The 144179-nt window shown below is 43.0% G+C and overlaps 1 protein-coding gene across 1 annotated transcript; it reads left to right on the top strand.

The window, feature by feature from the left end:
- The first annotated feature begins 34683 nt into the window (after positions 1 to 34683).
- Positions 34684 to 138358, top strand: BPIFB2 (BPI fold containing family B member 2). Its single transcript, XM_069652405.1, has 16 exons — positions 34684 to 34757; positions 34874 to 35001; positions 44981 to 45146; positions 47978 to 48082; positions 58611 to 58760; positions 75089 to 75149; positions 77798 to 77858; positions 90515 to 90606; positions 94138 to 94326; positions 96486 to 96545; positions 112298 to 112468; positions 113056 to 113123; positions 130789 to 130834; positions 134846 to 134909; positions 135109 to 135185; positions 138002 to 138358. Exons 2-16 carry the CDS (start codon positions 34887 to 34889, stop codon positions 138041 to 138043), a joined length of 1467 nt encoding a protein of 488 aa, XP_069508506.1. The 5' UTR covers positions 34684 to 34757; positions 34874 to 34886; the 3' UTR covers positions 138044 to 138358.
- The last annotated feature ends 5821 nt before the right edge of the window (positions 138359 to 144179 follow it).

The raw sequence follows: 144179 nt of genomic DNA, 5'->3' as shown, positions 1-144179 counted from the left end.
GTGAAATGTACAAGTCACCCATGCATGCCAACGAACAAATGAATGTAGGGGCTCCAAGTGCCTTGTGAGTGGCCATCCATATTTGGCATGTCACCATTGCCGTACTGATGCAGCACAGGCATGTGAAGGTTCAAGTACAGCAATATGAACTGAAATATGAGACAAAACAACAACAGGCCCCCATCGCTTGACACCAGTGTAAGGCAACATTCAAAGCAGTATCCTGAGGGAGACTGCACCAGCCCTGTACTCTTGCCAGTAAACAAACCAACCATCAGCATAAGCATGTACCACACAAGTTGGCAGAGTGACTGAGCAGCCAGGCTCATCTCAAGAGGGGCCAATGGGAGCTGCAGGGCACAGATGGCACGAATATAGAAGCTATTCCAATGGACATGACCTCAGTCTCCCTCCAAGAAACGCACGCAAACACAGGCACCTGTGACCAGCCATATTCTGATAATCACATCATTCCACCAATCCACCTGGCTGACCGGCATCTGTTACACAAAAGCTAATCCCCCGCCCCTGAGCATGACAACATCAAAACAGTCATAATGGCAGCCCCTATCCCTGACCTCACTGGGCTTCGTAGGCAAACGCGGCCAGTACAGTACCACGCAACTATACTCAGAAGCCGGAACCCAATGCAGATCTTCTCACAATACATCGCTCCACAAATAGGAATATGCTACATTACCTGCAAAGAATAACGCTACACGGTCAATATCAGAATAAAAATTTAATGCACAACAAAATCACCAAGCCCATACAGCTATTAGGTCATGAACTCCAAAATATATTTCATTATTGTGGGCTGCATCCGCAATAAATGACCAGCTTCTTCTTGTGTGACGCCCTGTTCCTTCATGGTACACAGGGGCTACATTCACGTTCAAAAAGGCAACATGGAAGCGCCTAGAACCGCAGGGCCGTCCCATTAGGTAGGCACTAGTCCAGCTGAAAGGTCGATATGTTGCTCCTAGCCACTAGTACTGCGTAAGGGCATGTGGCCCATTGGCGATCGTCCCATAAGATCGTAATGGTGCTCCACTGATTAACTCGAAGCAGCAGGTGTCGGGAGTAAAAGCCATCTGCAGGAGTGGCATACAGATGGCAGCGGCAAAAGGGGAGGAGATACCTGTCACCCAAATGAAATGAAAAAGAATAGTATGGGCATCAGAACCTCATTTGAATTACTCACTTCAATGATCACACTAAATCTACAGCCATATGCATGCTAGGCCACTCAAAAGAATTATTCCCACCCAAAAATCACTTGCGAATCATAACTATATTAATCGAGGTGAAAACACTATTACAAACGAGTCTTCGTGTGCATGCGTCTGTTAAAACAGAATCCATTAGATGGGATTAGTAACGTGCATAGACACAAGTGTTTGAAGGCGCGTCGAGACAGGGAGGGTTCAACAAGGGCAGATAGACGATGGTCCCACTATGGCAGCTCTGCATCACATAGCGCAGGGGAAGTGGATAGATTCCAAAAAGCCATGTACATGGCAAACTTTCAATTAAATCATCTGTCCATGCATCCATACATCATTCCCTCATCCCGGTATGAAAACGCCTGATTATTTACTCACATAACATGTGAAATTTCCATTGAGTCTGTGCGTAATGCAGTCTGCAAAATCCACTGTGCTCCAGCCCGGAATTCCAGTGTTGTGAAGTAACATGTATTTGGGAACGTCCTGCCTTATCGTCCACTACGCTATTGCGCATCCCATACTATTCATATCAATCATTGCATTCTCGCCATGGCCCCTGTCCGAAGGACATTAAACAACAGAACGTTATATTTGCAGTCAGACCTGTGGGCGTCTCCTCGCCGCTAGCTGAAAACCGAAAGCGCTGTCCTTCGAATTCCTCATTTGCAACATCACGTCGAAAAGGCATCTGTGACCGCTTGAAATCACAAATTCATCCATGTAGTGCGGCAGTGTGTGAAAATGGCAACTGGCTTCACTCACAAATGGGACGCCCCGCCCGTCGGTGAACCTCGGTACAGTGCTGCATGAGGGTCCACCGTTAATCGAGTACTACATTCCACTGACCCTTCACAAGTTTGTTCGCGACTGCAAAGATAGTATGTGAAACAATGGGACCATAGCAGAATGAACATATAAACCAATATTTCACTGCCATCGGGATTAAATACATGATTGTAATAGCAAGATGCCATGCGTCAAATTGCAGCGTTGTGTGCGGGACGTGCTCGCCCAAAGGGGATTGCAGCTTGCACAGGTGGAATGAATCACCACAGGTGGAGGCTATACAGCCTGAAAACACATAAATTGCACACCCAACCCCCTCCCACAACCACACCCACTCCAAAATGCTACCGGCAGGACTAGCGATGTTGGCCCTGGGGGACCTGATAGCACTGCAAGTACTCCAACTTCAAGAAGAAGACGAACACCAACTACTACAACAACCGGCCGCACAGAGGAGACGCAGGAGGAGGAGGAGGGCAAGGCAGGGCCAGCAAGGCCCACCAGCACAGCCACTACCACCACGCAGGCAGCCCGCAATCCCACGCCTCCGAGCTCATCCGTTCAACCTCACTGATGAGCAGATCCACACCCTCTACCGTTTGGACCGGGACACCATAACCGCCATTGTGGACATGACACACGCTGACCTTGTCAGCATGATAGATACCCCAACCGCCATCCCACCCCTACTGAAGGTGGTGTCTGTACTCCACTTCCTGGCCACAGGCACCTACCAGCACACAGTCGGACAGTTGCATGGCATTTCACAGCCACTGTTGTCACGGACACTATTGCAAGTGCTCGATGCCCTCCTGAAGCACGCAGACGACTACATCTCTTTACCACGCTCGGAGCATGAGATTACAAACACAAAAGTGGGATTCCATGCACTTGCCGGCATACCGGGTTGCATTGGTGCCATCGACTGCACCCATGTGGAATTGGTTGTCCCACATGCCATGGAGGTCCAGTACCGCAACCGGAAACAATATCATTCTCTTAATGTACAAATGGTGTGTGACTCCAACAGGATCATTACACATTGTTGTGCCCGATTTCCTGGATCAACCCATGATTCTATGGTCTTGAGGAACTCTACAATACCACGCTACATGGAGCGACACGCAGGGAACAGATCCTGGCTACTCGGTGAGTCTCATTTCATGAATGATAATGTGGGGTATGTGATGCGGCAATGACCTGGCAGGAAGGGGGGGGATGCGTACGTAGCAATGTCATTCCACAAACATCCTTTATTGTCCACATACAGGCGATGCCGGGTATCCACTGAAGAGATGGCTCCTTACACCACTCCGGAACCCACAGAGCCAGCATGAGGAGGACTACAACCATGCCCACTCACGTACCCGTGTAGTCATAGAACAGGCATTCGGCCTACTGAAGGCTCGTTTCCGCTGCCTCAGCAGGTCTGGCGGGGCACTCCTGTACCGCCATGAGAAGGTTGCAAAGATGGTCATGGCATGTGTCATGCTACACAACATGTGCGTACGTAGAAATGTGCCCATGCCCCCTGACGCAGAACTGCAAGCACCTGAAGATGGTCATGATGAGGGTGGGGATGTGGCAGCACCTCAAGGAGTCCGCGAGGCACAGGAGGCCCATGAAATTCGTCAGAATATCATAGATTCATGCTTCTAGCACTCACGCCTGGTGGCTGATACATGGACACGGGACTTGTGGCACTGTGTGTGTCTGGGACATGCACAATATGTACTGTACGCCTATAAAGGCCTCGTACACAAAGATCAATGTCCACACATCTCATTGGATGATTGTGAAATGTTTATAGCATATGTGAAATTATGTTACACACCCCATCGACCCGCCACCCAAGAAAGCCCAACACACCCCCTCCACCTTCCTACCTCCCCCCCGAACACCAGTGTCCAAAGATGCTCATTGTCAGTGGGCAGACGCTATTGCAAGCCCCCTCTCCGGGTATCAGGGGCACCCCTGCCTGTGGAGCGCAGGTTCCTCCCAGATCTACGTTGGGGGCTGCCCTGGACGGAACTTGCAACGGATGATGTCTCTGCCTGCTCACGTCCATGCATGTCCCTAAGGGTTTGTGATAGCTCAGTGAGCACACGGCGCACAGCGGCAAGTTCAGCACATACGTCTTTGGACGTCGCATGCAGTTCCCCCCTCAGGCTCTCGGTGCTTCTCTCCATTTGTACCCTCAGGCTCTCGGTGCTTCTCTCCATTTGTGCCCTTAGTGTCTCTGTACTTCTCTCCATTTCTGCCCTAAGTGTCTCAGTAGATGTTTCTATGGCTGCCTTAGTACCCCCACATTCATCAGCATGCTCCTTGAGGAGCGTGGCCAGTTGCTGCTGTTGCACGATCACCTGGTCGAGGGACTGTTGCCTCTGCTGGGCCATGCCCATTTGCGGTGGTGTCACAGAGGGGCTGATCACCGCATGTTGCCTTGCCACAGGGCTTCTGGGGGATGGCCAGTCGTCGTCTTGTGGGTGCCCCTGCGTGGTATCCTCATGGTGTACGGGATGAAACAAACAGGGGGATTGAGACAGGTCATGGATGGATCCTACATCGACAGCACCGTTTTCTGTGTCGGAGCATGCTGCCATTAATGCAGTGTCACCTATGGTGCTGCTGCCACCAGAAGCAGTGCCTTCTGTGGCATCCATTGGGGGGACCTGTGGTGCTGCTGTTGTGGGCATGCTGACTGCTGGGGTGCCTGTTGAAGTCCCCTCCTGTGTGCTGCCACTTGATTTGTGCTGCTGCCGTGTCTTGATCCGTGCAGCTGAGGTGGAGGGTCTTTGCCCGTTGGTCTTGGCCCTCTTTGCAGGTGTGCTGGTAGGGGTGTCCTGAAGCTCGTCGTTTGAATCGGACCCTGTGGTGGAGTAAAGGAGGGCGAGCGTTATTTATGGGTCTGTGGAAATTGGAATGGCAATGTATCACATGCATTGGGGTGGTACCTGAGGGTGATTTGGGTCAGGGCCTTGGAGGTGGTTTCATTTTTGTGTGGATTGAGGATGCAGTTGTTTTGCAGCCTGCAGTTAGGGTGTGCATGCTGCACGTGTAGAGGGTGTTTTTAGGATTTTTAATTATTTATGTATTTAATGTGACTTTTAAAGTGCGCTATCAGGCCAATGTATGTGGACGTTCTCCTGGACATGTGTTTCTGTTGCACTATGTGGACACATGGTACTTCACATGATTGGACATTGTGGATTTAGCATTGTTTTATTTGGCCCACCTACCTGATTCTTCGGATGTCTGCACTCCTTTCTCCATCCCTCCGACTCCCTCTATACTCTCCATTCCAATGGTGGAGGCACAGATTTCTTCCCAGGGGGTCAACTTGATGGGTGATTCCGATCCTCCCCCGGTAGCTGTGGCAATGTTACGGTTGGCTGATAGTATGCTCCGTACGCGTATCCGCAAGTCGTCCCATCGCTTTCTGCATTGCTGTGGGTTGCGGGGTGCGGTCCCCACCGCACTTACCCGCTGTGCCACCAGGGCCCATGTGGCCTTCTTGTTCGCAAGTGCCGTCCTGGTCATTTGCGTCGAGAAGACGACGGCAGCATTCTCCTGGAGGGTCTCTGTGAGCACGGTGAGTTCCTCATGGGAGAAGTGGACCTGCCGCTTGCGGTCGCACGCTTTTTTCGCAACTTTTCCCATTTTGATTGTTTGCACTAGGGTGGCTAACGGGTTGGGATGTGTCTCAGGGTAGGATTTTTAATGGTTGTGTTGGGATTCTGCTTTTATAGGTGTACGGCGTGCTGTTTCCCGTTCCGGCCCCATGTTTTTGCTTCCGTTTCCGTATATTTACAGTCACCGTATTTTGCGATTACCGCTCATTACGGTGACCGCTATGATGGGTGGCGGAATTGCACCTAGGGCGCCGTACGACGGCGGTGAGGGGCGTTTTGGGGACATTTCCGCCATCGCGGACTTTGCACTTCCGCCATGGCGTAGTGCTCGTGCCCGATGGGTCAGAATTAGCCGCACTTTACTCCGTCGTGCAATGGCGGAAACGCTATTTACGCTATGGCGGTCAGGTCAGTTACTTTCCGCCAGGGTCGTAATGAGGGCCATTGTGAGTTTGAAGGTAGTGCAGGTGTCTGAATGTAAATCTTCAGTGGCCATGGAGAAACATGAAATCATAAAATCCCTCGAACATCTTCAATTGAGGGGAATGCAAATAGACCTCATAGCCACTGACAGACATGTTTCAATAGCCAAGGCCCTGCAAGCACAGTTTCCAAACATTCACCATCAATTTGATGTATGCCACGTTGCCAAATCAATCAATTAATAAATCACAGCTGCAGGTAAAAAAAAGGGTTCTGGAAATATTTTACAGTGGTTCCAGTCTTTCAGCAACCATCTTTGGCGGAGCTCCAAAACTTGTAATGGGTCTGTGGAAATTCTACTTGGTGCTCCTTGATGCACCACTGTTTCAATGTTCACTCAAGGACAGAAAACCAACAGTTTCACCAATGTGCACATGGACCTTTATCGGAGGAACAGGAACGCAAGAAGAAGTGGTTGGTTCCATCTTCACCTCCACACAAAGCTCTTGAGAAGATTGTGTTTGATAAAACTCTTTCAAGAGACCTGAAGGGACTCACAGAATTCTGTAACACCAGAGATTTGGTGGTGTTCCACAATATGTGCCTAAAGTACAGGCCCAAGAGGTTGCATTTCGGCATAGACGGTATGTAATATGGAACATTACTAGCGGTATTAACGCATAACAAGAAAATTGGGATAGAACAATCGAGAACTGCAGGAAACTTTGGGATGCTTCGTTACACAATGACCTTTGCTTAAAGTAGCAAAAAATGGGTGGTCAAGCCAATATACCAGGAAATGGAATTCGATTTTGTGAAGGATCTCACTTTAACTGTTTTGGACATGCACACTCATGGAATCGATCATGATTTTGTTCCTAGGACACATACATGCCACAAAACATTGCAACTGTGCCCTGTCCACCAAAAGCGGACCTCGTTTAACAGTTGACTTTCCGGTATAAATGATTAGCAGCGGTGTGTATGTTCCATAATGTTTGTACATTGTAAATGACCAATGGAAATCTATTTAACTTGAATTTCAAAGCTATTAAAAGTATTAAGAAGTATTAAGTGTCCAAATTGTCTTTTCAAATGTGTCCTCTTTGTCAATTTTTTTGCAAGAAGTGCCTGTTGGAGGGTGCCATACAGTTTAACTATGTGCTTTCCCCCATCCCACTTTCGGCCAGCTCGTGTGGGTCCTTCACTGATCAAGGCACGGGAGGGTCAGATGGATATCAGCATGAAAGCAACTGCGGGGTCTTCAGTTGCCTTAGCATGCATGTGTTCAACTAGACAGAATAAATATGTGTCCCACTAAGGAATGAGACCTAAGCTAAATAACAAACTTGGCATGCAAGAACTACTGACTGTAAGCAAAACACTGCATGAAAGGGGGCTGTTTGTGTGAACTAGGTGCATTCTGACCTATCTTTTTATGGCAGCATGTGTTAGGGGTCGTTGCATTCGGATGCCTTATCTTTCATTTGCGGACTTTGGAGTCTTACGATTTCAAACACAGTGGGGATAGGTGTTAGTGTTACCAAAATAGATGACCACTCTAGATTAAGTATATGGTAGGTGAATTGGAGGTGGTGTGGGGGTAGGGTCTGGTGACCAGATGCGTTCAAAGGGAATATGGGTCATGGGTTAAGGGGACCGTGGCCTGGCAAGGAGGGGTTGGAGATGGCATGCATCAGTCAGCAGATGGATGGGGCACTAAGGTTGGAGCAGGCCTTGGTCTCACATTCTTGGATGAGCACATTTTGTCAGGGCTCGATAATTGCAAAAATGAATAGCTGCATTTCCGTGAGAACAGGAGATGCGCTGAGCTGACAGAGGACAGAGGTGGTGGGGGCTGGTTGTGCGCGGCGCAGGGAGAGAGAGAGTGAACATTTCACCAGAGGGGCAGAGGGCCTCGAAAAAGATGGCGTTTGGAAGGACACAAAATGGAGTTCAAAGTATACACATTAGCACACCGTTAATACACTTATATAAAACATGGGTGATGCAAATAGGTACAGGAGGGGTGGACATGTCTTCCACCTTAGCTTATACGTCATTTGCCCAGTACAAGAATGGTGCAGAGGGCGGCATATACCGCCTCTCCTCCAACATTTGTTAGTGCACTGGAAGTTTAGTGGAGATGGAAGGGCAGTTGGATTTATGACTTGTCAGTGTCTCACGTTATCCACAGAGCACATTCCTTGTCAAAAACAGGGTGCACGCAGATGTGACAATGGGGAGGACACTAACTGGAACTGTTGCCATAAAATAACTAAATCACTATCAACATAGAAAAGTAAAACAGTATTCATGATAGCGCAGTATTGGTGGATGCCAGCAAACAATTTGTTTGTTTTTCGAACATATTTGAAATGCCACGTTGGTCGGCTGGGCTAATCGCTCCCATGGGAGTGAAGTTCACTGTGTTTGATGTTGCTTGTCGGCTGTTCACACCGACACATCCTGTACAGTATGTTTTGGATTTGTGGCTTTCCTTTACCAAAAGGAAACTTAGCATACGCGCTCCTAAGAAGGTTCAATTGTTGTTCGTCCTTTTTAAGAAAACTGTTGATCTGAGCGGACACTCTGCATTATGCCAAGAGAATGGAAATACCAAATATAATCTATGTTTTACTGTAGACGAGTTTATAGACGAACAAGCCAAGGATTCATTTTCTGACCGCTATTGCTGGCTTACATTGTAATGGGTGGTTGTTTGGTGCATATTGTGACGACACGCAAACACAACCTGTATGTATTGTCTTTGTCCCGGGCACATGGGCAGTCCACCACCAAAATGCATGGAGTCCACATCTGGGTTCCCCCAGGTTCCACCAAAGCCAAGTTCATTGCTAATATTCCGTCATAAGGCCGTCTATGTGTTGTCGAATTCTTCTGTCAGCTTCCGCATCCACATCGTATTGCGAGCTAAACATACTCCACAGCACTAACCTCTCAAGCACATCGTAGACTCCAACTTCCCACAATGTTTTCGCTGTGTTTCCATTGCTTCTGGTTTGTGTTCATTATTAGGTTTCACCCGGTGCATAATTAAAGGGTAAATGCATAAATTAGAATAAAGAACAGCTACTGTGGTATTTTTCTGTTAGGTTTTCTACACAGCTACATCCTTCCTTTCTGCGAATGTCTTTGTTTCCAGAGACCCAGTGACAGATTCTTCAGCAGGCAGTGGCAGATACACCTAAATGCTGGCTTACAATTACGCTGATGTGGGACGATCGCCCCGGATCGATATGCCCTTTCGCAGTACCAGCGACAAGGAGAAACCTGACATTGTTTACGGTGGTCTAGCAAGAAGCTGATGCCGAAGTCTTGCGATTCAATGTGTGTCGAATTAGCTTTTTCTACCGAAAGGAACATTGTGTGCCTCATGATAAAGATTTGATATTCGAAAACAACGACATTAAAAATGTGGTTTAATATGGAAATTGGCGGAAGATCTCTGAGCATTTATTATGAAATAAAACACATTATAAATTGCAGAGTATTGGTGTTTCCTTTAAAAATAGTGTTTTCTATTGTGATGTGGGATGCACTGTTCTTTGAGAGGATGTGTGTGTTGATATTCCGGGTTCTGCGTCAACTAACGTTAAGACGTAGGTGATGACTGGGCGCGTATGGCTATGCTGCACACTAACGTCATGAAAATAGGTGGAGAATATCGCTAGGGATAGTGATGTCAGCTTTAGGGGCAGGGGATATGATTTAGTGCCGTGGGGGCAGTTCAATTTAGGGCGATGCGGCAATGGATAACATTAGAACAAGATGGCCATGCCCGCTGCCTGATTTCGCATGTGCAAAAGTGAGAAAAACTAAGGTACAGTGCATAGGAAATGTTTTTATGATCGATCACAGTTTACTTAAAACCACATGCCTGAACGCTCGGGACAATAATATTTTTGAGCACCTTTTCCTTTCAATATCTCCATTGTCTCAGAGTGGCTGCAAGGATTAAATTCAAGACCCTCTGCATCATCCACAATGCTTTCTGCGGCCTGGGACTACGCTACATCCAGCTTTCTCTCCCTAAATACCTCCCTGCTAGAGTTCTTCGGTCCTCTAGCTCTAACTCTCTGCAGGCCAGACGTTTTTCCAAGCAGAGAGTCAGGGGTAGATCTCTTTCTTCGACAGGAGCCTCCCTCTGGAATGGCCTCCTTACCCCTCTCAGACTTGAGCCAGATTTACTTAAGTTCCATAAGCTTCTCAAGTCCTCCTCTTTCCCTCTCCACATCCTTGATAATGCCCCCCTGCTGCTGCGTCTGGCTACCCCTGCTGCTGCGACTGGATACCTGACCCATCTGAGTCATACAGGGGTCAGGCCCTCCCTCGACCAGTCTGCCTCAGCATGTACCAGTACTTGCCCTCGGGGTCCCCTCGCTAACTTGACTACTGAGTTTGGTCCAACCCCCTTCTGGAACTATTGACCTTATCCGATCCCCCAGCGCACTTGCCTCCAGGCCCCCTTAGCACTTATCCACCCCCTTTCTCCTGAATGGCTCTCCTTCCCCCCTGCGCTTGCACAATTTGAATGTCACAAGTCCTAGTAGAACCATTTATTGTTGTTTTATCCTCCTCTGTTCCCCTCCTCCCTTAGTCTTGTGGCGCCTGGAAACACTTTCTGCTGTATAGGGCCCATACAAACGTTTAATAAATAAATAAAATAAATAAAAATAGTGCGGAAACAGGCACCCACACTCATGAAGATTTGAAGAAGGTTCCAGAGAATTTATTGACTAAAGGGCCCCTTAATTTAGGAGTGTTCAAAGGGGCAGGGGCAGTCTGCAGCAAATTAAAAGAAGGGGCATTGCTGCCCCGGTTGAAACACTACCTGATTTCCCACAAAGCAAACACTGTCGTACATGACGCGCCCTCGCGTTATGGCAGCAGCGCATAATAAAGACATCCCCATGCAATATGTCCACATTCCCAATTAAAATGGCAAAAGGACGGCAATGGAGATTTATACATGATCTCAGCCCCCTGAACAATGTGGTAGAGGCTGAATTTCCACTTGTGCCGAACCCGCCTAAGATATTTTTCAATATCCTGGCCAATGCAAAATATTTCACAGAGATTTATTAAAAAAATGCTTTTTTCTCCATCCCATTGTATCCCGACTCCCAGAAATTCACAGCATTTATGTACCACAGTGTTTGATTTGAGCATACAAGATGACCACAGGTGTATTGTTAGTCCCCTAGTTTGTTCAACAGAGTGATCCAGATGGATTTGAGCAATTTGCAAATATCCAGTATGGTAATACAGTATGTAGATGACTTCCTTGTGTCCAGGACAGGGTGAATAGCACTTTGGCATGGCAATCCAGATTAAGCCCCACCGCCCCTGCCCTGCTGGTGACCAGCGCCACAATCTGAGGAGGCTGGGTCCTCCCGCTGTAAATTGAGGTCCAGTGCTGCAAGCGAACACTGAAGGTGGGTGAGCAGAGTACGGGCTGAATCTCCACTGGCGTGCCTGACGTGCCGGCCCTGATCTCCTGGACCCGGAGCACTTTCATCCCCCTGTGCACATGGATTGAGGAAGGAGCACGCCCCCACAGCTACACGGATTGCATCCTGTGACAGGAGCTGGAGGTTGTGGTGGTGGATTGCGGATTCTCTCCTGCTTGGAGAGGCTGAATGCCTGGAAGCCCTGCTAAGTGACTGCAGCTCCTGCGGGTTGCCAGGAGTGCCTGGCTCAGGATCACAGGACACGCTGCGCCACCCATTGATACAAGCCCTGAGACTGGGTTCTGGACTGCTGTGAGCTAGAGGGCGACCCGGAGCATAAGGGGGTACTGCCACTGTTACGGGAGTGAGCCACAAGTGTACCTTGATGCTTCACTAGCAAATTAGTGGTGCCAGAGGTGCTCCCTAAATCTAGGATTATGCATGGCTAAGGGCAACGTGGCAATCCTGCTTACCATTCTCTCAGAAAGAGGGCCTGAGTGGTGGGGGCGAGAAGAGGCTGTCACCCAGAGACACCCCAGAAAAGCCCACTTTTGAAACCTGCAGAGGGAGCCCAGACTTTGGAACTCAATCTGGTGCTGGCAGAAATGAGAACTGGATTTGCATCAATCAGCACTAAACTCGATGAAATGGCATACAAGGTTGATCGCGTGCAAGAGTGAATTGAGAAGGAAAGCGCCAGGATTTCCGAGGAGGAACTCCATGTGGGGGTTCTGGAGGAAACCAGCAGGGAGGTGACACAAGCGATCTGCACGCAGTGGGAAGTAAAAGCAATCAAAGATAAGAATGAAGACCTTGAAGTGAGATCCTGCAAACAACATACGTGTGGTGGGGGTATCGGAATCAGTCGCTCAACAGAATAGGGAAGTCTTCATGGAGAAGTTCATCCGCAAGGTGCTACAGGCACCCCTGCTGTCATCACAGTTCCTAATGGAAATGGCGCACCAGGTATTTCAGCAACCACCCAGACTGGGTCAGAACGCACAACCAATCATAGACCGATTGATGAACTACAGAGAGAGGGATGTAATCCTTCGCAGAGCATGCAAGCTTGGAGATCTTCAATATAACAATGCCGGGTGTAATTCCATCCATCCAGACTTTACCCCGTCAGTCCAGAAGGCTTGTCTGTCTTTCCTGGCAGTGAAGCGGGCTCTCCGCGACCGTGGTTCACAATATGTCATGCTCTATCCCTCCATGATGAGAGTGATCTATGATTGCAAGTCTCACTTCTTCACCAACCCTCGAGCAGTGCAGGAGATTTTGGAGGTGCACCTGAGGGAGTGAGGCGGATACTCTGGACAAGGTGGAATAGGACAATGGTATGACTATTGGGGCATTGCATTGCGGACGTTAGGAGTGGACTGTCCCAGAGAGTCTTGTTCAATGTGTGCCCCAATGAAGTGCTACTAATAGGTGCAGGTGCATGACGAGCTATCCCATGTAACGAGTTGGTGCAACGGCTGTGATCCCTGGCAGATGCAAGGGCCTCCCCCTGGAGGCAGTCGGAGCGAGAGGGCCACTTGGGTAGCAGAGACCGGTACCCCCACGTCTTTTTGCCCATGTGGGCTTGAGATTGCGACATAGGGAGTGTGGTGGCACGTTTCACTGCTAGTTGGGGGAGGGCATTGTGGGTGGGGGAGGGTAGGCTGGGGGCTGAGTTGGAAGTTCAGGGAGGCAGGGGTATGTGGGAAGGTGGGATTGTTGGGGGTTATATTTTGAAAATTATTCACGTCTCTTGTGGATGAGCCCACGTTGTGGGCGGGTGGAAGTGCGCAACTGAAGTGAAGGTGTATGAAGGCCGAGAGGGATTGGTTGCTAAAACTAGTTGACAATGGCCAACTGTAAAGTAATGAGCTGGAACGTACAGGGCCTCAATAACACGCAAAAAGTCTGTAAGGTGATCCACTATTGTGAAAGACATGGGGGTCAAACAGGTTCTACACATCTTATTCCAAGTACTCTGCTGGAGTCATGACACTGATACATAAGTCACTTCGGTTTCACGTGGAGGAGACTATGGTGCACCCATTGGGAAGGTTTGTGATCGTGTCGGGTAACTGGGCACACATGCCTCTGACACTCGTTAATATATATGGCTCCAACGTGGAGGACCTTCCTTCTTTAAATCACTTCTCTGCAGATGCCATAAATACTTGCATACTAACATGGAGTGGGCTGGTGACTTTAACATAATTTTAGACCCAACAAAAGACAGATCTCGAGCTGCAGAGAAGGTGCAGCGTTCTATGTCAGAACTAGGGTTGGTCAATGTCAGGCGCAAGCCTGTCCCTGGTGCGCATGATGACTGGGTGCTCACTCCTGCCGAGGACACTCTCCCTCCACTCACCAGTCCTATGGTCTGTAGAGACAGGTAAGAAGGGAGCCTCCAGACCTTTCTGGAGGTTTAAGGCCATGGCCCTTTTACCGATATTTTCTATCGAAGGGAGGTGCTTAGTATTGTCAAGCGCTTTTTTCAAGAAAACCTGGGGTTGGTCACTACGATGGGTTCCATATGGGTGGCGTTCAAGGTGGTGCTGCGCGGGGGTGCATGTCCCTAGAGATTGGGGTGCTGAAGACAATACGGAGTCAACTGACCTCAGTTGAAGCAGAGGTCAAAGATTGGGAGACTCCAGAGCTGGGTTGCGTGATGCTCTAGACTGCTTCAACATCCTAGCTGAGCACAAAGTTAAATACCTAGCGTGTCCAGCAATGGCCCACCAATCCTGTGAGGAAGGTAGACCAGGTTGGCTACTGGCGGCTGTGCTCCACCTGGAGGGGGATGCAACATATATCGCTGCCGTGCGTCAACAGGCGCCTGAGTGGTGGTGGAGCCCGATGACATATTGGAGACGTTTCAGACATACTATGCACAGTTATATGCTTCTAAGGGCACCACGAGGGTGAAGGATCTAGTGAGGTTTATCAAGGAGGTATCCCTTCCGATGCTTTAATGGGAGGCAGCGGAGACATTGGCCAAACCAATTTCACAGGACGATATCCTGGCTGCAATACGTGCACTGCTGACCGCCAAAGCACCGAGGCACTGATGGCAGTACGGCAGAATTTTGTAAAGAGCTGGGCACGGAGCGGTCAAATACTTGCTAGCTGTATGGGAAGAGACAATGGAGGGAGGGCAGCTCCCGCTCAGAATACGCGAGGCAGTAGTCACACTGATCCTAAACCCTGAGAAAGTGTGCTTCATACCATCCAATATCCCTACTGAACCTTGGCGCAAAAATCTTTGCCAAAATACTGGCAGACCGATTGCTTCAGTACATGCCTGCCTTCATCCACACGGATCAGTCCGGTTTTATTCTGTGGCGATAGACCTCGCTAAACCTGCAAAGTTTTGTTGCCATACTGGCTTAAATTACGGAGAAAGCATTCGACTTGGTCGAATAGAACTATTTTTTCGAGGTATTACTGCAGGTGGGCCTCCTCTAATACTACCATAGGGGAGTGCAAACACTTGTATAGGCTTGGGAGGCAAGCGATCTGCCGAAATACACTGATAAGTGAACCCTATTTCTACAAAGAAATCCTGGTTCTTTATAGGATATGTAAACAACATGCCTTCAAGAGGCATTCTTGCAGCCTGGCTACCGCTTCACACTGCTCCTTTTCCCACCTCGAGGGTACACCCTGTTTGAATCATGCCTGACGTCTGCCAAGTATAGATGCACATAGCTGGTCTTAGTTGGAGGAGGCAACAGTTTTTTTTAGTTTTTTTTATTAAAATGATATAGTTTATATATAAACTTTTCATTTAAGTTGCATAAGACATTTTACATTATTTACAAATTAGAACAATATGCTGCATCCTTAAGAAAAGAAACAAGGGTCAAGAGACACAAAGAGTTACTTTAGGCAACTTGTGTAAGCTCCAAGATATTGTCAAGAAATTGTACAACTGTGTATATCAGCTTATTATTAGCCATCTTGAATCGCCTTGTTCTTGTTGGTCTGAGATCTTGAATAGGTCTCCAAAGAGGATTCTCTTGTCCGCTAGTGCAGGACATATCATGATTAGATGCATGAGAGACTCTGTTATTTCTTTATTCTTGCAAAAGCGGCAAAAATGTTCCTCCTTTGGTATATTTTGAATTTGGGATAGTCTTTGTCTGCTAGGAAGGATATTTAGTCGTAGTTTCATGAAAATTGTTCGAATTACTGGGTCCGGAAAAACTTCCAAATAATGTGGAAGTTCATTCAGAGCTTGTATGTCAATTGGGCATTGTAAGTTCATGGAGTATGCTGCCTTTTCTGCTATTGTTCTAGACCAATCATTGCACTGAAGTTTGATCTTTGCACGCTGTGGCCGGTTTATCAACATTTCCGTCGTGTCATTTGGTTGAACAGCTTGTTCTTCCATGCTTTCAAGCTGGTATTATGCATTGCTGGTGGCGTTATTTTAAGGATTTGCATTGCTGGGATTGTATCTTCATTTGGGACTTTACGAAGGAGATCAAACTGCTTCCAGCGTACTATTGAGGTAAGTGATTGTAGGACTACCTCAAAACGTATTCTGGGCATAGGATAGTTCCTTGGGAGCTGTAAGATTTTACGCCAGAATGATACCTCTAACTTTTGCCAGTTTATTCTAGTAGCAATGATCATGGCGTTGCTACCATAAGTGATGATCGGAATTACCTTTTGGCGGTAGAACGCTATGATCGGTTTTGCAGGGAATTTTCCATAGCGTCCATGCAGCATCACACCTTGACGTGCTAGTAGTTGGATTTTTCCTTCGAGACTGGTCACCCAGGCTGTTTCTTCCTTTTGTTGGTTTAATAACACGCCAAGATATTTGAACGAGGTTACCGTATTCAGCACTTTGTTATCCAGGGTGAAGTTTGGTCTGCTTTGGTAAAACGACTTATGATAATTGGCTAATGCCATAATTTTTTAAAAAAATTATTTATCTGGAGTTCGTTATTGCTCATATATGATTCTGTCATACGTAGATTCTCCTGTAGTCCAGATGGCGTTTTGTCTAGGAGCACAATGTCGTCAGCATACATCAAATATGGGATTGGAATTGAGTTTATCTTTGGTGGATTGAGCTTTGTAGTTTTGATGCTTGTGGAGTAATCAGCAGTATACTGATTATACAGGGTTGCTGCTAAGGGGCATCCCTGTTTTAGACCATTCCAGGTTCTTATCGCCTCTGTCGTTGTACCTTCTTTTGTTAACCTGATCGAAACTGTTGTGTTGGTATATAATAGTTTGATCGGTTCGCTGATTTCAAGTGGGCAATTCCATTTAGCAAGCTTGTTCCACAGGATGGACCTGTTTATGGTGTAGAAGGCCATGTTTAAGTCTATGAACGCTGCATAAACGGGGGCGTTGTTGCTTATGGCTTCATGTTTTAGCAGGTTTAAAGTTAGAAGGTTTACATTAGTTCCTACGTTCACGGTGAAGCCGGTTTGTGGACTGTCCAACCGGTTGGAAGCTTTCGCCCATCTGGTCAAGTTTCGTAGCAGATATGAGGCGAACAATTTTCCCAAAGGATCTATTAGGGCAATTGGTCTAAAGTTGGCTGGGTTATCTCTGTTGCCCTGTTTATAAATTGGAATCAGTACTGCTGTGGTCCAAGTAGATGGTAATAACTTGACTGTATTTATTAAGGTTAGTATGAGATCCATTAGGTTCGCCCAAGTCTCCGGATCACGCTTCAGGGCAGCATTAGATAACCCATCCGGTCCGGGTGCTCTGGAGGAATTTAGTTTGCCAATCATTTCTGCAAATATGTGCTTCTCCCAGGAGATGGTCCATTGATTTGAGATTGTCTCTATCTCCATAATTTACATAGTTTACACCTATGCTTTATGCTGTGAGCAAGAAGAGAGCTGGAGATCAATTCAGGTGAATGTGAATTGATTGGTGGTGACATCCTCTCTAGGTTGCCATTGACTTATGTGTCTACCATGTTGTGTTAGATGTTTACCTTTGGGAGGATTTATTGCACACTGAAAAAAAATGTAATTCTTGCACAAACATATCCCTACACATTTTACATGCTGCAAAGTGGCGAAACATTCATATCTCACCATAGTCAGTGGCTGAAAAGCCAAAGTTTAAGGCGCACTATATAAATGTGGGTGTTGCATAAATTATGCAAATTAACATGTAATCACTTATGGGAAGGCAGAATGACTGCCTAGGTGCCATTTGGGGCACATTTACGGCTTGTCATTTCTAAGCTACTGATGTTTAGATGCCTATACTGTGGTTGTGTGTGCATTTACATGCTAATCAGTTGTATCTTGTGAATGTAACCCTGAATGTCTGGGGTAGCCTGTTTTATGTCATTGGCATTTGTGGACCATGGTCATCACATAGTTAGCCCATTGCTTTTACTCAAAGGAGCTATCTTATAATTTTGGTGCACTTGCAGTTATATCCTCCTGGGGTTTGTTTATCTTGTATTGTGTTGGCTGCTGCAAGAGTGCTATTGCTCAAAACAATACAATATTTAAAATGTGTAAAAGAGGCGGGGCAAAGAATGTGTTTTGACTTGGCTATTATCACAATATTGTTTCATTCGTTTCAGTCCTGCCTTATAAGGGTTGTTGCTTGCCTCCAGATGCTATTATGTGATTCACTTTGCATTGTTTTTGTTGGGTGGTACCTCCCACTCACTTGAAGGTGTAAAATACAAATACCTTATCCACTTATGCTGACATACCTACTAGTGTACAGACGTGAGTCTATGTCTTGTGCACACATAGGTTCAGGCCTTTTATTTGAGAAGGAACCTGTCTTCAAAGGTAAACATGTTTCACTGCCTGAATGTATGATTTACATAGGACCTTACAAATAGTAGCATGTACATAAACAGTCGTGCACAATGCTACAACGTATGGGAGGCCTTTTTACCGTTACTAAGAATTTGAACATACAACTTTCATGCAGGAAGCGTATGAAGCAAAAGATAATTGCTTTGTATGTCATGGATGAATGGGGTATACAGCAAAAGATCAGCAAACAAATGTAAAAAAAAACACGCTTGTGCTTGTCCTCGTCCACCTCTACGTATTCAGTCCATGCAGAGGTTGACTTACCTTTTTGGAAGATCAAATTAAATCAATACCAGTGTCTCTCTTTTAACCTTACTTTCAAACGGAAAAGCTATTTTAAATAACTTACTGTTAAATTATCTATTGTGAAGAAAGAATTCTTTAATTATTCTCTGGCTGTATTTTTTATTTGGGTGAATTAACAACAATCAGTGTAAATTATGTTATCTATATCTGAAACTGGCTGACAAAATCGACATGGAGGCGAATAATGTCACATCTGGATTTAAGTGATGGGAAACTCAGAATGCATTGAGAGCTCGAAAAGCAAAACAACAGGGCCATTGCTGCAGACTCATTTTAATCATTCACTCAGCCATATCTATTACTGAGCCAGTATATGAAAGATACATGGCTAATTAACAAACAGACTGTGTTTCAACTGTCTGAATATTAATGCTACAAGGACACTATGGGCAGAGAAGGACTGTCTACAAAGCCTTTGTCCTTTTTGCCCTAATATACTGACAAACTCTTTCCACTTGTTTTTGTTTTTCTGTCCACAATATGCCCAACTCAAGTAAACTATTGTGTTTCCAATGGTTACACATTTGAATCTGATACGATGTCAAACAGCTTTTATCCATTTATTGTCTTGTAACTCATCCGGGTTCTTCTAACTTATTGGAAATGAGCGCCTTTTGGATAAACAAACCATAAAATTCTACATGTTCCATACTTCCCATATTGAACAAAATCCAAAGCTGCTCTTGATCCAGGGAATGGAAATATGGAGCTTGGTGGGGATGGGCCATACAGAAGTCAGGTCACCTAGGCTGGACAGCACATCCCTGGGACAGATGGCCCAAACTCTTTTAACAGACCAACAAAAAAGGCACTGCATCTCCCAGAATCCCTCTTTCCCAATAAGGGAAAACCTGTGATGAGAAATTCATTGGTGTGTAAATTAAGTCCTTTAACCTTCCTCTTTTCCCAGAACATAACTATTACTTTGTTTTACATATATCTGCAAACAACAATATTTGCTTTTTAAGGCTTATTTCTGTTTTATGAAAAATAAATGTCATCATCTGCAAATAGCAAGGTCCCTGTGGGAGCACTCTTCAAGAAGGGGGCATTAGCAACCAAGTTCGATGTCCGCATTGCACTGTCATCAATGAAGAGGTTAACAACACCTGTCTTTCCGCCTCTTCATTTGGATAGGCTGTGGGTTCTTCTCTTCACAGACAATCATGAACATTTGCCAGGTTACCTGTCCATAAATACACGAAGGCCCTCAAAAGAAAGATCATGCAATACATTTTGTTTTCCTAAAGTTAACCACAGGGCTTTTGTTGGGACCGAATCGAAACTGTCCTGATGTCGATGAAACAGAAGTAATAATTTGTCTTTTTCAGGATGACATTTTTTAGAATTCACAGAAATAACCTAACTGTTCCATTATACCCACTCCATTTTGGAATGTGGTGTGTAGTTTAGAAATGATGTCATTTGACATTATCCAATCCTCTAGGTAATTTAAAATCACCTTCCCCAAGAGGGACATTGCCCAGTAATTTTTCTGGATGATCTCTCCCACTCTTTATTATAAAGATGGATGATCTCAGCATTTCTCCAAGAGGAGACAGTGATTATGGAATTGTATAATTTTGTTAAGTGAGCCCAGATTATATCTTCATTCTTGAAGATATCAATCAGTATAACATCTGGTCCAGATAGGATTTACTGATTTTTATACTTGGAGACCAAAGGAGACTACAAGCTGGCGACCAGAACTACAAAAAAGGTAAGAGATGGGTGCAGACACCAAATGGCATGTGAAAAGAGACCACCACACAGCCCTATTCAAGAAAAGGGTTATATGTTATTTTACCAAAGGAAATCAGATTGGTACATTTCAGAGTGGTCAAAATACTGAAAAAATACCAAATAGTTTTTTTTTTCAATTTGGGAGGTCCGCTTCGTTTTCTTTTCAGTATTTTGGCTTTCAGTGAGACTTATCACTCTGTTTCATTTTCGGTAAAATGACTGGCTACCAAGAAAAGGGAAGAGGAAGAACAGGTGGGGGCCTTTGATGGGAAAACAGCAATGCAAGTGAGACAAAATCTCTGACTAAAGGTAAGAAAGAACAGACAGACAGAGATGGAGACAAATGCCCTAGCCAAGGAGACGGCAGAGCAGTGTAGAGGAGGAGCCAAGTACACCCACTCCAATTGCCCCGCCTACATTACCTGAAATGTATGAACCAACCAAAGTATGTGATGTATTCTGAACAGTTAAACCAGCAAAGAGAAGAGCGTGGGCTCTGTGCGGTATCCATAAGAATGCCTATACCTAAGGGAATATGAGAGGTAAAGTACCCAATGAGGAAACCATACATGCATCCAAGACAATATGATGGCCATTTGAACGAGATTCCTGAAGAAGCAAAGAGACTAAAGGACAAAGATTAACGGTGACTTCATACAAAATTGAATCGACACCCATATAAAGCATAACCAGATCAGAGAGGAAGACGATTTATGAAGAACAAAGTACCAAGGATAAGTGACATCTTTGGATCAGGATGACAAGACTTGTGCCGCAGACCTGATGAAGATACTTAGATAGTTTAAATGTGTACAGATGCAATGAAACGCAAGCAGCAAAGCAATCATGAAGCTAGCAACATGCTTTTAAATAGTTTAGACCACGGCAAGCACCAACATATAAATATATACCTCAATAGATACACATGGACAAGTAAAGGATTAATGTTTCCACTACGTATAAAGCAGTACTGTACAAACAAGAAGGCCTCATTCAGTGTTGCAGTTGAGAAAAGCAAGTGAATTAAAGGGAATTAGAGCTCAGCTAAGGAGTTGACTGAGCCAAGAAAGCCCAGGTCGTATTAAACTGGAGTTGGCTGACATTGCATACAAATAACGTGAAACAACAGAAGCTCCTGTTCAAGAGAGGTCAAGCAAAAACAAAGACGTCAGAGGACTATTGAAATAAAATCAAATACACGAAAAGGCTACATTTCGTGGTGTCCAGTCATGTGATAGAGGGAAGTTGGACAAGCAAGATGATCACACCTATGCACGGAAGCCGGCTAGTGCCTATACTCCTTAAAGATTCTCAGAGAACAGTACAACCTCAAGGCCAACTTCAAAGTACTAATTGACAGTGGACCATTGAGGTGATGATGGATGATATTTTAATTGGTGGGAAGCTGGTGCAAAGACAAGTTTAGCCACACCTGGTTGTTCAGTCTGCGTGCTGCTAAAGTATGTAGGAAAATTACTGACGGGGGTTAAAGGCCAACCAATTGTAGGGGACCACGTAGTTGAGGGTCCTATAGTATAAGTAGCCAATGGGACGTCGTACATTTAGTGACATTCATAGTGGCCATTGTGAAGGGAGGACTTAGTTGCCCCACCTGATGTTAACTATCCAATTACATCTTTCTGTTACTCTATACAGATATAGAACCTCTGCTTAGTTATTAACTTAGAACCAATCCCACCTCCGATATATTTTAGTAGTTTGCCATGTAGGATGATGCGGGTAATGACGCAGGTCAGCACGTCAGTGATGACCACTTTTGGGTACAAAAGCCAAGTTTTTTTTTTATGAAGTAGTTAGAGTCAGAGTATCGAGCGATTGCTGATGTTCGTTGTACTCCCTGTTTTAAGATCTTTGACATTAAAACAGACAAACTTTGCCTAACTATTTGTGTCATCTTGATTATTGATGTATGAATACAATCTGCATCCCCATCTATCTCCAGGGTAACGCTACTCATCTTAAAGAGCTGGAAGCCTCCAGTTCAGCAGGAAAGGGCAAAGGCCCTGACAAGAGTAAGAAAGGGCAGAGGCCCTGAAAAGAGAGCAGGAGTAAGTTTGCCAATGCAGCAGAGAATGGAAGCGTAGAGAGCCTGGCCTAGGAGACAGAGAAAGTCACAAGAAGGAGGTGGTGAAAAAAGAAATACAGGAAAGCAGAACCTACAGTGTCCTTGTGAAGTGTTGGGGAACACAAGAGCAAACACCAACCATAATGACACTTTAAATAAAAAACAGAAACTTAAATATATTTGTTGTGTCATTTGTTACAGCTTGCGTTACTGAGCAGTGGCATTTGTGGTGAAAAGAGTGTGTTACATGTTGTAAAGGAGATGGAGCGGGATAGAGATTGGTGAGGGTACACTTGTTGTTGGATCAGAGGGTGCCTGGGGTGATGAATAAAATCTGGTTGTAGATGTTTTGCTAATTTGGCCAGTGTAAAAGGTAGGCACAGATAGTGCTGGGGTGTATGTGTGGGCATAAGTAAGAGGGTGATTCAGTGCAGGACTGTGTGTGTTCTTCCTCAAGGGAAGCTTAGTGCATTGGGAAAGTAAGCATGAAATGTGTGAGTCCTTGGTACAGTAGTGCCTGGGTCTTTGTGGATCTTGGAGTGGTTGGTGCCAGTGTATCTTAGTGAATGCAGTTGGTATGATTTCATTGGGTTGGATTTGGGATGTCTAGTGTGAAGTGATACAGTCTCATGGCTGCGGCAGATTGGACCATACAGTGTGGGAGCCAACAATAGATGAATGTTATTCAAGTCGCTATACGTGTTTTAATTGAACTTGTCCAATTTTTTAAAACATTTCTATGACATTTATTATCACAGAATTCAGCAGAAGAGGACCCTTGAATTCCACAAACCCTCTCAACAACCCTGCAGGCCCCAACAACGAATGTTTCCTGACCACAACCCACCATCTACCTTTGGCTGGTAAAGAACAGTAAAGATCATTGAGGAAACAAAAACTAAACAAGTTAGGCGTCAACAAAAACACAGACTCATTAAACTATCAATTCAGTGTTTCGATGTACATCGGATTCCACGTGGCTCATGAGTTTTCCCAGAACAGGAACTATTTTGTGGGGCAGTATAGATGGCTGTGTTGGTCACGTGTTTTGTGGAGGTGATGCATAGGTGTGTTGTACTTGGGTTCTTAACTGTGCACATTCTGACATTTTTGAGCAGTGTGAGATAAGCAAGCATCTATAGTAGGCCTTTGTTACTGTTTTGCCTGGTACTGCAGATTTCAGGGTTCTCAGTGGAATGGGACCTCCATCTGGTGCATGGCCTGTAATCTATCCTTTGACAAGTCCTGTAGTTTTGTTTTTGCACGAGGCAAAGGAGTTGCACTACCTCTCATTTGACCATGTGGACCCATATTTTTGCTGTTGATATTTCAGACTGGCGGTGTGACATTGTGCAGGCATCCACTGTTGGGTAAGTGTGTTTGTGTCCAGTGGGGCCTACTGATGTGTCATTTGCTGGTTTTGTATGTTATCTGTGAGTGCATGCAGACAATAGGGAATATGCTGACCTGTTCATCCCATTGTCCTTCTTAGTGCCCATGTTGCAAGTAGTGTCACAAAAGTGTAGTTTACTGTGCGACACATTGACGTATATGGGGTCTGCGTCAACTGTGCGTTGGAGTTGCTACCTAGATGTTGCCTTTACCTGTGAGGTGCTTGTGGTGTTCTGAGGTTTGCATCCCGGTACATGATTATTTGGACATGCTGGCAAGAATGTGAATGAAGGTGCCAGGCGCAGATTTTAATGGTCCCCCTTGTTCTTCAACTGGGAGGATTCTGGAGTGCGTGGACCTCATAGTTGCTCTCACATTGTTCCATTTTTTTTTTTTTTACTTTCTCAGATGTCCAGAAATCAATGTCAGGAGCATTCACCTTCTCAGTGACCCAATCAAAGAGTGCAGCTCATTGGCTGATGGTTGTATGGTGCCCGGTCAGGTTGCGTAATTGCATATTTTGTTGCTGGCAGAAAGAGGTTCATTTTTGAGGAGGCTCTTCCCTAGCCTTTATGAAATGGGTGAATGATCATGTACTGTGTCCTGTCTTAAGCAGAGTTTTTGGAAGATGGCTGTGTGTTCCTGATACTGATTATGATTACTCATGGTTCTTAGTGGCTGCTGTTCCTGCATGCATGCTGTCTTCGGGAGGATAGCTCAGGGGCAACATGCTCGCCTTGCAAGTAATATGCCATGGAGCAAAACAGGTTCGATCCCCGGTCTGCGATTAGAAACCTCTGGGTACTAAGCACGTTATAAATAACCAATTATACAATTATGCCTGCATCAGTATTTTGAGTTCACACTTTTATGTCCCATTTAGCATAATGTATATATGATGTGCAAAAGTGATTTGGCCATTTTTAGATCAAGCTGTGCTGATAGGCCAGTGCCTCTGTGGAAACAGGTGTGCCATGGGGTGCATCCTAGATTCTGGTTGTGTCAGGAAACGTGTCCCAGAAAATAGTAGTTGTGAATGGAGGAGGCACATGGAATTAAGAGTGTGAAAGTGCATGGTGGTGTGTGGGTGTGTCAGGTGGTGTGTCATAGTACATTGGGTCACAGTTCTCAGGTCTAAGTTGATTGTGATTTGCAAACGTTTTCAGAGACATGCACGAGCTTTCTCCTGTGTCATGCGTTACATCTAAAAAACGATGTTGTCCGTGTGATTCGAGAAGTGTTGATTTTTCTGCATCATATGTTTCATTAGGGAGTTGGATGTGTGATGTGTATGTATGGTTGCCTGCTAAAAGAGTTGTGTCATATTGTGATATTTTTGTAATGTGAGAGTGATTTATTTTTTCCCCAGTCAATAGGCAGTAGGGATATGCAAGTCTCTGCTGGCGGTTGGAATGGTAGTCCTGAGCTGTGCATGTCTTTAGGTAAAGAATCAGATGCGACTTACACAGAATCTTGCATCTGATGTAAGGCCCTCCTGGTTTAAGTAATTGACATAGTGAATTCACTTTTTTGTGTAAATTACACCATTATCACTCCAATTATTGACATAGTTCGTGAATCTGCCCAAAGTGTCTTTGAATTCTTTTTGCTTATAGACTGTTTCCCCCTGAAGTCAAAGGCCCTCATTACAACTCAGGCGGTAAGGGGTTTACGGCGCCGTACGAGGTCCCTTAAAACCAGCCATCCTTAGCGGGAGCCGGTAGGGGACCAGGGAGCTAATAACGGGCCCGTAATTAACGTGCCTGTTATTAGCTCCCTCCCCATTCCCATTGAGCCTTATGGGGGCTTGAATGGGAATGGGGAATGGTTTTCTGAATGGGGATTTACCGGGTCCTCCAAGGTTGGAATGACCCGGTAAGTCCCCATTCAGAGAACCCGGACCCGGACACGAGTTTGGAGGCAGCCATGGCGCTAATAGCTAATAGTGCCATGGCTGCCTCCAAACTCGTAATGACCCCCATTGTCTAATGAAACTGCTATTGGGGTTGGCTTAGATATAATGTGGCTTGCATACATGCTGTATTCTATGTTGAATAAAGGGACTGCTATTGGTGTTAGTAGATCGCACATAGTCGTTCCCCTAGTTATAGCTATTCAGTTTTTGCCTGAGTCATCATTTTGCATGCACTGTCTCGGGCGGTGTCTGCTCTGAGTGCAAAACCTTCAAACCATTAACTGTGTAATATCAGAATTTTGCCAATAGTGCCCATGCTCTTGCATCTGTCAAGGCTCAAAAAAGCTTGCAGGCAACTTGCCATTGTCTAACAATAACAGTTTATCATAGCACATGGCCACTCTGAGAATTAATTCAGACAATGTGCCATTAAGTCAAATTCCAACCCTAACAATTCAACAGATAGCGAGTGTGGCATTCTGAACAGTTTTTGTAATATTTTTGCCTCACATTTCTTTAATTCACTAATTAAATTATGTCCCCAGACCTCTATACCATAAGTCAACACAGGCAGAACATTCGTGGTAAACAACAAGATAGCCTGTATAGAACACCCGCCATTTCTCCCAATGAATGTGCTGACAGTGTTCACTATTTTAGAATGTTCATCCTTAGTTTCATTCCAGCATATGTGTCATTTCAGGTTCTCATTTACATTGGCCCCTAAATATTTGTAGCACTTGACACGTTGAAAAGGAACACCATCAATTTTCGATACAATGCTATGCTGAAACTTGATTTTGCCTGTAAATGCCATGATCTTACTCTTACTGATATTTACTCTTAGGCCATTAACTTTTGCGTATGCACCCAGGGCATTGATCATGATTTGCAGCCCCTTAGGGATGTGGTCTAACAGGATTAGATCATCAGCAGATCCCAACCAGATAATCTTTTGTTTACACAGTTTAACTGGGTAGTTGTTCAGATTGCTAAAGACATATATCAGAGTGGCCGGGTAAAGATTGAAGAGTGTTGCCGCAACTATGCAGCCTTGTTTCACACCTTTTGTTGTATTCATAGGTTCAGATGGCTTACCTTGCCCATCTAGACGGACTCTAATGCTAGTATGTGTGTGCAACAACATGATCATTTTTAACAGGCCATATTCCGTGCCACTATTTTTTTCCACAATTTATTGTGCATCAAATTATCGAATGCGGCACTAAAGTCAATATATGCACAGTAGATGGCAGAGTCATGTCTCAAGCATGCATATTCAACTGCTGAAACCAAGATTAGTAATTTATGCACCATGTTAGATTTCATCCTAAATCCAATCTGATTTGGAGAGAGTATAGTATTATCTTTTATCCACAGATTCAGTTCTATTAACAGCACTTTAGCAAATATGTTCATCGGTATATCCAACATGGCTAACATGCGATAGTTGAATGGCTCATTCCAGGAGCCCTTCTTATGCACTGTAAGGATATGGCTTTCAGTTCAGGTAGTAGGAAGATTACCATATTCTCGAATGTGGACAAATAGGAGATGTAATGCATGTGCCCACATTCCTGGGGACAATTTAAGAAGGCTATTAAATGTTCCGTAGGTGCCTGCTGCTCGGGAATTATGTAGTTGCTCAATTATTGTGTTTATGTCTAAAACTGATGCCTTGTATTCCCATTTTACAGAAGGTAATGGCAACTCTTCATCAACAGGGATAGTCACACCTAAAGTAGATGCAATATGGGTAGTCCACATAGGCTCCGGAACACTGACAATAGGTAGGTCTCTTTACCTGTCCCCCTTATCACCCTCCGGATTTCAGTGGTATTTCCAGCGATAGCAAGTTTGGCAATCTGTTGCCATGTCTCCATCTCACATCTAAATCGGTGTTCTCAGAGTCATCTACGATACATTTCTTTTTGCTGTTTTGATATGATTATTAATTTCGATGGCATTGTACAGACCTAGTATAGGGTAAAAGACTTCAGTGATGTTCTCATGCAGTAGTTTTTTCTTCGCTGCTACAATCCTGGGGTCATAATGGGATCCGTTTTTATAGACCCTATTCCAGCGCTCGTGGGTACTTTTATAATGTTGTTTCTGTTGGATAGTCAGTCTCTTTCACACTTGTAATCAATATTGAAAATTAAGGTAGGATATTAGTAATACAAGGGTCACTATTGACAGCATATTGCTGAATAAAGATAGGAAGTAATCTATCAGATGTTACTTTAGCTTTATCCCAGTTTGGTGCATTCCAGAGAATGTGGTTATGTTTACTGTTGATAAATATGTCTCCATTTAAGTCATAGCAATATGTTGCCTTATTCCCGAATAAGGGATCAAGAAGAACACACAAGGGCATGTGATCACTTTCCTCGAGTGTCACAATAGCCATATGCATCTCCAGCGCCAGTCCTGCCAGATTGGCAAAGACATAGTCGATGGTGGAGGCACTTTTGCCGCTCACATGCGTGAAAGCTTTAATAGCGTCTCCAGTGCAGTATCCATTAAGCCTGGTAAAGCCACGTGCATATAGCATATTCAGCCAAACCTTGCCTTGTCTATTTGTGGTAGACGACGCTAGTGGAGCAGACTTACTTTGAAATGATGGATCTATGTTGTTATCACCTATTCTAGCAGTAAAGTCCCCTACTATCCAAACAGGACGGTTGGACACATTTGTTTTAGTATTTTTCTAACAGTGGCCACAGTACATTTACTTGCAGCAAAATTGGGGGGGGCGTCATAAATGTTAATCAGAACTCTAATAGTTTGTAGGTAAGCTACTTTAACCGCCTGTAGCATGGAAGGGCTTTTTGTTGCAAGTATCTGCAGGGTGTTCCTACCATCAAGTTGGCACTGTTTCGCCAGCCAGGTTTCTTGTAATGCTATTATTGAAAAAAGGTTCATATTTGCCAGTAGGCCATCTTCACCGGTGAGGTGTGAGGACCCTTGAGTATTCCACAAACACAAAATGACAATGGGCCTCAATAAGAGGCTGGCTGCCGTGGAATGAACAGTGCCGTACGTTACCGGCACCGTTCATTTCGGGCCGCCACATTACGACTTTGCTCACGGGTGGTGGTATGCATGTCTGGGCCAGACCAGACGTGCAAACCGCCACCCGCGAGCAGACCAGGATGCTAACAACGGACCCGTCATTAACGGGTTTGTTGTTAGCATCCTCCCATTCCCATTGAGCCCTATGGGGGCTCAAATGGGAATGGGGATGTATCGGGTCCCTAGAAAAGGGAATTACTGGGCCCGCAAAAGTCGGAATGGCCCGGTAATTCCCTTTTTTCGGGACCCGGACACGAATTTGGACGCAGCCATGCCGCTAAGAACGGCATGGCTACCTCCAAACTAGTAATGAGGCCCAATGTCATTGAGACATTGACGAGAAATGGGTTTTTAAGACTGCCGGGAGCCATTGCCAGAATCCCTCTTCAGTCCCACACTTCTCTCTACATATGTCTTTAGTGTGGTGATCAAGGTTACAACATTCATCAAAGGTTCTTTTTTCCTTAGTGTCACATTTACTATTATCAGTATGGGTACTACCTTCAGCATAGAGAATAGAGTGCCGAGGGACTATTTCTTGCTACTACAACATGGGTTCGAGTGGTGGTAGGTGGCTGTCTTTTATCATGTTTCATACTGCCTTCAAATGTATTTGCAGGCGAAATGTTTCTAATTTAGAAGAGGTCATTTTCAGAATCTTACAAGTATATCCCAATCTGTACAACTCATTTTCATATTTAAGAATGTCTTCCAGGGTCGTTTCAGATGTGAACCAAATATTCAACATCAGTATTGCTATATGCTCAATTGGATAAACAATCTTAATCTCTTCAGAGGTGGTGACTCTTAGAGCTCCCGCGGAGTGTATGATAAAAAAAGATCGCTGCTCTATTCAGTGGCATTAAGGAGTCCGTTGCAAATACCCGAAGCTCATCTCGATTGTCAACCGGTAGCTTGCTGGCCTCAGCTTTATTGTATACTGGCATCTTTGCAGCCCAAATCTCAGGTAGGTTTGATTGTCTATTACTGCCTGTTTGTGTCTCGATACTCGTAGCATGTCGCTCATTCTCCACATTATTTTGGTATCCAAGGGAGTGATAGCAGGTGCTCGAGAGGGTATACCACAATCGCTTGGCACCAAACATTCTACATCAACCACATTACTCAGGGGCGTATCATTGCCAACACATTTATCATTCATCACTTATGGTAGTGGGGCGGTGACCAAAGGAACGTTGACATTAGATAAATCTGAGCTGACAATAGATCCAATCACATCCTTATCACGTACAGAACAAACATTTGTATGCGGTTAGGGTCGTTTTGCGTACATAAAGGCTTGGGATGCCACTTTATTTTTACCTCTGTTTGGCTCTCCTGTTAGTGTATCTGTCACCTTAGCAATACAGGCTACATACGGGGTTTGATCTACTGCAGTGATTACCCCCACAGGTACTACACTGGTGATGTCAACAGTGTTTGAGCCTCGGTCTCTCAGTATCTTATGTCCTCTATTAATACTCTTGTGAAGGAGTGTAGATTAGATATCTAATTTATTTTCTAACCTCTCACATTTCTCAACCAACGTAGTAAATATTCAACGACCCTAAATATGATGCTCGAAGATATACTGGTGGTACTAATATCACTTACACTTACACTAGTGTTGGAGATAAGAGTGGTGTGCATGTGTGTATGCCTACCATCAGAAGAGCCGGTTATACTTTCTCCACTTTCAGGAGGATACGCACTTTCCAAATACTTATTTTCAGCCTTAGTTCTAGGTTCAAAGAAAGTTTGTGGGTCAATGCTCATCAGACATAGTGTAGGTGTGATGTTCATTAAGTCTCCCATATACTCAACTGCAGATACCTCTGTACAGATATCCGAGTTATTATCATTTGTGGGCTCCAGAAGCAGAGCCATGTTACTGTCTTCCTTCCCGCTTATCAGAGCAGTGACAATGATTTTTTTTTTGTCGTTGTGGGGATTGCCTGTACCTCTTGGGTCTCATATATGGGTTTGGAGTCATTCAGGATCTGTCCCGTTGTGGATAGGAGGTCCTTATTGGCTATGTAGTTTACATCTGCAGGAACATTAGTGGTGATGGCAATAGACACAGCCGCTGGCTGTGTGGTACACTAATCACATTGTCAATCAACCTGGTGCCTAGACAGCATAGTGAAAGATTTAGATCTGTTAAGATTTCTTCCCTAGCATTCTCTCCATCTATTCTACTACGTTTGCTTACTTTAGGGAAGGAGGTTGTCATTTTCTAGTTTTAGATGCTGTTGCAGCTTTAGTAATAATTTTGGGTGTGCAGATTCTACGTCACCAACGCAGTAGCTTCAGTTCAGAGAGGGAAGGGGCACTGTCAATAGTATCTCCATTATCTCCAGTATCCACAGTGTCTAGCTCGGCCCTTGTAGGCAAATGGGTGTGCACAGACATAGAAGACTCACTTTCATCGGTGACACGAAGCATCCCCCTGTTTGCGATCTTAATAAAAATAAAAATTAATTATTGTTTTTATGTGACAACCCAGAAGGGTAGGTGTATACGCACTCCCCGCGTATGCAGTATCTAGTGGGTAGGCTGGGAACACTCACAGTGTTATTAATATTAGCACAGTACCAAACAATACAACTCTACAATTCTACACAGCACAGAGGGATATAACTCCACGTTAAATACAATATAGTAAAAAAAAATATTGGTCAGGCATCACACACAACTTATGGGATTCTTTCAGCAATTACATCATTCCCTCGCGCGTGCATCAAGATCAGGTTCACGCAGAGCATCTAGAACATTGCTGCAGCTAGCCTGCGAGCCAGCAAATATCAAGCAACACTTCTCAAAGCACTTGCTCAAATGCGCGTGCACAAATGCCTTAAGTAGTAGTTCCTGGGATCAGGGGGCGGAGCCTAAAGTAGCGGCGAAATTGTTCCCAAAAAATTGCATAACATTTTTAAAAAAAATTGAATGGTCTAAGTATATAACACATATAACATAATGGCTTAAATTAAGTATGTAGAGTCCACAAAGTCCTTCTAAGCTCCAGTTAACCTTTGTTCTTTTCTTTCAGCAGGAGCAGCAAGGACAGCAAACAGCAATTCTCAAAGCACTTCCCCAAAAGTGCACCTGAAAATGTGCACGGGCAGTGCCTTAAGTAGTAGTTCCGGGGTAAGGGGGTGGAGCCAAATGTAGCACTGACATATTTCAAAAAAATAATAATTGCCCTTTGTTCCGTCCTTGCAGCAGGAGCAGCAACAGCACTTCTCAAAGCACTTCCCCTGCTTCCACTGTTCTTTCCACACCTCCACTTCCTCCTGCTGCCACAGCTTTCTTCTCCCCTCCTATAGGCTGCACCCTCTCCTCTCTCCAGTCCTTTCGTCCTCCTCTATCTCAGCTTTCTCTTCCCCTCCACCGTCTATTGCACCTCCATCTCTCTCCTTTCCTACTCACCCTGTACCATCAGCTTTCTCTGCACCTCCTCCTCCTGCTCTTTTAGCTCTCTCCAGCTTGCCCCTCCATTAATCCAAACTCCAACTCTCCCTCATCTTCTGTCATATTTCTTAGGCTTTTCTAAAGCCCTCGACACTCCTCCATGACCAGACTATAATATACGGGTTGCGGGAGTGGTGGGTAACTTCTTAATGCTAGGGATTGGTTGTGCAGGGCAGCGTCAAGTGTTTTCTCCCTGTTCTTATGCACGTCTCGCCCTGTGGACCATGCTTTTATAAGGCCAGTCTGCCATCTTGGATTGTTCTGGAGCGTTCTATCTGAGCATGTCTGGAAGGGGCTACCACCTATACTGTGGCCTCCTGGCAGTCAGCATCGTCCATTGTAACACAGCTATACTGCTAGTGTAAGCTGGAAATCCCAACTTCCTTGTTTGCATTTGTCAAATGTCACAGGTCACATCAACTCAGGCCGCATTGATTGTTCTGGCACATCTAAGTATGTCAGCGGCAGAATGGAGATCCTCCGACTACTGCCTCTGGGCGGCACATTGTGTAGCGGCTGGAGGACCTGGACCCGTAGTCGCACCACATGCATCCTCAGGGCAAGGCAGGGGACTTTGCCTCATTACAGGTGTGCTTTGGGTCACTCTGATTTTCTTTGCCATTGATTTATCTGTATTGATATGATAGGTTATTTATGTCTCGGGAGGATAGCTCAGGGGCAGCGTGCTCGCCTTGGATGCAAGACGACACAGAGCAACACAGGAAATAACCTATCATATAATTTCTGTATTGATCAGCGTTCTAAATCGCTTCAGTGTTTGGTGATGTATACAGAGAGAGAAACGGAATCATGATAGTACTGGTATATTGCACTTTGCTTTTACTGTCAAGTGTCCTCTGCCACACATGATGGATTGGTGTGGATCCATTTGTTGAGCATTAAATGTTTGCCTTCAGTTTCCTTGCAATGCTTACATCATCGGTATCCAGGACCATGACTTGTGTGAGTAGTTATTTGTAGCATGTTTTGTGTTTGTTACTTTTTCCACACCTTATTAATGGAATTTATGAATACTAACCATGATAAATATGTACATATGGGCAAATCATGAAGACTGACGTTCACGTGTGTGTTTTGGACGGCTTGAATGGCGTACACATGTATGTGCTTGGTCTGTTGTTTCCCTATTGCTTTCTTTAGGTGTGCGGGGTGTGTGCCTAAATTCTGAACCCTCTCAGGTTGTAAATGATTGTCTGAAGAACCTCAAAGGGCAGATGTTGTCACTTCTTGGAATTGTGGCTCATGCAAGCAGTGCCATGTTCAGTTGTAATATGCCCTGTGGTCACTATGCTACTGCTTTCTGAATTCATGTTTCAGAATTCTTCGAAATTACTTTCTGTGACTGTTCATGGTCTGAGAAAACTTGAACACCACTTGCACAAAGCACAATCTTGGTTTCGTTCACAAAAAGTACAAGGAGGTGAACTTGATTTGTGGAATTCCCTACTAGTATAATTGTAACCAATGATCTTGAGGCGAACCATCTCCGGTTCCGGAAGCACCTCAAGACCTTCATCTTTGCTTCTGCCTCCTCGCCTCCTCTCCCCCTCTCCCCTGCTGACCGGCTCTCTCTTGACACTGTGCACCTGGCCAACCTCTTTCCCCTGGGCCCAGGTACCTGCTCACCCTGCCGCCCCCCTGCACTGCCTCCTGGCCACCCCTTGCACTGGTGGACTGTATCTGTACCCATACAGCCCCCGCTTTTTCTTCTTTTTCTGCACTTATCAGACTTACCCAGTCTACTGCCATAAACACAGCACTTGCCACTTGTTGGCTGCACTACCATTGTTTATTGCCTCCATTTTCTATTTATTTTTATTTATTGTTTATGTATCTGCTCTCCTCTGCTCCGAACTTTCCACTCTCCCCCTACCATGCACTTTTTCCCTTTTCCTTTTCCTATGCACTTGCACGTTCTCAATGTCACTGGGCCTAGTAAGATCGTTGTTGTTTTGTGTTCTCCCCTGCTCCCCTCCCTTGTCTAGTCACGCTCTGAAACACTTGTGTACGAGTGTGATACAAATAAAATATCATATCATATTAAGCACACATACTGAGATTTGAAAGATAACATCTAATACGTGCAGTGTGGTGTATGCACACACAGGATCATCCTGTTTTGTGCAATAGCAGACCACAACCCCTTCAACTTTGCGAAAAGCTACAGGTAAGGGCGCGTGTTTGTTTTGCCTTTCACTGTCAATCACTGCCAGCAAATTTGAAAAGACAACGCCTTAAGGATTATGCCTGAATGCAGGTTTGTTTGCTATCTTCAATTCTGGTCGGTCACAGGCAGGGATATATAACGCACCCGTCCGCCGGCTCCATGGCAGAAGCTGTCAAGGAAAGTGCCAGCGCCTTCACGAACTCAAGACAAACACACGTATGTATGAATGAATTCACCAAGGAAGGTGCGAGTTAGCAAGTGGGACTAAAGTCACGGAACAAAAAGAAGGTGTTCAGGTCATGTTCAGACTAACCGTGTCTTTTCTCTCCAAGGTACGTAGTAAAGATGGCGAAGCTGTGGTGCCTGACCCTTCTCTTGGCCCTCTTCGTTGCGACACAAGCTAAGGCCCCCTGTGGCTGTGGAACCGTGCTGCGCGTCAAGAAGGTGGCCATGGAATATGGTAAGTGGAAAGCTAATGGACAGCCTGCCCACTCAGGCCTGTCATTCTTTCCCAGCATATACTAAAGCATTCTGGGAAACCGAGTCCTGGGATAACCAATGGTGATAAAAACTAGCTGAAAAGTTGATTCTACGTTCAGATTTGAAGAGGTATTCTTAGAATTAGGACTCTTTTTTGCAACATACAAACTTTCACTGCAATTTCATGTCATATGTTATTAAAGTGCAAGCGAAATAATCATGATATTTAACACACGTGCATTGTACAGTAAGCCCCTAGTATCATAAGAGCATAGAGCTCTTAAGAGCATAGGTATGTACACATCTCATGCACATGTCGACTCATTTCTGAAGGAAAAACAAGAAATACAATATTTGTGCTCACATTTTCTCTCCTACAGGACGTCTTCCTCTTTTAAATTATAGTGATCATCTGAGTGGCTCATGGATGTGTTTTACGTGTATTATTTATACAATCCCTGATATAGCTATTGATGTGTGGGTAAGGTCAAATGAAAAATAAAAAATACGAATAGGTATGACACAAAGCAGGATAATGAACCGCCTGCGCAGGTGTCTTCGACAATTAGGATGCGAGGAAGAACTTTAACCCTCATGGTCCAATCTGTGTTCCAAGCTTGTGCTGCCCACCCCGCAGCTGCAAGCGCTGCCCACATGTATTGTGATCTAGGGTTAGATTGTGCAACAAGTGAGTCTTGGGGCAGGTGTGCGACTCATGGTGGGGTCCATTGAGTGAAAGGAATTGAGCTGTCAACACATGGATGGATGCAATGAGATGCTACTCTCCATGCAATTCTCATTCTGCGGGTCTACTTATAAAATCTCTATTGTGGGTGATGCTTTGTAACTATACCATTGTGTGTTGATGTTAGCGGTGAGATGGAGGTAGCTTTTTAAGAAAGAGAGGAGTGAATTTCTGTATGTTGATAGTGATATTTTCTTTGTATCGCGCTCATAAACAAGGGTTTCTGAGCGCGACAAGGCAAGGGAGGGGAACAAGGGAGAACAAAAACAACGACCTTACTAGGCCCAATGACATTGAGAACGCGCAAGTGCATGGGAGAAGATAAAGTGGAAAGTGCATGGGAGAGGTGGAATAGTGCTGAGCAAGAACTACAAATAAATAAAACAAATAAATGCATAAAAAATAAAAGCAACAGTGGTAGTGCGGTCAGCAAGTAGCAAGTGCTAGGTATAAGGCAACAGACAGGGTGTGCCAGATAAGTGCAGAAAACAGGGGGGACTGTAGGGTTACAGATAAAGACCCCAGTGCAAGGGGTGGCCAGGAGGCAGTGCGGGTGGGTGGCACCGTGAGCAGGTACCTGGAAGTCAGAGGGTGGCCAGGTGCATGATGCCGAAACAGAACAGAGCAGCAGGGGAGAAGAGGAGAGAAGGCAGAAGCAGAGAGGAAGGTCTTGAGGTGCTTCAGGAACCAGAGATGGTTCACTCAAGTTTTAGAGTGGCAGTGAGGCTGTTCCAGAGGGAGGCCCCAGCCGAAGACAGAGATCTACCCTCAGCTCGTTTCTTTGAAAAACATATACACAATTCACAGGCTTGAGATCGCTTTGGCACACATAGGAGACCCCACAATTACTCTTCCCAGACATTGATTGATTGATTGATTGATTTGGTATTTGGTATGCACCTATAGGCAAGTGTTTCAAGGCGCAACCATGCATGGGAAGGGGAACAAGGGAAGACAAGGCAAGAAATCTTACTAGGTCAGGTGTCATTTAGATCGTGCAAGTGCGCAACAAGTTTTATGCATTTAGTAAAATATGTGTACACACTTATTTACCCTCTCACTAACTCACTCATTCGCTGTCACTAAATTGATCAATCACTTGCTGTGATGAATTTATTAAGCACTAAAATCCAGTGAATATCCCATGTGTGGGGAATCCCTCCTACATAGGCAGGGAACACCCCCTCACAGTCAGCAGCTCCCTCAGATACAAGTATGGGATGATTGTTAACAGACCTCAGTTGCCACACTTGCAGGGTTTCGGCTTAAGGTGACACATCTTTCTCACATCTGTCATTTACCACAGACACACTTGGGACACATACTTGCTGGCAGGCCTTCTAGCAGCTTTAGGGTTCCCTCCTCACATGCAGCGTTACTCTTAGGATGTCCCATTCTAAGCCCATGTTAACTCCACTAAAAAGCACATAATGTGTAATGTACAAGCAGGGACTACTTCCAACCTTCTCACTTACAGACAGTTGCTGTCCATCCTAAGCCCCTCCTTCCAACAGAGGGAGTTTTTGAACCAGAACATTGGGATCCAATTTCATCAAAATGTCATATTCCTCCTTTTCTCCTCCTTTTTAGAAAAGAGGATTCATACTGGTAAGGCAGGTTATTTATAAAGTGCCACATTCAAACTAAAATGTGCCCTGGCACTAACACCTCGAATTAAATAACTCTAATGCTGTAACCAAATTTAACGTAAGAAAAATGTCTTAAGACATTTTCGAAATGACAATCATCCATCATCCTCAAATTAAGAGACTGCTGATTCCAAAGCTGTGGTGCAGCTACAGAAAATCTCTGATCACCTCTGGAGAAAAAACCTTGCTGTTGGAGTTTGTCCCCAGGCAATTACTTTCAGATAGAAATGTAATGTAAACTCGAGAGGAGGCCCTGATTCACAGACAAGAAATACCTCATAAATATGGGATTTATAGAGCGTAGCTTTGAAGCAACAGAGTAGTGGAAATTGGTAATGTGTCCAGTGGGTTACAGTTACGTGAAGGCATAGCGGGGGTAGATGGAGAGAGTAGGGTAAGCAAGGGGGCGGTCCGGATGGCAAGAAGTTGGGTTGAGTGGAGCGTAAGGTAAGACGTTCCTTAAAGAGAATGGTGTTTGGTCCTTCTGGAAGTATTGGATACAGGGGGGCAGTCTTGCCTGCAGTGGTACACAGGCAGGTGATTTGTCATTTAAAATCAGAAGATCTCATTCAGGTAATTTGCTTCACTGACCGGAAATAACTCCTCCTCAAGTAGTTCATGTCTTAGTTAATGCAAATTGAACTCTTTTGAAGAAGATTAATTCCTTTTTTTCAGGTGAAGATTGTCACTCTCAAAAACAGCCAACATGTAAGAAATACTTATTCCACATAGGCACATATGCAGATTAACATTTTTCATTTAGCATAAAAAGGAAAAAACATGTAAACACAGCATTGCAGAATAACATTTCTCATTTAGCACAGAAAGGAAAAAGCATGTAAGCACAGCTTTCATTATTCATCATTAGATTTGCATTCACATTTTATCGATAGGCTTTTGAACTCCTTTCACAACTCCCTACACCAGAACAGTGATTTCTCCAACCCTTGAGCAAAACTAGGACTCATGCATGACAAAGTAAAACTCTCCCTTTTCGCAACAATTTTCAATTTATACATAGGCTACCTCAGTTCGCCTTCAATATCTCACGGACGAATGAGCTCTTGCCCTTTTATATATTCTAGTTTGACACTTCACTAATTAGACTATGAGAGGTTCCCTAATGAATTATCGTTTTTCACCTATACTCACCAAGATCATAGTGTTTGAATACTCTACCTGCACCGGACAAATCCCTCCCCTTCACAGCTGCTGTCTCCTGCTCCAAGCCACGGCTTCAGTTCCAGGGTCACAGCAGCCCAGCACCTGGCCTCTGCCTCTGCCTATGCAGCTCTGGTCTCCAGACAGCCTGCACTGTCACACCGAAGCCAGCCAGCCAGCAACCTGATCAAACTTTTTGTGTGCCTTCCCTTCTTTTCTCCTTCCCTCATCCCTCCTACCTATAGTTCTGTATGGATTCTTTACTATTTTCCGCTTATGCCAGATTTACTTGTGTTGTCACTAATCAGTACACAACCCCAGTAACCTTCCAGGCTTTTCTAGTAATTTCTCCAATGACCACTGCACAGCAATTTTTGACACACCAGCCAAGCCCATATGAATGTGAATCAAATCATCCATTTCCTTCGTTCTCCCTTCACCAGTACAACAATGAACGTTTTCATTTCAGAGCTCATTCTGCTGTCTCCTGTGCTCTGAATCCAGCATCTGCAAAACACGTCACTGTTCTGTTTTTCAGTTCTGCATTTATTTTTAAACTGTATGTCCATGAACCTATAGCACAGCCTGTGGCCTAAGCAACAGTAAACCACTCTGGCCCCAAATCTAACTAATAATGTCAGTATTGTTAAAATTAGTCATGTTAAAGTTATTATCACTGATACGCTACACTGCACTATGCTGTACATCCACTATGCTAACTTTCCCTAAACACTATGGGCCTCATTACACGGATGGCGGTAAGGATTTACCGGTAACGGTAAAATACCGGTACCGGTAATTCCTTACTGCCTTACTAGGAGGTCCCTTTGCGGGTTGGGGCGTTTAACGGCTGCTTTTTGCAGGCTTTAAAAACCAACCCGCAAAGGGGCCCAAGGAGCTAATTACGGTACCGCAATATGCGGTACCGTAATTGGCGCCTTCCCCATTCCCATTGAGCCCTATGGGGCAAAAATGGGAATGGGGAAGGGCAATGGTGGAAGGGGGAATTACCGTCCCGCCAACCTTGGAATGGGGCGGTAATTCCCCTTTCCGCCAAAGCGGTGCCGGTATTTTACCGGCATGCACCATGGCGCTAATAGCGCCATGGTTCTCCGCCATCCGTGTAATGAGGCCCCATAACTCTAAGTTAACAATGTTCAACTAAATGTTTAACCATACATACAGCCACTTTGGATGCCAACCCCAGGCAGTTAGTGAAATCCTCCAGGAGTATCAGATCATTAGCCCATATATCTTGGAAACAAGGAATGTCATATTTCCTGATGAATTCATACTACACTTGAGCATTCTTCTTTTAACCTGCTATATTCTAGGAAATTAACCTGAACTTTTCAAAGCAGATACTAATGGTACAATCAGGTTCCTGAATGACACCAGTAGTAGCAGGGATAGACAGCAGTCAATCATTACTTTATAACTCTCCCTCTTTATGATATGATATCATATGATAGTTTATTTATATAGCGCCTATACAAAATGTGTTTCAAAGTGCTTCAAGGCAAGGGAGGGAACAAGGGAAAATACAATGACATTCTTACAGTCCATGAACAGTAAGGATGTGAAATTAACTATCGTACTCAGCCTGACAACATTTCAGATAGTGCAAGAGCCAAGCCATAGATATGGAAGGGAGGAGGAGTGTGGGAAAGAAATGGAAACAGTCAGGCGACTACTGTACTAGGCCTGATGACATTTCTGGTAGAGCCGGAGAAAACAAAAGGTGAGGGAGAGGGGCGCAGAAAGGGAAGGGAGGAACAAAACAAGCGACTATCGTACTAGGTCTGATGACATTTCAGATAGTGCTTGAGGGGGGAGGAAAATAATAAGTAAGGGGAGGAGGGAGGAGACAGACAAGTTTGCTATCATACTAAGTCCTGTGACAATTCTGGTAGAGTAAATGTATAGAAGAAAGTAAGGGGAGGAGGGGAGGAGATAGGAAAAAGGAGAAAGGAAGAGGAGGAGAGAACAGAGAGTAAGCAGTCAAAAAAGAGTGGAGGAGCAAGAGGGGAGAGCGAATACAATTGCAAAATTCAATATTAACACGTAATGTTGCAAGCCTGGATACAAGATGAAGATGGGAACAGTATGATTCAGGGCCACCATGAGAAAGGGTGACACACTGTGAATCAATGCAGTCCATAAAAGTCAAATCCAGCATTGACCACAAGACGGTAATGGTGGAACCAGAATGTATCAGTACAGGGTGAAGGGGAGGGAGGGGGAGCAGGGTAGAAGAATCAAGCAAAACACACAACACCTGTGTGCGAGAAGGGGGCGCACAAGGGAACATCATGGGGGACCAGAGGGGTGGGGATGGCCTGTGGGGACAGAGGGAATAAACACATGTTTGAGCATGCTTACCTGCCGTCTGAGCATGGGTTCGGGCCCTGGATCCTCCTGGTCCGAACAGGTCCAAACAGAAATTTCCCTTTTCTTCGACTGCCCTTCGTTTCAGACGCCTGGGCGAGAGACATCCTTGATCTAAGAGTTAAGAGCAGGAAGGACGAGGCAGGGCTAAGAAGGTGGGCTGGGCTTAGGCCCAGTGACCTAGATCCACTTGCACCTGGCCTCCGGAAATCCCCCCATCTAGTCAAACATATGCCCCACTATACCAGGTTTGGGGAACATGAGAATGGATGTGCCGATGGGCAAGTTGGGGATAACCTTTCCCCGGTTCTGGTACATGTATCATATATAACTTTATATTCTTCATCTGGCTGCTTCCTCTCATGTTTTTCTTGTGGTTGTCACTTCAAGACTCCATCACCGAGCAACATTTGAGTTCAACTCATTTTAGAAGTACTGCTAGTAAAGCCAGGTTGGGGTGGTTATGGGTGACTTACCAATGTCAATTTTTGGTCCCACTAAGAATGGATTTCAAAGGTGCCGACTGAACCGTGGTTGCTCCATTGTCATATGTACTAGGAGGTTCTAAAAATTCCTCTCAAGATAGTATTACTAGGGAGACTAGCATTGGACCACTGTGCTACAACAGTTTTTCCTAATTTTAATCAACTCTGCTCTTACTGCTTTATCTTCGACCTAGAGTTCCACAATTAGATAGCTTTCCTCATTCATTTCAATAAACAACCTTGAACTAAATTGACACCCTGTGGCTTTTCCACAGGCTGAAGATACATACTTTCCTGAGGCATTTACTTCATCATGACTCCCTCAGGATGATATGGAACAATATATCATCTTCCTTTATCTGATCCTTCATAGTAATATGCCACATAATGCCACGTGTAATAGAATCCAGAGGGAGTTCTGGGGCGAAAGTTCATTGTTATTGCACTTGACCCACTGGATAATCAACCTCCGTAGCCAATAGTGCAAACCTATTGCCTTTCAGAATGTTTGAGGACCCTGATTCAATCCTAGTAGTTATCACATCTTCCATCTGGAAATGCTGTTGTAAGTGCAAAGTTCACTCCTTCTTACATATCTGCATTCAATGACTGAAAGGGAGACCCCTTCTTCTATAGGTTTTATTTAATTGCCCTGGGGTAGCTGCGAAGGTACAACACCTGAGCATATCTTTCATATTGTATGCTAATTTTGGATAGTTGGCCACATGCACATCAGACGTGATTACAAAAGGCCGACCTCCCATCTATTCAGGGAGTGTGGCTATTTCGAAATCCACCAAGTGATTATTTGTTAAATTAATTGAAGTTCTAGCTATGGCATATAAGGTCATGTGTGATCATTCAGTGTGGGATGCAGGTGCTCTTTTGGCAGAAGCATCCCCAGTTTGAAGGCTAAGGGCGTTTATGCTATAGCACCTTTTACTTTTTGGTTGTATGATAGCAGTGTCAGTATTCTTAACATGTTCGGGGTTCTCTGTGTTATCGTTGTTGCTCTATAAGTAACTAAGCAGGGATTGCATCTCATTCATTTAATATTTTCAAGTATAATAGGTTCTGATATTAATGTCGTTTATTTGATGTGATGCGTTGGGCATAAACCTTGCTTTCCCACCGATTTTGAAAGATTATGATCATTATTGTGACCATAACACCAGAAATTATTTAGAACACACACAACACATACAGCAACACACACATTGCAGTATATTAATCAGTGTATGTAATGAGCAGTGTACATTGTAGAAAGACAATCAAATGCCACGTTTTCTAATTGGATAGAGAAAGCATGCGTGACTGACTGTCAGTGTCCATAAATCACAGCAGGTCGATATCCAAGATGTCAACATTCTTAAAAAGATGAACCAAAGTGGTCTTAAGTTCAATAGAAGTATAGAGCCAATGAGTAGCTGCGGGTAGTGCCACTGATATGCCCATGGCACTGACTCTAAGGGTGGTGTCTCTGGGTGCCTGGGAGGGAAAGCCAGCAAATAGGTGCACACTAGAGTACAGACGAGGGGTGAGACCCTATCGCACGGCGGGATGGAAATGCACTGTGGAATGTCTTCCATGTATGCAAGCATTCTACTATGCCCCTGACCACCCAGTATGGAGACAGTGTTACCAATAATGCAATGGTGAGCATTCAATGGTTTGATGGCTCAGAGTCTGTCCTTACTAATTGCTCCCAATCATAGGGCACAAGCATTCCCACTTCTCCCTTCTAGGACCAGATCTAATGATTCAATCCACGGTGCCTCTGGACATCAAGTTATCCAGCATCAAATCCCCTATGATAAAATAACACAGGTGTGGACGCCGACTCTGACAAGGATCAGACCGTGCAAACAGTTATTCCACAGTTATCTGGAGACAACTGCGGCCTCTGCCCTTTCCCATAGGCTCTGTAGCGGGCACCCCCCGCTCACATTTTCAGTAGGTGGTGCAAGCAGCATCCATCTCAAGATGCTCCCACGTCCTAGCTCACTCCTCAGAGGTCCTGAGAGCAGCACTCCAGAGAAGCACTCCAGACAAATGTGGCCCAATAAACATATTGATGAAAATATACCTCACTCATCGGACAGGACAGGACTCTAGAGATGGTTTTCTTTGTCACAGGTGCTTGGTAAATGTTCTTGCTTCCTCTTGTTTCTTCTTGTTTCTTGTTTCCTCACTCTAAACTAAAACATGACCTATTCCCTAATATGGCACGTTTGACACTCTGCCCGATTGTGTGCTGTCAAATACCTGAACAAGCATTAATGGATGAATTTCCTGACTCCAGTCTTTGCAGCAACCTCCTCTAATTTCAATGATGTGTGCACCAAGTTGCTGGTTTCACCAGGATCTCTTCCAGGAACTAATCTTTGGTCCAAAAGAATAATCAATGACTACTCCTGAGCTTTAAATAAGGCCTAGGAAAGTGACTGTGATTAAATCATGCTCTCCAGGTGTGACAACCATTGAAATTAGAGGAGGTCGCTGCAAAGACCGGTTCTCACGCACATGACAAGATAACATTTGTTTTGTTCTTTTTGCTCCCTAATCTTTAGGCTTGCAAAGATTTGGCTTAGGCCACTGCCTAGAGAGAAAGACATAAACAAGAGGCCATTGGTGTTATGTCCAAAGGTGAACCCCAACTCTGCTATTGCGTGTGTAGTTTCCCACTGTCTTAGTGAGGCCTGAGAGGAGCAGATCAAGAGCCCTAGAAAATGTGGTCTTTAGACTCCTACATACGTCTCCTTTATTGTATTCTGGGTGCTGGGGGCACAAGATGGTTAGGTGCATTTAATATGTTTGAGATTGCATTCAACTGGCTTGTTCTTGGATCCAACTGGCAGCTCTCACTGCTGGGAGCGTGGCCCATTCACACTCTAGGATTTAGCTTCCTTACTGTCCGCGTCATCTTGGCCGAACACAGTTATATAAATCATTATTAAATCATAAAGGCACAAACTGCCACACTGCAATGGAAAACGAATGAGGAAAAAGCCTTAAGTATCTGTAACAGTTGCTGGCAAGAGACTGATGATCGTATAATGCCCACAAATGATTCAAATTAAGAATGGACATTTCCGATATTGTATTAGTTTATACCTTTGCTAAAATGTTTAGCACTCTTGTAAAAAGGTTGCTGTTAAGAGTGCTTGTATGAAAGTATATTATTCTGTTGTTAGCTGTATTTGCCTTCGTAGCACACATCGATTCTGAGCCTTGCAGCTCCAGTGTTTGTCATCCAAGTGGCTAGAGATGCTGGTACCTGTCTAGTGTGTTACATGAATATGTTTCCGGTCGAGAAATTGACTCAATGTTGACTTTGTTCCTCCTGGAGTTGCACAAGAAGTAAATAATATTCGCAAATCACATGAAGTTGGGCTGATTGTCCCAAACAGTGTTTCCCTCTTCCGGCTGCATTGGAAATCGCATGCAAGGCCTCGCTGGCTTAGAGGATAGGGCCTACAGGAGGGAGTAGGGCACAGAGCCCCTGACATGTCTTTTTTATTTCTTTGATAGCTTGCCAGACTCAGCGTCGCCCCCTCCAGGAGGCGTTACAGTTACTGCGCATCCCAGGCTTCACTGGCACAGTTAAAACTACGGGAGGTCTGTTCAACACTGGACTATTGGGCGGACTCTTTGGGGGACTGACAAAGCTCACAGATACGGTCCTGAACATCGCAGGGTAAGTGACGATCATGTCATTGGAAAGAGAAACTCTGAAATATACTACACATGCAGTCATGCAATATAAGCGGCGCACCCTGTATGCTGTATCCCCGTGTGTACCGGCTGATTATGACAGAAGCAGGCCATTAGAGATAGATATGGAGCTGGGAGATGCAGAGAGGATTCAGCAAGCACAATTGAAAGGAATGCAAACTCTGCCGTAACCTTTCAGGTTATGTTGCCCAGAGAGATGCAACGAAGAAATAAAACAGCATACACGCACCCATGTGTGAGTGGGGGTAACTGACATAGAGAAGCTTAAGAATTAAATAGGCAGATAATACATACATGTTGAGAGAGGAACAGAAAGATTGAGTTCAGGATATTGATTGCTATAAAAACAAAATGGCAGGTCTAGCGATAGCAAGTAAACACAGGGTATCCCTCAAGAAGAGGTTAAATATCAGGAAATGCCATAGTCCATAGTGGTCATACATTGAAGATGTGTGGACAGTAAAGAGGTAGGTAGACAAGTGTTTCCTTGGAGGGTTTGGCACCCTTATGGTAAGAAGAGGGCTCATGCCGCCAAAAGAGGATGCACATGCATGGTCCTTCAACTCACTTATGCCGCAGAAGACTGAAGGACTGTTCATAGGAGAAGCAACAATCCCGAACAAGTCTTACATCACCTATGCCTAGCAGTAGTCACATGATCTGGGCTTAGTACCTCCTAGGAAAAGGGGTGAAATGAGTGCACAGTTAAGCTTAGCAGTATAATCTATTGGCATATAAAGCAATGTGTGATCTGTTGGTATGTATTAAAGAAAAGTAGAACCCTAGGCTGGGGAGCTAGTCCTTCTGGAAGCTCGGAGCATGGGATGGATTCTCTGGTAAACGCCTGCATTCTGAGCTCCCCCAGGGCTACTGCGTCTGTTGTTTCCTCCCACCTTCCAAATACCACCATAAGCACCCACAAGGAACTACTCGCAGGTGCTAAAGGCGAGTGACATTTTTAAAAAGCGTACTTTTCTTCTGTCCTCCAGGCTGCGTCTGCATCACTCCTGATGCAGGCGCAGCATCGTAGGACTGAATAAAGGTAAGGGTTTTCTTTTTTAAATTATTTTCACTTTGCCCATAGCAGCCGCAACACGTGGTTGCTCCAGGGCGAAATGAAATAAAAAATTAAAAAATCGTACCTTTCTTCAGTCCTCGGAGTCGCGTCTGACTGATGCAGGCGCATCATCGCAGTACCAAATAAGGTATGTTTTTCTTTCTCATTTATTTTCAACTTTTACAAAAATTGAATTTATCTTGAAGTTTGGACCCACGCCACACATAGTCTACCAACTCTGTTTACTTGTTGATGAATTGACAGTCCTCAACATAAAAAATGGACTATGGATCTATGGCGTTGCTCGAAAAGCAAGATAAGTTCCTATTTAAAAAAAAATGTAAAACCATTAGGCCGTCCCAGAGCAGGGAACTACGCGGGTGCTAAGGGCCATAATGACGAAGAACCTAGGCCATACTGGCTGAAGACGTCCTATGGTGGGGGTTCTTCGTCCTCATGGCCATATTACTTCCTTGAATACAGCCTTTTTAACAGAATGCAGGGAAAATGTAAGCATGACAGAATCAGGGTTCTTTTTGGATCAATGTTTTGGGAAATATTAATTTCATTTTATGTTGTGATAGGTCGTAAAGGATAACATTTTCAAAGAAACAACAGCATTTTGCTGAGCTTTCTGCGAACCTTGGTTTGTGAACCACCATGTGCACTTACTGGATGAACGGCAGATCATCCTAGCTCTTTAAATGCTCTTGTTTCCAGACCGCCATAGTTGCAATGAGGCCCAATGTCTTCTTTCCATTCCACCTTCTTTCCTTTCTCCTAAATTCAGAAAATCTACTATGATCACCTGTCCTTGTAAGTTGTTCATGTGATCAGTGCCCATGGTTATTTACTTCAAAGATCATTAAGATAGGACAGCTGTGACTGAACAGTTTCATGTAGTTTGTACGCATATTTTCTGTTAATCTGAATCCAATCACAGGATAGAACACAAAGACAGTGAAAACTTGGGCTGGGTGATGAATCAAACGTGTATAGACCATCAAAGATGGGAGTAGAGTGTAGGGTGAATGATTTGGTGCTAGAACAGGTGGTGTTACCTGGACTGGATGTGGAGTACCTCTCAAAATTCAAGAAGCGATGGAGCAGGACCGATATGCTCTAGGATGTTGTTTGAGTCCTTGTAGTTTAGTTGACATGTACCTGTTCTTGCTAATTTGGGGTTTACTTGTCCTGACTTGTTATGTTATTTTGATCTTCTGAAATGCCGGGATTCTCTGTCACATCGGCTGCTGTGAAGGAGCTATTTTAACCCAGCACTCTTTTAACAGTAATGCTCTACTAACTGACATTGTCATTGCTAGTGACAGTAATGTTCCAGTTAATAAAAAGTGGCAGAAATATTTTGTTACCAGAGAAACAAGATTTGGAATAGAAGAGTGCCAGTAAACAGATCTCTCTCCCAATCAAAACACCAAAGTTACCCAGCATATGTGGGCATCTAGCACCAAGGGGCCCCCATTGTACTGTATATTTATAACGTGCCAAATAGCCAGAGGTTTCTAAGCGCAGACCCGGGGATGGAACCTGCGTTGATCCGCATTGTCTAGCTTCCACAGCGAGCAAGTTGCCCCTGAACTATCCTCCAGAGACACTGAACGCAGCCTAATCCAGCTTTTACTGAAACTGCTCTGCATGACATATGAATGTGACACTGGCTCGCGGCAGCTGAATCCGTACTAGTTAATCTAACTTTGTCTTTCTCTTTAAATCAGGATTGACATCAAAAAAGTCCAGCTGCCTGAGATGAAGGTGAACCTCAAGCCCGGCCGAGGTATTCAGGTGCTCATCGACACTGGTCTAGACATCAAACTCAGAGCGTAAGTAAAGTGAACTCCTCTTGCCTCCACACACAATATAACCAGGAAATTAGTATTTAATAGGTTCCCCAGAAACCTTGTAGAACTAAACCCACCTGGCCACCCTCAGAAACGTTATTGCTGACTTCTTTGGCCTTCTATATAAATAATTAGACTGGTGTGTAATGGTACAGAAAGAAAGAAGAACCAATTGTTTATAAGAAATCAACTGAAATTACGAGGTTGTATTTCATCTGCTTGATTCAAAAAGCTTTGCTAGAGAGCATGTCAGAGATGCTTCAAGCATATTGAGATGCCTTCTAGTTGCACATTTTACGTTTAGGAATTCCACGATTTCCTATGTAAATTAGGAAACATATGTACACCCTCTGCACTTAAAGGGTTAATGCTTTGTGAACAAGCTATCAAGTAGCAAGTGCAAACCTAAGATGCTCAATGCTTTGCGTCATTTTCTGCAGTGTAAATTGCTATGAACGAGGCCATTATGTTTTGCTTCTGCCTTTATGTCTCTCATGTACGTTTATAAAATAAATAAATTTTAAATTAAAAAGAAAGAATTCGAAAGAACACCAGAGAACAACACATTAGAAAATGTCACATAATAGAGTTCCACATTATTTATTTATTTATTGTACATTTGTCAGGCGCTTATAGAGTAAGTCAATTCTGATTCCAAGCACCCACAGGGCAACAGGGAGGGAACATGGGATGGGAAACAATTAATGCAGTGGAAGATAAAAGACAAACCTACTGTGCCTTGTGAGTATTCAGAATGTGCAGTGCAGCGATAAGAAGGGAAGTGGCGGGTGGGGTAAGTGCTGGAATGTCCAGGCTCGTGTGTGAGCAGCAGATGAAGTGCATAGTATGGTAAGTGCTATGCGGCCTAAAGCCGCATTGGGAAGAAAGTGCAAGCATACCGGATTGAGGCCGATGGGTGCCAAGAGGTAGGCAGAGGCTGGGGCCATTGGCTATGGGAGTACAGTCCCTGGAGGATAAATAAGGCCCCTGGCCACCAATCACTGCGACTGTGAGATTAGCAGAGGAGGGACGACGGTAAGGAGGAGGTGAAGAGGAAAGTCTTGAGGGAATTCCGGAATTTGAGGAAGTCCTGCTCAAGATGAAGTGGAAGGTGGAAGCTGTTCCATAAGAAGGAGCCAACTGAAGAAAGTTATCGGCGTGCAGCCCTCTGTTTAGCGAAATGCTTTACACACAGAGAGTTGGTGCCAGAGGACTGCAGAGGTCTGGAGAGAGAGTAGCTAGTAAAAGAAAGTTGCAGATAGCCTGGTCCCAGGCCCCAGACAGACTTGTGGATGATGCAGATGGATTTGAATTTAATCTGTACTGCAACCGGGAGCCAGTGAAGAGTTTTTTGGGCAGGAGAGATGCAGTCCCCGGGCTTAATGCCAAGGATACGTTTTGCTGCCCTATTCTGGATTAGCTGAAGTGGTTGTAAAGTGGAAGAAGGTAGATTTAGGAGAAGGCTTTTGCAGTAGTCAAGCCTAGCGAGAACCAGAGCTCGGGTAACATTGAGCTTCTGGGGGAAAGTGAAAAAAGGGATAATTCCTTTAAGAAGGAACAGTTGAAAGTGGGACTTCTTGGCAATGTCCTGAGTGTGAGGGAGGAAGGAGAGAGAGGAGTCAATGATGACTCAAAGGTTTCTGGCTTCAGAAGAAGGAGCCGGGGGAGAGCCCATGGAGGATGGGCAGAGTGAGGGAAAAAAGAGGAGCAGCGGTCTCAATGGGAATGATCTCAGTCTTGCTGGCATTGAGGCAGAGATCGTTGGAAGTACACCAGGACACCAGGACTGGATGGCAGATAGGCAGTTGAGATGATGGAAGATGCAAGAGGCTCATCAGGAAGTTTGAAACAGAGTTGTATGTCCTCTGTGTAGTACTGGAAGTTGGCGGAGAAGGAATAAATGAGGAGTGCTCTATGAGCAAGGCAAGTGTTGAATAGCAACGGGGGAGATCTGAGCCCTGAGGGACACCAGAAGGTGGAGAAGGAAGTAAGTGAGGAGAAGATTCCCAAAATGACTTGTGACAAATGGTCAATTAGGAAGGAGATAAACCAATCCAGTGCCCGCTCCAAGATACAACTTTTAACCGTATCGAAGGCAGAGGAGTGATCGAGTAGGATGAGGGAGGACAGCTGTATAGTTTCAGTCCAGAAAGGTGAGCAGTTCTTCAAAAGTGTTCAGAAGAGCAATTTCTGTACCTCTGGATGCCCGGAATCCAGATTTATGGTAGTGGAGACCAGCAACAAGTTCAGTGTGGGGGGTAAGTTGTGGAAAGGCCAGCTTCTCCAGCAGTTACCCAAGGAATGGGGTTATAGAAATAGGGCCGTGGTTGGCTGCAAATGTAAGGTCTGCTGAAGTTCTTTTTAGGAGGGGGCGCACAAGAGAGTACTTGAGGGAGGATGGGAAAGATCCAGTGGCAAAAGAGTTGTTTCAGAGATCAACGAGTACAGGGGCAAGATAGCCAATGTTGTCCTTGGTGGTTCTGGAGGAGCAAGGGGAAACCTCTTCAGGTGTGACGGGGGAAGGAGGAGCGAGAGGAAGAAGGAGGGTGAGAAGCTGTAGGAGGCAAAGGAGTGAGGGAGGGGATGGGTGGGAGGGTAGCAAGGGTGCTCAGGATGCCCAGAGTTTTAGTGGTGAAGTGTGTGGCCAGTTCTTTGCGGAGGGCCTGGGACGGAAGAGAAGACTGCAGAAGGGTTGGCTAGTTTCCTGCAGATTTTAAAGAGTTCAGCTGGTTTGTTGGATGCACCGGATACTCGTGCCTGGATGTGGGCCGTTTTCCTTGTACGGATGGAGAGTCTGTATTGCCTTTGGAGCAGGCGTCAGGCCAGTTTGTCAGAGGGTGAGCCTGAGGTTTGCCACTTCCATTTCACAGCTCTGCACTTTCGTTTCAGGACTTCAAGTTCAGAGTCGTACCAGGTGTTATGTTTGGAGGCAGGTTTCAGGCTGATCCTCAAGACTGGGGCAAGAATGTCAAGGGTGTTGGTAATGGCCAAATGGAGGTTGCTGAGAGCAGAGTCAGTGGTAGAGTCTGGGAGTGGGGGAGAGGGGGGATGAAGTTGGATGCGAAGGCAGCAGCTGACACGTTTCATAGGACGGATGTTCGTGAACGAGGTTGGCATGGCTATTGGAGGAGCGGTCAAAGGGCCGAGGGGACTCAGGTGAGAGCAGAGGACAGAATGTTCTGACCAAAAGAGTGGAGTGACCAGAAGGGGGGAGAGAGAGAGGTCAGAATGGATGAGGGCATCCAGAGTGTGTCCAGCTGAGTAGGTTGGGGCAGGAGGGAGAATGTAGAGGGATAGTGATGTGCAGAGGTCAAGGAAGAAAGTACATGCTGTGACAGGGGAGTCCAATTGGAAGTTGAAATCGCCCATGAGGAGATTAGAGGTGGTTGAAAGTAGGGAGGAACAGAAATCAGTCCATTCAAAGAGGAACAGGGTGGTAGTACCAGGAGGCCTGTAGATGGAGCAATGGTCAAAGAGGAGAAGGGAGAGATGACCTGCTTGTAGACCAGGCTCTCAAAGGAAGAGTAGGGCTGGGTGGGTATGACGGAAGAAGGAACCCACTCAGGGAAGATTAAGGTTAAGGCAACCTCACAATCAGAACAGTGAGGTTGTGGCTTGGAGATGATGTTGAAGCCATCAGGGAGAAGGGAGTCAAAAGCAGGGACTGAGCTGGCATTGAACTATTTCTCAGTAACAGCGATAATGTCAAGGTCAGTCTCTTCAAGAAGGAGGCAGATGTCGGCAGAGTGTTTGTTGGCTGAGCGGGCAATAAGAGTAGCCAGTGAAGGAGGTCTCCACTTTTGAAGACTTTCTGAGGTGGAGTACAGGGACGTAGTACACCAGTCAGAGGGGGAGGGGTAGGGAGAGTGGTTTGGGGAGAGGCAGGTGAAGGAAGGAAGTTAATGAGGGATGGCATGAGCCGGTCAAAGAGGATGAGGTTGAGATGAGGACCCTGAACCAAGATCATGCCTGTGTGGTAGACATTAATGATGCAGCGTGATGATAAGAAGCCGGCCAAGAGGACTTCCCACTTGCTGCCACCATTAATGGGAGAGGATGTGAAAGGGAGGATAGTGGAGATGAGATGAGGAGTCCATAGATCTCGAAAATGGACAGAGAAGAAGATATAAGTGAGGACCTTGTGCTTTTTCCTTGCAGACTTTGTGAGAGAGGGAGGATGGGTGATATTGTAGCAGTTAGAGAAGATGGATGAGATGGTGAGAGCCATAGGGGCAGCAGAGGTTAGTAGAGGAATGAAAGAAGAGTGGCTTCACAGCACAGTTCTAGTAGTCACAAAAGGTACAAATGCAATCCAAAAAGGAAATTCAAATTTTAAGAAACAAGGGGCATACATGCAATGCAAAGAGGGTGCAGGGATGCAAAAGCGCACACATCTAAATGCAAATTTCTAAAATAGGGGCACACATGCAATTCAAAGAGGGTGCAGAGATGTAAAAGCATACACACCTAAATGCACATTTTTAAAATAGTGCCTCAAATGCAATGCAAAGAGGGTGCAAAGATGTAGGAGCAGACACACCTACATTCGAATTTTAAAAATAGTGGCACAAATGCAATGCAAAGAGAGTGCAGAGATGTAGGAGCACACACACACCTAGATGCGAATTTCTAAAATAGGGGCACACATGCAATTCCAAGAGGGTGCAGAGATGTAAAAGCGCACACACCTAAACCCAAATTTCAAAAAAAGGCAGCACAAATGCAATGCAAAGAGGGTGCGAATTTCAAAAATAGTGGCACAAATGCAGTGAGAGAAGAAGTAGTTTCGGTGAGGCAAGGAAGGCAGAGTAAATAGGCACAGTAATTGGTTCAGAAAGTTAGTGGAGGAGTCCATGGGGGAGTTCAGCCATCACTCACTGGTAGATCTGCAGTCCAAGTTCACGGGGTAGCAGTATGTAAGTCTGGAGGCCGATTCATAGTTTGAGGAGTGGGACAAAAGGTGAAGGACCTCCCGGCCCTTCTCAGCCCGTACAGGCACAGACAGGGCCTCAGATGTGGGCCTTCTATGGAGGGGCCGGCTACCACCTGCCGATGCCTCTGATTGGCTAATGCCAGGTGAGGCAGCCAATTACAGAGGGGGGCAGGCTTGCAAGTAGTGGATGGCTCCTATGCCCTAGGCAGGGGTGGCCATCTTGGAGAATGCTCACCTTACCCAAAAAACAATACTGGTAGAAAAGGTTTGTGCCTACTGGGAGGTTGTAAACTATCATGGATGTCCCAGGTTAGGAGCACTTTGCTGATGAATTAGTAGCACTTCATCTGAGCCATTTTTATGTGTCTGCGGCAACTTCTTTGAAATAAATGCTTTTTGTAATCCCCTACCAGTGACAAAGCCCCACAGGGCTTACCTTCTTATGTGTGCCAGCAAGGCTGCTCCACCATCTCCAGATAGAGGGAGGAAGGTGGTAGTGGGAGCACGATGGTTGCTCTTCTTCTTTCTCCGGATTCTTTCTCAATTCTTTATAGCATTTGGGGCAAAACGTGTTAGGGAAATGACCAAAACCATAAAGTCAGTAGAACCTTTTTATTTCTAATGACACATCAAAACCTTTATTGTATCTTTTTACAGCAGATTCATATATTAAACAGATATGCATTTATTTAGTTGTATGAAAGATGAGGACAATTTGAAAGAGCCCTTTTTGGCAATTATTTGAACTACTTACTTTCCATCGCCCCACTGGGCAATCTGCAAATCGTGTGTGCGTAATATGGCCTACACGTCAGATGTTGTATCTTGTGCTCATAGTCCTCCTACACTGTAAAATTAGTAGATAATATAGTGACTGATTTTTAGGAGCCACCGGTTACTATATGTACTGAAACCAAGCCAGCTCACGTGGTTTCAATGCGGTTACCTGTGAGATTTGTAAGAACACTTGCACGTGGTATAATGACATTTCTGGCACAGCTAGAACATTACAGCCTGGGATTTGCTCCCTAAAATGATGCTATATTGACTGAAAACATGAGATGGGCACAGTTAAGGGGGTGGTTTCAAGAAAACCTGACAAGTCCCATAACAAATGTATAATCGAGCCCCATGTTTCCAACAACAATAAGCCCCAAAATAGCTGATGCAGTTGGAAATAGAAAAGTTGCCAAGTGATCTGTGACGAAAACCACACCTGTATATGGGAGAACAGGGAGGGGCTCCTGCTGAATCTGTACCTATGAGTAATGGCTAATGCAGCATCTCATACTCCTCCCCTTTGCTCTTAGATAATAACACGAGGGTCACTATGCATCTCCCACTTCTGCGGCTGAACAGCTGCATGACCATCAGTGCACCACTCCTTAAGATCATCTTTTAGAGAGGACCTGGTCATTTTAATGGCTACTGAACAGAATTTCAGGTCGACTTGTTCACCAGGAGAATTTTATTTTTTATGTGTGGCGTACAGAAATTAGAGTTGGGGAAAGGTGAAAGAAGGGATACATTGGTGAACAAATGCTCTCACTGGCTGCACCATTTAAAAGTTTGCTTATGGATTAATCAAGGCAACACATGTAGCACAGAATATATCCAATGTGCGAAAAACACTTTTTTAACGCAATAAAATATTTACTAGCCAATATATCTTTGGTCAATTAGCTATCAAATATTGATCTCTCCTGCTCCGGGGCTCATCAATACAACTAACATGTCCCTTGGGCAGCCGTGAAGAAGCCAATCCTGTAAGTAAAAGTATTCCACGTCCATCTTCATTAACACTTTTGTCGAAAATAGCACCTAGACCTACTGTAAAACCAGATTTAATAATGCTGCACTGCCTGTAGAACTCCTATCCAGGATAGTATAACAGAGCTGGGTTGCATGGTTTACAACAAAAATCAGGAAACATTCCATTGAAACTCATATGTTGGAACACGGCAGCCCTTGATAGTAAATGAATGAATGCTGAGTATCATGCATTTACATTGGCCTGCCAGATGATATGCTTACTGGAAATATGGTTGACGGATCCATGACCGTAAACTCCATAAGACCTTCCCCTTCTCTTCCTCCTTCTCTCCCCTTCTGCCTTGCTTACCTCAGTTCTTTTTCTCCACCTTCCTTTCTCCTTTTCCTCCCGTACTCCGTTAATTTTTTCTTACTGGTTGCCTGGTTCACTGCCAGAGCCTCAAAGGTGTCCCAGGCCTCCTGGCTAGTGTTTGCACTTGCCTCCATGCCACTGCACTTTGTTCAGCATTACTGCACTTTCTGCTTACGCTCTATGAGCGAGGCAACCTCGCTGTACTTAACCGAGGGCCCTGTTGGACTGGACACTCTTGTTCCCCCCTACACCCTCTTCCTTGCACCTCCATCTGTACACATGCATTACCTAAAAGTACTAGGACTAGTGCGTTTGTCTGTGCCCCCGCCCCCATCCACCTTTTTTCTGTCTCCCCCCTAACTAGGTGGAAACTGTAACAGCTCATGCACTTGCACTAGGAGAAACGCTGTCTGGCCTAGTATGCTAGTTGTTCTGTTTAGATCATTTAGAAACGTCAAGGCCAAAGAATGATTACTGTATTCCCTTGTTCCCTTCCTGCCTTAAAGCGCTTTGAAGCACTCCACCTGCGTATAAGCACTGTATAAATAAACAATTACAATTACAACTATGTAAAAAAGGAAACTTAACCTGTAACACTGTTTTTGGCTTCGTTTTAACAAGGTTTGTGCTTGGACATTTCCTCTGGATACTCACATCATTTCAGTGATTAGCTCATTTTTCAAAAATCTACGAAGAGAATAGTGCTAGAGTTGATACTATTTGATCATCAAGGTGCACTTAGACATGAGTCCACATGACTCCCTTGTTTTCACCATTAAGCAAATAGGTAATGCATTCTTTAGCTTCCTATAGGAAGAGTCTTGCTTCCAGATCATTACCGATTAACGCTATTTTGGGAACCAATCATTAAACTTCAAATCTTACTCAGAATTGGTAACACCATTTTGAGTTTCTCTGTTTCATGGCGAACAGCCAAAATCATGCCTATTTCCAAAATTCGGTACAAGAAAACACTTCTTACTTGGCTGATTTCACTGATAGAAACTTTAGTGACCAGATATGGAAAAAATGTATTTGATAGAATATGTGGTTGGTGCAGCGCGACGGGCATTACATCTCATTTACAAGAGGGGATTTTTAAGAGTGTGGGGGGCAGTATCAGCCCTTTTGCTTGAATTTATTGATCAATAAGGTTGTCTTCCTGAAGAAACTAGAAGTATAGTTAAAGTTTGTTGATTTGAAGACAGCATACAAAGGGGTTCCTCATGTTTTGCTTCAGAAACCGTAACGAAACTGCTATTTCCACCTGAAATGTTGCTGTTATTTCAGCCATAATGCAGTAGGTGGAAGATGGGGCAAAGTCGGGAAAACTACAAATGATTTCCTTTTTAAGAAGGGAGTTATGTGAGGCTGCATACTTGCACGATGATAGTGTTCGCTGTTCAACAATGACATTTTGGAAGTTGACTCTGGGTTAGGCTTAGTCCATCCCGTTTCAGTGGGATTAATCAGAGCATCCTCTGTTTTGTGGAGGATGTTGCACTCGTCTCAAAAACTCCAGATGATGCTGAGCAAATGTCCATGACCACCGATTAACTAAAGGGTTGTTTATAAACATAAGAAAAACCTAACCAAGGCCAGGAAATTCCTGAAGTAAATTTTGTCGATACAGGGCATTTAGATGTGAATGTAATATTCTACCAAATGCTACTTGCCATCATCAGGCTGAAAAAAGTCTAACTAGTCTTAATCAGTAAAGGTCGAACTGCCATTTCATGATCTTTAGAGATCTATATAGCCCAAGCTTTGCCTGCGGCCCACTCCGAGCGTATTTTCTTGAGAGGTATTAGCAGATGTGTTACATTCACAGGGTACATATTCATTGCCCTGGATGTGAGGGAACTGGGTTTTGGTTTATAAAATAGGATTGGAGTATCTATGGCTCTGATAATAAAAATGGTAATTCCAAAATCGTCAGATTACAATTTGACAAATGATCTATTACTTGTGGAGCAGATGCCTCTGTTAAAAGTCACCACTCTCATGAGTACCATATGTACAAATGTCAGTTGGAGTTTGATGTTTATTTAGACACAATTGAGATACTTTTTGCAAAGATTTATTTTCTTAGGCTGGATATAGCTACCCTTCCTTTCTCATGTTTTACCTTCAGCGGGCAAGGAGAGCTGAGCGAATGTTGTATATTTTGCTCAAGGGTTACGGAGACTGCCGTTTATTTTATGATCCTTATACCTGCCTTAGAAAAATGATATTTGCAATCTTTAAATTCTTGATGCTAAGAACTATACAATCTGTATTAGAAATATGGAGATCTACTAGCCAATCATCAAACGTTTTTGAAGTGTCAAGCTATCTGACAAAAGCTTGGGGACCAAGTTGAAGACCTCTTTTAAGGTCATCAATCAGACAACACTGTTGCAACTGAATCATTTTTTGAAATCTAGTGTATGATGCATCTAGGAAGTGTTTTTGTTACTGCATTTAAGTTTCTGTTAAAGTCTACTGGGTGTATGATGACTTGACGATTTTGATTCCAGTTATTGGTTTTTAGTGGTGTGATTTTATGATATGGACTAATACTGAAAACAAACTTTAACATGCCTGTGAAATGTGAGGTTTTATAGCCACATGCCTGAAATAGACTTACTTTGATTTGACTTGATAAATTGGTTTGCGATGAGAACCGCAAAGGACCATAGACTTGTTTCATTTTCTCATTGGCTTGATACAGTGGACGTTTTTGATCACCAGCTTCACAACACCAACAACTAAGCCAGTGTAACAGTTGCTAAATATTATTATTCCTACTGATAATAATGTTTTTTGTACATGTCATTTTATTAATCATACGCAAATGTAATACACGCCAATGCATTATGTATATCAACGATTAACATCAGCATCACATCATGTGCCAGTCTCAATGATCGTCGAGGTGAAGGTGTCAATTATTTGCCACAATTTCACAGTAAAAACACTCCCTTTCCTATGCCGTCCTTTATGTCCTTTCCTGTATCTTCCAGCAAGGTAATCCAATCTAACACTCATTTGCCTGTACCATCTTCCCGTTCACGGTCCATGAACATCTGGAAACAGACTTGCCCTAGTCCTTTGGGAATTCCACTGGTTACACACAATTAGTCAGTGTGAAATCAACAAATATATTACCTATTCCTTTAGCCACTCAGTTTAATATAAAAACAGACTACCATCATGGTATTACATGTCTAGACCATCTTTGGCCAACTTGTTTGGACTCTTCAAATTCTCAGTTGGGATCCAATACATATTTCATATTATAATACTGATGTTTCAGAAAACAAATTGAAAGGGCTTAATTCACAATCAATTCTGATGTGAGTGAGTTTGCTGTACACTATTGTGATTTTGGGTTTCAGGAATACCTGCTTACTGGCTAAGTGTGGAATCTTCATACTGACCTTTTCCTATTGCTTCATTTCTTCATTTAGGATCTTGCTTGATGGTATTGGGTTCAAGATTGGAGCAGGAGTTATTGCAGATATTGAGATATCCAGGACTTCCAAGGGACGACCAATTTTGACAATTTCGGCCTGCAAATCAATTATAGGTGATCTTGAATTTACAGTTGGAGGAAAGCAGTAAGTGTCTGATACTTACATATTTCTACATGTGGCCTTTTCATTTTATGAATTTTATATGAGGGTCAGTTGTGTGCCTAGACCAGAGGAAAATGTAAATTACTACTATAAGGAAACAATGTAAAACAAATTCATTTGCTTTCTAAGAACTGCATTCCTATTTCTATTTCTATTTTTTTTTATTTATAAAGCACAACACACCAGGAGGCCTCAAAGCACTAATCCGAGCAATAGGGACAGGGCAGGGTAAATGTGAAAAGAGTTGCTTTACTTGCAGCCTTTTGGATCTTCTGGGTGGATTAAAAGAGAACACACTTTGCTTCCTCTCTTATAGCAGAAGCTGGCAATGGAGCCTCACTGGTGGAGATCCAGTAACTTAACAGTGTAGTTGAAAAGTTTACATTTGTTTGAAAGCCACAGATGTGTCACTTCAACTGGTGCAGAGCTGCAAACTCACCAATAAATGAATCGTCTTCATCTCCCTTTCTCTCCTTAACCTGTGTTCCGTACCTGTAACACCCTTGATCCCCTCGCTCCATGTCCTTCTCATTATACCTTTAATAGACTATCATTCTAATTCTATTCATATTGTACTCTTTACAGCAATGTTTGCTTTGTGTATGACCCAGCGCTTGCATGCACACAACCATCCCATCTCATATGTCACTGGATGTTGAACGATCTGCATTCTCCAAACTTCAGAAAACCTAAGGACCTTCCATTAATTTATTTTATTGGATATTTGTAAGGCGCCTATACAACAAATGGTGTTTCAAGGTGCCACAAGACCAAAAAGGGGGGGAGACAAGGGAGAAAATAATAAATAACGGTCCTACTAGGCTTTGTGACATTCGGATTGTGCAAGTGCAGCAACAAGAATTGCAAGGGAGAGGGGGAGTGCCAGTCTGCGCAAATGCAAAGTGCTAGGGTGGGAAGGGAAGTGTAGGGTAAAGAGGAGAGAATGCAAGCAGAGGGCAAGTACTAGATATTGCATGGAGTCCAGGGGCTGAGGGTACACATGCTAAGTGCGAGGAGGGGGTGGACTGGGTGGGGGGCCTGGTGCCCGGTAGAACTCAGAGGGAACCAGGCAGCCAGTCACCGCGGCCGATGTTAGCAGGGGAGGGAGAGAGGGAAGGATGAAAAAAAGGAGTGTCATGAGGAGCTTCCGAGATCTTAAGGAGATCGGACCCAAGCCTGAGAGTAAGGCAGGGAGACCATTGCAGAGGGAGGCTCCTGCAAAAGGGAGAGATCTACCCTCCACTCTCTGCTCAGAGAAGCATCTGATCTGCAGAGAGGTGGAGCAAAGGATCGAAGGACACTGACCGGGAGGTATTTAGGGGGGGAACGCTGGATGTTTAGAGGTCCCCGACCCCAGACGGCCTTGTGGATGATGCAGAGAGTCTTGAATTTTGCAGTCACCGGGACCCAGTGGAGAGATTTTAGGGCTGGAGAGATGCGGCCCCTGGGCTTCAGGCCAAGGATAAGTCTCACATTCCTATTCTGGATTCAGTGCCGGATTGGGCCCATCAGCCAACTGGCCCGTGTAGTCTCTGGGGGGCCGGTTTCTGCCCACGTCTGGGCCCGTGTGAAAAAAAAAGAATTTGTTAAAAGAAATAAATTTGAAAGCATGTTTTTTTTTGCCGTTATCACCACAAGCCATTGCATCTCAGTGTCCTCGGTCATTTGACAAAATCCTTGTGCCTAAAAGCTTCTGTACAGTACAGTGTAGAAATGTTTGACCATAGCAGATCAAGTGGCCATTGACTTCATTGTGCCACAATGAATGCCTTGCATACCGTGAAAAATTTATACCGTGTTTAATAACCGGTACTTGGCTCACTAAAGACTGCAAAACACATAGGGCCTCATTACACGGTAGGCGGTGAGCCATTGCGCTATTAAACTGTGTTTAATAACCGGTACTTGGCTCACTAAAGACTGCAAAACACATAGGGCCTCATTACATGGTAGCCGGTGAGCCATGGCGCTATTAGTGCCATGGCTCATGCGGTAAAATACTGGCACCGCCTTGGTGGAAAGGGGATTTACCTCCCCATTCCAAGGTTGGAGGGGCGGTAAATCCCCCTTCCACCATTGCCCTTCCCCATTCCCATTTCTGCCCCATAGGGCTCTATGGGAATGGGGAAGGTGCTAATTAGCTCCGAGGTCCCTTTGCGGGTTGGATTTTAACGCCTGCAAAAAGCAGGCGTTAAATCCCCCAACCTGCAAAGGGACCTCGTAGTAAGGCGGTAAGGATTTACCGGTACCGGTATTTTACCGGTACCGGTAAATCCTTACCGCCATCCGTGTAATGAGGCCCATAGTGTTGTTTCCATATTTGCATCCAGGCTGGTAGCCAGAGTCTGCCCGGGTTGCTTGATGTACAAGTTACGTTGCATGTAGTGTACTGCTGTTTTGCCCATACTCAACTGCGATTAAGCTCATCAGAGCTAGAAGTCAGACTCTGGACCACGAGAAAGCTCTGTGAGTGGCCCTCTGAGACGAGAGCACACGAACATCCAGTGCGGACTGCCATTCGTGCCCGAGGCTCTGCTCCAATGAAGATCACAATCAGAGCCATGCGCCACACCTGCACTGCCTGCTACCTTGACCTAAAAATATTTTTAAGTAAAACATAAGTACCTTACTGTGCCCCCCCAGTAGGGTACTTGTGTTTTACTTGAAAATATTTTTTATGATTCCAAGATACATACAGCACCGATTTACTTAAACAGCGCTTCCCAATGGCAGCCTCCAAAGAGCCCGGGGCTGCCTCCTAACAACGTTTTGTGTAGAGTGCTGAAGAACCATCCATCAGCCCCAGATACAATTAGAATTCTAATCCGAATTTGGTAACGTGAATGGAACCGCAGGGTTATCTCCTCTAAAGGTCTTGGATCTTGGGTTATTTGCAACACAGCGGAAATACAATTATTAGCCAATGATAAAAGGAATGTCCAGTCAATGTTATATACAAATATCTACTTTATTAATACACAAAAGACAGTCTAACAACACTATGAAATACAACCCACCCCATAAAGGAATGCAGAGGACAGTTTCAAAGAGGGAAAAGGGATGCACCCTGGATAAGGACAGAAGGGTAGGCGGTATAGTTAATGAGCACAGCAGTTTATTAAGGTTTCTTGGCTTCAGCACAAAGGGAGCAAAGGGTCTTACAATGTCTCTACGGGCCTTCTGGGAAGGACCAGGGGGACCGAGCTACAATGTAGCTTTCATTGTTAGTGTTCTTGGTGCCCGACAGGGTTGAGTCAGCTTCAGGGTGCCTTGCAGGCTTCTGTGACAGAGTTTGAGATGGGAGTCAGCTGCGTGTATCACGAGGCAGAGTCCAGCGAGTGGTGCTTGACGAACATCTGCAGGCTGGCCTACACAGCGACTCATTGTCTCAGTGCTGATCAGTGGTTCTGAAGCACTGATCGAGACATTTCAGATGTCTTTAAGTGATTGCTGCTTGACAGCGGTCAGTGTTGCAGTCGGTTGTGGATCGAGGAAATCGACTGGCTCGGAAATGTCCTTTAAGGAAGACGTCGGAAGATGCTTGTTGAGGCATTTCTCTGACCTTCTTCACTGGGCTTGTGTTGTCCTTTAAGGTAGATGGCCCAAAGATTAGGAGTGTGTTGCAGGCTGCAACCATGTCCTTGGTTTCAGGTTCAGAGACCTTCTGTCACTCCCTATCCAGAAGCTTGCTGCAGAGCCTAGTAGGGAACAAACACTGTGTGCTCACTGAGTACTGTTCTGGAGCGGCTGGAGGGTCCTGTGAGTAAATTTCTACCTCTGTTCCTTGAGAGACATTTAGGGGAGGGATCTTGCTTCCCTCTTTGGATATCCTGGCCTTCCTTCACTGGCAGAAGATGTAAGGAGGCAGAGTGTACCTTCAGCCAGGATACAAGATTGAGCTCTTCTTTCTTACTTTTTGTGTAGTCTTCAGATGATCTGCCTAAAGAGGGGCTCAGCACTCGTTTAAAGCCAAGTGGGCCACACTGACTGGTGTAGGCTAAGCTTATCTTGGTGAACCAATCCTGGGGTCCCTGCCAACAATGTCCTGTATGTAGGAGGTCATAACCAGAGTGCTTTGGAACAGTAAAGGGGGTAAAAACAGGAACAAGATGTACCCCAGAACTAATATGGCAAACCCTTCTCTTAACAAAAATAACTCTGGGCTCACTCCTACTAAGTCCTACCCATCATCTTGTCTGTTTTGTTCAAAGATTCGCTCTGGTTAGTGGTCCTGCCTGTGTGGTTCCTGTTAAAGTGTCAGGTCTCCATTGAAGGTGCTGAGAGACCAGATTCTCTGACTCTGGCAAACAAAATTCTCATACCTTATGAATAGGGTCCACCTAGCGGGGGTTGGCTACTGCAACAAAAGACCCAGGCATGACAGTTCACTGTCATCGATACTGAAAGACAAGAGGTGGATTCAGATTGAAACAATTACATATGAAAGATTGTTGGATGTTCTTCCTCCTTTGTTATCCTCTGAAGCCGAGCCCCATGTGGGCTTGTTTGAAGTACCCCATGTTGGTATGATATTGCTGCCACCAGCTGCAGGGCATAACAAAAGAGCAGGGTGACTGCATAGAGCCTTTGTTTGTTAATAAGGCTCACCATTGCAGGGGGAAGGTTGGTCCTCCCCCCTTCCAGGGGATGACAGCGTGCACTCCATTTCTGTCATATTCCAATGAAATATGAAAGGGGCAGACTGTACCTGCAGGCATTGTCCAGCCTGGAGCACACAGGTCTTTGCTTTGCCATGAAGTGAGCATAGGAAAATGTGTGTGGATTAGCCCAACATATTTTCTTGAGGTTGGTCTACCATTTGTCCATTTAATAAAAAATCTTTAAAAAGCTAAGGCGAGCGCACGCCCAAAACGCGGATGGTTGAATTCCTCACACATGCCTTCTTTCAGCCCCTGAAGCGATAGTTCTGTAGTGAAACCAGATTGTGAAAGATGTCTGGATTTCTTGGTGCAGTTGATATATGAGTGGAAACCTAGGAAGGTACCTGGGTCTCTCTGAATATGAACAGCTCCTTATGATTGGGTGGCCATCAATGCTTGAATAATTGTAACTCTGTGATTGAGAGCTGAGTAGGGGACAGGAAGGGAAGAGAACCCCACCAAAACTAAAATGGTGGACCTCTTTCTATGGTCCAATATTACCCCTCTTGCTTCTCTAACTCCTCCCCTTCCTATGCCAGCAACATCAAATGCCCTTTGGTGTGCAACACCCTGCTGTGAGGCTGGCATTTGTTATGAGAGTGACCCTTTTAAGCAGGGTTCCCAGAAGAAGTTAACCACATCATTGTAGTATTTAGTAACAATCAAGAAAGCCAGGGCATGTACACCCTTGACAGAAAGTATTTTTGCCCGAAATCATGAGACTTTGAATTACTTGCAAAGCTGATAAGTGAAGGTAGCTTAGTTGGAAGTATGTGTAGCCTTTCATTTATAGATGGGGATCTAAATATGAGTTTCTATGCAACCCTATTTTTTTCTTTACCCTATTTTCTCTGTACTGAATCTAATATTGCTTCTTTAGTCATTTAGGTATATCTGCCAAGTCCTGCCTATTTCTGTAATATGCTTCCCTTTCTCTCTACTCTCCTTGAGTGTATTACCTACTCCCAGACCTTTACCCATCTTAATTCAAACTCTCTTCTTCCTCTTTATCAATGTGGCACTCATCCTGTTGAGCTCCCAACACAGGTCCAAAACCAGGGAAAAAACAATCCACAAAAACTCAAAATGGAGTGCATCACATGCAGGAAAAAATACAAAATGTGTTCGTACATCATGGCCCGGAAGATGAACTGAACATAGCCAACTACAACCCGTCCCTTACAGGCTGGACATTTTATAGCCATCAACAGAACATTAACATATCACATATGTACATATGAAATGTAGCAAAAACATCATCCTAACATTATCCATCTTTCTTTTCTTTTTTGCTATGGGGATTACGGTTTATGGTCGTTCCATCTAAAAAAATGAATTGAAAAAATTACCATTGAATGCATGTTTTTTCCTTTTTTTAAATGGGGGCGTCCCCAACAACCTTCTGTTTTTTACCCTTTAAAACCCATTATAAATAACACTAAAGCCTTTACCTCGAAAAAACATGCATTCAATTTCAATTCAATTTTGTCGATGGAATGGCATTCAATGGTAATGTTTTAGATGAAATGACCAGATACTGGGATTACCCTTGCTTTATTCGACACATTTACCTTCAGCAATACACTTCATTACAGCAACATTCAAACTATATTATTATGTGACATTCAGGCTAAAATGTCATACACTACAACAAGACAATATTCAAGTGCTACAAATTCATGCAACTTACATCTATAAGAGTTTTAAAAGATCAGCACAATTGAACTTAATACATATGCCTCATCAAATATTTCCTGCGTGACCAAGCTCGATATACAAATCTTGCCACAATATACATATCATTTGCAATTACAGTGGACTGGCATAGCGTTACAGCTTCCATAGCACAAGTAACATGTGTTTTCCTAAACAAAGGCAATACATACAAGCTTCTCAAATCTCTATAGCCCTCACATAATAACAAAACATGCATAATTAACTCAGAACCTGAGTCACACAATGGATAACAATCTGAAATATGTCCTTTAGAACCACTAGTGAATTTCACAGTGTTCAGGGTGCCTGTTCTGACCTCCATAAATAATGATAGTGTGTAGGCCAGAGTTATTAAATCTAGATATGTTTCTGGGTGGTCGGTCAAAAGGCCGAAAAAAAAATCTCGAATAACAAAAATCTCGAAAAAAAGGCCAAAAAAAGATCGATTTTTTTTTTTTATATATATGTATTTTTTGGGTCAGGTAAGTAAAAAAAGGGTTAAAATAAAAAAAATAGAAAAAAGGGGGGTTGGGGGGAAGCCCCCCATTTCGAAAAAAAACGTCATAAAAAAAAATTCGATTTTTTTTTTTTCGGCCTTTTTTTTTTGAGATTTTTTTTGTTGAGATTTAGAACTTCTTTATTATGACTATAAACCATGTTTCTGATTCCTGTTCAATTTTTAAATGCAACTAATCCAATCCAATCTTTACATTTAGACAGTAGCTTATAAGACATCCATAATTGGCCTGTCTGATGGCCGATTACACATCTTCTTTAGTACAACTAGATAAATTCTTGGGATTCTGTCAGATGTCACTTAATCCCAGTCCACTCAGCTGGTGTCCTACATGTTTATCCCATGGCAATGTATACCCTACTGGGTGGCAGAGTAAAGTGGTTATGCCGAAGTAATCATAATAGGTTACTTGCTCAAGATTGGTCCCACCTACTTGCATTGGACATACACCAGATTTAGTTTTCTTTGGCTTAAATACCATTAGTTTGCTCTTGTTCTTGTTTAAGGTCAAGACCAATTGGGAGAATTTGATGGTAAAGCACACCAGGCAGCACCTGATCTCCATAGGGGATGTTGCCAGCAACACAGCATCATCGGCAAAGAAAAGTTCCAGAATGATGTCATTGCCAAGCCTTGGGGATCAAGCCTGCCACCTTAGCACTCACTCATCAGTTCCAGGATTATCTCATTAATATAAAGGCAGAACAGGAGCGGGGCAAGCACACAGCCTTTCCGAATGCCCATTTCAACACTAAACTCATCAGTAGTCTTGCCTGCAAGGCCCACCTTTCCACCTCTGTATTATTACAGTAGAGTTGTCCAATTACTGCTACCAGCTGAGCAGGCATCCCCCGATTTGCCATTACCTGCCATAGCTGATCTCAGGGAACACAATCAAAAGCAGTCTGCAGGTCCCCAAAGACTGCATAAATCTGCATCCTTTTCAATGCTCTATATATTTGTAGAAGAAGGGATGAACCAAGGCATTGGTCAATGGTGCTTGCCCCTTGTTGAAAACCAGACTGAAGATGAGAGATTAAATTATTAGAGTTCACCCAATCCTGCAACTGCTTTAACAGCACCTTCGCAAATACTTTTCCGGTGGCATCGAGCAGTGAAACAGGCATGTAGTTGCAGGGTTTTTCCCTGCCTCCTTTATTGTAAATTGGCACTATTTCAGCTGGTCGCCATGAATTGGGAACTTGATTTAATTTGACAACTGCTAAAAACTATTTCAATAAAATTGGTGCCCAAATATCTGGTTCGTCCTTCATCAAATCTGCCGGAATCCTATCGGGGCCTAGGGCTTGCTCAATCTTAGAATTTACAATTGCACTCTTTACCTCTTCTAGTGTAATATCCATTAGCAGTTGGTTACTTATAATCATCTCTGGGTCTTTACCTACAACCCCCTCAATACTCCAACATTCATTAGCAAATTCATCCTTATACAACCCATGGAAGTGATTTAACAAGTCCTCTGGAGGTATATGGCAATGAAGACCATTATCGTTTGTTGCCTTTTTTATCAGAGACCAGGGACCAAAATGTCTTGGTGTCCCTTGTAGTTACTGCCTCTATGATATCCGCGCACTTGGCTTTATGCTATCCCTCTTTTTTCTCCTGATTTGTATTCTTCTATTTAATTCTACATGAATGTAACTCTTCTTTGTTCAGTTTACCCTCTGTTGCAAAGCCGTTTGTCAAGGCTTTCTTAGCCGCCCTGCACTAATTATCAAACCAATTAGACTTTGCCACCCCTTTCATTTTTTTATTTCTTGCCGGTCTCCGAAAGAGGGGACAAAGTCCCATAACCAGATGGTCAAACTGAGTCAGGACCTCCCTATCGCTTAGACTACCACAAATACTCTACATATTTGCTAGTGCTCTTTGATAAATAGCCGGTTTTAATACACTCATCTCTGTGATCCCATTTGATAGCACATGTAGCGTACCCAGAAATCCTAATTGAGGCAGTTGGTACTGGTTTACCTTTTAATCTTACCACCAGCAATAGAGGTTCATGATTGCGTTCTCTGCGGTCAATGATAGTAAACTTCTCAACAAGTTCCCAATCGCTCAATAGCACCAGAATATAATTGATCCACAAGGGATAATCAACCCCAAAAAACGTACACCTTCCTGGGCGATCATCACTGCACTTGCCATTGCATGCCCTTAAATTGAGCCCTTGCAATATCCGGGATGAGTCTAACACCTGCTTATGAGCCCGCAGAGAGTAACTAGTTTCTAAGGCTGGTATGTCCCACTCCTAATCAACTTCGTCCCATAGACTTTCCAGTTCTTTTAAGGCTTCAAATTGTAAGTCCCCACCCCCAACCAAAATATGAAGTTCCCCATGTGCCATATCATCCCTACTGGTTATTAATTCCTGCAATAATGTTAATGTCCCCAGAGGGTTAGTTCCATAAGGTCTGTTATACAGGTTAAATATAAGTAGGGTATGTCCCTCTCTATTTTTGCCCATTACTCATTGGAGGTCTTGTGAGCGCTGTTGGTATTATTCTGTTTTGCACCCTGAGTCTACAGCTACTAAGGTCAGTAATCCCCCCCAAGGTCTCCCTCTAGCACCTTTAGTTGTTAGGGTATTGAATGCCTTGAACCCCTGTATCTCAAGCAATGTTAGGTACACAAGTTTCCTGGATGCATACGATCACGCTATCCTGTATTAAAGCAATCTAGTCTGGGTCCATTAAGTGCCTTTCAATCCCTGCAACATTCCAGGAAAGCTCCTTTTGGCTTTATCAGGGCTTCCAGGATCGGAGCTTCAAGGGGAGGGGGGAATCATACCTCTTGTAGATCTACATTATTTAACGCATGGTTACATCTACTTTCAGGTAGCAGTTTCCTGTGGACTATCTGTTCCCATCCACTGTACGGAAGAGGCCTTAATGATATTGATGTTCCGGGTGGGGGATAGGTTATTGCCTCTATTGCCAAAGACTCCTTAGCCAGTGCTTTGTCCTTCAATACCAATTGGATATAATGATTGTGTCTGTTGGGCATAGTACTGCTGTCACAGGTAATAATATTCTCTCTTATGACAGAGGTACATCTCCTACCATGACGTACCCAATGGATACTCTTATTTGTTAGAATATCTTTGTTCTCATCAGATTCCTGTCTTAATTTGGAGACATTGCACATGAAGACAGTTGCACCTCTCCTTGCCTCAAGCTGATTGCTAGTATAGATGGTGGGGATCAATCATTTTATATTAAGCGGCTGGTTATACCTACTGTTACCAGTACTGCATGGGGGGTGGGTAGATGCATGTTTATTGATGGTATCTGTTATTAGTTTTGCCCACTGGAGATCTTTCTCAGCACCCACAACCTTGGCTGTTGGGTGCACAGGCTTACCAGCAATACTATTGGCCATCCTCTGATTCTGTAACAGGGCTGGACCCTTAGCTAGTGTTCCACCAAATGTTGCACCATATACATCCATCTAATAAGACCACAGACAGATGTTCCCATCAGGAATTATTGACAACTTATTCTAATGATTTTAACTTTTTTTTTGATCAGTTAGGCCTTAGTCTGACCTCTAACACGAGTGCCACATCTGCTGTAAGAAATCATGAATAAATCTTACATATACCAGAACCAAACATACAAATTGACAGATAAACCAATATATAGAAAAGGATGCAACATGTATTTAATCATTATTCAATGCATCAGGAAAGTCATATTATTTAAAGATTGCTTGAAAACAACATATGTACATTTCACAAAAATGTCAAAAAACAATTAAAGCAGAACCCACAAAAAACAAGACAGAAGCTTAGATAATCAAAGCACCAGACACCCCAAATTAGATATCTGTAACCTTTAAGCCACTCAAGTAAACAACTGGAATCATTTAACACCACGGGTCTGCATATAATGGCGTGCACCTACACAACATAAACATATTGAGTGTTGTATATTAACAGCAGGGCAAAACTGCTTCTCCCTACATAATTATATTAGTGGCAATACAACAAAGAGCGTGCACATCGCAAACTTTTCGTTGATATAGATGATTCAGCGCCACTGTCACGACCAAGAAAGGTGGATGACCGTGTGGAACCAAAGAAATAAATAAAAAAAATAAAAACAGATACAACACTATAATGGACCTACAGAACAATTGAATAGCAGATTCTGACACCTGAAGAGAATACCGTCACCAAGCAAACAGAAAAAAGATCTGTTTAAGTTCTAAAAATGTTGACCCAACAGATCCAAAAGAAAAGAGAGATCCCCATCTCAAGCAGGGTATCAATCGATGGAGCAACATGCTCCCTTTACAAGTTAGAAAGTTGGATCCCCTGTTCGGTGACAGTATTGAACAGCTTAACCACCAATTCTTTCAATTTCCCAATCTTACCCAATATTTATTTTAGTTAATTACTTAGATGGCACTTACATCCGCACATTAATAATCTATGATGTTCTTCTGGTTGGGGGTTGAAATTTGTATTGATCTGGCTGGGCCTTTTTGTTTTGCCACTCTATTTGTGGATGCTATTTTCCTAAAGACCCCCCATAATATTACTGTTTTTACCCACCTCACAATCGCCAGTTGCCATAGATCTCGTTACATTGGGTGTTGCACTCTGGTGAACCACTTCCCCCCGGACCTCACCCTCTCCCATCAGGGCAGAGAATCTATTCTGGAGAAGAATTTCAGGTGCAACCCTAGTGGGGCAAAAATTCAAGTTAGAGATTGTTGGGTTTGCCAACCCTCCATCTAGCCCCATCATGTATGCCCCCATTAGCTCGATAGAAGTTGGAGCAGGCAACACCATCTCAGTATTTACAGAATCCTGTGATTGCTGTGTTTGAGAATGACTGGTTGGTGAGCCCACCAATTTAGCGGGGATAAGATAGTTTTTACTCCCCTCCTGGCCAGTTCCATTACCTACTATGAATGTATCTAAGGGGTCCTCGTTACCCACTCTCCTTCCACACCTCGGACCCAATGTTCCAACATCACTGGAGGCAATACCACCCACCTCTGCCAGCTCTATCACACCCAATCCATCTATTTCCTTATCTTGGATTGCACAATTTGATATGATGGTTCTTGAAGGCCCCCCATCGGTGTCATGTAAAAAACCTTTAATTTCTGAGATAAGTACATTAACTTCATTAATTGGCTTAAATAGTTTTTATACCCTTTTTGGCCCAACCCCAGGAGAAATTGTGGAATTAGCCTTACGCTTCACCATTCTTAGAAATAGGTGCGCCAATCCTCTACAACAAAATGAACAACCTCTGTTCAGAGGTCAGCACTCAGGTCAAACAGGCCCTAATGGATCTCTTCAGAGGTAAATTCAACGGTAGATTATATTACCTCCCCTCCATTTCCCATGGCAACCTCTTAAATTATTTAGATGTTAGATATTAAGATGTCTATATGGTTTCGTGTGCATATATGACTACAAGGTACAATATGCAAGGTTAAAAACTTCTGACTACAGGTGTAGGCCCAGGCCAGTGTTAATTCAACACTTAACAACAGAAAGTGCTAAAAATGCTAAAAATATATCTAAAATATGCAGAAGGTCCAAAACTGCTTAGAGGTTATATGTTAAAAGTTAAGGTGTCTAAGTGATTTAAAGTGCATGTGCATAAATAGCATGCTAAATACAAGGTAGAGTATACGAAGCAGGAAACCTCTAACTGCAAGTATGAGCAAAAACAAGATTGATTCAACACTTCAATTATAAAAGCAGAGCCACTGTAGAATGCTAGAGTATACCTAAAGTATGCAGAATGCCCCAGGCTGCTATCAAGCAGTTGAATAGGCTGTGCAAAGAACGCAACATACAAAGTTATGTTAACACGAATATTTCCCCCTGTCTCCTATCTCGATATCACAGAGAAACTACTAATAGCAATACAAATCTTTAAAAAGGTTTTAAAACCCTGGATTGTCAAAATGTCTATTTAAAACACAGTAAGCTCAATAAAACAGTATAAGATGCCAAAATAGAAAAGCAGTTAAAAATTGTGAATGACGAGCAGAGCGGAGAACGCGTGATCCCTCAGGGGGCAGCCATAGTCCCACTCCCCCTCGCCGATCCACACAACGCTCTTGGTAAGGGCTGCACGTTGCAACATACGTTATAGTCAAGCAAGGCAGTTACAAGACAGTTACATTACGTTGTAGTTCAGGCAAACCCCCACAGAGCCTTTAAGAGCCTGTATGATGGTGTAACGGTATTACAATAAAAAACCGGAAGGAAGGAGAGCCGCTCTTAGGTTGTAGCAATTATAACAGATGATGGTGTCAGAAGTTAATACAACAGTATTTTCAAAAACTCCCAGCTTGCCGTAAATACCCCCCTTTCCCCAGTTAGCAGTGTCAGTGTCAGTGCCTTGGTGGGCCGAAGTTGCTCCCAACAATGTAAACAAGTACTACAGCAAATAGGTGGTGCTCAAAAGATCACTCACCACTTGCCATGCAGCAGCTCCACACGCACAGCATTACTCAGTGCAAAGTCTCCTGGGCCACTGCTCTGTGCATCCAGGCACCGTTCCCTGATTAAGTTAGATTGGGCAGCTTTCCCGAACGAACATCTCCCAAACAGCGGCACCCTTTGCCTCGGCAGGCTGCGCCACAAGGGCAGCCCGCTGAATGTTATATGCACACCCTTCTCTTCCTCTTCCACCAACACAGCACACTGAGCAGGCAGGAAATAGCAGGGGACAGCTCACAACTCCCAAAACAGCAGTACCCATTGCCTCGGCAGGCTTCCATTATCATTGGCTGGTCATCCCCAGTCCCCTAAAGAACCCTATACATTGTTCAGAAACTATTGGCAGTTACCATTTTGTCACCAAAGAACACCACCCACCCAACATAATCACACCCCCCTTGGTCAGCCCAAGTAATTCACCAATACTGTCGTGGGAATACAGTCTAATTGGACAATGCACCTCAGACAATTGGGGCCACAACACCCTACTGAGATGGACCAATGAGCAACAAACCAACATGTCACAGACCACCTCTATCAATTTCCCATTCCCATCATCTGTAACTGCTCACTACGTAACTCCATATCTTGTTACATGTTGCCAGTCCTGGTACACCATCCTCTAGTACCCTCCCTGCAATGTATGGCCTTCTCGAAAACACATGATCAGTCAGCTGCTGAACACCGCTCCTGGACAATAATTTCTGCGAATTTCTCATTAATATTTTTCCCATTTCACATTGTGGCTGCCTGAGAACAGGCCCTATCCCTCACTGCGGCCTTCACAAACATTATGTATTCTTTCCCTATCTGATGAGGCAGTGTTTGCTGTCTGGGACAAGCATTCATCCCCAGAGAAATGCTTCCCTTGCATTGAGCTCTCAGCCTGTTTACAGGGCAAGATGAAATTCAACCAAGTGCTCTCAGCTAACAACTATGGCCTAATACACTGTAACAGCAGCTCAGGGCTTCTAACTGACGCCTACACGAAATGATGAGCTCTTGCTCATAGCACCTAACATCCCAACAGGCATAAGACACAATAATGTGCTTCACACTAGGCGTTCTAAAAACACACAAAAGCAAAAGGTGCACATGCCTATCATGCGAGCAAATATTTAAGGTAGTGAGCTGCGCCAGATGGTGGAAGTGTTATTGTGTGTGCTATGGAACTTCTGGTCAGCTTCCATTTGTGTCATGAGCTGGATGATGGGCAGGTGTGTCACACAATGTGCTGTGTGTTTTCTTTGGAGTGTGTTGCATGCAGCAATGTGGCGTCATGCACCATATATCCCATCCTCATTGTGCAGGCAATGTTTAGTACGCCATGCCGACTGCCATTGGTAATTCCCCGGTAAATTTCCACCTTTAAAAACACACACACAAAAGACACATTCTGGGGCTGGATTAGGGAAAAAACGCTTTGATAATAAAAAGTATTTATTTTTTGTTTTTTGTTTTTTTTTGGTTTTTTTTAGGAGAATCCTAAGAAAATGTATCAAAATGACTGGCTTTTGTTATTTCCAATCCCTTCTTGTTATTGTGCATTTTCAGATAAAAAGTATTTAATGTGACAACACATGAAGCACATTTTGCCTTTTTGCAGATGTTCACTGGGAAATGCCATGATTTTTAGGGGTCACACTTGTTCTGGGGATTGCTGGTGAGCAGTTTTACCACTGTTTGCAAATGGCGCTAGTTTTCAGTGATTGCTCAGGTCTTGTGCTTGGGCCTTCTGGGGGCAATACACAGTATTTGTGACGTACAAGTGTTTCCAAAATAATGCATCTGGTATTCAATTATCACTGGGATTTCCCGATAGATTTGTATGACTGCCAATTTGAAATATCCACAGTTGCATCCCGCCACCCCTTTTGATGGCATAATGAGCCTGATTTACACAAGCGTTTTCAATGGGAAAGCCCCATAAGAAAACGCTCTGTAAATCAGGCCCAATAGGTGCTGTGCATCGCCGTGTCTGATGTAATGGCAATTTTACCATGAGCACTATTCGGTGAATAGGAAAGCGAACATAATTGGCCTTATTGCGAGTTGGAGGGATTTCTTTGCAGCACTTCGACCACCGGCATGAATACCTCTCTCAGTGGTATTTACACAAATCTGACCATTTCAGAACTTGCCACTGAAGAAGCGCTTCTGCTTAATGCCACTGTGGCCTGTAACAATGGTACATTGTATCAACACTAGGGTGGGATTTGATAATGTAGATTTGTGGTTCATACCACTAGTTTAAATGTTTAAAATGGAAATATAATAACGTATGATTTCTGACCTTTTCTTAATTTCTGTGGTTGAGGTGGTGAGATGGGGCAACAGAGATTCCCACTTTCGGAACTTCTCACCCACCCTCAATGTCCCCATGTGAATATGTCTTCTGTATTCAAATACTGCCAGAATTGCTATTACCATCAAACTTCTAATCGGCCTCATTATGAGTTGGGCACAAAGGGATATCGGGCACCGTTAAGGACATGGGTGCCGGTGATCACTTTGCGGCCTACTACGAGTTCCCTTAGCGGGTCCCTTCCTTAACGCCTGGCTTTACCAGGTGTTAAGGAAGGGACCCGGTAAGGGAAATCAGAGTCAATAACGGTACCGCAATTTGCGGTTCCGTTATTAGCGCCATCCCATTGAGCCCTATGGGGGCTCAAATGGGAATGGGGAATGGCTTTTTCAATGGGGATTTACCGGTCCCGCACAGGTCAGAATAGACCAGAAAGTCCCCAATGAACCAGGGCAGACTCAGTACCAGTATGGGCCATGATTACCTCCATACTCGGAATGAGGCCGATTGACTCCCAATGTTGTGTAATTTCCCAAAATATATGACAGGAATAATGCCAGTTGCCTGCCTTGGACTAACCAGCCTTGTGCATATCTCTTTTGTTTTTCTGGGCAGATTGATCCCTGATGTTGTGAAGTTGCTGCGAAACAACATTCATGCCTTCCTAGCTGACAAGGTGGGTTCCTAGTAGATTCTATCCATCTGACATTAGGTTTGGAGCAGGGAGCAGGGGAATCATGACACGTCTAAACACACCAGCCCTTTTCCCTGGAACGCTCTTCTCTTTTCTCGTCGTTCTCTCAGGTCATATTTCCATGTGTCGTTCTCGCCTCAAGGACTATCTTCTTTCCTCCTAATATCATTTTCTTTGAAACGTTGTTTCTCATTGTCATGTATATAGCACTGCAATGTTGTGTGTAGCGCTTTAGCGTAAAGTGATTTTATAAATGCCTACACATACAAGTACATTCTAGGAGGCAATCAACATGCGTGCAGTTTGCTGTAGCGCTTACAGGAACTGAGATGCACAACACAGAGGTGAACACGGATGCACTCAATCCAAACATTCTGAGGACATTGAAGAAGAAAGTCCAAGGAGTTTGCTTGCATGATGCTGAATTGCTAAGAATACATATCAAAAAGAAGGGCATGAACAGACACGTTTGCAGCACGTGACAGGAGCATGCATGGGGAGATACTACAGTATCTGAAAACTTTGCAAACAGTGCCCTAAGAGGGTTTACTTCCTTTGTGCACATGGCATCTGCCCTCACTACTACGCCATCCCTCCCAGAGTTAAGCACACGCCTCGAACATTTGTGTGCAGAGACATAGGTCTCCATCCAGGCAGGTGGACTCCGCCCTGTAGTACCATTATATTGGAACATTTTAAACTTGTCATCACAGTGCTTAGAAGTGAAGGAATGGTGCATTAAGCACTATGTAAAACGTGGTCGTACTATTATTTACATGCATTGTACATGAAGCTTGCGCTTCATGCAGAAAGGTTGGAAACATCCAAGTGGCCCATATTTAAAACACACTGGATTTTCTCTTATAAATGGCATCATGCAGCTATATGGGTAATCGATGTTTGCATGGACAAACTATAATACATTACATCTAAAGGATTCTTCGTCATTGTATTCACCAATTCTTGAAGAGTTCTGGTAAACACAGGGCCTGCTTAGTTTGTGATTGGATGAACGGAGCCATTCCCAGAAATGTCTTTAAATTCTCGCACGATATAGCAGCCAAAAATTAAGATTGACTTTGAAAAAAACTTCTAATCCATGAATTCTAAAGCCACGATTGTACCACTGTTGCAGCCACGTTTCTCCTCAACGTACTCTAATTACACTTATACCAAAATAAATTAAAGCAACAGTTTATTCAAATGAGAGTTGAGCATCTGGCAAACTGAAGGTCCCAGCGACATGTTTACATTTAGAACCGAGAAAGGTGTCATGGCTCCCCCTCTAGTCCCACATGCAATGGGAGTCAGATACTAAAGAACTCCAGGTCCCCTTTATATACCCCACCACTTGGTCAGTATCCCACTCCCTCCCAGCACCCCTGCCACACCTGTCATCATCCCACATTCTTTTGGGGGTGATAGGGGATTGTTTACTGCACAGCTCTGAAATAGTAACATGAGAAGATGGCTCAGAACATAAAACACTCCAAAATGAACAATACATATGGAACATGGCACAACCACCAGCTTTCATAACTCTGAGGAATAGTAACTCGGAGCTTTTAAAATCTACTATTCAGAGTAGTCTAGAAGAGTCAGTGTAACTGGAAATGCTTTCAGTAAGATAGGTAGCACTTCAACGCAGTGACGTCAAATCTACTAACATACTGCTCACTTCAAAATACACAGCCAGTGACCTAAAGGCATCGCTCCCAAACCAAAAAGTGCCTCTGGATTCCCTATCACAGACATGTGGAATTGAGGATAGCAATTTACAATGATAGTCTCCAGTGAACTCCTTATTTTTTCCTCCTGTGGCACCTTTTGACTCTTATGTCCTGCCTCAGTGAAAGAGGTCTGCCGCAAAGTAAAGCTTACCCAGCTCTTTCAATTCACCATCTCTACTCATATGTCTTCTCACTCCACTTCTACTCTTGGGGATAAGATACGTGCTGGTGGAAACCTTGTTAGCTTCAACGGATCCATCACCGATGCCTGTAGTTAACAACAGCCTTCATATGATATGATATGATATGGCATTTATAACGCGCATATAGACAGGTGTTTCAAGGCGCAACGAGGCAAGGGAGGGGGAGCAGAGGGAAGACGACAACAATCCTACTAGGCGAGGTGTCATTCAGATTGCGCAAGTGCAGGGGAAGGGGGAAGGGACAGTGCAGTACATAGGATAATAGCATAAATAAGTAAGTAAAGTTCAGCCAGCCAGCTGGTGGCGAGTGCAAGGGTAAGTGCAGACATCAGATGGCAAGTGCAAGGGTAAGTGCAGGCATCGGGTGTAAGTGCTGCTATTGGGACTGTCGGAATACAGAAACAGTCACTGATTAGTTCTTGATTAACTGCATTTCTCCATCATTCCATTTGTTACAAGTTCAGTCCTGCTAGCTCAGCACCACAAGTATGAGGCCGACATTACAAGATGGAAGAATATGTTCATGCTACCTAGAATAATATTGAGAAGTCTCACATAACTTACAAGACTTACTCAGCACTTGACCTGCTCTGCTATTGAGTCCTGTGCTACCATAAATGGCTCTGTACATATGTCATCTACAGAATAAAGCACATTCCAATGAAGCCAAATAATATTCTATGATTTTTCAATGCAGATGTGCCTTACAGTGTCCGGCATCTTTCTAAGTTTGAATCCACATCTCGAAAAGTTTGGTGGTGAGTATAACATAAAATGCATAAATAATTGGAAGCAATTGCAAGGGGAAAGTTGATTGTGAAGATGTTTTTCACAGATGTCTTTCATTAGAGCCTTTGGCCCTCATTCCGAGTTGGGCGGTAAGGGTTACCGGGCACCGTTAAGGAGACCGGTACAGCTAAACCCTTACCGCCCAATTCCGTGGTCCCTTAGCGGGAACCGCAAAGGACGTGTGGTCAGACCACACGTCCTTAGCGGGTCCCACTAAGGGACCAGGGCGCTAATTACAGGCCCGCTATTTGCGGGCCCGTAATTAGCGCCTTCCCCATTGAGCCCTATGGGGCTCAAATGGGAATGGGGAATGGTTGGTTGAATGGGGAGTAACCGGGTCCGCACAGGTCGGAATGTCCTGGTAAGTCCCCATTCAACCGGTCCGGACCCGGACCCGGTATTGGAGGCAGCCATGGTGCTAGTAGCACCATGGCTGCCTCCAATCTCGGAATGACCCCCTTTGATTAGTTATCTGCTGGGATGTCATGATCACTGGATTCCAGTACTTCAATAGTTGATTCATTATTCTCTATCTGCGCATATGCTTCACACCCTTTCTCATGTCTCCACTGGTTGCCTCAAACAACTACATCATCAAGATGTCATAATCTACATTGTAATTGTCCTTATATCCTATAGCTCAAATACCGCAATTATGATGATTTCCATCTATGCAAGTGTTGCATTCATTGTTTCTATCTATCCCATCATTGCTGTCATTATGTCCACCCATGCACATTGTTTCTACATTATCCCTGTCTATACATCCACTCCCAACCATATTTTTGCATTTACCCTTATTGCATTTATTATCATTCACCATTCTCTAAATGCCCCTATCGCTTCCAGTCTTCCCTCCATTGGCTTAACTCTTACTCGCACTGCCCTAGTAAGTTTTGCCCTTAAAGTAATTGTCTCCATTATCGCCAATCCACTGTCTCAATTATCTTTGACCTGGAGTTAATGCCCACATTATCTGTTTTATACTTTTATCGTTTATTTTTATTTTGTATCCATAAACTCAATTACCTCATTGTATCCATGTATGCATTCATGTATGTATTAATTTATTTCCATATGTATTTAATTGCTTTATAATGCACAAGCACGTCGCCATGGAAGTTTGGCTATGTAGGAAATCATTAGGCAGTCCCTACAGGATTTCCTGCTGAGGGCACAGGGAATTCAGTCTATTGAATACCATGCACCACAAAAATCAGAATATGCTAGTAGCATGCATTCAAGGGTGGTGGGGGCTGGTCTCTATGTACAGGGGGCAGGGGGAGATTGGGGCAGTGCAACAACAACTTGCTTTTAAAAGCTCGGTGGAATGCATATAGTCTATATCAAACCCTGATGAATAGATGAAATGGATTTGGAGGAGAAAACCCGGCACTCTGGTGGCAGTTTCCTCCAAGATGACGTGGCTTCAGAATGCAGCGTGGCATTGCTTGAATGAAGGATTCAGCATGAGGTTAAGTGGACAGTCAATCTTTTGAGATATTGTGTTGCTTTGTACAGTGCATTTTAAATTTTATTATTTTCGTGACTGGCAGTCAGTGGAACTCTTGCATGGTCTTGTGAAGTGGTCAAATATACTACAGTTCGAAGATACTCTAGATGATTCATTTCACATCCTATTGCGCTTCACAATAACTATCTTCCGGGCTCCCAGTTGAATTAAGTAGCAATTTCTAGAGCAAGAGAGGACAAGTGCCCTGGACAGTCTAATTTGGCATTTAGTTTGCATCAATCTTTGTAAGTAAAATCAATTGAAAATGAATCGGTATGAATAGAGCAATGACCTTGCACTGGAATTAAATGTCAGAGATGAACCGACCCCCAGGCTGTTCATTTTCTGCTCAGGTAGGGCTAGTGGCAACAGTCATCTTGGCAATAGAAATTAAAGCGTCCTTCACTATTATCACCCATACCCCATTGATACCATTATTGAATGTTACCCCAATAACTTGTTTTCATAATTATCTTTTACTGTGCAATCATTCTTTCCAGTCTTTCTACCCATGTATTATTTCCCTTAAACTTCTTTGGCTGTATCCTCATTGCTGGTGTATCCATCATCCATATCCTTAATACTTTCATTATCTATTTTTTTGACAATACTGCCTCTGTTTTACCCACCCAAACTCTCACATCGCTAATTATCTTTGTTGGTACTCATTAAATCCATTACTTCCAACTGTATCTCCATTCTGTAATCATCTGTGTCTCAAGCTTGACTGTCACATTTTCTACCAATCAAGCCACCATTATTGTCATTATCCCTCTCTATTACCCTTGCTTCCTTCACTCATTACACCAATGCACTCATTGGCTTCATCTTCTCAGGTCATGATTTGATTGTCAGTCAGTCAGTCAGTTAGTTCATTTGGATTCATTAAAATCCATAAAACCTACAATACTAATTAAACGCAGCAACACACAAGGTACAGAATCCAATACTAAGACCAAAGTATATTCCATGGTACACAAAAATACGCAAAATACTTGAGGCACTGTGATACATTCTGTAACACCAGACTTAAAATAATGGAAGACAAATAAGCAGATAGATCAAAAGGCATTATTTGGAAGCCAGATCTAACATCTTGCACCTTCTTTGTCAAGCTGCCTTTATGTAACTGGATAAAACATAAGCAGTCTTTGGGTCTGAAACAGACAGGAACAGAAAAAGAGCAGGTCTCCACTGTTGCAGGGAATATTCCATCACATAACTTTGCTAAAACCGTTGCCTTAAGTTTCTGTAAACAAGACAGAACAACACAAAATAAGGCATTGTTTCTTCCTCCCCACAAAAACAAGTTGCGTCTTTGGGAGATTTCTTTTTGGTTATATTTAGTATCTTGTTATACTGTGGTATTTTGGTATGGTGGTATTTTGGGGTATCTTTGTAATATATTGTGGTAAACTTTTTGGAGTATTTTAATAGTGGTGAAACTAATTTCAGAACACTGCGTAATAATTATTTCACAAGGGTAACTAACGGTAAACAAATACTGGACTTATTACACTCAGAATAATTGACGCATGCTCTCCTGTGATATTTTATGCCCTGTTGGCTGTGTTTCAGAATATATTAAACATGCAAATGAAATACAACATATTAATTCAGCTTTTCTCAGTAAAACAATTTACTTTGATTTAAGATTTCTTACCGTACGTTCTATCTCCCTATGTATACCAAATCAATTAGACTGAATGCATAATCAATACACTGAGACTAAATTACCTTTTCGAATGATCGCTTTTTAACATAAACTAGAACTATGCAAGTTACACAGAATGACACATGTGCCCACGTTGTGAATTCAAACACAAAGAGGATTTTATCTGTGATTAAGTGCAGAGCTCTGCCTGTGGTCGCCCTTGACTTTGCAACAAAATTGGCAGAATAAATACACTCTGACTTGCAGCAAAACGTAGAGAAATATAAACAACTTTTACACAAACAATTACATTTTTTTTACTAGTGCATTGCCTAAAAGTGAACAGAATTATTGAACCTATGCTACATAGTATCAAACTCCATTTCAGCTTGCCCCTCAATTAACAGCATATTTACCCAGGTCTGTTGCTGATATTCCCTGACTCAGCTTGACAGTGACCAAGGGTCAATCACAGATAAGGTTGCTTGAGACTGCAGCTCTTCTAAGGAGTGCCAGCGAGGAGAGAGACAGCCTCAGCCATGAAGACTCAGTCTGCCCAGGAAACCAGCCTTCTGCTCCCTCCAGCGCTTCTGCCTCCTTCATCTGTCAGTGAAAGCATGACCCAGCCCTCTCTGTCTCAAACCTTTTTCTCAAACCCAACTGTCACTCAAAAAGCGCCTCCCCTTGACAAAATCATCCCATTAAAATAGCACGTGATTTCCTCTGTGCCTTTACCCAAAGCACAAACTGCATTGCTGAAGATAACTTGTTACATCTCTCCGGCGCTCCCTGCCTCAAGACAATGCACTGTCTTTAGCAGAACAGATCTCACATTCCACATCTTAAACATAACACAACTTCAATCCTGCACATTTCAAGTTTTCCATTTCCAGAGCATCATGCATTTCTATTAACCTGCATCCAGTTTATTTAATGGATTGATTTGCACTACATGTTATTATGGGAAAGTGATGATCATTTTCTAGCATGTGTTCTGTGCATTGGCATCTATTTAAATTCAGCCTGAGACTGTTACTCTTGCGTCATATATATGAGTCTCACACCCTTGGCCCTAGTTAAAATTCAAACCCATGCTAAAATATAAATGTTGAAATGCGGGGCCTACATGTTCAAATGCAGAGCCTACACTGTAACTACCAAAAGGTATCCTGCAGTACCTACCAAAGGGTAGAAGGGTAAATAGTTCCTAATAGAGATCTTTGAGAGATTTGCATCTTCTCTGGTGAGTACCCAGATATTCCTGAAGCTCAATTTTATCACACGATTTGGAACAATTGCAATATTTTCAGGCGTCTCGAAGCAGGATCTAAACACACTTACCCCAGAGATTCTTGATATGCCATAACCAGACTATCTTACTATGATTCCCTAGTAGAAGCAAGTTTTAGTCTAGAATTTGGGTCACTACCCCATCCTCTCTCGAACATAATGTGTGCCATATTAGAATAGGCTTTAGAAAAATTAAGTCAGTGAAGTACATGGAGCCTGTTTCCAAATGCATAACATAGGATGATGTAAATGGGTGCACACCAAGATGCTCAGAGGGTAAATGGTTTTCAGCTCCTTGTAGTGCTGTCAGGTTCCCACAGTCCCACAGCTCACTCCCATAACCACCTGCATCAATACCCTTACTCCTGTATATTGTCAGCACATGGTCGACTGAATATTGCTTCATGGTTCTGGCAAATCTAAAGAGAACAATTATTAACTGCCTCACCTTTATTGCTTGTTTTCCAATTGTCCAATTGCATCCTTCCATGTTAAATGCTCTTTGAATCTTAACACTAGGCAATCAAAGTGATTGCATGTCCTCAACCCTTGGCCTGGCATGGTTATCTGCATAACACTCTTCTTTTTGCTAGAAAAACACATTACATAACATTTGGTAGCTATTACCCGAAGGCCATGGGACCACATGCATTTCTTGTATTTACTCACACACAACTGTACAGATTTCAGCATCCTGGCCAGCAGGATGGCAACAACCAAATAACTCTGTACTGGTAGCCTACCACTTCCACAAAGAGGCACATCAGCCCCCAAAGCTACCAGAAAACCTTCCAGGGAATTCATATACAGGTTAAACAACAGGTTCAGCTGTCTCCTTCGTTCCTGCATACACACTCATTTTATTTATTTACACAAGCTCATTATCCCCATTACAATTCCCATGTCCTAACTTTATATAATATTTCCTTCCATATTTTTCTTGCCATCATCACGTTGGCCAAAACCCTTGCACCCTCAATTATTCCTACTGATACCCCTTTGGCCCCAAACATATTTATGAATACCAGTAAACTCTCCTTCTTGGCAATCAATGACCAATGCTATGCTTCCAAATTCCACTGGCTATGATGCATTTTCCTCTACCTTAGGGGTTTCGCTCAATAATTACTTTCCCATGACTTTCCAATTATAAGTGGATAACTAAAACATTGATATCCAACTAGGGATACATGCTCTTCATGCTTTATTTCGGTAATTTTACCATAAAAGCCATCACATAAAAACATCAAAAACACAACATTAAAGACATTGTTATATCAGAGAAAATCACAGGAGTATGCAACATTACTTAAATAATCATCATGTAAACGTCATCAAGTTAGTTGAATCACTCTGTTTATAGCAAACACTAATCAACAATAACATTTGCAAAAGTGTCAATGTGCAAACTGGATCCATATGGTGATCCAGTTCATACGAATATGCAACAAACTTAAACAATCATCATATACATGTCACCCAGTTAGCTGGATCACTCTGCTTATAGCAGACAGCAATACAAATGTGCAACAGTGTCAATGTGCATAAAGTGCATTCTATATTACAGGACTCAGCAAAAGGATCCATGGAGTATTTGAGTTCATGCAATGGGAAAGGGTGGCACTTATGGTGAAAACTCCCCTCCGCTTCACCCACCATGGGGGAATCATTTGTAAAGGTCACTATACTGCCCTTAAGGCTCGCCCTAGTACCTGGAAGCTATTTCACGTATTTGGATCTACTTCGCCACACCCTGTGTAAATACCACCCTGTTGCAAAAGTAGCAAGTTGATCTTTAGCTGCTAGACACAATGGGCCTCATTACGGGTCGGGCTGTCCGGAAATAACAGTGGCGGTAAACCCGCCGCCACTGTTAATTCCGGACCTCCCGATCTCGAGTCCTGCAGGCGGGAGGTGCCGTTCCCGCCAGGTCTAACCTGGCGGGTTTAACACCGCCCGCCTGTAGGCGGACGTGGAAACACCAGCACCATCATGAAATGGTGCCAGTGTTTCCACTTCCACATTCCCATGGAGTCCTATTAGATTCCATGGGAATGGGGCTCCATGGGACTCCATGGGAATGGGGATTTACCGAATTCCGCCTCCGGAATTCCCGGACACCAGGGTCGTAATGCCCTGGTATTTCCGGGAGTCACGAGGGCAGAATGGTAATACGAGTCCGGCGGTAACCGAGCCGGAAAAACCAGCTGGTTGCCGCCGTACTCGTAATGATGCCCAATGTTATGGTTTTGACGATGGTAATAACTGAGCGCAAGATGAAAATAGGTTTTAAAGATCCTTTTCTCAGGTCTCCATAATTAGGGCAGAGCAATAGGAAGCAGACCATATGGTCAATTGTGAATGGGCAGAAAGGACACATTGGACTAACATTGAGGTTCCACTTAGACCACAAGGCAGCCAGGGGAAGTATGTCCAGGTCAGCTTTGGTAAAAAAGTGATCTCTTCTGCTTCGGATGTATTTGGTTCAAGTAGACTTCATAGCCCTCATTCTGCTTTAGGGACCAATATCTAGGAAAGTGAGACAAAGTCAACAATCTCTTTCCAATTTCAGCTTCCCTTGTAACCTCAAGGGCACACTGGACATTACCCTTGGAGTCACCACTGATAGTATTCAGATTAGACGAATAGTCAAAGAGCCCAAGTGCTTAAAGTTCATTCTTTAAAAATGAGACTCATGGCAAAGTCATGGCTCCTTCCTGGGTCATTACATCCCCCTTCTGCCCCACGGTGTTTAAGTGGGTTCCCATTAGTCCACAGCCCTATCCAATAGAAAACTGTTTGGCCCTACACGCTTTTTCAATATTCTGTAGATCTAAATTGTGGGCAATCTGAAAATTCGGTGCAGGTGTAGATAGACCAAGGAGGTTCTTCAAAAACGTATTTTCTGTAACAGACAAATGGGAGCTGTTATACTAACTCTACAGCTCGGCACCAAAGAGGGCTGCCTGCCATGCCTGGTCCTTGTATGCCTCTAGGGCCACATGCACAGCCCCAGCCCCATGTTCTTTGGCAAATTTGGCTATGGCACACTGTACCTGGCTAGGGTCAGTCCTGCCTTCTCCGACTGCTCCTTCTTGGTGCAGTCCTGTTTTATTCTTAAACCCAAGCAATCGTATGTATGAACCTGTTTGATTCAAGCTTCCCCCAAAGCAAGAACGATAACAACATGGTTTGTGAATGCAAGTTTACGAATAAGGGTGACATCAGTAGAGCCGGTGGGTAAAGACATTGGAAGATGAGATGGGGAAAGTCCAAGGCACAGTAAAAAAAAGAACACAGAACAGCAGGTGCGGGCAAGTCAACAGTATCTTACATCAATCAGTAATAAGACAGAAAGAAGGCAACTCCCAGTCTGGTGAGACTGCAGTACATACAAATACAATGGATGGACATTACAGTTGCAGGAGGGATTGTTAAATTATTCAGCAAAAGTGTAGAGCAGCATTTGTCTGGGTTGCAATCGAACAGGAATAGCAGAAGAAAATGGGGACAAGTCAAATATGAAGAAAGGGCTACTTTACAAGAGTTTTCAAAACTGAAGAGAAACAAAGCCAGTTTCTAGAGGAGAAAAGCTTCCAAAGCATATGTGTTTTTACTGACCTAGCACAGTCATATATTTCGCAACGCTAAATGGAAGGGGGCAATGAAAATGCTGGGAAGCCGAACTGAGCAGAACCTTAGCATAGGCACTGGATGTGTCGTGAGCAACATGGGACTTAGTGCATAGAGCACTTTATACATTAGGAACAAGGATTTGGAAGTGTCAGTGGAGTTGTTGACGAGCAGGGGACATGTGAGCTCTCCAAGGAAGTTTCATTCGAATATATCAATCAATCAAAAATAAAACTATATGTCTGCTGGGCTTGCACTCTGTGCAACTTCTTAACGGAGTCTTTCATATATTAGCAGGGTCACAGGGTCACAGGGCAAGGCCATCACCTAAAGAGGACTGGCCAAAGGATCCTATGACAGATGATATGAGTAGTAGATGGAAGTGCAAACACTAACCTCTTCCTTTCTAGAATATAACTGAAATCTATTTGTGTCCATTCACCTGCTGACCGCTGACCTACAGAGGGTACATTGGTTTCTGATTGTGTGCATCATGTAAGCACCTGCATGGAAGACACAGGTGAGTGTTTGTGGATTTGCAGCTAGTAAGGGAGAACAGGTGTGGAACATAATGTGGTTGGTATCTTGGGTATAGCATGGCAGACACATCAAGGGAATTCAGAGGCTCCACAAGCAGGGAAAGACCCTGGAAGAGCGGCTGTATACAAATTGTTCGTTTTACAACTGTTCGAATTACAATTGACCTTTTCACAATTGACCGAATTGTGAAGGTCAATTGTAACATATATGTGGGGGGAAACCCCCACAACCCCCCACCTAACGCCAAACCCCCAAAACCCCTATATATATAAATAAATATATATTACCAAACAGATATATATATATATATATATATATCTATATATATATATATACGGTCAATTGTGAAAAGGTCAATTGTGACCCTTTAAATTCGGTCAATTGTTCATTTGAACAATTGTAAATGAACAATTTGGGTAATACCGGAAGAGCAGGCAACCGAAGACATGGGCACAGGTATGAGCAGGTATGAGAGGAAAAGTGCAAAGCAGCAGAGAGAGTCGTGGATGAGACTGGTAGTGGAGAATCATGAGACTAGCACCTTATTCGTCCTCTCTTCCAATCTGGTTATACTTCTCTCATTCCACCGAACCTGTGCTGCTTGTTGTCACTAACTCTTTACTCGCTGCCCATCACACAGAGCTTTTCCGAGTTCTTATCTGCCTAGATCTTTCTGCTGCTTTTGACACCGTGGATCATCCAACTCTTCTTACTACTAACCCCCTTCAGGTTTTTACTGGTTCTTTTTTTACAGTTGTTTTAGTTGTATCCCTCTGATCACACTTCTTCTGTTTCTTGGACTGGTAAGCATTCTTCCACTTCCTCTTTACCTTATTGTGCACTCATGGGGTCAGTCCTCGGTCCACTACTTCTCCATTTTCTTGTATTGTCACTCCATATGGTCGTTCCTGTCATTTCTACACTTAGGGCATCCGCATCTTCATTGCCTTTCCTTCCTTTACCGATTCTCTTCATTCGACCCTTTCTGCTTGTCTTGCTGTGCAGCTTTGGATGCACTCACATGTCTGGGATGTTAATGCCTCTAAAACTGAGGTTCTCTTTTTTTCCTGCAAGACTGTTCCTTCACATTTGTCTCCCACTGCTCTCTTTTTTGCCCCTTCTGTATTTCCCCTATCTGTGCCTGCAATCTCTGTTTTTTTTTAGTTTGCTCTTTCTATAGATACACATCTCTAACCCTGCAACTCCTGTCACATGCATTAATGCAATATTCATAAAGTTAGCTATTTTCCATATGTCCATGCTACCAATCCAATTATTACTTCTCCTCCACCACTCCTGCCTGTAACACTGTTGTTCTTTCTTGTTGGCATTCCTGCCTGCCAGCTCACATCACCATTGTCTATTTTTGCTTCATATATCCTTGCTTCTTTTCAGCTTTCTCCTTGCACTTCTGTTTTCTCTACTCTTCTTTCTGTTTCCTTGCCTCCATTTGAGTCCCATTTCTAGCACTCCTGTGACACTGAAGCGGCCATTTCTCCACCACTGATGTCACCACCCATAGCCGCTCCCCACAGTGTCGACATATTTGGGGGTACATTACAGCTCGCACCTGCTCATTGTGCTTGATGAATGCACTGACCATCAGCGCTTCATAATTAAAATGAGTCTGAGACAATAAGTGCCGGAGCTCGAAAATAAGTGCCTGGGGTGAGTCCTGTGAAACACCCCCACAAATGAAGCACTGGCTTCTCCTCACGTGTCTTCTACTATCTCTATTAATATTCCTCCTCGTACTTGAAGCTCTCACAACCCCATTATTTGTGTCGTCCCTACATCCCCCAACCCTGGTACTCAATTCCGAGTTTGCTCTTTTTTTTCCCTGTTGGATTCTAAATTTCTGTCAGGTTTATTCCCACCCATCCTTATTTTGCTCTTGTCTTAATCCTCATTTCCTATACTCACTATATTATTCCTTTTCATTAATGATTGAGTTTATTAAAAATGTTTACCTTTTTTCTGTGCCTGTGCAGTGATTTGGCTAAAGTACTTTATAAATCACAAAATAAAAATACTAATACATAAACCAAGACAATGGTGCAGGAAGTGGGCTAAGATTGTGACGGATGTGAATAGGAGATCTCCCAATGGTTAATTCTGAGGTTGGTCAGTGGCAGCACTGGAGAACTGTGTGCTTTGAATGGCTGGTGAGGAGGTTTAAGGTATGATTTCTATGGACAGAGCGTGTAGTGGGTGAGGGCTAGACAGGGAGCACCACAAATAAATCATGGTGGACAGAAATCAAGGATATGGTTGTTTATGACTATTCAGGGAGGCTCCTGTTATTTGAATGCGACGTAGGCTGAGGAATTAGTGGGTGGTGGCTACCTCACACTGCCCTGAGAGGACGGGTTGGAAAGAGGCTGCAACCTTACATAGGTTGATAATTGTCCAAGGACAGAGTCTGAGCAAGAAGGACTGGGCGGTTTGTGGATTTTATAAAGTGCCATAGGTTAAGGGGACAAAAGGTACCTGGGAGCAACATCATTTATGCTTTGTAAATAATGATATGAAATGTCATTTATAACGCGCCAGTACACAAGGCGCGACAAGACAATTTAGAGAAGACAGAAGGAAGACAAGACAATCGATCTTACTAGGCTTTGTGTCATTCAGATCATGCAAGGGTGACAGCACAAAGTGCATATCAATTATTTCTCAATAAAAATACGTAAAACCTAACCAGGTGAATACTGCACACCACCAATAATCCAGGTTATTTTCGATCCCATAGAAACAAAAAAGAAAGGCATTAAACCAAGGAATAAGTGGTTTACGTCTTGCTCTTATGCTCTGCAGGATATTGCAGGAGTTATGCAGGCAGAGTGGGGGACAGGAGGAAAACTAGGAATTGTTCTCCTCATTCCACCTCCACCTGCAAACCCACAGGGATGCTCATTGTGAAGTCTGCTGTGCGCTAAAATAGGTGCAAATGCTTTACTCTAGTCTTCACACCTGTTTTACCATCCCAAGAAATTTTGTAAACGTTCTGCAGGTGAATTGCGAGACAGGACGGGAAATATATTCACTCCTCATCCTTCCTTGTCCACCTTTTAAAACCTCTTTGTTTTACCCCTGCATTACATATTCAAGCAGCAAAAAACAAATGGATTCCAATTGAATCCTCCTGCCTTGTGCGCATACATAAAAGCAGTCGGAATCCATAGGAACCATTGTCAATGATGCCCGGAAAGAGTTCTTTGCAAGCAATATTTACATCTTTTACAAACTTATAGTCACAATAAAGAGTACGGTTGTACCTTTTTTATCCTACTTTTGAACTCTGTTTTGCAAAAGTAAGGCACCCACCTTATTTTAAGTGGGGCACAGTGGTAAATTAGTGCGTAAAACCAATGCTCATCTGCTTTGATTTCACACTCTGTCACATGTTGATGCACTGACAAGGCAGAGAAGGGAGACAGAGTGAAGATAAGATCTACGCTGCGCATTCCTCCTCTGTCTTGCCAGTGCCTTTTCACTCAGGCGTGAAAGGATCGGACTCCTATGGAATCCATTTTGAATTAGCATCTGCGGAAGACCAGGCAACTCCATTAGTCAATGCCCCCTGCAAAGCGCAATTTGCCAAGAGAATTTACTTTTTCATAAGACAGAGAGGAGAATGAGAAAATAAAAATCAGGTTGCCACGATTTTACTATTTGCTTTTACTCTCTATCTCTTGAACCTTGACAATTGCATTCAGGGGACCCCACATCATGAAAGTACTAGCATGAGTGGTCCCCTGCTTGCCATTACCATCTAGTGTAAAATAAGGCTTAATGGAACAGAAGCGACTCAATGACAAGTAAGTGCTAATGTTGGTGATTCCCAGCATGCAATTTACATTTTTTACCAAATGACCCTGAAGGAGCACCATAAATCAACCTTCAAGACTCAGAACATCACTACAATGTCAATAACTTGTACCCAGATATTCGATCGAAGTTCTATTAATTGAAGGGCTTATTTTGTCTTATAGCTTCAGCCCAGATCAATGCCCAGGTTGGACTCGAGTACACAATGCCAAACCCTCCAGTGGTTACTGACCAGTACATGGACATGAATATGAATGTAAGTGCCCGTTGAAAACCATGAATGTATATGTGTACTGTTTCCTCATGGTACATCATCCCGGCAGCTGTAATGTGTAAAAGGTCAACATGTGCCTCTGTGCCTGTGGTCTGCTCAACGCGCATACTCACCATCCAATCTCCTGGCTAGGCCTGGTGGGAGCTGTTGTCCAAAACATCTGGTGAGCCAAAGGTTGCAGTTCCCTGGTCTATTTCTTCCCCACCTAAAGGATCCCCACAAATGTTAGCCTTTCATAGAAGACATTTCTATATTGTGTGACCCTCAAAGTCTTTCAGCACAAATGGAGCACTATTGACTTGCAAAGATGCGTCATGACCCATCACTCAGTATAAGCATCTGGGCTGCCATGCAGTGCAATGGAGGACCCCAGGTTTATATTATCTGTTTGTTATTTGATGAGCCTTAAACATCTTGCAATGTTAGAAGCCATGGTGGATGGAGCATGTTGTATTTTAAAAATGTAGGGAAAGGGAGTGGCGGCCTGATGCGTCAGCAACAGCAGCATTTTCAAGGGGCAGCACTTGGGTTAGTAAGAACCTTCTGGAGAGTTAGCACGTCGGGATGGAATGGGATTTTGAGACCACAAAACAGAGCAACCGTATTGACGAGAATGATACACTGCTTAGAAGCAGTGCCGATGCTTCTAAGCAGTGTATCATTCCATTGATTCTATCGATGCCGCATCTCTGTGGTTCGTAGGACAAGACTGCTTTATGGTCTGCATTGAGGAGCACACACCATTCACTTAGACATTAAAAAATTATAGTTGTGGCTACAGGGCGAACAACAGTGCATTAGATGCATGACACTACACACTATGGAGCGCACTGCCCCAAGAAATATAGAGAATCAATCAACATAAAGGCCGGCTTTATAGGGCGCTTGCCAATGTGATATTATATTTACCAAATTTCTACCTGCATTTGTGTGGTACTTAAACGGGGACGATTGCTTTTGAATGTCTAGCTTCACACAAAACACAAATACATTGGAGTGACCATGTAGAGATAAAGGGCCCAATTTGTACTGCAAAAATGACTATGCACTGACTTTGCACGGCAAAAATACACTTCGCACGGTTCCATGAATCAGGGTTTGTGTCGGCAGTCCAAAGTCACTTTTCAGCAGCGCAAAGTCACTTTGTACCGGGCAAATATTCCATGAATCGGTCCCAAAGTCTCTGGAGACCTTGATTTTTGATGAACTGTGTTTGTTGGTTTCTTTTCAACATGAGTTTGCTAACATTAATAAGACAACTAACGCCCATCAAAGCATATGTAGGGTAGAGCAAGGAAGCTACACTTGTCTGACTTTTATATTTGCTCCCTCAATTCCTCTTCGAGTGATTTTAACATTCTATTGTGTCTCTACTACCTAAATTAGGACAAAGAATTCACAATGTGAGCTGTCCACTTTTGCAATAGCAAAGAATAGTTTAATTAATGCTGTAAAAGGGGAAGTTATGAAGGTGGTCAATGTATTATGGCTTGTATCGTGTTGTGTTCTTTTTTTGCCTGCCCCTACATTGAATGTTGTTTGTTTTAGATATTTTCCTCATTTTATTATTTTAATGTTTGAATAGCGACATTAATGGGGTTGTCCCTTAGTGTGCCACTGTTTTTGCCATCTTATCCTCCTACCATGTCGCTTTCGCCTTAGTGAGGTGGAGTATTTTTAATTTCTCTTTTGTATACAACCATATATGGACAACATTTATTTTTTTAGAAACTTGTAGAGGGTACGCTGAACATCAGTGGTTGATGTGTGTGTGTGTGTGTCTGTGCGTGCACATAAGTGTGATTTATTTGGATCAAATAGTATAAACAAACACATGGGGGCATTTTACCTTAAATACTAATTGCATGCAGGGGCCCACCAACACTAGCACTTATATGTTGCATGTTCTGCTGCCTGCGATTCAACGTATGTAAGGTGGAGTGCAACAGTTAAGAGTAAAACTAGGCAAAGTCCTTTATACTCCACCTTGCAAAAATGTAAATGCTACCTTCAAATAATGCTTTGCAGATCTGCATTTACAAATGGATTCCTGTGGAATCCTCTTGCTTGTTTTTAGCAGGCACTAAATGGAGGCAGATTCCAACAGAATCCATTTGCTTTACTCATGCATGAAAATCTACTCCTTCCAATTTAAAATGACCAGCTTAGTATGTAAGTACGCAGAGGGATTTTCCTGTCCATGTAAATATGTCGGTGGCAAAGAAAAGCAATTAAGATAATGCAGCCCCGGAAATAGCAAAACCAAAGCCATGTGGACACATTGCTTTCTGTTGAATGCCCTAATACATTAATGGGGGATTTTCTGAAGCGTGTAGGCAAGACCTCATGAGGTGGGGAGGACTAGACATGGAACAACTGAAGAAGAGGGTCCCAGCAGAACATACCCAGTCACTGCATTGATTGTCCCATGATGAAGTTAAGTTAGACATAGGGTAGAATAACACAGCTGAAACACACCTATACATACATCTCATCTGTACAAGGTGCAATGAACTAAAACATGATGGTAGCCCCTGCTTATGGGTGTATTCCCACAGAGAAGGCTTTTTAGGCCATCTTCGTTCTCAGTAGAGGGTCTATCTTCCATTTTTGCTTAAATCTAAAAAAACGGTATTCAAAACACTTGGCATGAGTTGCATTATGTATCTTGGGCTTTTCCTTGGGATGCTGGCACCGGTTCATGATGTAGGCATACAGTGCTGTCCAGATGATTCACTGTCATTTTGCTCAGGTGAATTATGATGCTCTTACATGAAACCTCCCCATGTCTGGTCCTCAAGAACACGAGACAAACCAGGCTTTCAAGATAACCGCAGACTATGTACTCCTGTATGGATACGATGTACTCCTGCCTGGATACGATGTACTCCTCTATGGATACTATGTACTCCTGAATGGATACAATGTACTTCTTTAAGGATACTATATACTCCTGTATGGATACAATGTACTCCTGTATGGCCTAGAAACCCAAGCTACTCCTCACTAATGATGCCCAGCAAGGCTGAAACATGTCTGGGGATGGTGGTGGTCTCGTGCAGAAGGGATGTGACTTAGCTGTTCGGGCTGGGCTGCCCCTTTTGGGATACGATGAAGCCTGATTTGCATATGGTTTTTCCCCTTCTGTAATGAATTGGCAGGCTGAAAAAATAAGGGTCTGGAGGGTTGCCCAGAGCGGTGCCCGTGGTTATGATTAATTCAAAACCTTCCAGCCATCACCTTTTTGGTTTGGATACTATGTACTGCTGCATGGATACTATGTAGTCCTGTATGGATTATCTGGATGCAACTATAACTAGAGGGAATATCCAGAAACTATAGACTGGATTTGACAGTTGACAAGAGACTAGGAGACTACCACTCAACATATTTTAATGGATACCCAACATTGGAATTAAAAATCTACTGTGAATTTGATTTTCTAAAAGACCATGGTGATGGAACATTCTTGTGCCCCTTTTATACTTTTAATCCATCTCCTGTATTTCTTAGGTGGACTACCAAATGAAAGGTCAGACGATGGACCACTTGTCTGTGATCTCAAAGGACTTGCAACTTCCTTCAGATGCAGGTCAAAAGGATGCCATGGTCAATATGGGACTTTCTGCAGAGTACTTCAACAATCTGTTTCTGGCTGTGAGTGAAACTGGAGGCTTCAACATGGACATCTCCAGTGAATCGGTGAGAAAAGCCAGCCCCTGCCAAATACATGATAATAATAGTTCATATTTCAATGGTGGGCTAAAAAGCTACTGAATATATTCATGGTCAGAATAGCTGTGGAAGACAAGTTGTAGACTTTTGAATTTGAACTGGGTGCATATCTGTTATCAAATAACTTCTGAATGATGCCTGTAAAGAGGCCATTGTGACCATTCTTTCCATAGAAGTAATTTGTGCCCCTTTGGCAGTGCAACAACTGTACAATTATAAATGTTCTTTTATGACACACTTAATACCAACAAGTGGCTTCTAAGTATGGGATCAAATTCAAACTTGTGTTGCCCTGTGTTGTCTTGCTTCCAAGACAAACGTGTTGCCCCTGAGCTATCCTTCCTCTCCATGACACATTTGTGCCACAGCCATCTCTGATGAAACTTTGTTTATGTCTGTAATATCTGGCAACAAATAGTCATACATCGGCCAAAGACACGCCTGACAGCAATATAAAAACAATAACATGTGGGCTAGAATGTATGTTGATGCTATTGAGGGAGAAATTGCTTGTTTAGAAATAATTGGCTACAACAGAAACAGTGCGTGAGTAAGTTTCTCGCCCCTATTAAGCAAATACAATTCTGTGCATATTGGATCCATACCTGCACAAATCTCCCATTTTTACAATTTGCAAACAACAAATTGTAATAACTACCTTACATATTTTACATAGAACAAAAGCACTCACTGGGTCTGCTCAGGGATTGGGCGGAGCAGAAAAATGTGGTGGTAATAGCGTTCCCACCGCAGTACAGCTCAGCCCAATGCTGAGTTTAGGTGGAAAGTTGGTGGCTTACCACCAGCTTTCAGCTGGAGATAAATCTTGGCACTTTCCGCCCATTTACGGTGCAATTACCGCGGCAGAAATCGGTCTTGGTAATTGCACCCAATATGCCCCATTGGGTCCGAATGGAGACTTACCCCCCGGCCCCCAGAAACTTGGGTTCTGGCACTAATTGCGCTGGTCTGAGTTGCACTATTAGCATTGAGCGGTAACCCAGTGCATTTATTGCTGGGATATCGCCGGGATACCAAACAACCCGTGATGAAGCCCATTGACTTAACTGTGAGATTCAGATTGTTCAAAAGGCATGTCTTAAATGTTAAAATACCATTTCGTAAAGACACTGCTAGCACATATTCTCCCCCACTTCACCCGACTCAATGATAGTCATTTTATGAACCTCAGAAGAATGAGGGGACCTGCTGGCATTTGAAACTGTGATTATGTAGTACACTCAGATCCCGGAAGTGAAGACATTAGTCCAGTGAGCCAAATACCCAAAGACACTTGTTCCTTCTTGTGGACCCCTCTTTGGGATGAGCATTTGGCTATATACTTATCTGAGGGGAAAGGGCCGTGAACAATTGCCAAACTTCATCAACAACGGTCTTAACTTCTAGACAACACCATATCCATGTTCTCTCTTACCAGGGAAAGGGGCTGTCCACTGGAGTAGGTTTGCCTGTGCCGACCGTTTAGGTTAAGGCAAGAATGAGTATAAGGGAACATTCTAGCTAGAGACAGCTGGCTAGAATGCACAAATCAATGACATAGGGGGTCATTATGACCCAGACGTTAAGGGGCTAACGGCGCCGTAAAAGGTTGCGGCGCCATTAACCCCTTAACGCCTTACTACGAGGTCCCTTTGGTCTGGACCAGCCGTTAAGGTAGGGACCCGCAAAGGGACCTTGAAGGTAATTAAGGTACCACAATTTACGGTACTGTAATTACCGCCTTCCCCTTTCCCATTGAGCTCTATGGGGCAAAAATGGGAATGGGGAAGGGCCAATGGTAAATGGGGTATTACCGCCCTGCCAACCTTGGAATGGGGTGGTAATTCCCCATTTCACCATGGAGGAATCAGTAAATTACCGGCATTAACCATGGCACTAATAGCGCCATTGGTTCAAGCCGGGGTTGTAATGAGGGCCATAGTCATATATAGATCAACAGAGGTTTCAAATCCCAGATCTGCGCTTAGAAACCAAACTCTGGTATGATATTAGGCACGTTATAAAAAAAAAAAATCAAATAAAAAAAATATATATATTTATGAATGGACAATTAATGACTAATAACCATTATGAACATTACTGCATAATATGTTTTTGTTGTACAGGTCTCTGCTCAAGATGCTTATCGCCTCTCCACTACCAGCTTGGGCCTCATTATTTCCAATGTAAGTCTGCATGAATGGTTTTGGTTTACTGTTAATTGACTGTCGCCTCTCTCTCTCTTTCTTGAGTACACATTTGGAGCCAATTTATAGAAAGTATGCATGGTGCATAACAGGCGTGTGCATCCCTTCATGAGCTCCCTGTACAGCTACTTACTAAAGAAGCTTTTGCAGACCATGCTGAAGTATGCCATATACGAGTGCTAACATTGTGCCTGCAAACTGGCAAGGGGAAACCCCTAACTTGCCAGTGATTGTTCCCTATGCAAATGAACATAATAGGGCAAACCACTGTTTTTCCGAAGATATATCATAAGGAGTAACTTTGCACACTTCTGATTTTACATGGCCTGAAGCTCTGCCCACTGTTAAGAAGAGAAGGTAGAATGTAAGGTTTCAGGGTTTAAATACATAATATCACCATGATATAACAAACGTTTTTTCTGGCCTCACAAATTCTTTAAAATCCTGCTACACCTGTAGGTATTGTTTCTTAGTTTACCTGTCTGATATTGCACTGGTCACCGGGCTACACTCTGATTTCGGACCTGGTCCCTGCACGCCCAGTTGCACACCTACACTGCCTCCCGACAACCCTTGCCCTTGGGTCTGTATCTGTAACACTACAGTCCCCCCTACCTGCACTTTTGGACACCTGCTGTCAATACTTATCCTTGCACCTGCCACCTGCTGGCCACACTTCTTGTTATTGTTTTGATCCCATGTACAGCACTGCCCCTTCCCCTTCCCCTGGCACGTTTCCCCTCTGCCGACCCCTGCACTTGCGCGATCTCAATGTAATTTACCCTAGTAAGATCATTGTCTCTGTCCTCCCTCTGTTCCCCCTTCCTTGCCTCGTCGCGCTTTCAAACACTTGTGTATAGGTGCGTTACAAATGCCATATCATATCATAACTACTTGGCCTAAGAGAAATGCTCTCGACCCATGGTGACGGGTGACCGAAATTATACTGCTGCTTTCTATAAAATGGTGCATGTCTTCATAAGCCCACTTCAGGTTTGATGCCCTGGAACCAGAAGCCACTCACATACAAAGACACCTTTGTTTGACATTCACTACAAACACGGTTTGTTTGTAGAAATTGACAAATCAAAGTTTCATACATCCCAGAAAGTCATTGTACTCATCAACTATGTGGGAAGTAAAGTAGATTTTGGGTGGCTTGCTTTTAACAAATTGCTACAAATTGCAGATTGTCCATTGCTTTCTATTTGGCCAGAGAACTAACTAGCGTTCATCACTTTAATTTACAAAGACACATGTCTGCCCTGTTTTCCACCAAGCCCATTTCTGGACAGAGTTCCAGTCACAAAAAGCCAAATGTATCTGTATGTAAAATAAGTTCTCCAAATGCCCCAACATTCATAGTATGTGCAATAAACTAATTTCCAAAATATTGTTTAGCCTAGTTGGCCTATTGCTAATATTAGGGGTTCATTTTGGAATTAAATGGTTGGGTTGGATGTTCACATTTAAGAGAAAACTGAAGTGAAAAGAAGTTAATTAAAATGAAAATATTAACTCATGGCTCATCAAAAGACAATGAGCCTCATTCCGAGTGGGGCGGTAAGGGATACCGGGCACCGGTAAGGAGAATCCCTTACCGCCCTACTACGAGTTCCCTTAGCGGGTCCCTCCTTTAACGCCTGGTCTGACCAGGCGTTATGGACGGGACCCGTTAAGGGAATTCAGAGCCAATAACGGTACCGCAATTTGCGTTACCGTTATTAGCGCCTTCCCCATTCCCATTGAGCCCTATGGTGGCTCAAATGGGAGTGGGGAATGGCTTTTTCAATGGGGACTTACTGGTCCTGCAAAGATCCGACTACACCGGTAAGTCCCCATTGAACCATACCGGTGCAGGACCCGCTATTGGAGGCAGTCATGGCGCAAATAGCGCCATGACTACCTCCAATCTCGGAATGAGGCCCAATGTTCGGAAGTGTTGGTCAAATGTTCGGAAATGTTCTATAATACTCTTAAAGTGCAGAGCTGCCATTATCATGGGCTTGAAGCGTGTTAAGCTTTCAAGGAGATCGGTGGACTGCAGTCTGTACATGCAATACAAAGAGTGTACCCCATTGCAGGAGAAGGACATAACTTGATTGTCTTCATTTGATATTGGGTGCAAATGAACATTGGTTGACATTGAAGACGAGAAATGTAACATTATAGCTTGCAGTATAGGGGTTGCTCCGTAATTGCTTTGCCTTTGAATATGTGGTTGCTTGCATGGACAGAATTTGGCTTGTGACTTAGCCTGACTCTTGCAGACTTAGTAGTCTGCAGTCTTGCAGACTGATACAAATAACAGGGCTCGAGGGATTATTCTTTATGTAGGTTTACTAGACTTGAAGCAAGCCTTTGACTTATTTGATTGGAACATCTTATGGTCTAAGTTAGATGGGCTAAGGGTGCCTGAAGGACTCCTTAAATGAATACAGTTACTTTACAAGAATGCATTCATGGTGGTCAGGTGAGATTAGGACTTAGACAGAGCAACCCGCTGGCGCCACTATTATTTATATTAATACCTGCAGATTTTGAGGCCTGTTTCTGTGACCCCCAACCATTTTGCTACCTCTTGAAAAGGCACAAAATATTGCTTATTGGTACATGCAGATCATACCGTTGTGTTGGATCGGACACCAATAGGTTTCCAAAGAAGTTTGTGTGCTGCCAAGGTCTCTTTTAAATTACATAATTTAGAACTGAATATGAAGGAAAACGAAAGTGCTGCCATTTGGTAACAAAAGGCTTAAATATAAATGGTTCCTTAATGGCAGCTTAGTGAAGAAGTAAAATATTATACCTAGCTGGGTATTACTTTTTCTAAAAATTGTTCCTGTCCAGCACACAAGCTGACCACTAGGAATTTGTGAAACCTTAGATTTGACAGGCTATTAAAATTCTGTTACAGATATGGAACACATGTTCTTACAAAGTGCATTGAGGTTTTTAAGGCCAAAAAGACATCAGTATAACTTTGTTTAGCTGGTGTTTGGGGCCTTTGGGTGCTGGAATTCTCTTAATGATCCATAATCAATGTTTAAGATCAATTATAGGTGTTCCTAGATGTGCCTTGATGTGTGTTATCAGATTGGAAGTTGGAGTTCCTCTGTTGATAGCTCTAGTTGCTGTAGCAGCTGTTAGATATTCGCCTCTGGTTTAATAAAGCCAAATGTGAAACATGCAATCATTGATTTTAGTGAAAGGATTATTTCTGGACAATCTCTCAGTTGGACCCAGATTTCTACTCTCTGTTCCTGGTGGGATTTACCAATACTGGAGTTTATGTCAGCTGAGAAAAATATGACTGTCCTTCAAAGGACAATTAAGGTGGCATTAGCAGCAGATTGTAGTGCAGATTATCGGGAGACATCAAATAAACCCTGCTCTCAATCATCTTTGAAAACCAGACAGGCCTCATCCAAGACCAACATAACACTACTGGTCAGTGCCTTGTTCTACATCTATTTTAAATATTATCGATCAGTTTTCTACATATTTTATTATTTCTTGTGGGCTTCAACCCGAGTTCTTCTAAAGTCATCATTGTGCACAGTTCTCGTATGTGTCTAGCCCAAACTAATCATGGATCTCTCTGGCAACTCAAGACCTTTTTGCATAGCATCTCTATAATTTACTAAATACGCGTTTCAACCAATTGACTCCCAATAGTTCAGAGGTCTTAACGGTGTATTATAAGCAATTCTGTGTAGTCCCAATTCCATATCAATCAGCAAATTTAGAGTGGTCCTGTGGCGTGGTCTGGGGAAAATGTCTGTTTTTTTAGTGAGGACTTTTTACTGTGATAGTCAATCTCACTGTGTCACAGAAGCCCTACAGTTGAGCTACACAAGATGTGGCACCAAATGTATGGCTTCTATCATCCTCCAAAGCTGGCATAACAGCTTTGCTCGAAATTATTAGAAAAAGCTAATACGGCACTGCTTCTCCTTACAGGAGTCTGATGACATTTTTCAATGTGCTTCCCTCAGTAACTGCTGGATATTAACAAATATATATATTGTCAAGGAGCCTGACTTCCTCAGTAACTGCCCCTTTTATCTGAAGATTCAGCTGAGTAGGAATCCTTGTCTTGTGGCCATAGAATAAGGATTGCATTTTGTAGCCTTCACATGAAAAAACACATGAAAAAACACATATGCCTTTCACCAGTTCTTTCATGATTCCACTTGGAAGATGCAGAAGCAATTCAATACCAAAGTTAAGATGGTCATAGATGGTATTTTAGAGCTGCCTACTGAAAAAGCAATAAGCAGGTGTTCCGTTCCAGATAACCATATCGCTTACGTTGATAGCATAGCCTGTTGAGGTGGATTTCCAAAATCAATCATGTGGTGATTCTGGGAGGCCACCCTATTACTGTGAACATGGACATACTGAGATGTTAGCCAAACCCAATCAAGAGTGGTCTAGGGCTACATGTGTCCACATAGAACAACACCAATAATTCAAGTTTTAAAGGCAAGTACACAAATAAGCAATGATCTATTAGGCATTTAAAATACTCACTAATTTAGTAAAACATCTAGCCAACTGTTGTCACACACGTACTCTTAAACTGATATATACATTAACCATTAGAAGAAGAAATAAAACATATACTTCAATGAAACACAGGTAAGTTCAAATATGCAAGAAATTCAGTAGAAACCCTTAGAATAACCACAGAACAGCTAATTCCACACTTAATGAGTCCAACCTTGAACTAGCTTGGGGCTTTGTGCCCTCAAGTCACCAGTTACAAAGTTATACTTCACAGGTATATTTATTAAGAAGTTTGGATGATGCCAGTGGTTATGATCAAAAACTCAAAAAGGTAAAGTTCAGGCAAGTAAACAAACTCAATCCCAGTTACTAGGATAGGCCTAGGAAGAGTTTCTTGACTAGTCATCCACTGACCAAAGTCAGGAAAGAGTGGTGGTTTTCAGACAGGACTTTTATGCCCATGTAACCCTATGTAGGGCAGGCGGGTAAAGGAACAGATATGTTAACTTACCCCGACTCCGATTTCTCCAAAGACTACTGCTGAGGTTCAGGAGTCCATTGGTACCACAGTCATCTGTGCTTTATTTGGAAAAGGAAGGCCCAGGGGCTGTGGGTGCCAAGGTCTTTGTCGGCTGTGGGAATTAGTTTTGGTCGGGTGCCGGTACCTAAAAATCAGTTCCATACAAAGAAGAAAGATGATCAATCATCTCCTGTAAAAACATAATACCTTTCGGCTAAAGAAGCACACCAGACCTGGTTCTATAATCACCTCCTCTATAGGATGTGTTTTCGCCCGAGGAATATGTAAAATGTGCCTACTTCATGCATTGAAGCACTTTTGTTCGGCATGGGTTCTGGCTATGTTTTTAATAGGTACTGTAAGCCAGTTCTTAACCTATGTCTTTTGTTATCTGTGTAAACTATGCTACAAGTAACATGTATATTTTTGTATATCGATTATATTTGACCCTGTAATCTACATGTTTGGCTTTTATGGTACATTCTTTTTATCGAAATAAAGTGATTGATTGATACCGAAATTCAAATAAAAGATGAAGACGTCTGTGATGCAGGTAACCTTTGAACACCTCTGGAATGGCAAGAGATAGATTGCAACAGGCAGCAACAGGAGATATTCCAAGGGCGAACAAAGATGCATGGTTTCCGTTGGTGCAAATAGGGTGAACATGCAGAACCAGACATCTTGTGGTAAAAGAGGAAGACACTCCAAGTTCCAAGGATGCACTCAAAAGGCACCAGTCCTTTAGCAGGGGTTGAGAATGGTTGTTCCTACTGATCCAGGGGTGAAAGCACCAAAGAAAGTCTTGAGATCAGGAAGAGGAGCAGGGCTTCACGGGAATGTCACTGGAATGGCTGATGGTCAGCTGCAGGGGTCATCCTCAGGTTGTCATGGGCTGCTCTTCTTCAGGGAGAGACTGGCTTTAATGATGAGCATTGAATGACTGGAGGAGCCCTCCTTCTATCCAAGAATTGGTCTATGAGCTCAACCAAGCCCACCGATGGAATGGATATGTTCCATTCACACTGGCAGTGGCTATCCAATGATGGATAGCCACTGGCCACAACATCTGCCAAGAAACAGACATTCAGGCACCAGGATGTGTACTAAGACCAGACAGTCCCAGACGCCACATCTGGGCTCACACACAAACCATCCCTTGGGCCATGAATACAGTAGTATTCACCAAGAAGTGACATTCCATATATGGCATTTCCTGAAGGCAGGAAGAAAGCAAAAGAACCATATGCCAAAGGAAGCAAAAACCGTGTGACACTGCCATTTTAGGGTGCTAGCCATCTTTAGTACCCCTTTGCAGCAAATGCAAACGTGCACGAGTAAAACGTGTAGAACACGGTAGAATAATATGGTTATAATGATACAAAGTAGATTAAACCCAATCCACTTTAGGGTGATGTGTGCAATTGTAACAATGCAAGAAATCCACCAAGAGAGATATATTCTCTCAATACTGATAGCCTGATGGACTAATTCATTTCCCCATAGGAATTCACACAAAGACAATGAAAGTAAAGCAGAAGGCTTTGATTACCTGCAAAAAGTCAGGTCAGAGTTTCACACAAAGCAAAAAGAAAGGGGTCCCATTGAAGTATATGGGATGAAAGCAGCAAAAAGAAAATCTTTCCAATTATAGCCCCACCAATCACAGCTAAGGCCAGCACGGGAGAGGCAATGTCCTCAGATACAATACCTTTATAGACTACCTACAGTTTAGCCCTTCTGAACCTGAATGACTTGTCGATTGCAGAGACCATGGATGTCATAGCAGGATTGCATTCTGCAAAGTACCTGGGTGATCCAGTAGTTACACAGACTATAAACACCTCAGAACAGTGTTTATCCTGGGCGAATTGAAACAGAACCTGTGTCACACCCTTGCTAGTAAAGATATCCTTAGAGCATGATAGGTTTTCTAATTATATGCCTATTTGGGATGTTCCCTGCTACTGATATTATTGAATAAGGCAGCACAGTTTCCATTCTAAGGCTATTTCCAAAACTAAAATACTGTTGGGTGATAGGCAGTCAGGCTTTTGGCCATATCAGATCTCCAAAAAGGCCTAAATGGCCTAAATGCATGTTAATCCATCGTATTGACTTGTCTGAGAGAATCGACTGCAGTCTCTGATTCAGTCTGTGACTATATTGGCTCCTTCCTTGATAAGAGATCATCCAAAATGTAGGTCAATGACTGGATATCTGGAACCAAAATTCTGTCTTGCAGACTTAGGGATTCTGCCTTTCACCACTTCTGTTTAATGTATGTATAAAGCCTTTACATGATTCTTTAACTAATCTCATGGTGTGCTTTCAGAACTGCACCAATGACACACAGATCATTTTTAAATTGACAGTCCAATATGAGATTAACATGGGCTTCATTAGGTCCAATTTACAGGAAACATCCAAGTGAATGTCACTGAATTGGTTAGGACAAGCCAAAACATAAACATTGTTTATATCACCTTCACATTTACTACTGATAGAACTGCAGAAAGTTGTAGTGCTTTCCTGGTCCAATTGCAAGATAGAAGTGATGGATCAGGTGAACTCATTGGGAATAATACTGGACTCATCCCTGTCGATGGGCCCCCAGGTCAGTAACCTAGTCGGCTCCACTCATTTTCACTTAAGGATCTTACAACAATTTCACCCATTGTTGCCTGAGCCTGATTATGCAACCTTTGTGAAGGCCAGTGTAGGGGCCAAACTAGAATATTTTAACTCTTTACCCACTGGCATGAATGAACATCTGATTAGGTGTATACAAGGGTTGCAAAACATTGCTGCGCGCTTTATAATAAATAGTGCCCTTCGTAGACATATCACCCCCATACTGATGAAGTTGTTTTGGCTCTTTATACAGGACAGAATCAAGTTTAAAATTCTGAGAATGATCTATAAAACCTTGTACAGCAGGGCTCCAATATACAGGAGGCAGGGATTTCCCTTTTACATTTCAAACAGGCCACTATGATCCTCACTGCACAATTTGTCATCGGACATTGGAGAAACCACAAGTCTCCAACCATTTATAAAGAGATTGAAGACTTACCTGTTTGATCCTTAGGACCTGCTTCACAGAACCTTTTCCTATGGGAATGCTCCATTATAAAACACTTCATTGAATCAGGCCGTAAATGTACAACTAGACATCCTCATCTTTCATTCTAGAGGTCCTACTCTAGCATTGTCAAACCTATTGGTAGCCGCCCCTAACTTCTTATTAAAATAGAAAACTAGACAATATAACATGTTTAAACAATACTAAATGCAGAGCAACTGACTACAGTTGAGGCCCCTGCAATAATTTGTTTGGTAAACACTACCTGCCAATTGGTCACCGTTGAATTTTCAGACCTTGCTTTACTTGCATGCATGCTTGGTAGACCCAAATCTGCTCAGACAATTGCAGTAACAATTATTTGTCAAATGAAGAAGTCATTTCAGTCATTAATATTGCACACCAACCAAAGCGATGTCTGATCAATGCAGAGTGAGAAGAACGGGCATGTACTTAAAGCACACATGGCAAATGGCACAGTATATTGCAAGATTAATGACTCCCATGCCCTACAATTTCCACTGCTTTGACCCCTAACAAGCAAAGAGCACCGCTAAGTATCTTCTTCACATTAGTACCACTACTACTTACTTGTTCCCTTGTCAATATATCAGGAGTGTAAGTGATGGTTAAAAGGATGGATGGTGGGGTAGCTTGTAACATGTAAACTGGCAAGACGTGTACAAAATATTGGGCCTCACTATAGTGGATTCATTTTTATTAAGTTTAAAGGAAAGCCATCTAAAAAGATCGTGGCAATATTTGCACCTCAAAAGCATTTAGCAACATAGCATAATATGTGTAGTACATTAGAAACATTTCACATCATAACACGTATTGTTAAAGGTTTGGGAGGGAGACATGGCGTGTCTGGAAAAGCCTCACCAGGTCTCAGCATGCTGGCCTACCATCCAAATGAGGCAACAAAATGGGGTGGGGGGATGGGAAGGAGGGGCCTCTACAATAAAATTCCACAGCAAAGAGAGTTTCATGCCTCGGAGCAGCTCAATTCGCCGTCCCAGGTATGCACTCAAAGCTTTGTGCCTATCAGGGTGAGCTACCTGGGAAAAGTGACAGCAGTAGATCCACCATTTTATAATGATCACACCAATGAAAGACCCTTTAGTTGAATAGGCACATATAACCAGGTTTAACATATATGGTTAGGCAATAAGGTCATGCTGTATGTTCATATGGTGGCTGTATCAAGCGCTTCTGAGGTAATGCAGCAGAATTAAGCAATCATTTTAGCAGTGTGTGTCTCAGAATGGGCTATACATGAGGTGCCTTAAGTACATTTTAGATATTTCAACAAGTGTTTTGCAACTAATTTGGACCCCAGTTTGGACCTACTTGCATCATGGTGATGTTCAGACCACACTTCTCTTTCCATGCTGAGCGTCACCCCCTTGAAAAATGTCCACAACCTTGCCTAAGATTCTCTTCTGCACTGCGAGCCGGACGGTGGTCCTGAAATTTTGCCTCTGGTCTTCGGCCGCCAACCTCCAGACTTTAGCACTGCCCACCCTTCCCCGGGCACTATAAAGAAAAAGCAGGCGGTTTAAAGTAAGTCTCTACCTGCTGCCATCACATACTTCCCATCAAGAAAGGAAACTTCTGGACCATTGCTTAAACACAAGCATAAAAGGTACGTTATTCAGACAATTCTATATGTATCAAGGCCCATCAGGTCTACAGAAATTCTCCAAGGTATCGCTGCTTATTAAGGTTAACATAGATATGGTTAAGGTTAACATAGATATGGTTTCAAAATTTGAAAAGGGGAGGGGCCTAATTGTTTTTGACTGAATTACTGCCAGTATGTTCAGTGACCAATGCCGAACCATTTATAGTTTACGATTAATTTTTAAATCATTGGTTGAAATGGTTTATGTGCAAAAATCTGAGCATAAATGTGTAGAAAATCAATACATGTTGTGCAATCAGTTTTGTAGGTGGGCCTATGAAAAATGGCAATAGATGCCAGGTCGCCAACAGTACACAGGAGCATTTTGATGAACATGTTCATCCTGGCTGGGAATACATGGGGCCTGTCTCAAGAATAAATGCCTTAATAGAGCTCTTAAGATTGAGATGGAATATTCTCCCAACAAGAGAGGTAATGAGGAGAAGGAAGTTGGTGGATGACACAAATGTCTTCTGCTGATTCTGTCATAAAATAGGGGAAATAGAAACTAGTTTCATTCCCGGTTGCTTTCATGCCCGGAATTAAGGGCAAAAAGAATGACATATCTTGAGAAACTTGCTAAATGGGGTGTTAGGGGCGATGACAGCTATATTTGGTCTAGATGTCTATCAATTGTATATAATATGGAGGGCCTGGCAGTGGCCGGCTTTATCACATATTTGTACCTTGATACTGATACCACTTTGGCTATGGGGAACTCTAACCCTTTGGGTTGTGCATGTCTTTAATCAATGGCTTATTGTTGCTGGTGCTGGAGGGATGACATTGTGTCCCTATCCCCTTTCTCAGAACTATCACATGTTGGGGCGAGTGAGCCATCAGTAGAAGGCTGACTATTGTTGCTATTTAGAGGGATTATATTGGGTACCTTCATCTCAGGTATATATCCCCCTTATTATGTAGATGGAATTTTAGATGAATAATCCTAAAATTGTATCTATTACAGTAAAGTTTACTATATTGCTCTGTGTATATGTAAAGGTTTGGCTGATCTTATACTTCTTCTCTCCTATTTTATTTTCTCTTCTCTCTCCTTATCTTTTTTCGTTGCCACCTATTTTAGGACTATGTGGAGCTTATGCAAATGAAGGCACTTTATCTTGTAAATCATGTGATGATGAATATATTTTAGGTACTCTTTTTCGTAAAATGTGTAATGATATTGTATTTTAGACATTTGTTTGTGATGTATATTGTTGTATTTTATTGTAAAGGTTTCTTATGTAAACCACATACAAAAGAAAATGCCAGCATTGCCTTGTGAAACATGTTTTCATTCTGGCTGAGTGCCTAATATATTTAAACAATGAACTGTAAATGAGTGTCATCTGGCTGTGTCCAAAGCAGATCATGTGACGTGCCAACATAATTGGCCCCATTACAAATGTACAGGTCACTGAAAAAACTATAGGTAACACATAAAGTTATTTTAGTCCTCCGGATTATGAGTTGCAAACGCATAAGGAGGCAATACCTCCAGCATATGATTTGTAGTATTGCCTTCAGAAATTGGAGACCACAGGTGACTTACTAAGGACTACCGCAACTCATAACAAGGTGGAGTTTCCATAATTACCATTGGTGGTAACTGTAATTCTGTCTGCAGGAATTAGCACCGCTAAAACCTTCAAACTTGTGATAAGGAACAGTATGCCGGCAATACCCAATGTTATGCGTGTTGTTCATTATACAACAAGTTAATTCTTGCTGTGCCTAAAGGAGATTATAACAAAACAAAAGTGGTAATGGGTGGAAGGTTTAGAATTAATCTTAACCTCTGGCATTGCTCTGGTTAACCCTCTAGACCATTGTTCTTCGCCTGCCAAGCCATTACAAAAGGAGAAAGACCATATGCAAATCAGGTTGTTCCCAGCCCAAAATTGGCAGTTCAGCCTGAACTGCTTGGTCACATCCCTTCTGCACAAAACCATGAGCATCTCCAGGCATGTTTCAGCCTCATTGGGTCTCATGAGTGAGGAGTAGCTTGGGTCTCTAGGCCCAGCAGACATGAAACCTGGTCATGCCCGTCCCACTCAGGGTGACTATAGCAAAACCAAAGAGCTGATGGCTGGAAGGTTTAGAATTAATGTTAACCTCTGGCAAAGCAGATTAGATGGCATGTAAACGCAATATGCCTGGGCTTCCCTTCTTTCATGCTTCCAGCTCAGTGCTAGAAAAGCATTAACATGTATTGCACATTTTTATGCTTACTATGCCAAATACAGCCCAGCGTTGCCAGCGTAAAAACATATTTTTTTCTTGCGGCATGTATGTAAAGCAGATCACTAAGTCTGTCAACACAATATGCCCTGAAGACATATCTGTTCTCGGTCTAGGTTTCTCTCCTTAAGCTCTTCTGTTTTTTGTCTGCTCTGTCACACCCTTTAGCGCGATGCCCTTGCTGGTGAATAGCGCTCTACAAATGCGGATAACATAACATAACATAACATGCCACATCTGTACAATTTTCATCCTGCTAACCCAGCGCCCAAAAACATGTTTCAGCGTTGCCGTGTAAATCTGATATTTATGCTGAAACGGCCTAATATAGGCCAGAATTGCTCTGTAAACTATGTCTTCATGATTGCGGTGACTAAAGTAGATGATTAGGGCTATCGACTCAATATTCCAGCACTGTACACATTTCATGGTATAAGCAAAGGGAAAAACAATGTATGCTGGCTTTGCGGCGTAGAACACATTTTCAAGTGGAACATGCCCAATACATGCCAGCATTTTCCTCTACATGCATTGTTGTGCTGGTGTCATTTCAGCACATTTTCCAGCACTTCACTTTAATTCAGCCAAGCCAGCCCATTTCCCAACAATGTATTCCAACTTCACACTGTGGAAAAAACACTTCTATGCAGAATGCACCTAATATATGAACTTGATCCTCGCAGTCACTGGGAGCCAGTGTAGTGATTTCAGTCCTGGAGAGATACGGTCCCTGGGCTTGAGGCCAAGGACAAGTCTCGCAGTCCTGTTCTGGATGAGTTGCAGCGGGCGGAGAGTAGAGGCAGGCAGATTTAGATAGAGGCTGTTACAGTAGTCCAGCTTCGAGAGAACCAGGGCTCTAGAGACAGTGAACTTCTGGGGGAAGGAGAGGAAAGGAAGGATACCTCGGAGGAGGTGGAGCTGGTAGTGTGACTTCTTAGAGACGTCGGATATGTGAGGAGAGAAGGAGAGTGTGGAGTCGAAGATGACCCCAAGGTTTTTTGCCTTGCAGGTAGGAGCAGGAAGAGGGCCAAGAGAGGCCGGCCAGAGAGCTGCAGGGTAGGAGGGAGTGGGTGTGCCGATGAGTAGAATCTCAGTCTTACTGGCATTAAGGCAGAGGTTGTTGGCGGCACACCATTCCTGGATAGCAGAAAGACAGTCATCATAACCACTGAGTCAAGGAAGAGCAGTGACTATTTGACTGAAATATATGGGATAACTGTGATGAGGAAGAGTCCAGACAACCCGGCAAGAGGTAATCACACTGGTACTGTGACTCCGAACATTTGCTGAGCCATGGAGATTGCCCTGCAGAACCATAGTGAACATTGTAGTCTTTATGGACATTACACATGCATAAAAATGGATGAAGTACTCTCATCATGGTCAAGCACTCCCTGGAGGAACCATGGAAGACAGCATGGTTGAGGGAAGAGAGAGAAGGCAGACCGTGATGCCGAGACGGCAGCAAGCCGGTCCAAGATAGGTCCAGTGTGGAGGGACCATCCGATGAAATAGAGGAAGAAGCTCCTGGCGTCCCTGAGCTCTGGAAAGCATTGGAAGCAGGAACCACACCAGCCAAGAGAAGGTTCCCCTGCAGAGCCACTGCAGACCGAAGGGAGACACAGAGAGATGGGTCAGGCTCACGGTTGATCGCAGGCTTCCAGAGACACCCAGGACCACTGCGGATCACAAGGAAAGGTTCATGGGTGGCAGGGGAGGCACTGGGGTACCCAGAAAATGATTGAGAAACTTTCAAGGACAAAGAGGTCAAGAATCTAGGGTATGAGTTTCTGGCACAGATTAAGGAACTTTTGCCTATTGAGAAAAGCACGATGGTACTTGGCAGGAGAGGGAGCCAGGTTCACCAAACAAAAGGCGAAAACAGAAAGTGCAAGTCTGGAACCCACACCCACAAAAGCAACAACATGCATCGTCATTGTTCTTCATAGTCACAGTACCTGGTAGAGGAGTTTACCTGGTTGACTTTACCTGGAGAACCTAATAGTCACCAGGGGAAGGGAGTAATTTTTCCTGGTGTTGATGAGCATTGTTAGAGAAGCCAAGAGAAGGGTGCCATTTTCTTGGCACTCTGAAAAGCCTGAGAGGCCAAGGAAAGGGTGTCATTCCCTCTGGTGCTGATGAACATTGTGAGAAAGGCCATCGGAAAGGAGTCATTTCCCCAGGTGTTGATGGACTGTGTGAAAGAAACCAAGAGAAGGGAATCATTCTCTTGGCCCTTAGCCGGAGAAAAGCCAGGGAAAGGGAATCATCATATCCAGGTGTTTGGGAACATATTGTAAAAAGTCAAGGGAAGGAATTTATTTTCTTAATATTGTGAGAAGCCCAAGAAAGACCAGGGTAAGGGAGTCCCCCCCCATAACATTGTGTAGATACAAGATTTGCTTTTTGCATGTGCACTGGTGGGGTACCAGGTCAAGAATACTTTTAAGACTTTTGGTTTTTCCCTTTTTGAAGATCTTTTCCATGTTATATCATCCAAAAGTGAACCTGAGTCTGTCATCCAGAAGAAGGGAGCCATTCTTCTGAGCCAAGAAGATCACCACGTTAGTTGGTATAATTTAGAGTGTAAGGGAAGTAAATAGGTTTTTACACATGACAGTGGACTATTTGCTTTCTACGAACATCTAGGCAGAGTCCATAGTATTTGGTTGAGGCAGGGAAAACCCTCTTAGTAATAGGTCCAGGTAGGGTTTTTTCCTTTTAATTTTGATTCAATCATCGTCTATAACTAAAATATGTGTGTCAATCTCCTACTTCTACACCCTTACACTATCTATTGTAAATGTGCAGTCCATGCTGGCAGTACCCACATATATAGGCCACACACACACACACACACACACACACACACACACACACACACACACACAAACACTTGTTTAAACTCATAAACACACATGCATGCACTCATGCAATCTCTCTCACAAACACACACGTCCATATATTCACAAAAACAAATTATTTTTACAACTTCCATTGTATCCATCATAGTATGTTCCCTCTCCCCCTGGCCCAGCTCTGAAGTCACCTGGTAATAATACATTGGGGTTAGCGGTCAACAGGGTGCCATAATTCACCCCTTGCTCTCACAGATTCTGAATCAGGGCAGGGGAATACGCCTGACCCCACTGACAGGCTGAAACAGGCAGGGATTATTTTGAGAACAGATTTTAGCACCCATCAGACACAATAAAAGCAGAGAGATCCCCATCCCTGGCATGCAGATCATTCTCCCTGTGAATGTGCCATGTTCAGGGCTATTTGGACCTAGCCCATGCACAGTAATGTGCAGCCTGACAGGGAGAATCAGTCTGTGTATTGCAAAGAACCTTAAAAGTGTGCATATGGAGATCCTCTGCACTACTCAACCCTCAAACGTTCGATTATGGAGAGAGGGAAAGAGCCCCCTAATACAAGTGAAGTGCAGTCTTGCAGGAACTGGATGGACCTTTAAGGGGGAGGTGCATCACCTGCATGTCCTTCGAACACACGCTGCATCTTGGCAAAAACTATGCACCTGCCGAAAACAAGCTATCTGGAAGGGTTTTGTTAAGACTTATCAGTTAACAACTAATGCTTAAACAGTAAGGATATATGTATATCAATATTAAGTGTGAGCCTCAGTGTATCGTTCTTGTAATACAGCTTTCTCTTTATTTGCACAGATCAACAGCATGTACCCCCACCCGCTGCCCATCAAATTGATCATCACGCTAAGCAGGGCCCCATTGGTTACACTGAAGCCTGGAAAGATTGCACTGAGCCTTACACCCTCCTTGGAGATTGTGACTGCAAGGCCAGGCTACCCCACCAATCCTCTCCTTCTACTGAATGTGGTGAGTTTACTGGTGATCAGTGATGTGTCGGTCATCACGAAAGATAGCCATAACAGAAAAAAGTATGTCATACAATGGGTAAATTAATTTACAATGAACATGTGATGTTTGATTGTGACATGTGAAGCCTTTTTGCTTGATTGTCAAATGTTCCCTTGATAAAGGGAACTCAAATTTGCTCATGGCAGCAATCCGTGGACTGTGTGTAGAATGTAGTGCAAAAACTATGGACTGATAGAGGTGTACCATAAGTTTCCTTTGGTATTAGGGAGTCATAAGAGTAGATTATGGTGGAAGGAGGACAGCATTCAGGATCGCCTGGGCTGCAGGAGATATGTTACCAGCATCCACTGTTCAGTGGGATGTGGAGTGCTATCAATTATATACCAGCAGAGGATTGCCAATACATATATTAGCTTATTGCAAAATGTTCTTTCTTCATGTCTTGGAGCCAGTGAGATGAAAATGCTATCTTGCATGCATCACGTGAGTGTGTACGTCTGTTTTGTTGTCACTTATACATAATAGACTGTGTGAGAAGATCAAGATGTCATTCACCTCTGATCATGTTCTCACCTTGTATGCAGGACCTCCGCCTAGCAGTCCAGATTGGTGTTTCAGGAGGAAAACTGAGTGTCTCGCTGGCTATGGACAGGTACATATTTTCTAACTTTCTCATGTGTATAGCCACCTGCCATCTTCTCCTGTACTCTATTCCTTTGTGATGTTGTCTGGCATGGCTGTGATGTTATCGTTCTGGGACACCATGCCTTTAGGTGGGGAAACAACCTGTAATGCCAGCCGGCCTGTAGGGGCATGGGTACCTTAATTACTATGAATCCATATCGATACTGCCTATTCTTTCATCAGGATATATATGGGTTTTAAAATCAGATGGGAATCCATAGGGATTCAAGCCACTCCACATCATTAGAATGAGATATGGGAGGAGCCACTGTAATTTGTACCTAATGCAATGGGAAACCATGTGAAGCATACTTCCTGTTTTCTTGCTGTGCTAAATCAGGAGGAATCCTTGCAACAATCTGACAGATGGTAAAAAAAAGAAGTGGAAACCAGCTGTAACGTCACATGACACATGTAAAATGGCACTACAAACACAAAATTCAGTGTGCATTCTATGCAGGGGATAGATCCCCCATGAAAAGTATATGTATCAACTTTACGGGAGAAAATATACAAATGTAAAATAGGGTCCTCAGATGGCACAGCTTATATGCCATAAATATCCTGAGCTGTATCAAGTATGAGAACGATGTAACAATAGTGTTGAAGACTTCATGATTTGGAATGAACAGTACTATTTTATGAGAACTGGAAAAAGTAATTGAAGGTGGGAACAGATTCAATTTGAGTGATTGGATAAGAGTTAAGCAATTATCTCCAATATGGGGTAAGTGTACATTTTGGTGAATTCACACAGCCTTTCATCGTTCTAAAGTCTTGTAATATTGATATATTGATGACCTATACATTAAGTGATTTTACAGTGCTCAGAAGTCGGAATAATCTGCCATGAAGCTCTATATAAACATGTGTTATTTTCATTATTAAAAATAGTCAACATCAAAAATGTGTCATAATGGTGAAAGACAGTTTACTACTCCCCACAATTTACAGTTACATGTTTAGAATTAACAGCAAAAGCAGGCAATCTTTGAAATACTACTGCTTTCTTATCACTTTGTTTATTGGGGATGTGATGAAATGAGGGTCAGAATGGTTATGATATGATATCATATGATATGATTTGATATGGTATTAGTAACGCGCCTATACACAAGTGTTTCAAGGCGCAACGAGGCAGGGAGGGGGAACAAGGGGAAGACAGACAGCGATCCTCCTAGGCCAGGTGTCATTTAGATCGCGCAAGTGCAGGGGTAGGGTGGAGGAAAAAGTGCAAGGGGAAGGGGAGGGGGGAAGTGCAGTACAGGGTAAGTAGAATAAAAAATAAATAATAGGGCCAGCTGGTGGCAAGTGCAAGGTAAGTGCAGACAAGTGCTGGGGAGGGGGGGCTGTAGGGATACAGAGACAGTCCCGCAGTGCAGGGGTTGCCAGGGGGGCAGTGCAAGTGGAGAGTGGCTGGGCCAAGGACCGAGGTCGGAGAGAGTGGCCTAGTTGCAGATTCAGTGCAGTTACAGTGAAGAATTTAGCAGGGGAGAGGGAAAGAGAAAGCAGAAGCAAAGAGGAAGGTTTTGAGGTGCTTCCGGAACCGGAGATGGTCCTCCTCAAGTTTCAGGGAGGCAGGAAGGCTGTTCCAGAGGGAGGCCCATGTCTTAGTATCTTAATGTCCTACAATTATGTAGGGAGTTTGGTTGAGCTTACAGCCGTTCTGTACTGAAAGGTGTTTGGTTGTGATTTGATGTCTTAGAAACGTGTTGTGGATGTGAGCATTCCTGGGTTTGTAGCAATCTGGGTTTGTGTGAGATCAGGAAGTTATGTGATTATATTTGCAGTCGTGAGGGTTAGCATGAGGTTGCATGTGTCAATCATTGCATGTTATGGTAAATTGCACAGATGTATGCAGCGGCTGGTGGGGGATTAATCAGATTGGTTGCTAGCAGTGTTGATTCGTGAGTAGCTGTGCATGTCTGATGATGGCTAATGGACTTGGATGTGATGATATCATGGAATGTGTTTATTAAGCCCAACATGTGATGTGCTGTTTTACATTCTGTTAACCGAAACGTACAACTAGTATAGTATTTCAAATGAAAGCAACTGAAAAAGACTTGTGATACAGTTACAGGTATGGGTGCTCCAGTCCTCAGGCATTAGATTGTGGTTTGGTAGAGAGAGCAGTAGAACGTTCAGGCACTGGCAATGAAGAATTGTTAGAACAAAGATATTCATTGACTCTGTTGTACTGGTCAGTGTATAGAATTTGATTAGGTAATCTTTAGGTGGGAAAACATTTTGTAAAATTAAGGAACTTTTCTGTAGTTCTGAGATATGCTGGTGCTGATTTCTAAGGTTTTGTTGAAGAGCAACATAGATTCTGCCTTCTCCATCTTAGTGTTGGGCAAAAGTCAACGTTGCCAGCGTATTCCCTTTTGTATAAGCTTTTGGATTGCAGTAAGGTTACATTGTAATTAGGTGTTCATTTTCCTTCCTGGTGTGCCTGCATCCACGCAAAGAGTATGTATACTATCTTGCTGTTTATTTTGTTTTGGCACATATCAACAATGCCTTGTGTCAAAACCAATGCTACAAAGAAGATACACAATAGAAAAGGTGATGAGTCATTTTCCTTCACCACATCCCTTCTTCTTTATCAGTCCTTCATCATAGTCTTTCTATTTCATCACAGTTCTTATTCATCATAGATAATAGTCAATGGGCCTCATTACATCTGTGGTGGTAAGGCAACAACAGCGCCGGTAGTGCTACCGGCGCCGTTGTTACCATGCCGCCACATTACGAGTTCTGCTCGGGGGTGCCGCTTTGCACGCCTGGTCAGACCAGGCGTGCAAAGCGGCACCCGCGAGCAGAACAGGATGGTAGCAACGGTACCATTATGAACGGTACCGCAGCTACCATCCTCCCCATTCGCATTGACCCTATGGGGGCTCAAATGGGAACAAGGACGTACCGGCACCGGGTCCCACGAAAGGGAAATTACCGGGCCCTCCAAGGCCGGAATGGCCCGGTAATTCCCCTTTCGCGGGATCCGGAGCCGGACCCGAGTTTGCTAACGGTGTAATGAGGCCCAATGTCCTTGTCCTTGTTGCAGCTGATCGTGTTTGCTGCAGAACTTCGCCTTCAACTCAGTTATTCTCCATCAGGCCTTTTCTTTCATATTTTTTTAATCACAGTCTTTCGCCTTCATCACAGCCCTTCTCCCCATCACAGTCCTCCCTTCTTCTTAATCAGAGCCCTACTTCATTATTGTCCTCCTTCGTCACAGTCCATTTCCTTCATAACATCCTATCTTCAAAGGATTTTCTCTGTGTCACAGCCTTTTTCTGTCACACTCTTTCTCATTTTGTACAGTTCTTATTCACAGCTGTTCCCTTAATCACAGTACTACATCACAGTCTTCTGCTTTGTTGCAGTGATTCGCCACAGTACTTCTCCATCATCCCAGTCCTTCCTTATTCTTTATCATGCCATCTTTTGTCATAATTCCTTTTTTCACAGTCCATCCCCCCTGTCACAATCATTCATAACAGACATTCTTCCTCATCACTACCATTCTTAGTCATTGCCCTTATTCCTTGTTGCAGACCTTTGTCACAGAGCATCACCTTCATTGCAGCACATCATCAAAGTCCTTTATTCGTCTTTGTCAAAGTCCTCCTTTGACACAGACATTTTCCTTAATCTCAGTCCTTATTCATTACAGTCCTCCCCTTTCATCACAGTCCTTCTCCTTCATTCAAATCCTACCCCCCTGTCTTAGTCCTTCATCATCACTGGCACCGTTAGCAAACCGAGTTGCTAACGGTGCTTGTGCTCCCGTGACCCCCATTCCCATGGTGGCCATGGGAATGGGGGCTAACAGAATTACCGGCGCCTGACTTCCCGCCCTCCAGTCTTGCAATAGCCCGGTGGCACCGGGAAGTCAGGCGCCGGTAATTTGTTACTGGTCCGGCGGCAACCTGCCCTATGGGGGCTCAAATGGGAATGGGGATTGCCTTTTTCAATGGGGATTTACTGGTCCCGCTAAGTTTGGACTACACCAGTAAGTCCCAATTGAACCAGGTCGGAGTCGGTACCGGTATGGGAGGTAGTCATGGCGCAAATAGCGCCATCACTACGTCCATACTGGAAATGAGGCCCAATGTCTCACTGAGGATTCAGGGAGATTCATATCTTCCCTGGGATTTCCCGACAGTCAGGAATTTCCATTTTAGGAACCTCTTTGACATTCAAATAATATTTTCGGGCTTGTCAAATCTCTGTCCCAAACTCTCAGTTCTCAAGGATGTTCCAATAAAAGCCAACCAACTAATTCTGTCACATTTACGTAGGGAAAACAGATGTCTTTTAAGTAATTTAGTTAGGCTCTCATCATGACTAGCCCACAAAGAATGCCAAAAATAAAATAAGATTTAGGAGGAGAGTATCTCAAAGATGGACTAATCCTGTTTCTAGATGAGTAACATAAATAGAGATGGAGGGGGAACACCGAAAAGGTATGAAAGCAAAGTACTTTCAACACACTGTAACTCATCATGATTACCCACAGCCATAGTTTGCTGTGCTAAGACCCCACTGCTACGTCATTTCCCCTGTAAACTGTTAGCATAGGATTAACCAAATATTGATGCAACACCCTCGCAAATCTAAGTAGACCGCCCACTACTTCTTTCATCTTAGCTCTGCTTTTACTTATATTTGCCTTACATGAAAGCCTATTATTAAAAATGATTTGCTAATACTCGAAATTTAGACTACATGACAAACAATGACCATTAAAAATTATTCTTGGGCGTCGCTGGGCGTTGTTGGAGGAGCATATTAAGTAGCATTTCCCAGCATTAACCAGCATCATCAGCACAGCGCAACACTGAAATCGTTCTACCTTTGCACTTGGATGCATCTACATCCAGACTTTCTAAATAGGATGGGAGAAAATGAATACAGAGGTTAAACAGGAGAGGTGTGAGCACACACCACTGCCTGACCCATTTCCCTATCCCAATAAATCTGCTTAACTCCCCCGCCTGTCCATAATGGACCTTTAACCTGGAACCAATGAGCAGAGATTCCAGCATCCTGAGCAAGGGTCTTAGGACACCCATTCCGTCAAGAGTTCTCCAAAAGAGGCCCTTGTTAAGTGCCCAAAGCAGAAATAAGGTTGATAAAGCCCACGTAGACAGGAGCCCCAAGAGACAGGCATACTTTGCAAGGCCAGGTAATTGGCAGTGCCCATACCAAGCCTACATTCCAGCTGGGTGTTGGACAGGATATTCTGTCCATTATCCATTCCTCCAGTTAATTCATTAGGACTCCCGGAAAAAGTGTTGACGTCCCATTTAACAACGTGATGAGGCGATAGGAGGAAGGAAGAGACTTCGGGGCTTTTTTGTAAATTGGAACTATATTAGCAATTTTCCAGCTCTCAGGAATGTAGGTTTCAGACAGAAAAGCATTACATACATCAGGAAAGGAGCCCATAAATCATTGCAAGAACAGAATAAATAATGTAGTACCCCGTCCATACCCAGGTGCCTTCAGTCCTGTCTTTAATTGTGAAGGGCTCCAAGGTTCCAGAAAGCAAAAATGTCCAAAGTACATTTTTGCGACTGCTACCGTTCAAGTCCAAGTCTGCCCCAGAGCCATATAAAGTGTGACATTGTTCAATCCACACTTTCTTATTCAAATACGTTTCCTGAACTTTATGGACAGCCAGATCTAGCCCATTAGTGTTTCTTGAAATAATACTGCAGAAACATTTATTATCATTGGATGTTGCAGACATACATAAAGCTTCCCAATGTGGGTTGGCTATCCCTACCCTTCTTTTGGATAACTCTTTCTTAGTCTAAAATCAATAACATTGGGGGGTGGAGGGGACTGCTGTAACAGCCTCGAGAAGAGCTCCAGTTTGTCTCTGCAACTAGTTGAAAGTCAGGTGTTTTGTTTTACAGGGCCAATTCATTTATATATACTATACAAATCCCTCTCCAATTTGTAACACATTTTGAGAAGGCATCAATAATATTCAGTAGGGTTTTATCTTGGCTTTCCTGTAAGACTTCCAAAGAAGCACCCTATTTCCTGCTCCTCTTACCAGTGGTTGTAGAAATAAAAGGCTAAGATCCTTATCCTCTAACCCACAACAAAGCAAAGGAAGTAAAAGCAGGTTGATATCCCTTTTATATCTGTTGATGTTCCCTCACCATTTTATTGCGATTAAGATAAAATAAATAATACTACAAAAGGGACCATTATTAAATGTAAAGTTACCAGCCCTTTCCTTCAACTTTGTCATTCTTCTTTATCACAGCCCTTCCCCTTTGTCACAGTCTTTCTCTTTCATCACAGTTCTTTGTCATTGTCATTGATTCTCTTTTGTCATAGCACTTCATCATAATCTTTTCTCTTCATCACAGTCCTTGTCCTTCATCACAGTCATCCTGCTTTATCGCAGTTGGTTCGCTTGGTCACAATCATTCCCCTTCATCAGATTCATTCTCTTTTACATAATCTTTAGTATGAGTTGTCCCTCTTTTTTCACATTTCTCCTTCATTATAGGCTTTTTTCCTCTTCACAGTCCTTCATCACAGACCTTCACCTTCATGAAAGTGCTTCTCAATCATCACAGTCCTTAATCATCATCTCTACTTCTCATTTGTGTGTGTCCTTCTTTGCAGTCATTTGTCACAGCTCCTTCTGCTTGGCATGGTCCATGCGCTGCATCAGCCTTTTCTTCATCATACCACTCCATCTTCATCAAAACCCTTCTCTGTCATTACAATACTTTTCTTTGCTTATCATAGTCCTTCTTTGTGACAGTCCTTCTACATTCTTACAGTCCTTCCCCCTTATTTATGTCCTTTTCCTTCATCATATCACTCCTTCATCATAGTACATCTTTATCAAAGTCTATTTCTTTAATCAGAGTCTTTCATCACAGTCCATATTCTTTATCAAAGTCCCTTTCCTTCATCACAGTCTTTCTTCTTCATCACAGTCCTTCATTAAGTTGTTCCTTCTTCTTCAAAGTCCTTTATCAGTCCACATAGTTCATCACAGTCCTTTGTCATAGGCCTCCTTCTTTGTCACGGCAATTTTCCTTCACCACAATTCTTCATCATATCTATTTGCCTTTATCATAGTCCTTGTACATTCCTCTCCTTTTAATATGTTATTTTCTTCACATACTCTGACTCTCTCAGGTGCAGCCTCTGAGTTAGTCAAGGTCTCTTTCTCTAGACCCTTCTGTAAAGCTTTATACGATCTTCTTTTTGATATCCATATGACCCTCTTAGTCTATCTCTCTCCCAATGTTATCCCTGTTTACTATCTTTCTCTCTTCATCATTGTCATCATCATCATCATCAGAATCATCACTTTACACTTTAGTAAACAACATCACAATATAATACAATTCAATATCATGCACTAACAAGATCATGGGTAGAACACAATACATAAAATAAGACATAACCATACTAAGACAGAATCAATATGTTTACATTTTCCATAGGCCAACCCCCACATCATTTTGTCAGAGCTCTTCCTATCTCCTCTAAGCAAAGCCCACAAATTTAGAGAGCACGGGCCTATCCTCTTTCGTTTCAGGCCACAGTGATAGATTGGGCTACTACTTCTGCCACCCTACCATCTTTAGTGGACAAACAGTTTTCATTGAGACCCTTAAACATTTTAATTTTGTTTGAACTAAAGAGGGATATGTATCTTGTTCTGCCTCCACCTGAAATAACACAGACATGAAAGTAAGAAGTGCACAATAGTCTCAAAACGGTTATGACCATGGCCACATAGTATTAAGATGCAACATAGCAGGTAGATAACCCAGGGGAGTCATCACAATCTAAACTGCATGCATAGCTTCTTAGCCTCCTTATGCATACATGAGCCCTCAGTCACACGTATTGCCTTAAGTTTCAAACACCAGGGCAGTATATGACATTTGTCCAGGTTTCTCAACATCATTTCTCTTCACACATCCCGCAATCTCTTCCCCAGTTCCCCAAGTGAATCTCTAATAATTCTAGTTGGAGACCCTGAGTTGGTTCCAAAACCAAATCCATAATAAGGCTTCAAGAACAAGGCAAGAAACGGGATCTACATGCAAGCATCCAAGTCTAAGAAATCTTTCAATGTGGCTTAGTATAATCCATCCTTTGGGTAACCCAATACCGTAATCCAATATATAATTGGTAGGACAGGGATATGATCAGAAATAGGAGATACCAAGGTCCTTAGATGAACATTTCAGACAGAGATTCCTTCAACAATGAACAAAGACATGTAAGGAAGCAATTTGATCTACAGTCAGAACAGCACATGGTAATTAGCTGCAGATTGTATGTATACATATATACATTTTAAGGAAAAAACTTTAGTTGAAGTGCAGTTGAGGTGAGTAAACTTAACGCCACAAAACCCTTGAAATTCAGTGCATTGGGAAACTCAGGACTGGCTTAACTTGGAGTGGTCCAGTTGATCTTCCCCATAATGCCATTTCCCCCATAATGCCATTTTGTATGGCATTGTGAATTTCTTCTCTAATACGATACGATATGATATTGCTTTATTTCAGTGAACAAACCATAAAAAAGCAGACAATATAGTCACTTCGTAAAATAGTACATTCACAATGTACAAACACATTTTATGAAAACACAAAAACAGATCAAAAGAAAAAAAGACAACAATTGAGAGATAAAACCATAAAAGTAAAACAACCATGAGTTCATACATATTCTACTCCTCAGCCCTCCTTCTCTCATAATATATATGTGCTCTTGGGCTTTGCAACAGGAAAGCGCCTAGTTAAGCCAGTCCTGAGTTTCCCAAATAGCTGAATTTCAAGGGTTTTGTTGCTTTAGGTTTACTCACCTATACAGCTATGGCCTGTATATTTTTCAGTACCACTGGCCAGAGGCCATGGAGTGGCCACAGCCTTTGGCCGTGCCCAATAAATATTTCTCAGCGCAACTGTCTATGCTGTGCCAACTGTATATTATAAATCAGTAATGCTCTTCGGCCGTGCCCACTATATATTTTTCATCACCGCTGGCGATAGTCTTTGTTGATACAGGTTGTTGTGTTTACCTGATTTCAGGGATGGTTTTGTATAGCTGTTGCATTTAGCACATGCTTGCTGTGTTTGGTGGTGTTATTGCACTTGCACTTGATTCATGTATTTCTCAGCACAGTTGCACTCTGTACTTTATTTATGCTGATGTATATTGCTTGCCACCGTTTGACACATCAATATGATGCACTATTGTTCAGTATTGACTTGCCTTCTTTCAATTTATGTTGGATAGGCTTGCATTTAATTTTGCATTTTGTGCCCTTTATCAAACCCTGCAAATTTACAATTTTGGTTCTGGTGTCGTTAAATGGTGTGCAAGCAATATTTTAGCATGTTTCTTTGCTTCATATTAGTAATATTTCATCTTAATGTATTTCTTCTTTCTTGTTTGTTCCTTGGACCTGTTCAATTCAGTCAGTAGTTCCCCATATTTATGTTTTAAATTGTTATTTGCACTAGACACTTTATAATGTGCTGCTAGATTAGCTTTTATTTGCCTGCTTTGCACACTTAAGATTTTTCTTTGAACTAGACACTTTGGTATACAGTTGTTTCATCGGCAGTATATTTTCCGATTAGTTTTTTGCCGAACATTTTTCAATGAAAAACGAATTGAAAAATATAGTAGGGTGGTTGGATAAGGGGATATAAAGGATGCCGTGGGTGGGGAACAGGGAGTATATAATAGGGGAGGCATGGTTTGGTGGGGGATCGGCGAAAATAGTTTTCTTTAAAAATATTCGTTTTTTGGGTAAAAAAGTTTTTGGCAAGTAAATCATTGAAAATAAAACAGGGGATGAAACAAGATAGAACCAGAGACTTTATACTCTGCTGCTCCATGAACTTCCATATGGTCGTTATATAAGCATTAAGCACTTTGCGATGTGCTGTTATATTCTATTTTAGATGGTTGCAGTTTTGCATACCTATTGTATTTACATGCACTAGACACTTTATAATATATCACCATGTTAACTTCCGTATGTCTGCTATGTAAGCACTAAGCACTTTATCATGGCTGTTAAAATCGATTTATTATGGTTGCAGCATTTTGCAGGAATTGTAAATTGAGTTTTTCAATGGATTCCAACATGGTGGCACTGTGCATTTGTTTACTCCGTGCTTGCGCAGTCTAGTGGTGAGAAACTAATGAGGTTCTTGCAAATTATTTACATGCGACTGAGACGGACTACCTTTGTGTGATCATACACCTGAATGGTGCAAAACGCGTCACTCCATGTGGCTTCCTTCTATGCCCGTGGGATTTTCCCCATTAAAAGCCGTTTTGTTTGGTTCTGTTGCTGTGGTTCTGCAGTGTGCCATCCTGCCCCTTTTCTGGTTTATATGTTTATTATGGGCCTAATTCATAGAAGCGTTTTTAAAGTTTTGTAATGGCAAAACCCCTTTGTGAATTAGGCCTCAAATACAAGGGTCCAAAAAGTGACTTGCTGCATTCCCTATCCCAAGCTTAAACTTAGGTGGGTATGGCAGGCAACAGACTTAGTGGACATGTACAAGCAAATGACTATGTCTAAAACAGTAGGTTAGCACATGTTACGACTGACACTGCCCCATTTCTTCATGCCTCTTTGAGAGCAGCTCAGCACCATATGATATCAAGGATCTGTGCTTCTGTGCATCCCCCAAATGTCTTATTGATCACAAGATCCATGCCAGCAAATTGGCACAATGTATTCAAACTGTTTCCCAGCTGCATCCCCAACCCTATTTTATTATCAAAATGCAATCTCTGGTAGTAAAACTGAGATACTACATCTGAACACCAACCATTTACACAGAAGCTCTCCCTGGTGCATTCAGATGAACCCATCACCATTGCTTTTGTTTCGGTGTCATTAATGAACCACCTTTTGTGAATGCAGTAATTCAAAAAATGACTTTGTAGACATTCCTGATTCCGAACCTCACCCTTAGAAAAGGTTTTTTTTTCTGTGTTCCTTATCAGCAGAGAGGCTTATGCATTTCTGCAAGTTTTGATAATCATGGGAATACACCCTAATTTATTAAGGGTAATTCAGACATGGACCCATTACTTACTGCGTTTAATGGGATGCTGCACAACAGCTGCACAGTACCGGTTATGCTCAACATAGCAGCAGCACATGTCTAGGATTGGTATGGCACTCGTGCTCAGCATTTCAATGCAAAACTGCCGTCATGGCTGAGAAGGGACTGATATGCAAACAGATATCTATCAGCTGGTAAGATTGTGTTATATAAAATGTAGTTGCGCACTCAGCTGGGAAACATCTCATAAAACAGGTTATCAGGCCATGCAAGTTATCAACCTAGAACTAAACTCTTTTCTCACTGTGCTTATAGAGGCACACCGGTGCAGCCACACCCCAATGATGATCACCGCCAAGGTAGAAACACGTGTTTGGAGTAGCTACTGGAACTCCTGCTCTGATCAGAAGTGCAGACAGCCTTTGTGGTGGGGCACAGACTGTTATGCAAGTGGTTATTTCTCCTGTGGTACCATACAGTGGGCTAACGATGGTTGAAAAGCCTACTGGGTGAAAACCATCCTATAAAATAGGTTACTTTTGTTGTCAGTAGCAGGGCTACCACATTTATCCAAATGTATACAGATATGTTGACGCCCTCTTCATATTGGCATGACAGTTGAACTGGTTTTGCATATTAGTAAAGTAAGACGTTCTTATATTGCTACAATCAATAATTATTAAGCAGTATGTGCCTTCCTGCACATGGCCTTCCGTATTATATACGTCTGTATTCTCTTTCAGCGTGTAGCAGCCCTACTTTTTGGCACTGTAGTCAAAGCATTCCTAGGAGCAACACTGTTCTGTTGTTCTGAATTACTATGCTGAATGGTGCAGATATCAAAAGCATTTCATGGGCCTTTGTAACAGACTTTGAGATCTACAGGCTTTATGCTGATGCAAAATAGAAGAAGTACTCAATAAGATTGTAGATGATTTTAGACGCTGATCGCTCACCTAACAACAGGCATGTGATGATGTGCACTTCAACTTGCATGTTCTTTGAGCTGGGCCCATTCTTTACGGTGCAAACACGAATTCATGCCTATAAGTGTAAAAGGGAAAACTATTGGCTTTGTCAATGCTTATTCCTCAAAGTATGGTATATAAAATATATATGCATTTCCTGATCCGAGCGGACCTTTTGAGTATGTATTTGGTGATTTTATTTTGCAGAAAATTGGAGTTGCCTCAACACAATTCATAGAGATTTGGCTTTCACAAATTGTTTCATTGGTTGCCAGTGGACTGTGTGTATGGCAGCTGCAATTTGGTTTCTTGATTGAAAGAGTGGTGTAGTTTAGCAGCCATGTTTTATACTGTATGCGGTCTGTGTATTAGGTAGGCAGGAAAGATGCAGTAATGGTTACTCGTGTGCACTATGCAAGACAGTTCTATGGCGATTGAAGCAAATACTTTTAGGGAAACTGAAGTTAAGTTACAATAAAGAAAACACTGAATAGGTGTTGGAATATTATATGTGTCATTTTGTCATCCATGATCACGTCCATATCACATACTTTATCATCTAAAGTTGGGTCATTGAATTCACATCTAATGTCGTGCTTGGATAGTGAAATGGTATAATCATATTGATATGTATTTATCTCCTTTTTGACAACCATGTCTTCAATGACATCGAGAGTATGTATTGCAATCATTGTTATGTTGCGTCAGGCACACACCTTGTTCTGTACAGGACAAATAGTTATGTTCCAAGTACTGTGCAGATATCTTTTGATTGCACTTGCCATACATGGTTATGTTCAATTTAGTAACAGTCCTCCTCCAGCCTCCTGACTGGCGAATCCCTCTTATCACTAAGGGTCAGAATGGTGGCTGCTTCATCCACACCACTGCTGATTCACAAGGGAAGGCACCCTCATACTTCCTGTGGGTGGCACCTCTGATCGGTGCTCAGCAGACTTCAGGCAAATACTGTGCTTCAGGTCAGGCCACACTTTTTTTACTCATTACAGCATCCTTGGGTGGGTGGAAACACCACTGTCACTCTGATTTCCCTGGACTGTTTTAGCCAATGTTTGACCAAAGAGACTCAGGGCCTCATTACAAGACTGGCGGTGTAATACAGGCATGGCTGCGGCCGGTATTTTTTTTTTTTTTTCCGGCATCCAGAAATGAGAAATTACCGGGTCATTGCGGCCTTGCCTGACCCGGTATTTGCCCATTCATGGGCGGCGGAAAACAAGCTTCCCCATTCCCATTTGGGCCCCATAGGGCTCAATGGGAATGGGGGAGCTGGATTCACTGGCACCGCCATCAACGGTGGGGTGCATCCGACATGCTCTGCTCGTGGGTGCCAAGGATGATGTGAGTGTTGTAGTGCATGTAACCTTAAATGTTTTGGGAGAAATATAAAAATAATTAACTCGAAACCATCTGTGCCTTTGAGTTGTATGACTCTACTTGTGACAGTTTTGACAAGACGGTACATTCATTATGACCTTTGGCCCATGAATGAAGTTGAATGTGTAAGGTGACAGAGGACTGTGAAGGGGACGTGTAGAGGAGACATTAGAACGTCCAAAAATGGTGCTGTAAATAGGAACAGAATCTCAAGATTAAAATCCTCAGAAGAATGTATAGATGTCATGCTTGAACAAATACATCACTGTTCTATTTCTGAAGATGGATTAGCTCTTGCTGATGAAGACATATCTCACTTCCTCAAAGCCCCTTTGTGCTTTTGGTATGAATTAGGGTGCTGTTCATATGGAGGGTGTGGCAACTATTCGGTCTACGTTTGGGAGTTATTTAGGAGCAAGGAAATTGGTCAAAAGAAATTAAAGATGAAAAACAGCATTCTTTGTTTTAATGTTCAGAATGATCCTCAATTGAGTACTTAAAAACAAAATATAAATTGAAGACATATGAATGTCTTGATTTATCTTGGGAATATAACACATCTTTGCATGCACGGCCATGCATTGACTAGAACATTTGTCACGGCATAAATGCTTCATCAGTTATCTGTCGATTTGCAAAGTGTCGGAGTTGCTACAGTAGATAGTAATGCATTGTTTTTTAGTTATAGGATAGGAGAATTTTGGATTTTTGCCATGTACAAAATGCATAAAAACAAAAAATAGATTTATCTTACAACAGTTTTTGGACAGATTGGTGTCATTCCAATGTGCTATATAAGAACCTAATGGTTGTTGATTTGTTTATCTAAAAGAGGTACTTTTCTGCTCGGGTTCAGTTTTCCATGATATGTATTTATGGAACAAAATCTTGCCCTTAGAGAAGAAGACTGTCATCAGCAAACTTTCATAAGCCACTTTTATTTGATGGCCCTCCAGAACATCTAGCTGGACAGGATTGACTGTTAAATTACCATACCTAATTGTTGTTAACATTTTTTAGCATTAGAGTGCCAATGCCATGTTAAAATACCAGGTAATTTAATAATTTCAAGCACTGCTGTTCTGTATGCAGACAATTGTGCTACAGGCCATCATCTAACCCAGAGAAGAACTTCTTATATGTAATAACATAACCAATGCCCTTACGTCACAGCACATATTCTAGATCTGTGATGGGTGTATTCCTAGAAAATTACACTGGTTATCTTAAAAATGTGATTTCCACTTGTACCATGAGGTCCATGCTCTGATGTCGCTATATTTCAGCACCATAAGATGCTGATGATTAACACTGTGCTCGATAAACTTCCATCAAACTTGATCTACAATTTATTAGTGATCCACACTTACAAAATTGGTTCTTCCAAGACTTTAGAGATCCTCACACTTGGAAGTTCATAGTAATCTACAGGTTCTATAGCCTCACTCTCAAAGGACATATTAACTGTCAAATATCTGCTCCTTTGGCATACCATCGAGTTTGTCTTTTAATATTTATTTTTAATCCTAATGCCCTGCATCCATTGGGAAATACACTCAATTGTTTGTGAAGGAGCATTGCGGTTCTAGAGATCAATATAGAGATCAATATTGCATCAACAACAAATATTATGATGCCCTTCTGTTTACCATCAATCGTAGGGGTATCAGTAACGAGATTCACCACTTCTTCTACCAAGTCCTTTAAGTATAATGGCAAGAGCATGGGTTCAATCAAACAATATTGTCTGACCCCTAGCTTGATGGCAAACTTGTGGTTGTGTTATCCACCCACTTCACACCTGACTGATGAATAGTTATTTGAATATATGCTTCCACAGATGGCCAAAGATTTTTAGAGACACCATGGGGCCTCATTACGACCCAGGCGCTAATGGGTTAACAGCGCCGTAAAAGGCTGCAGCGCCGTTAACCTATTAGCGCCTAATTACGAGGTCCCTTTGCGGGACCCGACCTTAACGGCTGGTGTAGACCAGCCGTTAAAGTAGGGTGCCGCAAAGGGACCTTGGTGCTAATTACGGTGCTGCAATTTGCGGCACCGTACTTAGCGCCTTCCCCATTCCCATTGAGCCCTATGGGGCAAAAATGGGAATGGGGAAGGGCCATGGAGGAAGGGGGAATTACCGCCTCGCCAACCTTGTAATGGGGTGGTAATTCCCCCTTTCTCCATGGCGGAGTCAGTAACTTACCGGCATGGACCATGGTGCTAATAGCACCATGGTCTTCCGCCAGGGTCATAATGATGTCGTCCATCTAGGCCACAAGGTGGGGTGATGAACACAACTTAAGTGTCATCCTAAGGTCTACAAATAGCATACCCAATCCTCTCTTTCCTCTCATCACATAGTTCTCGATTAGAAGTAATAGCCTACATACCTGAACTGCAGTGAAGATTTCCCAAAGTTTGGAGATAATATGATGAACATGAGTCCATTTGTTTAGTCAATGAGGTACTATCTTTGTACACTTGTTTCCCAATTAATGTATGAGTGTGATTGGGTGGTAATTAGTAGGCACATCACACCTTACTTTCTTAAAAATGGAAACTATTTCTGCACTGATCCAGGTTTCCGGAATGAGTCCAAAGATATTAGTTATATAATATAATGTTGTTAATACGGTGATCCAGAATGTCACCTCAATTTTAAAGAAGTCATTTGGATGGCTATATAAAATAGGAGTTTTTCCGGCTTTTTGAGCATCAGTGCATATTTAACCTCATGCAATGTAAAGACCAATTCTTCATTGTCAATGGCACTGTTTGTGATTTGGTCTTTGGCCAGGCAAACGGTTCAACCGCAAGGGGGAAATGTTCTGTTTGGCTAGGCAGATTACTAACATGTCTAAGCCATTAGTTTTGTCTAACTCCACTTCACCCCACCCACCCCCCAGCTTCCTGTTGGATGCAATCACTCAAAATGCTAACAAGTTCTTAGCTCTCTGACTGTTCTTTTTCTTTTTAATCACATTTTTATCTTCCAACCTTAGTCTTTTGACTATCACTGCAATATTGCCCCCCATTTCTAATGCACTCAGAAGCAATATTTTCAGCATTTTGACAAGGTTATAACAAAGCGTGCCTAGTGAGGGCAATATTACCTGGCAACCCCATGTTCTATAATGTATTTTTATCACTTGAGAGATGCATGGTAGTAAATTCACTTGTTAATATTGCCTTATAGATTGAGGGAGGGGTCATTATCGTTGGATAATAACCAGCTCCCAAGTAATAGTAATAAGTAATAGTATGGGGTTTATATACTCAGGTGCTGATAGGAATGTTTGAGTTTGGGAAATCGGATTATGTGCACACTGTAACTTGTTCTCCAAAACAAATACTGACCAAAGTTGGCGACCATGGAAATGGAAGGTGGGGATCCATGAGCATATTTTAAAGTGTGGCATTGCGGTAGTGCTAAAGCCGACATGTGAGTGGAGCGTGTACATGAAGTGGCAAGCAGGGGGAAGGGGAGGATCCAGAAGATAGTGGGGCGGGTGTGAGCAGTTTGCAGCTTGCTACGGATGCATGTTAACATCGTTTGGCTCAGGTGGGGTTTGAAACAACCTGACTGGCTGCTGCGCTGGCCCCGGTGCTAATAATAAGTAAACCACACCAAATGTGTTAGTAAATTAAATGTGTTTTCATTTTGTAATAGATAAATTACTAGATTGTCTTTATAAAGCAAGCATTGTATTAGTAAACTTGGTTGAACTTGAACTGGTTTACCATGTGCTTGCTTTATGTGCATGTTAAAGTGAATGCTTTTTCTTCATAAAAGTGAAAGAATTGTTCAATGCTCTACTTTTCACTTTGATGGCAACTTTACACTAGGTTGCCAAGTCTTGTTGAAAGAAATGTTGCTGGGAAAATGTGTTGCTATTTCCTGAATGGGAATGCAGAAAAAAAATGTCCATGTTTTTCTTGCTGCTTTCTGGAGTCTGCAGATCGGGAATACAGTTAATTCCAGTAGTTATTGACTGCAATCCGAACATTCTGATTGGCTAAAAGAAGCTAAATAATGATTCCCATCTCGTAATATTTAATAGTAAACCTAAGAATCCGTGTTTCAAAGCCCAAATGTTTATGTCTAACGCTTGCAAATGATATGTGCCTATTCCTAAACTATAATAACCTCTTTCCCCAGTGACTTGCAAGTAGCTTTGGTGTCTTCCAGCGTTGGCCCATGCAAGGTAAGCGTTTTTCCCGAATTACACAGTTGTTACCAAAGTTATTTTCCTCTGACTTGCAGCAAGTCTCTATGTCCAAAATATTCTGTCCGGGAGCAAAGCAAGTGGCCCCTGTACACACGCATCTTTGTCCAGAAAAGGACTGATGGATAGAACTTTGCAGTTGCAATAAAAAGACAGGCTTGTGTCTAGGAGAGATGGTTTATTTGCGGTCAACTCAAAGTGTTAATCTGGGTGAATCAGTGACAATGTAGTGCCTTTTTCTGATTGTTCGTGTCTCCATCTCGATATTTATTTCTAGACAGATGTGATCCATATATAATTAGGCATTTATTTTGTCATTTCTCTATTTGATTTATTGAATCAGAAGATATGAATGAAAATTGTAGACGGCTGTTAAATGGTCCGTTGATGTGTCATTCCTACATTCTATTTTCTGATTGGGCGAATCTACCATTGAAATGCTGAGTGGTTGTCACTGATTTTCTCCATTGTGCTAACATGAAATGACACATGAGTCAAAATGTACAAATATAACATTGACCTGCAAATAATAAAGCATTTTATATCTACAATGTGACCAACACCTCTAAACTGCACCTTTAGTGGCACGCACGTGTACCTTTACATTTTTGCCTGGGAAACCCTGATGTGTACACATTGAAGGCCTCCATGTGCCCTGAGAATGTGAATACAAATAATATTGGCAAGAGAGTGGAAGTGGAGCCATTTTCTGTTTCTACTAAGTAACCACAGTGATTTGAGAAAGCTTTCTGAGTGGGGGATGGAAGGAAGGAGGTGAACTTGCAGAGGGCCTTGTGAGAAACCAAAGGGTGTCTCACCCACTAGTCCCTGGGGATCTCTCTCTCAGGTGGCCAGGGTACGGCCATCACCTTTGGATCCAGACCCTCGGGGTGGACCAGTGCGGGAGGATCACCTGAGTGAGGAGTCTTCGGGGAGTGGGGGTGAGAAAGTTGATGGTGAGATGCGGCATTCCCCCCTGTTTTGTTCACCTAACCCATCCTATTTTTTAGGATTCTCTGAGGTCCCAACTCCCCCCCCCTTTTTACACAAACACTGAGCCGAGGAAAAGGGTGACTGAGAGTAACAAGACTAACTCTTATACATCGTACTGGGCATGTCCCACTAATCGGGTCAGGCAAAATCAGGCACTTGACTTTAAGTGCATTCACCTGATACCAATTAGCTCTCCTCACATGAATAAAACCCAGCGCCTAGAGACACACTCTGAGAAAGGTGGCACAGAAGTACGAGCAGAACTTCCGTGGTGAAGGCAAACCTACTGGAGCAAAGCGACAGACCAAGGGACGAGAGCTGCAGGTCAAAAACCACAGGAGTTCTCTACATGAGGTTGTTGCCTCCAACAGGACATGAAAGACACGTGGGGATGTCCAGATCCCAAATCAGAAGGCTGTATTGTGTTTCAAGGATGCCAGTGACCGTGAATTGGAAAACGAAAGACCAAGAAAGAAACGCACACAGACAGTGAGTTGGCAAGCGACCTGAAGAGACCGGTGTGTATTAAAGAAAGATGGAAGGGGCAACAGTATATCGCAAGTGAAGGCTGCATGCATGTGGATGAGATGCAAGGAAAGGCATACCTGTGAATGAACTTTGAAGAAAGGACAGCTGTGAAATCAGCGATGCTGAGTAATGGAGTGGCCTGGGAAAAGGAAGTAGCCCACCCAAAAGTCTCTCTGAAAAGCACATTGTTTGTAACGGTAAAGTGAATGAACAGCAAAAGTGAGTCTGTAAAGAAAGCTAAGCATATTCAGAGGTCTTCAACATCCGAAAGCGGTCTGAGCCCGATTGAGGGAGACCCGAAGTGTAATACGTTTGGGGAAGGGAGGCCCCTGCAAGTAGTGTTTTCTGGGCCTGACAGGGGGTTGGGCACATGAATTTTGTTGTGAAATGTCTGAGCTAGGGAGACCCAAGTGAACTTTGTTTGAAGAGGGAGACCCAAGTGAACTTTGTTTGAAGAGGTCTGAGCCCGACAGAGGGGGACCGGCGTGAACCTTTTTGTTGAAAACGTTATTTGAAAGATCGGAAAGAGAAACTTTAAGGTGGAAGGCCAGGCGGGCCTTGATCCAAATTATTTACTGCTTTGTGTAGAAAAACCAAGCCAGAGTGTGTCACCATGCCTACGAGGACCACCGTACTCCATGTGGTCTAACGTGGGGAGGAGAGCTGATTCAGCAATTTTAATACATTTCTCCTTTATACACTTTTTGTACAAGAGATAGGACAAGCATTAGGTTTTGTTAGCATAGGACATTTTGATTTGACGGACTTCACTAGGACTGTGTATTTATCATTTGATGGTCGAGACTACTCCCACCTTAGTAATAGGGCAGAATAGCAGTATTTCCAAACCCAGAAACTTTAATAAAGGTTTTGTAAATTGTGCCTTTTGTGTCAGTGTCATACTTGTGATACCATGCCTCCCCTACAGCCTGGAGAAGGTCTTGGGTAGATGAAATAATGGTAATAAGTGCACCCTATCCAAAGCCAACTATAAAACAGGAAATTGACAGACATTACAGTCCAATGGCCTTTTTATTTTTCGGAACTATCTCTATCAGGTAATTGTTTTATATATGCATTTTATTAGTATATTCATATATTTTTGTAGTGTGTTCTGCATTGTTAATGTTTGTGCAAAAGGTTCAGAATCTGACATTATTAACAGTAGATCTGCATCTAAATAGTAATATTACCCTTTGAGATCAGAAGCCTTTCCAGGTTAGGGTGCTCAAATGGTACTCTGGTCCCTGTGTGAGTCGCCCCAAACTGATGGCTGTTAGAGGTATTTTTGTCATTAGTAGCTCTTTCCGTGAATGATGCTAGCGGGCTAAAGCTTGCAATACCTAAATGGTGTTCCTAAACAAGACTCCATAACAAATCCAGCACCAAGAACAGCAGCCTACCATTGAGCCCTGTGATAGTGAGTGGGACATGAACATTGCCAGTTATGGCACATGCATGCCAATAATACTGCACCTGTATAATGCAAACTAATGCTGAAAAATGACATTTTGGTACCTTTACAGCAGTTCATTGTTCATGAGAAGCTTTGCATCAGAGGTGCCCTTGCCCCCCGTTTACCCACTTCATAGTTTGTGTTCCATTATTGAAGGGATGTGCTGGCTCCTTTCTCCCTCGGTAAAAAAATATCAGTTTTTTGTAAACGTTTTTGTCTCCACCTTTCTTGTGGGTGTAGGAATTGGAGATATTTGATGAGGCATTTCATCTCATAATCAGATGGAATTTACCACATGCAGTGTTCCCAAAGATTACCACATGCAGTAAATACCTGATGGGGCATAATATTATGCGTGGGAAAGTCAGGCAGTATTTTCTTTTTAAATGTGTACTGTTAATGCAGTACTTGCCGCCACTGTGTTAATAGGCTCACTCCCATTTATAACGCTCCAATGGTCTCTAATATTAAGATTGACATCAAGACCTCAACACTCACCACTCGCATTATGTCGGTCAAGTCTGATTTCTAATTTGATCAAAATCTAAAGAAAAGCAAACAATGAGGGAGTGCAGATGCGCATAGTTAGCTAAAGACATTAGTGGCACCTTGAAACACCATTTGTTGTATGGGCACCTTACAAATATCCAATAAAATAAAACATACAAATAAAATAAAAAATGCTTATGGCAGCAGTTATATTTGTTTCCCTTAATTTTTAAAATAATCTCTCATCAATTGATTGACAAATAATTGTGATGAAAAAGCTGGCATCTGCCATCCTCAGAACCCTCATGGAAATTCCAAAAGGCGTCAATATATTGTATTTGCGACGTAACATTTTGAACATAGGATTACATATGAACATTGAAACACGAAATGGAATCGAAATGGGTTATTGAAACTGACATCTGAAATTCAATTACACTTTCTTCAGGAGTATCACATTGTATACTCCAATAAATACCCAAAGCTGAAGTCAATGAAATAATGTTATCTAATTTCCTTTCCAGGCGTCTTCTCTTGCAGAATATATCACCACGTATTTCAAGAATATATTCATGGTTAAAATCAACAGTAAGTTAAAAACATTTGTGTTGATATATCTTGATGCTTCCAGATAGAGGTTTGGATGACTAGTTAGAGATGATGTTGAGGGTCACCTCTTTTCTGCTGGATCTCGTCTTGCATGTTGTCCTTTATATCCGGATGTGTGCCATGGCCACTTGTGGAAAGCACATCCCACTAACCTTCTCTTGCTTTCTACATTCTTCAGAAGTGCTAAGCGTTGGGGTGTCTCTGCCTTCTCTTCCGGATGTGGAACTTATTAAGCCAGTCACGGATGTACAGCAGGTAAGAAAGTCATTTTGACTCATCTGTTTTAATATGGTATCTGAAATACCACCCCACAATACACATGCACTGAACCATGAAATAGTTTAATCTTTGCACATGTGTCCAATAGATCACATCGTCAATCACGCAACAGCCCAGCATTCTTGAACCTGCTTCACTTGCCAATAATGTTTATTGCTAAATTGTCCCCAAGGGATAATCAATATCACACAAAGGGATACACAATATCAAACAAGTCCAACATTTCAGTTCCTTAGCAGCACTTTCTATCACTATTTTATATTCTTAAATATAAAAAAATATGGACATCTGATTGTGTTCACAACTTCTAAAGTCTAAATAAAGAAAAGTTCCCTAATTACTGATCTTTTGCTGATATTCAAAATTATATGTGGAATGAACATGCAACTTGAGATCATCCCCAATCGAGTTTGGATAGCTAAAGATCCCAAAGCATTTCATTGACATATGGACTGAGATCTTCTCCCAGGGCTAAACGTCATGCCTGTTATTAAATGTACTTATTGTGTGATATCTCATAAAGGGTGACTCCTAAAAGGAGACTATACATGGAACTATCAGAGAATTGATCTCTTGTACAGACCTTGTGTGGAGTATGGAGCTCAAGCACATTATTGGTGTAACCCAGGGCAAATGGAGGAACCCACTTCTTTAATATGCTGATATTTACAAAGATTGATATAACATAAACACAAGTTAGCTCCTGCTTAGAAAGGAAGGGATCATTTCTAACAATGAATATCATGGTCAGGGTTTTCAAGCTTGACAGTTATGTCAGCTTGTATTTTCTCTACAATACTCTCCCTGTGCCTGTCCTATGACGTTTAGTAATGTGTTTAAATGTGCAGCTACATGTAGCTGTAAAAATACAAGTCAAGCTGTAGATATGTTTGGTGAGAAACTAATATATATTTAAGAATGCCACGTGTACCCCAGATCTGTACTTGTATTCCAGTCTCCTATTTAGTTGTATTATGGTACTTATTGGGCGCTAACCTAGCTTTACACGTCACTGTTGGAAGTTTTAAATGTCAAAGTAGCCGTCATGCGCCGAATGGGCCAGCGCATCTGGGATTCCTGGCAGCGGCCATTGATTGTGCCGTTACGTTTCTCTTCCACATCTCTCAGCGTGCTGGCGTGCCCGCAGCCATTGTTTGTGCCATTACATTTCTCTTCCGCATCTGTCAGCGGTCTAGTGGTTAGAGCATGGCCACCGCTGGGGGGTATTTGTTTCATTTCCTCCCGGCGGTTGGCACGTTGCAACCCTCTACAGTTGTTTTCCTTATCGGGTTCTGATGTTTGAGTGCTTTTTCACCATTAATGCACATCGCACATCCTTGCTGTTTCGATCTCTCTCTCTCTCCCGGTCGCGGCTCGCCACGCCTTCTCTCTGCTTCTCTGCCTCTCTCTCCTCACTTGTCTCCAGTCTCTGCCTGCTTTGGTGCTTCTAGTTGCTGTCTATGCTCTGTTGTTTCTTACTGGCTCTCTCCCTTTGGCACGCTGCCTCACAGTTTTCTTCGGTTCTCTCTCTGTCTCCTGTTCTGCACTTTCTATCGGTTGCCGGTCTCCTGACTCCCCAGCAACCACCTTTGTTGTGCTCTGTTTCTGCCTTCGCTTTCTACTGGAGCATGGTCTCTCCCTCTCTCTGGCTCCTACCTTGCTGACTTCTACCCCTGGTCGGTTGGAGACTGCGCCCCGTCTTCCCCTTGTCAGATTCTGGGTCTGACTTACCTCCCACCGGAACCCACCTTCCACCAGGCCGGAACGGCAGGCGGCTGGTGGATGTACGTGCCATTGTTCAGCGCATTGGACATTAAGGAACTACATCTAAGCAGACTTCACAGATCCACCTATTCTGCTGAGGGTTTTATTGTGCTTTCCGGCTTTTTCCTCTTTTTTCCGGGCCGTCCCGGGAGGGGCCAGCTCACTGCTACCCAACCAGGCAGTCATGGTGGCTTACTCTCGTGGCAGGCCATAGCTTCATAAAAAAAAGGGAAGTTTGTGGAAAAAGAAGAAGACTCCAGAGAAAGACATCAGCTCAGGTGAGGAGGGGAGTTTTGAGAGCTCTGAGTAGGAGAATTACCTATTTGACAGTAGCAGTCTAGTTCTCAGTCTACAGCACCACGCTTCCCACGGAACCAAACTACAGGTTCAAGAATACCAATTTAGATGTGAAATAGCTCTTACTTGATAGGGTAAACTACAAACAAAACATGCATAACACAAAGAGGTGCTCGCTAGTGTGCTGCAATAAATTGAACAATGTAAACTCACAGACATAGGATAAACATAAACATAACCGTCAATAATAGTGGATTAAGAGCTGAAAAAAGTGGAACACATTGCTAAGGGGCTGGGACATCACTGTTTTTGAGTTCATCTTGTATCCTGAAAATGTTTCAGCTTCACATTGATTCGTGTTGCATAGCAGTTAGAGGGTGTTGGACTGCATCTGTTTTAGAAAGTACTGTTGGCCATCTGCAAGCAAGCACCCATCTGCCCTGGCTGACAGGCCCTGTCCCTGTCCAATGATTATTTAATTTTCCATCTCTTTTTATGTTTGCTATTTACGCTAGTTAAACATTTTATCATTTGAAAGTGCAAAATGCTGCTACACCTTTTGAGCAATTGAGGTGCAACTTTTCAGAGTTTTTAGAAAAATAACTTCAATGCATAGATGCTTGTGTGTTCCTGAAGAGGTCAGTTATGCATTGAAGTAGCGTGAGGGAGCATAGTTCACACCCTTTGTAAATTGACCTTTAATGAGATGTTTTATGTATTTCTTCCTTCAGGAGTATGCAGTGGTGTCCTGTGATCTGAAGTACCGAGAGTGACAAGTGGCCAAGGCTTCAAAGACTTTCATGCACCATCTGCTCATGGTCAAGCATCATCTATTGCTTACATGAATTGAGATCCAGTCAAAAAAAATATGTAGCAATTTAAGGCTGCTATTAACCCATAAAATGTGCTCAATGCATAGAAAAGGAGCTTGCTTGCCAAACAGATTATTTTAAACGTGGAGGACTCATGAACTGACTCCAGAATATATCTGATATTAATATTGAGGGTTTTGCTTTAGGTTTCTCTGAATACCATGCTTGAATTATATGGTTTATAAGCTGTCAATAAATTGTCATTGTTATATTTGCTTCCAAGGGTGCGTGTGATGTCTCAGACTCCTGTTTTTTCTATCCACTGATGTTGAATCCATTCATTTTTGTGGATTTATGTGGGTGTGTCTGTGTGTGTGGAGAGGTAAGTGAATGCACCCTAACTGCAAGCAGAATGGGTTCATTAAAAGTCCATACACATTATGGTGACTGATTCATAGAGCGTTAAATGATCCATCTTATTTGTAGAAATTAAATATATGTATTTAGCCATAGACGACTACAAACAGTTGCTATATTATGTCCTGTCTACATTGCATTTTTATGGATTTTTTTAATTTGCATTAATTCTTTTATGTATGTAATACCTCAAACAAGTCTGTCACACTGCATAAAAGTACAGAATAACAATGATGCCACATTCACTTACTATTCTTTGAAATTGCACAGTTAATAAATATTTCTCTAAAAAGTTTCCAGAATCTTACAATCAGCAGACTTTGAATTCTGGAACTCATTCATAGCCATAGGAACACTTGACAAAAGAGTTATTATTTTAATGCATTTTAATATGATCCTCTATCTTCTGAGCATTCTCAACCTCATTACACAAGTAGATATAACATATCATCAAACCTATGAACAAGATTATCCTGTAAGCAAAATGCATGGCAAAGGAAACACATATCTCCCTCTAAGCTTTTCTGAGCTACATGCCTTCTCATTATGCTTTATGGCAGTGGACAATCCACTTGGCACTCAGGTTTTGGAAAGGAACAATACTCGATAGGCATCTGCTGCAGTGGACATGGTGGTGTGTGGCTCTCGCTTCTCTTCACCAGCCCTTCCGGCTTCAGAATGAAGTCAAGTCTGCTGGCCTCCCTCCTTGTGTCGTGCTGGGCCATATATTTATTCACAGCAAAATGTCTGCCCTGCACTTGTGGATTTGTCATATTTGCTTTTTTCATCAGCTGTGTAATTTTCTCATGTTAGTTGGGGATCTGTAACCTTGCGGAACATTTCTCTCTGCAAGCTACGTTAGAAGGCTTTCTGTCATCTATAATGACATCTTTGCAATTATTACATAGCGCTTGCCATTGTAAACCATTGGCCTCCACTCTGTAAATGTGAAAACTGCTCATGTTTAAACTTATTCGTGTCACCTGACAATTTCCTGTTTCTTGAGTCCATCAGAAAAGCATTAACTATGCAATGCTAAAAGCTGGTAGGAACTACCATTTCCTTGTTCTTAGCTAAGCTAGAGAAACGTGCAAATGCTTTTGCAGGTTTTGGCCCTCTGTCTCCACGTGTTTGAGCATAGCGCTGAAAATACATAGCGCACATAGCATGGCCTTTAAAAGGTTGTATGTGTTTTAAAAGGTTGTTTGGACTATGAAGGCTGTCTTCAATTGTTATGAGATTCTGGCACATTTCACCCCCCTGAAGCCAGCTGTAATAGTTCAGAGATCTGCAGTGCTTTGCATCCTTATTGGCACTTTTAGGAGCTATATTTGCAAAACAAGCAGCCTATGTTGGTGGAAAAAATAAAGCATGCACATTGTAGCAATTGTGATTAATAATCACTGTATAAACAAACAAATGAGTTGCAGAGTGCATACATGAGCACCTAGAAACATATTGTAGGTGCTAATAAAAGCATACATGAATAAATGCCTGTATCTTGAATAATTCAGAATAATTCCTATCAGTGGTTATGGATAAGGAAAAAAAACCAAAAATGAACACATGTATTAATGTGAGGTAGTCAGATAATTTCTAATTCCTATTACTGGTCATAGCTAAGAAAAACATATATTAAAACATGTATTACATGTGAGGTATTCAGCTGAACCTCAAATTCCCATTACTGGTCACAGCTTCAAGGTAAGAAGGCTTCTGACCCAACACGCCTATGAATGCATGATCTTGAGTTTATGGCCACTTGTGTAAATTGTGCAAAGTTTAAATTGGTGATCTTTAAGGTAGACAATGTATGAGTCCCTCTGTCTCCGACTGTGATTTGTAGGTAGAGGTCATCCAATACGTACATATGACATGCTCTCAAACTTGGGCCTTGAGGTATAATGCAGTTTATTTTCAGTTCATTGGAGCCAGATTTTGATTCCAACATGGTGGATTCAGCAATATTTCAGGCTTTCTGAACTCAGTGTTTGCTATTACTCTTCTGTTTTTATTTGTGTCAGGAAGCAAAATGGAGATGGAAACAGAATTTACATGACAGATTTATGCAAGTACATGAGAATCGACTCCTGTATTCCTGAACCAGAAGTATCCATGACCTGTATCAAGTCTGAAAGTTCCTTGGGGCCTATGGCGAGAGAGGACACAGGTTTAATCTCGTGTCTGGCTTGAATTAGGTTGATTGATTGGGACCGCCTCTGTCCTGCTTGCCGGCTCTCAGGTCTCATGGGAGACATTTGGTATAATCATCGCTTTCGTCCTCCTGGCTCTGTGCCCTTCCCAGACACATTCCCACGGCGAGCTTTGGTGGCTGGAGGGATTTCAATAAAATCACAGTTGAACACTCGAGGAATCTCTGGATTCCACACATGTGTCTGTGCTCACACAGAAGTGTCGAGATTTGATTTTGACACAATGAGATTCTTTTTAGTGAGACTCTGGCCCCCATGTTCTTACTGACCAGCACCTCCCTGGAGCACACCATGCATTTGGCAATGGCTGACACCGTTGCCTTGTTCCTGATTAATGAAACGATGAAAGGATTTTGAAATTGCACACATCGCTGGTCCCCCAGGCTCTGCATAGTTCAGTTCCGAACTGAAAACCTGTTGCTTCAAGGTGCTATGTGTCGTGGAAATTCATGATTCAGTGTCTACAGTAGCAAAGGAGAGAAAGTCCATGTATTAGCAGAAGACCACACCGTCAACTAATTGGCAAATAATTCAATGCCCTAATAAATACATTGAGCATGGTCACGCCTTTTTGCAGAGTTCTTGTAGGAAACATATTGACAGCAGAAAAAACAGTATTTATTCCTGTGAACTGTGAGCTGTCTATTAAAGAGTGCATGGACTCTTCCATTGTATCTTCTGAGGCTAGGAGAGATGCACTCTATTTGACCACTGCAGAGTGTGCTTCGAGATAAGACTCGTCAGTGCTGCACATTCTTAAACAAATGTTTGTAGACGTGCCGAATACAAGCTCAATTTTGGAAAGTTTAAGGGTCTTCACTTGAGCCTTAGCCAGGGTAGGAATATGAATTGTGATGGCCTGGGTGGATTCAAAATAAATGCACAACATTTAACGTCTGTACTTACAGTGACTAAGGTTGGCACCCCAAATGTAACATTACAACAGGTTTCATTGAAGTGTACAAGATACAAGCCATTTGACAAGCTAAATGCGTGACTGTGGAAAAATGCAATTATTGTAACATGGAGTGCGTCTTCAGTGTTATTTACTGGTGATGCTTGCGCACACAGTATGCAAGTGGACCCTTGATATTCACGTAATTGCCATATTTGCTGACCCCAAATGGACCTAAGAGGGACAGTTTCCCGCCATGTTTGTTCAGTCATGTTTACAAAATATTCTCTGTCAAAAACGACTGAATCTGCAAGATAAATGTGCTGTGCATTATCTGGCTCTGTAAGGAACTTATATTGATTTTCAAACTTGTAATTCCCTGGTTGGTATGGTTTCAGTGAAATATATGAGAACTGTGCTTGGAATTCTGGACTATCAGTTTGGAAAGGCATGAAACAGTGTTCCCAGAAAGTGTATTTAGGCCACAGGATGGGCTCACATTTGACAAACAAATAGGCATTGTAATAAGTCACATAACACACATGGGACCCCATCTCATGGACATTCTCTATATCATCAAAAGCATCAAGCAAAGCATTTTACGCAAATGTCTGGGGCCTAGTTCTTAACAATTCTCTATATGTTCTGGACATAGGATTACTGGGTGCAAACTGTCTGGATTCATTAATCACAGAAAAAGTGTGGACTTGCAGCTGCATATTTCATCCATTAAACGTTTTGAATGATGGCATCAGCAGATGACACATGGTTAGAGGAAAAATGTGCATTGAGGCTGGAGTTCCTGGCTCCCGAAGCTCTCTCTTCTCTAACGTCTGTGAAGAACTCAAAGGCTGTAGACCAACTTCTTTGCTTGCAGGTGAAGTGGAAACCTTGCTCAAAAAGTGCCCCAAAGTCAGTGAGATGAGAAACACAGTGAGGCTTAGCCACAGCAGAAGTAAATATACTGCCAGCCTGTCCAAAATAATTATTTCATTACTTTAGCAAAAGGGCTTTCTGTTTCCAAATTGGCAGACCTGCAGTACTTCCCTGAATTGTGGAGTTGAAGTAAACTGTGGCATATTCTGCATTATCTTGAGTGCCAATCAGATGCCTTTCTCTTCTTCTTCAGGCTCCCCAACTGGAAGAGGATGATTGGATGGAAACATTGCGGTACCCATCTGGAGCAGGTTTCAGGTGGTCCACCAAATTTTGTCTGGGGCCTCTCTTGGGTGGCATTGCGAGCAGGACAACAGTTCTGGAACCTTTCAGCCTGTTTACTTGCACTGACAGTCTATAGGAAGGACCAAACAAAGTCTTGTAATGGATCTTTTCCAGGACCCAGTCTCCTGCTTTGAGAGTGGTCTCGGGACTGGCCTTGGCAGCTTCCACCTGGAGGGATTCCCTCTGCAGCATTGTTGCCAGCAGTTGTTTGTGTCTAGAGAGAGGGCTGGGGAGAATGTGCAGATCAGGCATATACATTTTCCTTTCAAAAGGGAGTTTAAATTGCATCTTGCCGCTGCATAAAGGCTGCCATGGTAAATTGTTTAAACCTCTGATCACAACAGACGCATGGTCTACCCAGTTAACCCCCATTGAAAGGATGTATTTAGTCATACACAACTTTATTGAGTGGGTTGTCCTTTCAATATCCTTTCAATAATCACATTTGACTCAGGCCGAAAAGGGTTTAAAAAATGCAGCTCTGATCCCCAAGCCTCTAATGCTTTTCTCAGGGCCCGCCCAGCGAAAGCTGGACACCATTATCAGCATGGAAAGTTTGAGTTGCTGTCATGTTCCTACACCCTAGAGTGCCTGTATGACTGATTTGCAGTCTGATCTTTTCTCAGGAATCATCCATGTGAACCTAGTGCAAGTATCCGCTATTACTAGAATATATTTGTACTTATGCATTGCCGATAGTGGGCCAATGTGATCTAGATATTGAATCTCAAAAGGCGAGGTTGCCTTTCTTAAAGGAGCCACTTTAGGTTTTCTGCTGTGGTCCTCAGTCATCTTCAGACTGTGTCACAGTTTGCTATGTATACTTTAACCCGTTGCCTTAATCCTGGTCACCAATATCTATCAACAAACAGCAGTGCAGTTGCAGTAACCATAAAACGGGTAGATGCAAAGTCCAGCAGGCATGGCTGTTATTAGCATTTTTTGTCTGCTCCATTGGGGCTTAATCTTTGAATAGAATCCCCTTTTTTCATAGGAATTGTGACTTCTGATTTATTCTCAATGCTATAAATGTTATTACTTGGAAAGCCTTTTGGTCTGGATACAATATCCAAACAAGCCTCTTTTATTTCCACATCCATTGCAGATACTAAGTGAGTTATGGCTGCTAGTGTTTTTTCTCACTGTGTGCTCTTTCTCATATTTGCCAGTGCATTGCCAATGCTATGAATGTGCCCTTTGGTATGTGCTCTTGTATGTTTCACCCATAACAAAGGGTGAGTCTGTTTTAGGTCCCAAACTTGTTTCCAGATCTGCCTGGAAGCAACTGTTTTATGCTTAATGTCTCTAACGTCATTTTGAAGCCACCAATGCAAATCTGTGCCATAAGCCC

The sequence above is a fragment of the Ambystoma mexicanum genome, chromosome 3p (genome assembly GCF_040938575.1).
Source record: "Ambystoma mexicanum isolate Mex_15411 chromosome 3p, UKY_AmexF1_1, whole genome shotgun sequence".
Classification (NCBI taxonomy): Eukaryota; Metazoa; Chordata; class Amphibia; order Caudata; family Ambystomatidae; genus Ambystoma; species Ambystoma mexicanum.
The sequence above is the reverse complement of the archived record's forward strand: the minus strand, read 5'-3'. Positions and strand labels throughout refer to the sequence as shown.

What these genes read in the sequence shown, in the direction of transcription:
- BPIFB2 (XM_069652405.1), top strand. Translation starts at nt 34,887, where the DNA reads ATGGCGAAGCTGTGGTGCCTGACCCTTCTCTTGGCCCTCTTCGTTGCG. An exon ending in CTAGACATCAAACTCAGAGC is followed by an intron (nt 48,083 to 58,610) that starts GTAAGTAAAGTG and finishes TTCTTCATTTAG; the next exon opens with GATCTTGCTTGATGGTATTG. An exon ending in CTCTCCTTCTACTGAATGTG is followed by an intron (nt 112,469 to 113,055) that starts GTGAGTTTACTG and finishes CCTTGTATGCAG; the next exon opens with GACCTCCGCCTAGCAGTCCA.